The 144,179-nt window shown below is 40.7% G+C and overlaps 2 protein-coding genes and 1 pseudogene across 2 annotated transcripts; 1 reads left to right on the plus strand and 2 right to left on the minus strand.

The window, feature by feature from the left end:
• The first annotated feature begins 14,373 nt into the window (after positions 1 to 14,373).
• RASSF3 (Ras association domain family member 3) lies at positions 14,374 to 83,229 on the plus strand. The gene is made up of 5 exons (XM_069489585.1): positions 14,374 to 14,625; positions 74,902 to 75,009; positions 76,934 to 77,171; positions 78,854 to 78,963; positions 81,834 to 83,229. The coding sequence occupies exons 1-5, from the start codon at positions 14,515 to 14,517 to the stop codon at positions 81,981 to 81,983; spliced, it is 717 nt and encodes a 238-aa protein (XP_069345686.1). The 5' UTR covers positions 14,374 to 14,514; the 3' UTR covers positions 81,984 to 83,229.
• Positions 83,230 to 96,467: 13,238 nt separating this feature from the next.
• Positions 96,468 to 130,348, minus strand: GNS (glucosamine (N-acetyl)-6-sulfatase). Its single transcript, XM_069489861.1, has 14 exons — positions 130,028 to 130,348; positions 125,468 to 125,527; positions 122,624 to 122,830; positions 120,329 to 120,394; positions 119,831 to 119,929; positions 117,986 to 118,153; positions 116,254 to 116,336; positions 115,012 to 115,130; positions 113,282 to 113,385; positions 108,034 to 108,135; positions 104,733 to 104,840; positions 103,628 to 103,738; positions 101,208 to 101,368; positions 96,468 to 98,796 (listed from the first exon to the last, which is right to left on the minus strand). The coding sequence occupies exons 1-14, from the start codon at positions 130,220 to 130,222 to the stop codon at positions 98,718 to 98,720; spliced, it is 1,662 nt and encodes a 553-aa protein (XP_069345962.1). The 5' UTR covers positions 130,223 to 130,348; the 3' UTR covers positions 96,468 to 98,717.
• Positions 130,349 to 131,728: 1,380 nt separating this feature from the next.
• LOC138397809 (small nucleolar RNA U13) lies at positions 131,729 to 131,826 on the minus strand (annotated as a pseudogene).
• Between the last annotated feature and the right edge of the window lie 12,353 nt (positions 131,827 to 144,179).

Below are 144,179 nucleotides of genomic sequence, written 5' to 3' on the forward strand. Positions count from 1 at the left end.
GTCTGTATATGATAGATTAGATGGTAGCCAACTACCAACTATCAACTATGAACTGATTGCCAGGTTGGCTGACAGAAAACCTGAGTTTCATCATCAGTTCAGCTGTGATCATGGACCCATCACTTAACTTCTCCAAGACTCAGTTTCTCATCTGTGAAGTGGCGGTAATTACAGACCCTTTAGATGGAGATAAGATAACTACGTGAGAAAGTGCCTTGAGCATTTAAAAATGCATCGCCCAAGACACATCAAGCTATTATTATTTTACTCCTGTTATTTAATTTCTCCAAGTAGAAATACAGCTATTAACTGAAATACCTCTCAATGACACGGTGAAGCTTCATCTTTAAGATTTTTAAAGAGCTTTGAAGATGAAAGGATGCTAAGAAGTTTCTTCACACGAATTTCTGGTCCCACCTGAATTTGTGTTAAAAGGCATGAGGGGATAGTGATTGGGTTCCAGTGCAGTTACTAAAATGAAAATCTTCTGCTTCTTTTAAAACTTTTTATTATAAAAGTCAACACGAGAAAGAATGAATCCCATACACCCCATTATGCACATTTAACAATTATCAGGATTTTGTCACACTTGTTTTATCCATTCTTTTTTCCTTTCTTTTGTTCAAGCAAATAATGTCATTTCTTGACACATATTTCAATATATATTTTAAAAAATGTGAACAGATAAGAAAACAATGCCACTATTATAATTTACTTACTTTATCCTATAGTATATCTATAATTGTTTCAAAATGACAGTACCAGAATAATACTATGCAGTTTACTTGATGATATTTTATACTTAGAATATATCATATTAAGGGATGTACAGTGAAAATAATCTATTTTCAAGACATTCAGAGCAGTTATTTTCCCTGTATTCCTCTAAGTATTAAGTAGGTTCATTTATTTTAATTTGTTTTTAATTTGTACAAGTTGCTTTTTCCCCTTTTTGATTAAACATAGGTTTTAGTTATATAAACATTCATACAGTTTCAAAGTCAAAACTATAAACCAAGATATGTTCACATAAGTTATGCTTCCATTTTATGTGCCTTTAACTGGTTCCCTCTGTCCCCCTACAAATAACAAATTTTTATTATTCCTTATTTTATCCTTCTGTTGCTTCTTCTTTTTTTTTTTTTTTTTTTTTTTTTTTGAGACAGAGTGTTGCTTTGTTGCCCTGGCTAGAGTGAGTGCTGTGGCGTCAGCCTAGCTCACAGCAACCTCAAACTCCTGGGCTTAAGCGATCCTCCTGTCTCAGCCTCCCGAGTAGCTGGGACTACAGGCATGTGCCACCATGCCCGGCTAATTTTTTTTCTATATATATTTTAGTTGGCCATATAATTTCTTTCTATTTTTAGTAGAGACGGGGTCTCGCTCTTGCTCAGGCTGGTCTCAAACTCCTGACCTCGAGCGATCTACCCACCTTGGCCTCCCAGAGTGCTAGGATTACAGGCGTGAACCACCGCGCCGGCCTCTTCTGTTGCTTCTTTTAAAAAATATTTTCTAGGCTGGGCACAATGGCTCACTCCTGTAATCCCAGCACTTTGGGAGGCTTAGCCGGGAGGATCGCTTGAGCCCAGCAATTAGAGGTTGGAGTGAGCTGTGATCACACTACTGCTATCTAGCCTGGGTGACAGAGTGAGACCTTATCTCAAAAAAAAAAAACAAAAAACCCACAAACACAAAAAATATTTTCTAAGTAGCTAGCGTACTATAAAACACTGATTTGCACTATTCTTTTTAAATAATTTATCCTATAGAGCATTCTGTTCCATATGAATGCATTGAGAGTGTTCTGATTTCTTTTTATGGCAAATTAACCAATTTGCCCAACTGATGGATATTTGGGTTGTTTCTATTTTTTTGTTGTTTTTATTATAAATAATAGTATAGGCATAACGTTGACCATGAGGCATTTTATATTTTTGTCAGTGTATCTTTGAGGTTGTTTCCCACAAGAGGAATGCATATGTCATTTTGCTAGATACTGCTGGGTTATCCTCTCTTGAAATTGTACCATTTTGCATTCCAAACAACCGTATGTGAGAATGCCTGTTTCCCTGCAAGCTCAATAAGAATGTTGTCTAATTTGGGAATTTTTGCCAATTTGACAGGAAAGAAGTGTTATCTCCCAGTGCCTTTTATTGCATTTTTATATGAGTGAGATTGAGGATCTTTTTGTATGTTTAGGAGCTATTTTCATTTATTTTTCCATGAACTATCTCACCTTATCTTTTACCCATTTTTCTATTGGGTTATTTGTCTTCTTGATGTTTGGGAGTGTTATATGAATTGTGAATATTTGCTTTGTAACAAAAGTTGCAAATACCTTTTCTTAGTTTGTCAATTACCATTCCCCCATTTAAAAAATTAAGGTGCATGTCAAAATTTGTTGAACTGTGCTCTAAAAAGGGTGAATTCTATTGTATGTAAACTACACAAGTACCTTAATTTTACATGGTGTAACCTACCATGACCACAATCAAGATTAGAACAGTTCCTGTCATTTGCCTTTTGACTCTCCTCTTGTGTTCTATTTTGCCATGAAGTTGTGGTTTTTTAGCTACTACAGTCATGATTTAATGAAAAGAGGTTCTTTCAACAAATAATCTCATAATTCTCTTCTATGTTTTAAACAAACAGATTTTACAGCCTGAATGTACATTCTACCTGTGGAGGTGAGGACACATTGTTATAAGTATTATAAATGCATGTTTTTCTATTAAAGAAATCTTTAAATTTAAATTTAGAAAATCCTATAGCAAAGCTGAATAAGAACGTTCTTTTTTACTTAATGGGTCATGGGTTAAGCAGTAGGTTAAGGAAGCAAAAGGGAATGTGGCAACCTCTAAAAAAGACTTTTGGTGGTTTTGCTATTTCCAACATGCTACTGTATGGAATCAAATTATACCACCTAGGTCTAAGGATGATTTTGAGCCAAAAGTAATTGAGGAACAGCAGACTCAGGAAAAGCTCTAAAAACAGAGCATAAATTTCCCAGTTGCAAAGAAAATTTACATTTATAAGGAAATTTCCATTTGTAAAGATGTCCTCTCTGGTACTAGAAAGAAGAGAATGACTCCACACACACACACACACACACACACACACACAAAACTCTTATCATCTGAGATGACTTGAATCATCATAACAAATCTTACCAAACAATCCTTATATACCATAAATTTCCTAGTCACTGTCCCACAACCTACTTTCCTTCTACCCCTAAAAGTCCAAAACAGCCTTCTCCATAATTTGTTAAAATGGTAATATGATCCCTGGGGAATGTTTGTCTCTTTATGCTTTTGTTCTTTTTCTGTGAAGCTCCTATATGCATATGCATATAGCCCTTCTTCTTCTGTTACCATGTCTTTTGTCAGTTTAATTTGTAGGCCCCCACACACAGAACCTAAGAGGGTAGAGGGAAAGGTTTCTTCCTCCTCTACGCTATGCACCTCACACGGACCTTGTGAGTTTAGTGGGAGATTGAATTTGGTTTGGTTGTTTTTGAACGATTAGCAAAGTTCAAGGATTTGGAGTTACATTTCCCAATGCCCAGCAATCACTCGTCCTCTGCACTGCGTGAGTCCCTCGCTAAACCACAAGGAGTTTCACAACGGTCAGAGCTTGTTTGTCTGCTCCTTTTGAGCTGGTGTTACGACACACCCTCCTCTCCCCAACACTCTTCATGTCATGCCCTGTCTCTGGTAGTTCCCAAATTCCTTGCTGTGAAAGTCTTAACTCCTCTGTTTATCTTTTAAGAACCTGGCCTTCACCTATCTGGTCAACTTTTCTCAATTTGAAGTGTTTGATTCCGCCTGCAAATAGAGTGTGCTTGAGTTTTTGCTAGTGACCTTCTTCTCCCTGAACTTTCTAATTCTCTTCCTCTCACCTTTCCCCTTCAAGACTCAAAACTAAATTCCACTTCCTTTGAAGGCTTCCCTGACCAAATCTTACCACATTCTTCTGACCTTTATCTTATATTTTAACATGTTCTTCATAGATTTATTGATTGGCTAACCTGCGTCTGTCATTATTATGTAATTGTTCCATGGGGTATATTTTTCTCATCAACTGATTATAAACATGGGGTATGTTTTTCTCATCAGCTAAATTATAAACTTGCAGAGGGCAGAAACCTATCTAACTCTTCTTTTATGTCTTACCCAGTTTCCATGGTGCTGTGCACATAGTAAGGTCTCAGTACTTAATGTAGTGAAAGAAAAGGATATTAACATAGCATTGACACAGCACAGCCGGGAACAAGGGATAACAATTGCTGAACTATGTCCATTAGCAATTCTCCTCTTCTTTGATATGGACAATTTATGCTGTCCAGTTTAAGCTGCCCCTAAGGCCTCCATAGAAATTATAAAGCCATCTTTAGGTTTCTATTTGTATTAAGTAAGAAGGATCAATATCTCCCTAGAATGCTTTTCTTGAACAAAAAAGCATTTCTATTTGCCTAAAGCTGTTGTCATAAGACACAGATTTCAAAGTCAGATATGGTCATCAGATCTCTGCCTTGTGTTTGTGATAAACAGCCTACATCAGCCGCACTATTTCTTTCCTTCCTCTATTTCCCAACTCCGCAAAGATTAGTTAAATCTCAAGCAAAAATTTCAGAAAACATCCTTTTATTCTTCCTAGGTTACAAAATGAATATGTCTGCAGAGGGGACACCACTGTTTTGAGGATAGTACTCAAAACAAGGGGTTGAGATCTAAAAGCTCTTAGCAAAAAGCCCAGGCTTGGGGTGGGGGCTTAAATTAGTTGGAAGAATTGATCAAAATAAATGTTGGAGAGTTCAATGTCCCGGTCAATTGAATAAAAATAATTTTTTCTCTCACTTAAAAACCTCCAGTAGCAAATATCTGTCACATAAATACACTCTCCTATAACACATCAGATCAATTCACTGCAAGTCATTTGCGGCTGACAAAGCTTTCTGGTTGTTCTCTGAGGTAGTCTGACTCTAGTCTCCTAGGTCGGCTGGGCCCCGAAGGCAGTGTAGAGCAGTGGGCAGCACAGTGATGAGGAAGGGGGGCTTGGGAGCTGAGACTTTTTTGCTACTTGAAGCTGTTAACTCCTACTCCACGCTTCCCTTGCCTCAGGGGAAGTGAGGGTGTTAGGAGGATTCAGAATGTTGGGGCTCAGAAAGCAATACCCCAAAATGAAGGCCTCAGAAGCAAAAGTTTTTCTCTGACCTTCTGCTCGTCTGTCTCTCAGTTCCATTGTCCACCGAGGCTAGCCGTAGAAACTAGAATCCTTCTATCCTAAGGCAGGTCATAGAAACCAGAACTCCTTTTCCCCAAAGCCAGCCATAAAATCTAAAAATATTACTCTAACTTCCCCTCTGCCTTTCTGTGTAAAAACGGCCATAAATTATCCGACCTACTTTGTTGGACTGTAGGTAACAAGACCCCCATTCCAGGAATGGTCCTGCCCCATACCGGAAGGAAGGAATGCAGGCTCAGGAGAGGCCAAGAAGAATCTAGAGAGACAGGCCTTGCTGGGTTTCCCCACTCAGTCTATTAACATTAGATCATACCCATTTTATCCAATCATTTTTCTACATGGCTATCCATACTTTGTTCAACCTAAGCATAAAAATGGGCAATTTCCCCTGTATCTTGGGGTCTTCATTCTGAAGGATTGTGTTTATACATGTTAAATAAATTTGTATGCCTTTTCTCCAATTAGTCTGCCTTTTTCAAGTTGATTTTTCAGCAAACCTTCAGAGAGCCAAGGGGAACTCTCCCCTTGCCCTCTACAAGACCAGCACTCAGAATAGTGCCCGGTATATAGTAAGAGCACAATAAATGTTCAATGAGTTAATTTTTTCCTTATCTGAGGGGTCTTCTTTAAAAATAATATCCCAGAAATTAAAAAAACACAGCAACTGTTTCAGTTTTTTTTTTCCTCCTATGGGATTTCTTTCATTGGACATGAATAAACTAGTACTTTAATGAGGGCAAACAAAGTGTGTTTACTCAATAAAATTCCCAACTATTTGAGGAACAACCCACCTAATTAAGTTTTAGTTTCAAATGCCCTTTGGGAGTCCTGTATTTCTGCCAAAAAGATCAAAATGTTAATTTTGTTGTTGTTTTTGTATGTCCTCATTTGAGGGAAGCTAGAATTCTCCACGGCTTTCATTCAGCCTATAGCATCCATCTTTTTAGCATGCCTTAAATCATAAGAATAAAAGTTTAACTGTAACCTACGTGTAGATAATAGTAAGTGAAAATTACCAATGAACACCTTAGGCTCTAGTGGTTTTGTGTGGTATTGGATTTTTTTTAAACTACAAAGTTTTAAACTATTGTTACTATCTTTAGTTTCTCAATCTTAAACTGATTTTTGCTCTGAAATATTTCTGCTCTTTTTCTGTTTAGATTTCTAGGGGAAAATAAATTTTTAGATATAGAAGTGCTGTATTTTTTCTCCTTTCTTCATAATCTTTTCTTAATACCACTGTAACCCCTAAAATGCCCAAATTAAGACCATATTAGACTTGTATTCATCTAGGCCTTATTGAAACTATTCTAATAGTTATTTCCATTTTATTTATTTATTTTTCTTTCTTTCTTTTTTTTTTTTTTTTTTGAGACAGAGTCTCACTCTGTTGCCCAGGCTAGAGTGCCGTGGCATCAGCCTATCTCACAGCAACCTCAAACTCCTGGGCTCAAGCGATTCTTCTGCCTCAGCCTCCCGAGTAGCTGGGACTACAGGCACGCGCCACCATGTCCAGCTACTTTTTTCTATATATTTTTAGTTGTCTAGATAATTTCTTTCTATTTTTTTGGTAGAGACGGGGGTCTCGCTCTTGCTCAAGCTGGTCTCGAACTCCTGACCTGGAGCTATCTGCCCGCCTCTGGCTCCCAGAGTGCTAGAATTACAGGCATGAGCCACCAAGCCTGGCCAGTTATTTCCATTTTAAAATAAAATATTTTTCACAAAATTGTTAGTAAGAGTATGCTTTACTACCATGACTTAAGTTTTCATAAATTTTAGGTCTGAGGCCTCCTACTCTTATTCCATAATCTACGCATCAATGAAGTTCCTTGTAGTATTAAAATGTAATTGTTTAAAAAACAGCAATTATCATCTGCCCTTCAGTTTCTGTTTACTATAAAATTAATAAATATTCCACACATACAAAAATACAGATAAAACTATAAAAAATCTGTATTTTCAATACTCAGATAAAATATGCATTAAAATTTTGTCATATTTGCTTTAGCCTTTTTCTTTTCTTTTCTTTTTTCCCCTTAAAAGCTAGTCAAGTGAAGCAGTGGTCGTGGAGAAGGAATCTTTTTCTTTTTAAAGAAGTAAAATGTCAGCTGGGCACGGTGGCACACACCTGCTACTCGGGGAAGCTGATCCTAGCTAGGAGTTCAAGGCCAGCCTGGGCAACACAGGGAGATCCAGTCTCTAAAAAAAGAAAAGAAAGAAAGAAAGCCTCATAACAAAATAAAGACTGCTCCTTATTTTCTTCTTCTCTTCATTCTCCCAAATTTGGGGTGTAGCTCTCCCTTCTGTTTTGTTTCTTTATCTTTTAAAGGAGATAAAGTAATTATCACTTGATGAGAGTGAATATTAACGTCAAGGGCTCTGAGGGTCTCAGAAGGTAATATGATTAAGTATTATAATGATCAAGGACTTTTTCATCAGATATGTGATTTCCCTTGGCCAGTTCTTATCATGGTAATGAGGTAATGCGGAAGCCTATGATGAAATCTCCTTGGACACAGACATCTAACTATGGGATTCATTTTGGAGTACTCACCAGCTAGTGTCCCTTGCACAAAATAGTTCAGCTCATTCCAGTAGGTCCTCGATATGTTGGATTGGAAAATCTAGTGACAGGAAAAACCATTTGTTTTTCTCCTCCACCTTGTCCTATAAACCTGGGTAATCTCCAGGTTCGCAGGTAGCATATAATTTCCTTGGTTACTGAGGATGTGCCCAAGCATGGAAATACTATCCTTATATGTAATCATATTAATATTAGCTAATATTAATGACCTTTTATGTGCCAGGCATAGTGTTTTACATGCCTTATTTTATTTAATCCCTGTAAAAATCCTACAAGGTAAGAACATACTATTATCCCCCATTTTCCAGACATGGAATTGAGGTTTAACTAGATTAGATAATTTGCTGTAGATCATACCATCTTAGCCCACATTTGAACATGGTCTGATTTCCCTTTTTTAGTCAATTTTTTTATTGAGCTATATGTACACATACAATCTATCATCTTTGCCATTTTTAAATGTACAGCTCGGTGGTAATAAATACAGTCATATTCTTTTTTATCCCCTTCATTGCCCCCTTCCCTTTCCCCTTTCTGGCCTCTGGTAATCACTGATCTACTCTCTGTCTTCATGAGATCCGCATTTTTAGCTCCCACAAGAACATCTGATATGTGTGTGTATACACACAAACACCCCCACACCCACACACTTAGGTTGATTCCATAGTTTGGGTATTGTGACTAGTTCTGCAATAAACATGGGGGTGCAGATGTCTCTTTGATAAATATGTTGGTTTCCTTTCTTTTGGATATTATACCCAGTAGTGGAATTGCTGGATCATATGGCAGTTGTAATTTTAGTTTTTTGAGGAATCTCCATACTGTTCTCCGTAGTGGCTCTGCTAATTTGCATTCACACCAACAGTGTAGGAGGGCTCCCATTTCTCCACATCCTCACCTGCTTGCTGTTGGCAATCTCAGATCACTGCAGCCTCAAACTCCTTGGCTCAAGAGATCCTGCCCCTCAGCCTCCTGAGTAGCTGGGACTACAGGTCCTCACTGGCTCTAGAAGTTTTGAGAGAAATTTTAGCCTATCATTTTTTTTTCTTTTTGCTCACAGTTTATTCAGCATCAGAATCATTTTTTCTTTTTTAAAGCTAACTTAAAAACCAGCCCTTTGTGATAGGCTCTTTTTTTTTTAATGTGACCGAATGACCTTTCTGAATTATTTTCAGAACAATTTCGTTATCATTTTGAAAATCTTCTTATTTTATTTGTGTCTCTACTGATTCTACCAATGTTGATGAAGAAGAACAGAACATGGCAGAAACATGAAAGAAATATGACTCTTCAAGTAGGAAAACAAGATGATGGAAATATAGCAGTTAGGATGATAGGGCTGACTGAACTGGCTTAAACAATAAAGAAAATACATTATCTCACATAACAAGGAATCCTAATTAGGGCAGCTTTGAAGCTGGTTAATTCAAAGACCTATGAAGTCTCCTTTTATCATTCTGCTTTGCCACATCTGCATGGCATAGCAATCCTTGGCAAGGGGCATGAGACCACCACAGCTGACTCTGAATATCAGGCCTTACCCCCGAGCTGAGATTGGACCTCTTTCCCTCAGGGGGGTATTCTTGAACTAAAGTCCTTGTTTAATTAACAAGGAAGAAGTATGTAAAGGATGTTAAGTATGCAACAAAGTCTAATATTTAGGGCAAGAAAGACTAATATTTACTTGGTCCTATTATATGTCAAGGACTTTATATGGATTCTCTCAATCCCTACAGTAAGCCAAAGAATAAAATGAAGACATTGTTATTCTCATTTTAATGATGATGAACTGGAGGCCCAGAGAAGCTAAGCAAATTGCTAAAGGTAACTTAAAAGTCAGTGACAGTGTTATCATACAAATTCAGGTCTACCTGACCTCCAAAGACATGCTTTTTCTATCTCACACAGGTATCAAGGTAATAGTCTGTCAATGTGACCTTTTTATAAATGCCTCTGATAAAGTATCTTAGTTCCTGGCACATCTTAAGAATATTACCTATCATTATAATTACACAAATGTAATCCTATTATGCATGCTGTTTCATGATCTGCTTTAAGAAATATTTGCCAATCTCATGAGTGAAAAATGGGCCTCATTGTTTTCATTCACTTGTGTTTTCATAAGCCTTAACAATCTATTCTCCACCCAGCAACCAAAGAGATCCTTTAAAAAGGTAAATCAAATATTGTCATTCTTTTGCTCAAAATTTCCTGTGCTTTCTCATCTCAGAGTAAAAACCAAAGCTAAAGTCCATACAATTGCTTTCAAGGCACTACAGGAACAGTAACCTCTCTGTCCCTGTTACTTTTCTGATGGAAATTCCTACTACTCTCCCTTTCACTTGCCCACTTTAGAAACACTGGCTTCTTTGGTTTTATTTGAACATACTAAGCATACTCCTGCCTCAGGGCCTTTGCACTTGCTGTTCTCTCTGTCTGAAATGCTTTCCCCACAGATATCTGCATGGCCAGCTCCCTCATCTCCTACACATCTTTGCTCAAATGTGACCTTCTCAGAGGCACTTTCAATAACCAGTCTATGTAAAACATTCTTTATCTTTCTTCTGATTTATATGAGAGTACTTATTACCTTCTAACATACTATATAATTCCCTTATTCATTTTGCCTGTCTCCCTCCAACACCTAAGAAACTATAAGTAAGCTCCGTTAGAACAAGAGGTTTTGTCTGTTTTGTCCAGTGAGGTATCTTTGTGCTGAGATCAGTATCTGTCAGATAGTTTGTGTTCAATAAATATTTGTTTACTGAGTGAATGTTTTAATATATGCATGACTGATAAGTTATTTATAGTTCTCCTTTTATGAACTGCTTGTCATGTCCTTTGCTTATTTTTCTATTAGGTTCAACATTCTTATTGATTTGTATGAACTCCTTATATTTTACATATATCAGCCCTGTCATTTATATTTCAAACATTTCCCCCAGTTTTTTCCTTGTCTTTTAACATTGTATATATGTGTGTGTGGTCAAAATATTTAAATTTTTACATAGTCAAATCTAGAAATCTCTTCCTTTGTGATGTGTGTTATCTTTATTAAGACAAGTTGACAAAAGATAAATTTTACTTCTAAATGTATTTAGTCATAGGGTAAGCAGTGTCTAAAATTTTCTCTACATTTATTATTATTATATTTGTGTTTCTACTATTTGTGGATTTTTGGATATGTAGTATTAATACTTAAAGAATATGATTTAAATTTTTTGATTGACAATCACATGTATATAATCATTTTTGTCATGATCATTTATCTGGTGAGCGAGAAGAATTAAAATACTATTAAAGCCTTCATTTTATGTTAATTTAAGGGAAATAATTTGATTTGATAACATGATAATTAAAATTATAAAACATTTTTGTACATGTTTATAATATTTGCATATATTTCTTAAGTTTTAGCTGGGTGTGGTGGTTTATATCTGTAATCCCAGCACTTTGGGGGGCCAAGGCAGGAGGATCACTTGAGGCCAGAAATTGAAGACCAGCCTGGGCAACATAGCAAGACCCTGTCTCTACAAAAAATTAAAAAATGGCCGGGCATGCTGGTGCGTGCCTGTAGTCCTAGCTCCTTGGGAAGCTGAGGCAGGAGGATCACTTCCCTTGAGCCCAGGAGCTGGAGGCGGCAGTGAGCTATGATCATGCTATTGCACTTCAGCTTGGGTGACAAAGCGAGACCCTGTCTCTTAAAAAACAAGTTTTAAATATATTCCCCATTTGATATAGAAGTAAAAGGTTACTAGGCTATAAATCTAAATCACTGGGATTCTTGTATTATGGGACTATTTATGGTGATAGAGCCCATTTATAAATTCAATTGTGTGTTTGACAATAAGTCCTTTCAAAATTGAGCTTGGTTGAATATATTTTATTTTATTTATTCCACCCCCTTCCCTGAATTTTAAATGTTAAAAATGCCTAGTTGCTTATGACATTTTGAGTTTTTACAAAAATACTATTTTCATCAGCCAAGTTTTGAAATCACAATATATTTTTACAAAATGCTATCAGAGACTGGGCATAGTGGTACCTGTAATCCCAGCTATTTTGGATGCTGGGTTTGGAGTACTGCTTCAGTCCAGGAGTTCTAGACAAGCCTGGGCAACATAGGGAAACCTCCTGTCTCCAAAAACAAAAACGAAAACAAAAAATACTATCAGGAAAAAATAGAAATATGATTATTATGCTGCTTTTAGGAAACAAAATGCCAATTTTTCCTTCCTTTACTTACATTTTTTGCTTTTCGTTGCTTAAAAGCAACATTGTTACTCATTATTTAATCATGCCTTTTTATTATGACTGATTCTGATGGTGCTGACAGATATAAAAATTAATTCGGTCCTTTGGAGCTTAAAAATACTACTATGAAAAAATTGTCTTTATGGTGTAGTCACTGCAGGGTGGGGACTTGGGGCCACATGTGGCCTTCTGGATTCTTGAGTTTGGCCTTTTGACTGAATCTAAATTTTATAGAAAAATCCTTTTAATAAAAGGATTTGTTCTGTGAAGTTTGTAATCCATCAAGGGGCCACACTTGGGGATCCGGAGGGTCACATGTAGCCTTGAGGCCACAGGTTCCCCACCCCTGCATGGATCATAAAGCATTTTAATGTATTTTTCCTTTTAATGTTTTTCCTCAAAATATTCAGAAACTTTAAAATAATTTGTTCTGGGTGAGATTATTTCCCACTTTCCACAATTAAACAAGTTATTTTAATTCTTTGACCTATACATCACTCTTAAATTGAAGTGTTTAATAAGGACTGTGTTAATGAAATATGATAATATTTAAATAATGAACACTAAATAAGAAAAATCTTTCATAAAGTAAGCAACTTATCCCACTCCCTTACGTTAGGTCATGGGCATGGCACACAAGAGGGATCAGCTTAAACTGGGCAAAACAATATGGAGTTAGAATTCCTGGCTTCCTATTATTCAGCAGCTGTGTGGCTGGAAAGAGGCCCTTAACGTAGGATCTTTAACATGAGCTGTAACTCTAAGGCTTGCCTTCTGGAGTTGTGACTCACTTGGAGTAATATATTATTTTGCAAGCTGGATGTGTAAGCCTGAAGGAAGGTGGAGCAGGTTTACAAACCTTCTTTCCGTCAGAGGATAGAAGGGGGACTCACTCACAAGCCAATTCTTCTTTTTCCCCCCGGTCATCTCTGGTCCACTTCTCCCTCCCACTAGTCCACAAATGGGCATGGCTGACCAGGACCAAGCACAGAATCCAGAAGGGTATCTGACAACATTCATGTCGGCAGAACACAGAGCAGAGTGGTCCCAGCCACTTCACCTACAGCTCGCTACCTTCCTCCCTCTAAGCCTCGGCGGCTGCTCTAGTGTGAAGCCGGCATAAAATAGCAGGACGCCTTAGAGTTGCTCTGAGGATTGAGGGAGATCACGTAAGAAAGTTTAGCTATAATGGGTGAAATTTTTCTCTTTTCTAACTTTCCCCTTCCTCTCCTAATGAAACCTCTGCTGAAGCCTGCTTACCATAGCGGTGCTGAAGCTTCAAAACAACTTTTCAGTCAAGATCTATGCAAGCAAATTAGTATAATTTAAATCATTCCAATAACACCCAGGTGTAAAGACTGGTACTCACAGATGGCTTTTAAAAGAGGATTAGCTGACTGGAAGGATTTATGGAAATTTTGGTACGTGGGTGAACAGAATTCCCTGATCCCCTTACCTCCACCATTTAAGCTATTCCTTGTGAGTGACCGTACAAAGCTGATTGTGGAAGGGGACATTAATAAAGCACATTTAATTAATAAGTACTGTATTAACAAGACTGTTCTGTAACTATAGAATCAGTTCAGCTCCCCCCCCCTTTTGCACTAAGTGGCGTTTAAAATCATAACGACATTCGCCGTCCTTATTTGGGAATGAGCCCTTACTAGGGAGAAGGGGGAAAGGGTAAGACCGAAGCTCAAATGAATGACCAGAAAGGATGTTTTCATTCGAATAAACTTAACCCAGTTGCTACCTCCCCACCCATCTCTGCTAACTTTTAACTCTCCAGGAGGGGCGGGCTGCGGGGGTTCAGGATGGGGCGTTACCTCTACAGGACGCCCGCGGGTCTGGGGGCCTCTCGGCCGGGCAACCTCCACCGCCCCCAGAAGGGGCCCGGGAGGGGGCGAGCAGGGCGGGGACCGAGGAGAAAGCTCCCAGCTCTGCCCCCGCCCTCTCCAAAACTCGAGCTAGCGGAGCAGGGGGAGGGCGGACGGATCGCAGAGGGATTTGCAGTTTCCGGGAGGTTGGGGAAGCGACCCCGAACACGGCCCCACCAGGACCCAGCCCTCAAACCCGGCTTTCCGGGTTCCGCAACACCACGAGGAAAGAGCCGCGCGCCTGCAAGGGGGTGGCTGCGCCTCCCCCACCTGCGGCCCCGCGGGGAGGGGCTCTGCCGGGGCCGGCGGGCCGGGGCGGGGCAGCGGGAGGCGGGGTCGCCGGCGCACCCGGGCCGGGCAGCGCCTGGAGCCGAGCCGGGAGGCGGCGGGAGGGGCCCGGACGGCCGGGTTGAGCGGCGGCCGCAGCTGCAGCAGGACGGCCCGCCGGCGGCTCAGAGCCGCACGCCGGGAACCTCGCGGGGCGGGCGGGCGCGGCACCCCCTGCCTGGCCGCCTGCGCCCCGGGAGGCCGCCCGCGCGCGACGGGGCCAGCAGCATGAGCAGCGGCTACAGCAGCCTGGAGGAGGACGCCGAGGACTTCTTCTTTACCGCCAGGACCTCCTTCTTCAGGAGAGCGCCCCAGGGCAAACCCCGCTCTGGCCAGCAAGTGAGTAGCGCGCGGCGGGCGCTGCAGCCTGCGCCCTGGAACTCCAGGGGTCCCACCGCCCCGGGCCCCGACTCTGCGTGTCTCCGCGGGGCGCTTTGGGGATGCTTGTCCGGAAGGAGGAGGGCCGAGATGTGGCTTCTGCTGTTTGGGGTCTCCGGAACGTGCCTGGAGCTAGTGCATGTGGGCGTGGGGCTTTCTGAGCGAGGGAAGGAGGAGGAAGGGCGCGGGGGCTGAGGGCCGGCTCCTGCCTTCCGCGCCAGATGGCCTCTGCTGCTCCGCCTCGGGCCGCCGGCTGCGGGGAGCAGTTCTGAGAGCCAGGAGGCGTCCCCGGGCCACTCCCGGCGTTTCCCCTTTCGCGCGCCCCGCTGGGTCAACGGTCGGGTCCTTGCGCCTGGCCTCCCTGTTAGTCCGCTCAGTGGCCCCCTGAATGGTTCGGGGCGCCATAGGATGCCAGGGTGGCAGCGATGACCTGGCCTCCCCGCTTCCCGGCCCGGGCGCTCTGGAGAGGAAAGGGCGCCGAGGGCCACGGGCCTGACCATAGTAGGCGCTCACTAAAATCGAGTGGTTGCGGGACTCACGGTTGTGCCTTTGCTGTAAAGTCAGTGTTGTCGGTGCCCAGATGTTTTGCAAACAAGCTCCGGTGCTAGGTAAATACTAGCCGGGGAGGACTAACCTTTAGTCGGTTTCTTCCTTTTTTGGAGGTAGCACGCCTTGGGAAGCACGACTTGAGAAAAGCTGGGAAGGGAACTTGTGCCAGTTTCGCCGACCCGGGCAGAGTTTTTTTTTAGGGAGGCCTTCCCGAAGCGGGGCGCGTCGGCTGGGCGAAGTCTGGCCTCCTGGCCCTGGGAACCTCACCAGGGAGCCGGGCCAACCGGGCCACGCTCACATCAGATTACACAGGGCTGTAATGGAACAAGTTTGTTGCTCTTAAAAAACAACAGGCGCGCACCAAACATTTCTTATCAGACTTTATCCTGGAGACCAGAAGCAAGAAAAATCGTTCAGGGGACGAATGATGAGATTTTGCGTGCGTGCGTGTGTGTGTGTGTGTGTGTGTGAGATCTGTCAGGGTGTCCTTGCCAGACCTTTTAAGTTTAACCATTTTCTGAGCTAAAATTTCTAAGATTCTGGAGTTCTAGTCTTTTCATCCTCTTAAGTCCCAAACCAGAAGGGGGGGAGGGGACGGTGAAAGGTAAACTGCAGTCAAATGCCATTATTCACTAGCCACAGTGAATTCTGAGTGACGTCCTGGTGCAGTAGCTGTCCAGTCTGTATTGTGTCTAAGGCTTAAAGCTGCACTATTTACTAGTCACTTGGGGTGATCTCTTATTTTCAGTAGAGCGTGCTCTTACGGCTTGAGATCTGTGTGAAGTTTGGAAGTCATAAATACCTCTCTACACCCCCCATCAGTTATGGGAAAATTGCATTTCCCTGTGCTTTTTTCACTTTTCTTTTCTTTCTTTCTTGGACTTCCCTCTTTTTTCCTTCTCCACTTTGTATTTTCTCTTTCCATTTATGTTGCTGTTACCATGTGACATGAAACTAGTCTATTCTAGAGGTGTCTACTAATCTACAGAAAACTTGTTTGTTCCTGGATTCTCTAGGTGTAAGATGCTCCTTCACAAGAGCCAAAGTATCCAGGTTGGAATTGTATGAGAATCCTTTAGTGCTTTAAAAAGTAAAGACATTATTTGTTTTTCAGGTTTATTTACATATAGTGTCTGTATGTCATGTGCATTAATTTATGTAGTATTCATCTAGAATGTACATATTATACTAATGTAATATTGCTTATTTAGCATTAGAACTAATCTAACATTAATGTGTATTTTGCAGTGTTGTGTTACAAATCAGGACAGTAAGACGTAGTTCCTTGCTTGAAGAGTTGTATTTTGAAGCTTTATTGCTTATATGTTTCCCCTTCTGTTATAACACATGTAAGGTACTGAGTTATGAGAGTTATTTGCCAGGTGGAGAAAGCATTCTAAATTCTGAATTTTAGCGGGCATTTTCATTTATTTAAAGAAGTGATGTTGAGTGTTTACAATTCTTGATAATATTTGTGAACTAAGAAAAGAAAACTTATAAATGTAAAGCAAAGCACTCTTAATGTAGGACATTATTTTAACCCAAGGTAAGCCTTTTTTTATTAATTTCATTATGCTGATTGTAAGAATAGGGTAAGCACTTCTGACATATAGTGTAGTAGTAGTGAAATTTATCTTTTCTCTAGAGAGGTGGAAATAGAGGTGTTGCCATAAGGATAATAGTAATTTTTGATGTTGTTCCACCCAATAGAAAAGCTAGGAAAATGAGATTTCTAGGACTCTTGAAAATATCCAGAGAAAGCACGGTGTTTGTGGTAAATGCAGGATGGGGAAAAAGGGGTTGGTGGAGGACAAGATACTTCTTTCTTCTCTTGCCAGACAAGGGAACATAGCCCAACTTCTTTTCGTCCTCCACAATAACAAAAACCTTATAGATATAAAGGTTTATTTTGTACCCTGTTCTCTTTCTGGGGAAAAAAAAGGAGGAAAAGGGTTAAAAACCTGCCTAAGGGATATAAAGGGAATGGCCATATGGCCTTTTTGTGGCAGTTTGAATGTCATATGTATTGCTGTATCCCCAGTGCCTGGACCAGTACCTGACACACAGTAATTACCCAACGAATACTAGTGGAATGAATGAATGCTTTCTTGGTTTGATAATAATTGGACTTTTTTTCTATTTTTCTTTTTTTTTTTTTTTTTAAAAAATAAAGAGATGGATCTCCCTCTGTCTCCCAGGCTGAATGGAGTGCAGTGGTGCCATTGTAGCTCATTGCAGCCTGGAACTCCTGGGCTTAAGCAATCCTCCCTCCTGAGCCTCTGGAGTAGCTGGGATTATAGGCTTGTGCCATCATGCCTGGCTCTCTCTTTTTTTTTTTTTAAGAGATGGGGTCTTACTGTGTTGCCCAGGCTGGTCTCAAACTCCTGGCCTCAAGTGATCCTCCTGCCTCAGCCTCCCAAGGTGCTGGGATTAGAGGCACGAACCACCATACTCGGCCAATAATTGAATCTTTACAATTTTCAAATATATCCTATCTTACAATTCTCCTAAGAACCCTCTAAAGCAGTAACCTAATGAAAGTGAGTTTTTGTTTAGTGATTGTCTAAGGCCCACACTTAGCAGGAAGGCTGGAACTCAGGTTTTCTGACTCAGATTCCATGCTCCTTTTTGTTACTTCTCAACTATAAAAATAATTTTAAAATTCCATTTTCCCTTTGCAAATATGCACATCTATAATTTAGGAGTTTCTTAAAATTTCAACTCCCTGACATGCATATATTGTCATTACAGCGTCCATAATTCATATTTGTGGATTTACTGGGTTTCAAAGGATCCACCTAATTGTTCTGCCAGAAATGTAGACAGTTCTGTAATTCATAATTTGCCTTTTCTGATTTCCTAACAAAATCAAATTACCTATAAATACAGGATACATTCAGATTGCCAAAGAGTAGAAATGGCCTAAAATTATAGAGCATGTCTTCTTACTTCTTAGCTAAGGTGATTACTTTTCTTCCCGAGCCTTTGGTAGTTAATAGGAATAAGGGTATGAGAAACTATTTTTGCTTTAGAGTTAGAATAGACAAGAAGTCTTAAAAAACTTGAAATTATCTTCTGAACCACCCACACTTTTTAAAATCTTATGGTGAAGAATTGTTTGATAACATAAGCCTGCGTGATTCCATACAACAGGCTTCAAATTCTCCCTTTGGGTTTTCTCCTGATTGTTCAGATATTTTTGTGGCCCTTTATTTGGTTGTATCTTACTGCTAGAATCAACAGTAATGAGTTGCACTCTTTTATTTGCATTTCCAGTAGGAGTTTTGAAGGCAGATCACTGGGGTAAAAGAATAATAGCGGTTTATAACATCAAAGGTATTTTGGTTATATTAACTTTTTATACTAACTTTTAATCCCTATAATATTGGATATAAACATTCCCATCAGCCATTTTGAATAGTGCAAGGTGATTTGCACGTCTCGTCTGCATGTCTGATATAGTCTCTCGTGACACGGTATTAATCCATTGGAATTTTGTGTTTGTGTGAGCAAAACTCACAAAGGCATATTCCTTTAACTGAATTTCAGAAGAAAATTATTCTCCAGTCTTCTGTAATCTCATATATGAGCAATACACTGTTTATCCCATTTCTTCTTCTGGCTAACTTGCAAGATTTGGGATTATTTGGATAGCAGTGACACAAAACATTTTTGAAAAGAAAGGCTAAAAATATCCAATAATGTGGTTATTCTTTTTAGACTTCCTTTGGAAGTCAGTGCATGTCATACTGTTAACATTCCTTTTCTGGGAGAAAAAAACTCAAGCTGACCAAATGCTTTCTAGTTTGGCCTGATCACCAGCTCTTAGCCCTGGGCACAGCCCGTGCTTCCCCTACCTCCTTGGCATAAATAGCTGTCTTTCCATTAAGGCCTCAGTTTGAGACTTGCTTTTCACTCCTAATTTGGCCCAAGGCCATTAGCTAGCAGTCCCTCTTCTGAAGGGATGATGAAAAGACAAAGTAGGATATGTGATAGATGCAGGCAAAAGAGCTTCTCTTATGTGACATGTCTTGGAAACCTTTGCCTGTTTGCATCCTCATCTCATTGAAGAGCTTCATTGCTTAGTAGGGCATTTTTATTCTCATGGCAAGCAAGCATTACTGATATTACAAGGCCCAGTTTGTTGTTTACTCTCTGATATAATAGCCTTTATTTATTTATTTTTGTAATAGCCTTTAGATAATAACATATAACTGGGACTCTAGTCATATTAGTCTTCTTTTAATTCCTTTCAGGATGCAAGTTTTTCCCCATCTCAGAACCATGACCTGGAGTTACTTCCCTCCATTCTCCTTCACATGTCAACGTAAATGTCATCTTCTCAAGAACCACCAATCTGAAATAGGCACCCCTCCCCTTTTAAAGCCTTCAGTTCCTTCCCTTTATAGCAAACATTATGATTTGTTATATGAGGACAGACATTATCCTGTTAACCTAGCACATAAAATAAATGCCTAGCACTTAATAGATGCTTGAATGAATGAAAACCTCATTCATTTTGGATGGATGTCTCAGTATTTGGTACTTTTAGGTTTTTTTTTTAATATACAAGTACACACAATTTCTCCCTCCTTCCTTCCTTCCTTCCTTTCTTTCTCTTTCCTTTCTTTCTTTTCTTTTTCTTTCTTTTTTTTAAGAGACAAGGTCTCACTCTGTCACCAGGCTGGAATGCAGTGGCATGATCATAGATCACTGAAGCCTCCAACTCCTGCAATCAAGTAATCCTCCACCCTCAACCTCCTGAGTAGCTAGGACTGCAGGTTTGCACCACCATGCCCAGCTAATTTAAAAAATTTTTTTGTAGAGACAGGGTCTATGTTGCTCAGGCTGGTCTCGAACTCCTGGACAATCCTCCTGCCTTGGTCTCCCAGAGTGCTGGGATTACAGGTGTGAGCCACTGCACCAATTCTCACTTTCTAAACTAGACCGTAAGCCTTCACAACATCTCACAGGTAGTAGTCATTTAAAATTGGATCATATTGGTAATATCTGTTGTTTGTTGTGAGTTAGGGATGACTCACTTTATGTATTTTCCCCTTGCTTTAAGAAAGCTCATCATTTATTCATTTATCCATTTTGTTGAGTGCCTATTATCTGCCAGACACTGTTGTAGGCTCTGGGGATAGGGCAGTGAACAAAACAAAATCCCTAGCCTGATTCAGTAATATTTTTAAAAAGCTTACCCAATAGACAAAATATCTCTAATTTTCCTTTAAATGGTTTGTTTCTTTAGTGTATTTAAGGAAACTTTGAACTGTTGATGGTTTTTTAGGAACACATCTATTGTGTAAAGTGTGGTAAAGCCATACATCTATTTAGATGGAAATGTTGACATGGAAGTGTATCCCTGTAAAACAATTGTAATTTCCTTATTGACGTCTGTGCTAAAATGTAGCCCATTTAGTCATTTGGTAGATGACTGCTTCCCAACAGAAACATAGCCATCTTCAAGGATAGAAAATGCATTAACCCAAGTTAATAACTCTCAGGAGAGTTAACCAGAAAATTTCCAAATCTGGTTTATTTTCTGGATTTTTCTCCACCCCCCCCCTTTTTTTTCAGATATGGAGGGGGTCTCAGGGTCTCACTATATTGCCTAGGCTGGAGTACAGTGGGTATTCATAGGCACGCTCATAGCATACTACAGCCTTGAGCTCCTGGGCTCAGGTGATCATCTTGCCTCAGCCTCCTGAGTATTCCAGATTTTTCTTGATAAACAGTTCTGTTGTGGCTAGCAGTAGCTAGTCAAATGGCTTTTATTTGCTTGTTATTTATTTATTTTTGAGACAGAGTCTCACTCTGTTGGCTGGGCTAGAGTGAGTGCCGTGGCGTCAGCCTAGCTCACAGCAACCTCAAACTCCTGGACTTAAGCGATCCTCCTGCCTCAGCCTCCCGAGTAGCTGGGACTGCAGGCATATGTCACCATGCCCAGCTAATTTTTTCTATATATATTTTTAGTTGGCCAGATAGTTTCTTTCTATTTTTAGTAGAGATGAGGTCTCGCTCTTGCTCAGGCTGGTCTCGAACTCCTGACCTCGAGTGATCCACCCGCCTTGACCTCCCAGAGTGCTAGGATTACAGGCGTGAGCCACCGCGCCTGGCCGTTTGTTAATTTTTTTTAATGGCGAGGGCCAGATAATGCTCTAGGAAGGATGTCAGAGCCCATAAAAATGATTAAATTTTGAAGTATATGTAAAAATATTACATATTCAGAACTCAGTTGGTTCTGAGATAGAAGTGACCATCCTAAAGATGTTCTGTTTAATACAGTTGTCACCGGCCACATGTAGTTATTGAATACTCAAAATGTGGCTAGTCTGAATTCAGACGTGCTGTAAGTGTAAAATACATGCTGGATTTTTAAGACCTAACTACAAAAGAAAGAAAGAATATAAAATATATCAGTAATTTTAAAATACCAATTATGTGTTGAAATAACATTTTAGAGATACTGAGTTAAATAAAATTAATTTTACCTATTTGTTTTTTAACATAGCTACTGGAAAACTTAAAATTATACACATGGCTTGCATTATATTTCTGTTGAACAAGGCTGCTTGCTAAAACAGAGCTGGTAGTCCTTGCCAAGGATTTGAATCTCCATCAACTTGGTGGCTGCAGATGGATGGATTCAGGGGGTGGTGCCAGGCAGGCAGGCTAGAAAGATTTTTTTTTTTTTTTTTTGTGAAGAGGAACTTGCCCTTTACTGTTGGGAATAATTTCTTCTCAGCCTATCTTGGGTCACACATACCAGCACTTAAGGGTTGTGAAACTTGTGTGGGGAACTTCCCTCTTTTTTTCACACACGAGCCAATAGGATAAAACTGACCTAATGGCATTCTCAGTGCAATTCTGACTTCGGTTTACGGAGAGAATCGGGCTCATAATTCATGGATTATTAAAACAGCCATCTTAATATGCACTTTATGGACTGTAATTGCTAACTGCTGCTACATGATCCAGTCAGCTAAGAATAATTTACTAATTATATATTGCAGCACTCAGTTCTCTCTCCAGATGCTAAACAAAGTGAGATAATTAGAGGAGGAAAAGGATAAATTTGGGAATTGGAGACCAGAAGAATAGATTTAGAAGATCTTGGATTTAATAGATTTAGAAGATAATCAGCAAAGTGTTCACTTGAAATTAGTGCAGGTTGAGTGTGTGTGTGTGTGTGTGTGTGTGTGTGTATGTGTGTGTGTTAAGACTGATGAGGGTAGTTTTCTTCATTTCTCAAGTATTTATTGAATATTAGCAATGTGCTAGGCTAGGTGCTAGGGATTCGGTGTTGGACAAAACAGATTGAAATCTGCCCTCATGGAATTTGGTAGTCTGTATAGGTTCATCTGAGTTTGACTACTCTAGATATCTTTTTTTTTTTTGAGACAGAGTCTCACTCTGTTGCCCGGGCTAGAGTACTGTGGTGTCAGCCTAGCTCACAGCAACCTCAAACTCCTGGGCTCAAGTGATCCTTCTGTATCAGCCTCCCGAGTAGCTGGGACTACAGGTATGCGTCACCATGCCTGGCTAATTTTTCTATATATTTTAGTTGTCCAGATAATTTCTTTCTATTTTTAGTAGAGACAGGGTCTCGTTCTTGCTCAGGCTGGTCTCAAACTCCTGAGCTCAAAGGATCCACCTGCCTTGGCCTCCCAGAGTGCTAGGATTACAGGCGTGAGCCACCACGCCCAGCCTCTAGATATCTTATATAAGTGAAATCATACAGTATTTGTCTTTCTGTGACTGGCTTAGTTTACTTAGCATAATGTACTCAAGATTTATCCATTTTGTGGCATGTGTCAAACTTTCCTTCCTTTTTAAGGCTGAATATGTGTGTACATGTGTGTGTGTGTGTGTGTGTGTGTGTGTATCACTTTTTGTTTATTTATCCTTCCATGGACACTTGGGTTGCTTCCACCTTTCGGTTATTGTGAATAATGCTGCTATGAACATGAGTGTACAAATATCTTTTAGAGACCTTTCTTAGATTATTTGGGATATATAAGCAGAAGTGGTATTGCTGGATCCCATGGTAATTCTATTTTTGATTTTTTAAGGAATACTGTACTGACAAATTCGAATCTCCCATTTAAACCTAGAATTATGGGATATTGTTGCATGATTGCAGCTATTATTCTGATGTCTACATTGTATTTTATTGAATAGGCATTATTCCCCAAATATGGGAAAATTTGGATGTTTCTAATTTCTGCTACTATAACTAACTCTAGTAAACAGCTTTTTTTTTTTTTTGAGACAGAGTCTCATTCTGTTGCCCGGGCTAGAGTGCCGTGGTGTCAGCCTAGCTCACAGCAACCTCAAACTCCTGGGCTCAAACAGTCCTACTGCCTCAGCCTCCCGGGTAGCTGGGACTACAGGCATGCGCCACCATGCCTGGCTAACCTTTTCTGTATATTTTTAGTTGTCCAGATAATTTCTTTCTATTTTTTTTAGTAGAGACTGGGTCTAGCTCTTGCTCAGGCTGGTCTCGAACTCTTGAGCTCAAACGATCCTCTCGCCTGTGGCTCCCAGAGTACTAGGATTACAGGCATGAGCCACCGCTCCCGGCCTTCTAGTGAACATCTTGAGCATAAAACCTTTTCAATTATGGATTAATTTTTTAGGGTACATATACAAAAATGGAATTTTACTGATTATGAGGGTGTGACCATTTTTGTGGCTCTAGTTATATATTGCCAATTTATGTCTATAGTTTTAATCCGTTTCATGGTACCTCCATTGGATATAGTCATTAAAGAAGAAAACTTCAATGAGTAAAGTCACCTCATTGTTATTTAATTTGCATTCTTTTCTTTTAATTAACCGTGAATTTAATATTTTTCTACACTTCTAAGTAGATTTTCATCTGTGTGAGAATTGTTCATGCATGGCCTTTGACCATTTGTCTGTCAGGTAGGCAGAAGTCTTGAGACAGCACTACTCTCGAGGCCTGTGCATATTTAGCTGGGTAGATGGTTCTCCTTTTTTGTGGTCAGCTGAACTTCATGTTATTTTTTGACTTGCACTGTTTGTACCAAAGGGACATTACATACTCTGGCATTTTGAAACACTTCAGAATATGTTTCAGGCTGACATCACTGAAACTCAGCAAAATGCTTTACTTGTTAGTCCTGTAGTTACAGCATAGGAAAGGCATTCCTAATACAGCGTCACCGTGAATAAAGTGTGGAATACAGAGGGTGGGGAATTGGATGGTGTGTCTTTTACTAATCATGTAAAATAAAAAAGGGTGACTGGAAGTTCCTGTTTATCTTTGAATTTCAGTAAATTTAGAGCCAGTTTTCTAACCACTCTGGTAGAGTTCAGAGGAACCTAACTTTTATCTCATAAATACACTAGGTATTGAAAAAAAGGACAGTAGGATAAACTGCTAGAAACCCCACCCACCAAAGAGAATTTATGCTGTTTACTTATAGGCTTATTGTCTTTCGTTGAAAAATTACAGTTAGAAAGGAAGCTGGCATTGCCATCTACTTTAAGCCTTGTTGGTGCCTTTGTAGAAATTGTTGCTTAATATTATTCTTATACTCTGATTAACTTGTAGTTTGCCTGATTTAATTTTTTTCTTCTTTCAGAATATTTTTGTCAAGTGGATCTTTTAAAAAGATGTGAAGAGTTATTTCTGATTTTATGATAGATTATGAACCCTCCTTAATACTCATACTCTTTGTTTTTTTTTTGTTTTTTTTTTTTAAATAGAATCTTTCTCTGTTGCCCAGGCTAGAGACGGTGGTGGGATTCATAGCTCACTGCAGCCTTGAACTCCTGGGCTCAAGCAGTCCTCCCTTGGCCTCCTGAGTGGCATCCACCACACCTGGCTAATTTTTCTTATATCTTGTAGAGATGGGGGGTCTCGCTGTGTTGCCGAGGCTGGTCTTAAACTCCTGGCCTCCCAAAGTGCTGGGATTGCAGACCTAACCCACTGTGCCCAGCCATTTCCCATATTCTTAACTCAAACAAGCTCACTCTGAAGATTTCCCACAAATGCTTGTTTTGGGTAATCTTTTTTAATATTTTGCCAGCAGTATCATAGAAATTTATGTGTACGTGATACTGTTCTCAAACAGCAAGACAGAAACAAAAAATTTTATGAAATTAGAAAACAACATAGATAAATGTATTACATAGGAGGAAAAGTACCAATGCTAAAATGAAGTTTATCATTCCTTAGTGTTTTATAGTTAATGGAGCATTCCAAGGGAATTAAAATTCAGTTGATTTATTGGACTTTAAATTCAGTGGAACTTTGAGATGAGAAATCAACAAGTTTCGTCTACTTAGTCCATAAGCAGATGCAGGTTTCACGGCATGTGAGAGGTAAATTCAGGGGTACTTGACTGTAGTGAGTAATTTCCTAGCTACGGGAAAATGTAAATATTATGTAGATGGTTTAAAGAAACAATAATATTTTATCCATTTAAGGTCTGTTTCTGTTTGTTTAAACAGGCTTGCGGATTGCTTTTTTCTTGCCAGTGTTCCTTTGGTGGGAAGGTACTGCCCTTTCGGATCTTTGTGAAGCTGAAAATTGCTTTCTGACTTTTCCTGTGACCAGCTTTCTTACTTTCATGTGGCACAGTTGGTTAGCGCGAGTGAGGTGCTACTGCCTGGCTGAGGTTAGATCCTTGGCTGTCCTGTTGGTCTCTGCTAGAAATTTGTTCTATGAACTGTACCCTGATAAGTATTCCTGACATTCGAGTGCGAGGATTTGGACTAGTCATATAGGGGAATGAGTACCTTTCAAAAAGGCAAACCTAGCACCAATATCAGCAAGTTAACTTAAAATTCATTCCTAATAGATGTAGCTCTGTTACATTTTTAAAAAATTGACACTACCTCTGATCTTCTTCGTTTGAGGTGAGGGCTTACAACTTAATTAATATTGAAAAAGGAGGGGAATTAGGTTTTGTTAGGGGCTTAATGGGTGTGTGTATTCTTAATTTATTAATTGATTAATTGTAAGCAGCTATGTAGGGCAGCCTTAGTTTGAATCAGTGCTAGGTATGTTATCTTGGGCAAGTCATTGTACCTCTTTAAGCCTAGTTTCCTCTTCTATAAACTAGCAGCATGCCTGGGAGGTAATAAGCATTAATAAATGTTAACAATGGTTATTTTTAAAAGATCCTACTATCTATGACCATATACTTCTTTTCATGTGAGGGTGGTAAGCAGTCTGGAGAACTGACTGTGGTTGAGAGATTTGCAGTATACTAATGCATAGACCAGCTAAAGAAAGATGGCAGGAAATTAGGTGTCTGTTTGGCTTTATTAACCAAAATGAATTGGGAGTCTCAGTGTAATTGATCAGGAAGGAGCTTCAGTCATTCCTGGAGGCTTAATTTTTTTTTTAACTGCTTGCCACATCACTGTGGAGCCTTTGTTTTCGGGTAAAGGAACTGACGAAGCCTGAGGCCACCTAATCGCAAATCTTTACCAACTTCTTTTTCCTTTAAAGCAAGCTGCCCCAGTTGAAAAAGAATGGTCAGGCAAATGAAAGTGTGGTTCTTTTGCCCAAGAGTTTATGTGTAAGTTAACACACTGTACAATGGGGTATTTTTTTTTTTTTTTAATTTTTTAACTTCCTCTTTTCTTCGTCTCTTATCTGCCCCTGACCACAGGATCCTGGTTGTTGAGTTCTGCTCACTGCTCACTTGACCCAGTGACAAATTCTGCTTCTTCCTGGGGGCTTTCCTTTTTCCTCCAGATGGTCTTGTGCTCATTGTTTAGGGACTTAGTCACTGTCTTCTTCCTAGTTTTCTTGAGATCAAATCAAATAAGGTGATATATGCAAACTTTATAACGTGCTGCTGCTGTCCTTAGAGTCCGGTTCCACATGCTGGGGCTGGGCTCCCAGCCCCTCTTGTCTCCCACCCACAGAGTGTCTATCTCAGCTCTGAGGGATTCCAGGGTTGCTAGATGCTTCCACAGTTGTGAAACAAGCTTGCTTATGCTTGAATGCAGGCATTAAAAAAAGCTCAGTGAGTCATGTGATCTGTTTGGCCAACTCTTCAGAGTTCATTTATACTCTGTAAAACTGGTATGAGGTTTGGAATCTGGTGGGAAACCTCTTCCTATGGGCCAGATAAGCCTTCTGGATTTTGATAGTCCCTTCCCACCTCCAACTTCCCCTTTGTGTGTTTCTCACAACACATTGGTTATTGGAAATTGGCTTTATATTAATTCCTAGTGCTATTGTGAGTATTTTTAATAGCCTTTAAAATTTTTAATGTGAGTTGTATTGTTATTTATATATTCTTATGTAGATAATATTATCATTAGTTAATTCATATAAAAGTGTTGGAACAGTACCTGGCATATAAGTATGTGTTCAATAATGATGAACTTATTTCTAATGATATTAAAATTATTAATTAAAACAATTTGGTAGGAATTTTTACTAAGGAAATGTGGTTCAGTAGAAAGGTCTGGGGATCTAGAATTGGGAGACTCTTAGTTCTGGATCTGTCATTTACCAGCTGTGGGAGTTTGAGCAGATTCCTTAATTAACTTCCTTGAATATCAGCTTCTTATACTTTAAAAAACAGATATTGTAGAGAGGTTAAATGAAAAATGAGTGTGGAAAGTATTCCTAGGTTATAAATTGTTACATATGGACAGGCGAGGTAGCTCATACCTGTAATCCCAGCACTTTGGGGGGCCAAGGCGGGAGGATCATTTGAGGCCAAAAGTTCAAGACCAGCTTGGGCAACATAGTGAGACCCTGTTACTAAAAAAATAAAAATAAAAACCAAATTAAAAAATTGTTATATAATTATAAGCGTGACAGCATCACAGGTATGTTTAGAGACTAATGTAAAATTGTTTTCTACTTTTAATCTTGTCTCATTTAAATTGATTATAAATTCTCAGCCTATTGTGGTGTGGAAGGTGATACTTGATAAATAGTTGTTGAAAATGAATTTATTCCCCCGTCTCTTCTTTGCCTGTTTTTATCTGCGAAGTGGTGATCTGTGTTTGGAGATTTGAACCATTGATACCTAAGCATCAAGTTTAAATTACTTTATGAATTGATTGTTGTGTTGACAAAGCACTCTGATGCTTTGGAGAAAGATGACATTCCAGCTCATTGTTGGATGCATCAGGGAACTTGAGTAAATTTTGTTTTAAGCATTCTAGATTATCCTACCTGTGAGTTTCACAAGGGCAGACCACATCTCTAGTTCACCATGGTATTTTCAGCGCTAGGTTGGTACCTGGCACAGGTGACAGAGGGGGCCATGTTTGATATTTGTTAATTGACCACACCTGGTTTTCATTTGATCAGACTTGTGTCAGAATTATAATCAAGAAAAAGGAAGTTGGGTGAAGGCAGTGAAACAGGTTTCTTTTGGTTTCTGGGGGAGTAATAATGAAACAATGGTAATAGCTTCTGTATTCATGTGGCAGTAAGACATTTAGGTGAAATAGCAGGTATATTGGGCTAGGGTTATGGAGACCTGGGACCTAGGCCTAGTCCTTTATTAACTAGCAGAAGTAACTTTGGGAGAGACACTTAGCCATACTGGGCTTCAGTTTCTTCCTTAAAGGCCCTGTCCAGTTCTGTGACAAATGATTAATTTATTCTGGAGCTGAGTTACTGATTGGAGGGAAAGTAACAGTGGTAAGACTTGACAGGGATTCAGGAATGTATTGAGATGCCAAATGAATTAGTTTAGAAACAGCTGTATTATTGAGTCGCATCTGCTTGGATGGGGAGAACCCAAGTGAATTGATTGGTGTTTGAGAAATAAGTAGAATATGTAGAATTCTTTCTTTTCCAAAAGAGAGGGCCATGGGTGGTACATTTAATTCATCCATACGTAGTGCCAGCAAGAATGGGTTTCATGCAAGCCGAAGGGAACACTTAATTGTTCTGAACTTTGCATATTGCAGGGGTTATAAATACTGCATCAAGAACTATTTAAGAAAGAGTCACCCAGCAGTGTCATATTCATGAAAGCCTGGGCAGGATGTATGTATGAGAATCATCTACTTACTGAGAATACTAGGACAGTAGGGGTGGTTTAGACACTGTGCTTCCTGGAAGGATCAGTACTTGTGGATTGATGCAGCATTTGGGAGTAAGGAAGTATGTCCATTTCCATCTTCCTTTGGAAGATTTAGTTTTTTCATTTGCTTCTAATGTCTCCTTTATTCCAGCTGGTCTGCACATATTCTCGTTAAGTAAATGTTCCTAGAAAACTTCCTTTAGCAAGTTAAATTCTATTATAAAATGCCAGAGTCTGTTGTCTAATACGACATATCCAAACATGAGACTTCCGTTACCCCGCGCACACACTGTCTAGAGTTGCCTTACCCAGCATCTCCATTCACTGGTTCGAGAATACTCTGTTCAAGGCTCATTTCTTATAATGTTTTGTCCTCTGAATGCTACAGTTTTTTTTTTTTTTTTTGAGACAGAGTCTCATTGTGTTGCCTGGGCTAGAGTGAGTGCCGTGGCGTCAGTCTAGCTCACAGCAACCTCCAACTCCTGGACTTAAGCGATCCTACTGCCTCAGCCTCCCGAGTGGCTGGGACTACAGGCATGCGCCACCATGCCCGGCTAATTTTTTGTATATATATATATTTTAGTTGTCCATATAATTTCTTTCTATTTTTAGTAGAGACGGGGTCTCACTCTTGCTCAGGCTAGTCTCGAACTCCTGACCTCGAGCGATCCACCCGCCTCGGCCTCCCAGAGTGCTAGGATTACAGGCGTGAGCCACCTCGCCCGGCCTGAATGCTATAGTTTTAAGTATTGCCTTCCTGAAGAATGAAAACTCTTGAAGACTAGAGACTTCTGCCTTTATGGACATGTCAAATGATTCATGAGTATGATGATTAACTTGATTCATTCTTGAGATAGCATCTTTCCAGAGGAGAATTATATTTCATTTGGGCACTTTATTGACAGCATTTCCTCTTATGTTTCTAACTTCATATTTACATCAGGGGGTATTTCAACAAGGCCCTACAGAGAAAGAAAGGTGGTTCTTTAAAATTGGACTTTTAACATTTAAGGGATTATTGATATTTAAAATGATGTAACTCCAAAAGAATGGTCTAGATAGAATAGTTCCTTTTAACCTGAAGAGTCTGACATTCCCTGCTGTTCTTCTAGCTAGGAGCATGCTTAAATGCATAATTATATAGGTTTTTTTTTTTTTTTTCCTTTTAAGAGACAGGGTCTTGCTCTGTCACCCAGGCTGCTGTGCAGTGGCATGATCTTAGCCTACTGTAATCTTGAACTCTTTGGCTCAAGTGATCCTCCTGCCTTGGCCTCCCAAATTTTTATTTTTAGCCATGAAAATCATAAAAAATTATTTTTCTAGCAACTCCTGCTCTTTTCATTAAACACATCCTAGTATTCCTGGAATTTTGTGGTACATTTTGGATGTGTGATGTGGTAATATGAAGAGATGGATGACGTAGGTAGCTGCTTATATTTTGTATTTGTTTTAATTTGAAAAGTTGGTCTTTGAAAATGAATATTATATAAAAATGGTTTATATGAACTAAAAGATTGTTAGGATTTTGTGGCAAGTAAAAGCACCAAATTTCCAGATCCTAAATGTTACAGTTATGAAACATTTGAAGTATCTGTGAATTTACATATAGGCATATGTACTTGTTGATTTTTAACAATTTTCATGATCAAAGGGAAAATGTGGGCTGAACTACAGAAGTAATAGATTCCATCACATGTGTAATTTATGTCACCAAAAAAGGATAGAAATACAAAGTTAAAAAGCTGCTTAGAAATAGTGGACTGTTCTTTCCACTCTCAGGACATGTGATATCCAATCATGTGTCCATCTCAGGAGTAAGTTCTAGCCAGTCCTCAGTTGTCAGTTAGTTGTTAAGTTGGAATGAAGGCTGTGAGAATGGAGATAAAGTGGAGGAGGGGCTGGGTTGGAGACACTGGTGAATTGGGAGGATTTAGTAACACTGAATGTGGGCATAGGGGTGGTGAGAGAGAGGAGAGAGAGAGGCTGGTCAGTGGGTGAGCTATGAGTTTCTGATTTGAGTGCCTTAGAAGATGATGCTAGCAGTCATTCACCAAGAAGGGAAATAAGAAGAAAGATCAGATTTAGGAGGAAGGGGACATTCAGGCTATGAATGTGTGGCAGACACCAGGCAGTCACTAAACTTTGAATGAATAAATCTGGGTTTGTTTCTTGTCAAGAAGGTAGACCTGATCTGAAGAGAGAGCTTTGGGATTTGTTGAAGCCATGGGCTTCAAGAACAAGGGCTTTGTCATGGGACAAGTGCTGGAGAAAAGTTAAGGACTGGCATTCAGCCATTGGCAGGTCTCTGGAGACCTTGAGGAGAGTCTTTCAGTGAGCTGGAGGTGGAGTGGAGGAACGAATGAATAGTGCAGAGGAAATGAGGAAACTGAGTGTAGGCTGCTCTTTCGTGAGGCTTGGCTGGCAAGGAAGGGACAGTGTAATAAAAGGAGGAGGCCATAGATGAAGGGAGGTGGTAGGATTGTTGTCATCATTTTTGTTTATTTTTAGTTGAAAGCCACTTGAGTGGAAAGAAAGGCTGAGTGTCAGGAGACTGAGGATGCAGGTAAATGGAGGGAATTGTTGAAAGAAATGTCTGCCTTCGCACTGGAAAGGGTGGCATTTGGACTCCAGCTGGAAGAGGACTGCTTAGAAAGAAGATAGCTCCTTTGTGGTTGGGCAGAGGAGGAGTTCAGTCTGAAAATGTGTATATATGATACAAGACGGGAATGATAGGAGTTTGAGTTGGTGGCAGATGGGTATTGGTGGAGGAGGTGGGCATGCCCGTGGTGGGGGGTACATGGAGAGAAACCCACAAAGGCACTAGGCAGAAGGTGAAGTGCTGGGGTATCTGGTGAACCAGCTGGTGCTGTGGCTGCAGCAGAGGGTGACACCCCTTGGGTGTGATGGGAAACTAGGCTGGAAAGGGAGGGTTGGCAGACTCCAAAGGTCCTTGCTTGCCAGCCTGAGGACTTTGGATTTTATTTTCTGAGTAAGGAGGAGCCATTTAGGGAGAAGTAAACTGGTCAGACCTATGATTTTGAAACCAACAGCAGTTTATGGCAGAGTTGGGAGAGGGAGAGGGAGAGGAGGAGAGAGAGGGAGGGAGAGAGAAGCAGGGATATTGTTTGGGAGACTATTGCAGTAACCTGGGTAAAGGTAATTAGGGCTAGAAATAGGGTAGTTGCAACGGGAGAGATGAGGTAAGGATTGCAGAAGCTGAGTTGGCATGTTGGCACCTGATTGACCAGGTTGGGGCTAGGGAAGGAAGGAGAGAAGGGGAAGGAAGAAGGAAAAAGGCAGCTGAGAGGATGGCCATGCCACTGTGGAAATAGGGAGCACAGGAGGAAGAGAAGCAGGTTTAGTGAGATGGTGGAACAGGTTGGTTTTAGGCCATACACTGAACATTTGTGTAGCTTCCAGCTGGCAACCAGAATTAGGATCTGAAGCTCAGGACAGACCTCAGATCTCATGGAAGCATGAGATCATCATCCATGAACTGGAAGTAGTTAAGATTTATTTGAAGGAACAAGGGAAAAGTAAATCTTGATGTGGATATGGACTGGAAGAATAAACTTTGCAGACCATTTTGAGTATATTTTTAACTTTCTTAGAGAAAGCTGTTGTTGATCAGAATGTAGTCATATCCCCAAAATAGCTAAAAATTAACATGATAAAAATAAATCAGAAAATAAATTTAAGAAGTTTCAATAAAAATGCTGTTATCTTGATCAGGCTCTGAGCTTTTTCTTATCAGGTTAAAATCTGTTTCATCGGCAGGACGAGGTGGCTCACGCCTGTAATCCTAGCACTCTGGGAGGCCCAGGTGGGAGGATCATTTGAGCTCAGGAGTTCAAGACCAGCCTGAGCAAGAGCAAGACCCCCGTCTCTACTAAAAATAGAAAGAAATTAGCTGGACAATTAAAAATATGTAGGAAAAAAAATTAGCCGGGCATGGTGGCGGATGCCTGTAGTCCCAGCTACTTGGGAGGCTGAGGCAGAGGGATTGCTTGACCCCAGTAGTTTGAGGTTGCTGTGAGCTAGGCTGACACCATGGCACTCCAGCCTGGGCAACAGAGTGAGACTCTGGCTCAAAAAAAAAAAAAAAAAAATCTGTTTCTTCAATCCTTTTATTTTTTTTTTATTTTCGTAAGAGACTACAGAAGACTGATAGGGAGTAGTAGCTGGTGGTATTTTTCAAAAGTCTTTGAAGATGAAACATTCTGAGTGTGGTGACATTGCATTTTATTCCCTGGTTTTGACACCAATGGATGGATACCTAATAATTAGATACTCTAATGCAGTGTCTAGGGGATGGATTAAAAATCTATCTCTTTTGGAGGAAATAGGCTGATTATAATATATCTTAGCTAAATAATGATTTGTAGGGCCTTGCTTTGGATTGGCCATAAAATCTACATTTTTCTACTTTCATTCCCAAAATGTATCAGAAAATAATACTGCTATTCTGTGGAAATGTTTATTAAACAGGTTAAATTCTTTAAATCCTCTGGAGTTTCCAGCAATGTGGTAGATGTTCTAGAATTTGTGTAGTAATGTGTAATTTGGTTTGTTCTCCCCAGCCCATGCTACTTTCTGTTGAACTATGAAGGAACTTCAAAAAGTTCATGGAAAAATGGAATTAAAAAATAAAAATAAAAAATGTGAACTTTATTTCTTAACATAAGCTCCATCAAGTTCAAGACACTCTTGTAAGCAATGATATCAGCCATTTCGTCTATCCTTAAAGAGCTGAGGGGCCTGGGAGTTTAACTGCATCAATGTAGTCTTTTTACATTGTTAACTGAAGAAAAATGGGTGCTCTTTACAGACTTTTTAAGATTAGGAAGCAAAAAGAAGTCAAAAGGAACCAAATCAGGACTGTAAGGAGGATGCCTAATGATTTCCCATCAAAACTCTTACAAAGTTTCCCTTGTTTGATGAGAGGAATGAGCAGGAGTATTGTGGTGGAGGACTCTCTGGTGAGGCTTTCCTGGGCATTTTTCTGCTAAAGCTTTGGCTAACTTTCTCAAAACACTCTCATAATAAGCAGATGTTATTGTTCTTTGGCTCTGCAGAAAATGAACAAGCACAATGCCTTGAGCATCCCCCAAAAAACATTTGCTCTTGACCAGTCAGCTTTTGCTTTGACAGGACCACTTCCACCTCTTGGTAGCCATTATTTTGATTGTGCTTTGCCTTCAGGATTGTCCTGGTAAAGCCGTGTTTCATCTCCTGTTAAAATTCTTCAAAGAAGTGCTTTAGGATCGTGATCCCACTTGTTTAAAATTTTCATTGAAAGCTCTGTTCCTGTCCACAGCTAATATGGGCGCAATGGTTTTGACAACCATTGTGTGGAAAGTTGGCTCAACTTTAATTTTTCAGACAGAATTGTGTAAGCTGAACCAATTGAGATGTCTGTGGTGTTGACTGATGTTTCTGCTGTTAATCAAAGGTCCTTTTAAGTTAGGGCAAGAACAAGATGAATTTTTTTCCTCAGTAATTGACGTGGATGGTCTGCTGCTGCAGGCTTTGTCTTCAACATCTTCTTGTTCTTTCTTAAAAGGAGTTATCCATTTGTAAATTGCTGATTTCTTTGGGGCATTGTCCCCATAAACTTTTCATAAAGCATCAGTGATGTCCCCATTTTTCCACCCAAGCTTCGCCATAAATTTGATGTTTGTTCTTGCTTCAATTTTAGCAGAATTCATGTTGCTGTGATAGGGGCTCTTTCCAAATTGATGTCTTACCCTTCTTGGTGCCTCAAACTAGATCCTATTCTGCCATGTTGTAACAATTTAGTATGAGTTTATTTTGGTGCCCAAAAGTTTTGAAATCCATGCATAGTTTTTCAGAATATGCATTTTCCATGAAGTTTTTAAAGACCCCTCATATCTGTTTCCCTGCTTTTATGATATCAACAAACTTTTATGTGCCTGCTTTGTAACTACTGCTGTGCTTGGCTCTGGGAATTCAAAGGGGAATAAGCCAGTATCTTTGCCTTCAAGAGCATGTGGCCCCGTGGAAAGTCATAAAGAGCCATTTTGTAACCATTGTCGGAGCCTGTGGAAGAGCAGTGAAGAGCACACTGTTGATAACAGTGTGGCTCGCATCTACGGCACACTTACAATGTCTTTTACCTATACCCATTCGTTTCTTTCTCACACCAACCCAGTGGAGGGGGACAGTTGTTCTCTTTGTACAGGAGAGGCAGAGAGAGCTTAAATAGTAGCTGGTAATAAGAAGAACCAGGAGTAGAAACTGGGCAGTCTGGTGTAAGAACTCACAGTTTTTAAAAGTGGTGAACAGTTAGGGAAGCCCCGTCTAGTTAGGGTGACTGTCACATTAGCAAAGATCAGGGGATGAGGACTCAGTTTGGGTTGTGGGGGTTGAGGGAATAATGGGAGGGGAATTCACAGGGTTATGGTTAAATTAAGCCTGGATGGGTTAGTCTGAAGTCGAGTAGTAGAAGGTAAGATGGAGAGAGGGGCATGGGGACCAGATTATGAAAATAGACAGTGTCTCCTTTTATGTCAAGGGTTACCATGAAATTTCTAAAACTATATTTATAGTTTTACATATATTAACATTTACTGTGGACATTCAAAGAAGCCTAGGACTTTTTCCATTTCCAGAATTCTTATTTCCATACTGATTACATTCATTGTTATCCAGAAAATATCCATGTATATGACATGGGTGGAAATTGTAATAATTATAATGAGAGTTGCTCACAACTGCAAAGAAGTTGGGGATTTCTGCATGGTTTATTATAATTCACAGAGCAGTCTGTAGTTAGTAGGCTTTGGAAATTTGTTCAAGGAATGGTAAGTGAAGGCATTACGGAGGCTGGTTGTACAAACTGTTGTGTGTTTGTTTTCCTCTCAGATCAGAAAGAAAATTTAAAGGACCTGGGTGAGTTCCAAAAATTAAAGTAAGTCTTACCCACCCTTATTGGCACACTGGGATTGCTCAGATGTTTGAAGTGAGTATTATCAAGCACAGACAACGCACAGAGCTTTGTACTAGATACAGTTGGGTTATAAGAGAGTCCTGCTTCCTGCCTATAAGGAATGCTCCAGGTTTATATGGGGAGACCAATATAATATGATGCAACTTGTGAGCAGTAACAGCTGTGTAAATGAGCATAGGGCAACCCAGAAGAAGTTAAAATAAATACATTTAAAGAGACCCAGTAATACCTGGTTGATTTTGTTGTTGAGCAGTGAGCACCTTGGGGGCTGAGTAGAAAAGGGCAGACCTAATTAGAAATACCTCCTGAAGGTGGGAGAAACTTGGATTTGGGTTTTGGAAGGATAGAAGCTCAAATAGTGACCGAGTGGGTGTCTTTTATTTTTCTGTAGAAAAATTTTGAAAAGGGTAGGATTGCCTCAAAAGCAAAGGCCATGTGTTTCTAATAGGGATTATCTCCAGGGATATAGGTGGGTAGTATGAGTAGTTACTTTCTGGAAATACTGCCAAGTGTATGTATGAGTAGGATAGTTCTAAAATTAGGATGTTCCTTTCTGTTCTTTTCTGTAGTTATCAAATCAGATATTTCTACGAGAGAATCCAAGATTGTAATGGAAAGAAAATTATTTTTGAACTATTACATTGTTAAGGTTTCTTGAAGTAGGTCAAAATGTTAGGAAAGAGGATTTTCTTTTTTTGCTATTATAAAGTAATTCAGGCATACATTAATTATATAAAAGTAGTATGAATACCTTTTAGCTACTCTCTAGCTTAAAAGATAAAACATTGCACACATAGTTGAAGCCCATAGATGTCTCACTTTCTGGCCCCATTTTCTCTTTCCGTCTCTTTCCCCCAGTTCATTTTTATCATTGCCATTCATGTACTTTTTACTTTTACTGCAGGTGTCTATATACGTATTCACCATTAATAGTGTTATATTATGTGCTTTTAAAACTTGTAGAAGTTGTGTTATATTGCGTGTTTTCTTTTTGTAGGTTGCTTCTATTGTTCAACCTTGTTTGTGAGATTGTTCTTTGTTATTCAAGTTTATTCTTTTGAACTGCTTAACATGCCATAGTGTATCCATTTTCCTGTTGATGGACATTTAATTATTATTTCCTCTCATTTTTCTCTATTACAAATGATATTGCAATAAACATCTTTATGTGAGTGGAGTGGAATTGCTTAGTCATAGGGAAAGGAATGTGTGTTCATGTTCATAGGCTACAGCCTTAGGTATGTTCTTCAGTTCCATCTTTGAAATGGGAAGCTTTGAGAATAATTTAAAAGAAATTATCTTTTAAACTTGGATCCTGATATTTGCTTGAAGTTATAATGGAACTATGAATAGAGTACAGAATAGGTAATATTTATTGTGTGTTAATAGTGTATAACTTAGGCCGGGTGCGGTGGCTCACGCCTGTAATCCTAGCACTCTGGGAGGCCGAGGCGGGTGGATCGCTCAAGGTCAGGAGTTCGAGACCAGCCTGAGCAAGAGCGAGACCCCGTCTCTACTAAAAATAGAAAGAAATTATATGGACAACTAAAAATATATATATAGAAAAATTAGCCGGGCATAGTGGCGCATGCCTGTAGTCCCAGCTACTCGGGAGGCTGAGGCAGTAGGATCGCTTGAGTCCAGGAGTTTGAGGTTGCTGTGAGCTAGGCTGACGCCACGGCACTCACTCTAGCCTGGGCAACAAAGTGAGACTCTGTCTCAAAAAAAAAAAAAAAAAAAAAATAGTGTATAACTTGTGACTTATGTTAAGTTCCATTTAATTTAAATAATACCCAGTGCATATCTTCTCCAAGGACCACAATGAGAGACTGTAAAAAAGAAACCCCCAAATTGTGTTTCTTTGGTTTATCAGTGCCCACTTGAAATTTGTCTTACGGTGAACATGGCTTAGTGGGGCAGGGGAGACTTTTGAACAGATAATAACATTTTTTGTGGCCTTTAAAATTTCCATAATTTAATAGTGGTGACATGTTCCTGTAGTGTCAGCTCCTTGGGAGGCTGAGGCAGGAGGATTGTTTGAGCCCAGGAATTCAAGACCAATGTGGGCAACATAGTGAGACCTTGTCTCATTAAAAAAATTATGTTATTTATTTGAAACTCTCTTTTTAAACTCTCATGTCTCAAAGTGATCAAGTAGAAGGGAACAGGTGCCTAAATTATAAAGAATGGCATAAATCATGACAGGGTCTTTTTGAAATCACCTGGAATGCTCCCCTTGGGTGAAAGAAAGTTCTGTTTTCTTATCGTGTCCTTCTGCTCAGGTTGCCCAGGTGAAGTTTGTGGTTTCCAAGATACCTGTTGGACTGGCTTTAGGCTGATAATATCAGTTCCTTCATATTTCCCCACATCATTTTTAGAACTTTTATATAACTGTGCTCTTTAATAAGGTCCTAAAACAATTTTGCTGTTATGGTGTAGTTGCTTCTCCAAGTATTTGTTAGTTACTGGAAGGAATCAATAAGAGAGCTACTTTTCTTGGCTCTTGGCCACAGGTTGTGTTGGCAGAGATCTTTTGAGGGAACGTAACATGAAAGATCTCCTAGCCATTCTGTGATAAAGAAATGAGAGGTAAACTGAATTTATGCAGATTTAATGTAGGTGACTGATTTGATTCATCTGAGGCTTCTGAGGGTCCTTCTAGCTAGTTTGACTTAGAACCTTTTAAAAAAAATGGACCACATTACTTTTACCTTAATTTATTAATTTTTTACAAGTTTGTTAGAGTATAACTGATATACAAAAAGCCTGAACACATTTAACGTATACAGTTTGATGAATTTGGACGTATGTTCACACCTGTGATACCATCACCACAATCAAGGTAGTAAACATATCCATCGCCTCCAGAAGTTTCTTTGTGTCACTTTTTTGGGGGGTAAGAGCACTTAACATGAAATGAAGCCTCTTAACAAATTTTTAGCATACAATGCCATATTGTTAACTATAGGCACTATGCTGTATAGCATACTGTAGGGCTTATTCATCCTGTGTAACTGTAACTTCATACCCATTGAACAATAACTCCCCATCTCCCCCTCCACCCATCCCTGCCAACCACCTTGTGATCTTCTGCTTCTCTAACTTTGACTATTTTAGATACCTCATGTAAGTGGAATTTTGCATTTGTCCTTCTGTGACAGACTTATTTCACTTATACTAATGTCCTTAAGGCTTATCTAAGTTGTTGCAAATGGTAGAGTTTCCTTTTTTAAGGCCAAATAATATTCTACTGTATATATACAATACACACACACACATTTTCTGTATCATTCTTATGTAGTGTCTTTGAGTAAAACCTTCTTCCTGTCAGTGATCATTTGAGTTGTTTCCATGTGGTTTAGAGCTTTAAAGCAGGTGATGTTAAAGTGGCAAGTAAATGGGAAACCCTGTGGATGTGGGGTCTAGTGGATCTGTACAGTTGTCAAGATTGGATTTGAGAAGTAACTGACTTCAAGGGACATTTAAGCAGTTAATGTGTTCTTGAATACCAGCATTTCTTCAGTTGTCTGTAGCCTCCCTTATGATTCTTTAAAGTATCGAGTTATCCTTATCCCTATACTTGGAGCCATCTATAATAATTATAATTATTTGTTACAAATTATCTTTTCTGCTGTATTAGGGTTCCTTATAAGCAAATGCTCTAGTTCACAGATCACCTCGTTTTTTAAATTTTTTGCTTTATCTCTAACCTAGGAATTCTACTTCTAAAAATTTATCCTAAGGAAAAGAGTCAAGGACATATATAAATATTAAATATCTCTTACAAGAAAGTTTATCAAAGCATCATTTTTAATAGTGGGAAATCTAGAAATAATTTAAAGGCCCAGCCTCAAATATGAACCTGTCAGATATGCAGGCATTCAACTATTTAAGATTATTTGTAGAGTACAGTGGTTTCTGGATCTGGACTATGTGAATTCTTTTTTTTTTTTTTTGCTTTGTTTTTAGAGACAGGGTCCTGCTCTGTGGCCTAGGCTGGAGTGCAGTGGCATCATCATAGCTCACTGCAACCTCAAACTCCTGGGCTCAAGCGATCCTCCTGCCTCAGCCTCCTGAGTAGCTAGGACTACAGGTGCACACCACCACACCTGGCTAATTTTATATTTTGTAGAGATGGGGTCTCACCTCTGTTGCCCAGGCTAGTGTCGAACTCCTGGCTTCAAGCGATCTCCTTCCTTGGCCTCCCAAAGTGCTGAGAATAACAGGCATGAGCCACTGTGCACGATCTTAGACTATGTGAATTCTAATACATATTCTCACATCCATAGGGTTTCCCATTTGTTTTCAACTTTGACATCACCTGCTTTAAAGCTCTGAGTCACATGGAAACAACCCAAATGATCATTGACATTAAGTAAGAATATTTTATTTAACATTAAATAAGAATGATAAAATGTGGCACATATATATAAAAAATATGGCACGTGTGTGTGTGTGTGTGTGTGTGTGTGCGCATGTGTATTTGTGTATATACATATACAGTAGAATATTGTTCAGCCTTAAAAAAGGAAACCCTACAGCCACTTAGAGCTTTGTGACCTTGGGTAAGTTTCTTAATGCAATTGATAATTATAATTGTTTTCTCTCTTGGGTTATTTTATATATCAAAGAAGTTATTAATACATGTGAAATGCTAAGAACATGTCTGGTTTATAGTCAGTGCTCCGTAAGCATTAGCTGCTGTTATTATTAAAGTATTCTATGTGCAGATAGTCACAAAATTTTTTAAATGGAAAAGATTTTTAAAACAGTTGTACAGACCGGGCGCGGTGGCTCACGCCTGTAATCCTAGCACTCTGGGAGGCCGAGGTGGGCGGATAGTTTGAGCTCAGGAGTTCGAGACCAGCCTGAGCAAGAGCGAGACCCCATCTCTACTAAAAATAGAAAGAAATTATCTGGCCAACTAAAATTTATATAGAAAAAGTAGCCGGGCATGGTGGCACATGCCTGTAGTCCCAGCTATTCGGGAGGCTGAGGCAGTAGGATTGCTTAAGCCCAGGAGTTTGAGGTTGCTGTGAGCTAGGCTGACGCCACGGCACTCACTCTAGCCCGGGCAACAAAGCAAGACTCTGTCTCAAAAAAAAAAAAACAAAAGCAAAAAAAAAAACAGTTGTACAGTGTGTCATTAAATATAAGAATAAAAAAAGTGGAAGGATCTGCCTCTTGGGTGAGAGGATAGTCTCTTTTTGATTCTGTGTTTTTTCTTTCCCACAACGGTCCTATTTTGTTTTCGTAACAGAAAATAATTTGTGTATGAGTTTTATTCTGGAGTCTTTGGGCAAAAACACCCAGAAGTTTCTGGCAGGTTAATCCTAAAAAGGACAATTTGATTTTTCACTTTATCTCAGAGTTTAATTTGTTCCTCAATGGTTGACTAATCATTTAAATAAAGATTCATTGTGGTGGGCATACAGTTGTGTCAAAAATACATTTTCACACAAAGTCAGCTTCCTACGGTAACCTTAAAATTGTATATAGTTTGTAAATCTTATTGTGGTATATTGTTTTTCTTAAATACAGTTTCCTGTTCTTTTGCTTTTGCATGTCAGCATTGCTGAAAATAAATATTTTGTTCTGCAGGGCTAGTAAGCCAAATGAGGTGGTATTTATAATTTGAGGAAATAGCCTAAACTATCATCAGTTAAAATTGCATTAAAAGTCTGGACCAGCACTTTGATTAGAGTTTTATAAGGCAGGGAACCAGGAATATTCTAAATAGTCTGTGCCTATGCTGTTAACATTGTTCCTGAAGGTGAAGGTGGAGAGAGGGAAAGAGTTCCAGGGGGGCTGGGGGAAGCCGAAAGTGAACAGCCGCTGAAAGCTCAAAATTTCTCTGGAGCATCCTGTGCTATCTTAGCACAGTTTGTAGTCTTCTTAATATCTGTTTACATAGAAATATGTTTTCCTCTAAATTTTAATAAGATGACCTCGGGTACATATGCCGTATTTATCCTGTGACTTCTGGTATCCCTGGGAACGCCTAGAGGTCTGTGATATGCTAATGTGAGGCCTGGACCATGTAAAAATTTTTATAGGGATTAAGATGGGAATTTTGGTGGGAAGGTGGGAAGCATGGTTTGCGTGCTATGAGAGAGCTTCTCTGAATTTTTTCAATAAATATTGAATAAATTCACAACCTTGCCAGCAAATTCTCTGCTGGGTTGAAAATTTTTGTGGGGTAGACTGGAAGGGAGTGACGGAAATGAACAAATAATTATGGCAAACCATTATGGAGTGACAAGTATGTGCCAGGTTCTGTATTAAGTGCTTAATTATGTCATCTCTGTTAATTATCATCATAGTAACTCTACGAGATAGCTTCTGTTATCACCTTCATTTATAATAGGAGGTACATGACAGATGAATTTTTCCTTTCTTTAAAAATATTTTCATTCTGGAAAGGTTGTATGCTTTAGGCATATATTCTGTTTCATTAAGCCAAGCCTATTAGCTTTCTATCCTGCCTTCCCATCTCTTACAAAAAACAAGATAGGAAAAGGTTTTACTCCTGAGGTTAAGAATGGGATATGTTGTGTCTTCACAGAATCTTCATCTTTATTTGTGTAAATATTTGAATTTTTTTAAATTGAGGTGTAACTTATATACAATAAAACACAGAAATCTTAATTGTACAACTTAGTGAGCCTCTCTGTATGTATAACTACCACCCAGATGAAAATACTGTACTTTTTTTTTTTTTTGTGAGCCAGAGTCTCACTCTGTTGCCCGGGCTGGAGTGCCGTGGTGTCAGCCTAGCTCACAGCAACCTCAAACTCCTGGGCTCAAGCAATCCTACTGCCTCAGCCTCCCGGGTAGCTGGGACTACAGGCATGCGCCACCATGCCCAGCTAATTTTTTCTATATATTTTTAGTTGTCCAGATAATTTCTTTCTATTTTTTTTAGTAGAGACGGAGTCTAGCTCTTGCTCAGGCTGGTCTCAAACTCCTGAGCTCAAACAATCCACTCGCCTCAGCCTCCCAGAGTGCTAGGATTACAGGCGTGAGCCACCGCGCCCAGCCTTCCATGTGTTTGTTCCCAATCAGTCATCTTCCTAATGGTTAGAACCGCTGTTCTGACTTTTATCGCTATAAATTAATGTTGCCTTATCTTGACTTTCATATAAATGAGGTCACACAGTATGTGCTCTTTTAGAGCTGACATCTTTCGCTCAGTGCAGTGTCATGTGGTTCATCCATGTTGTTGCATGTATCAGTTATTCTTTATTGCTATGTGGTATTCTATTGTATGAATATACCATAATTTATCCATTCCCTTGATGGACATTTGTATTATTTTCAGTTGCTCTGAACATTCTTGTAGTTCATGTCTTTCGGTGGACATAGGTCCTCATTTCTCTTGCATATATACCTAAGAATGGAATTGCTGCATTGTCGAATAGGTGTATGTTTGGCTTTAGTAGATATTACCAGTTTTCCAACCCAGCTAGACTGATGTACATGCCCACCAGCAGTGTGTGAGAGTCCCATTTGCTCCACATGCTTGCCAGCAGTCTTTTTAGATGTTCGTTTTAATTGTGCCTTCAAGTGGGGAGTGTGAGAAATTGCTGCTTAGTGCAGCTTAGATGGGATGAAGATAAATTACCAATATACAGTATAAAGCTTTGGTCAGCTACTTATTCAGACAGCATTGTTTCAATGACAACCCCCCCCCCCAAAAAAAACAAACAAAAAAAACACCTGGTTGGACCCTACCCATCTACTTTTCTTTAAGCCAACCTTGTCAAAATTCTAGTCTAATTATGCTTATGTTCTTCTTCTGATATAAGTGGTATAAGAGACTTATCATTTTCCCCCCTTACATTCATGCTGAAATTAAAAAATCACTGTACTTCTATAGGAAACCTAATATTCAAATGGGGTGAGTGTTTGGTTTCTCCCCTCTCCATTTCTTCTTTGAAAATGGAGTGAAAGACCCAGGAAAAATATGCCTGTGTGTACATTTTGAATATCCAGTAACAATAACAACAATTAGGTTTACTGAGGGCCTCGTCTGGTTTGGGCTCTGTGCTAAGTGATAGGTATTCCTTAGCTCATTTACTTTCCATCACACCCCAGTGAGGTATTAGGTACTGTTACTATTCCCATTTTACAGATGAGGAAGCTAAAGCTTTGAGAGGGTAAATAATTTGCCCAAGTTTATCTAGCTAGTAAGTGCAGAAGCTGGAACTTTAACCTAGGTCTGGTCTAACTACAAAGGATGAAATTAGGCTCCCTCATGATTATTAGTTTCTCAACATAATTTTAATTTACCAACCCAATTTCTTATCTTTTTAACTGAACTCCTCATCCCCCCCAATTCTGGCAAAAGATAAATGAAACTCATATTTGTTTTTTCCCAAGGCAATTTTTTGTCCCTCAGAGGAGTATAAAACAGAACAGATGAGAAATAGGCCCAATCTTCAGTAGTGCTGTATGTAGCACCTATGGCCAGCCGTGATATAGAACATGCAGAGAAAAGGTCCTGAGGAAGTGCTGGGGCTGCTGGTGGTACCAGGCTTTGTGTAGGATATATTCGAGCTGTGCTTTGCTGGATCTCAGACAAGTGGGCACCAGAGGTTGGACCAGGGAAAGGAGGTGAAATCTGTGCATCAAACTGCAGATACTTGTGTTTGATGGGTGCATATGTGGTGGGCATAAACTTGGTGAGTAGGTGGCCCCCGATCCGGACCAGGTCAAGGAGACTGTTGAATGTCTGACCATGCGGCTTTTGAGGCATTTCCCACTTTGGGAAGATTAGTTGGGCAGTGGGGTGGCAGCACGTGGAGGTGGAGAGATGGGTGGAGAGTTTGCAGTAGAATATCGGTCATGTGGGACTGAAGGCCAGGAGGTGGATCTGGGCTGGAGAAAATAGATGTGGGAATGACAAAACTGGTTGTAGGAGCCATGGGAGTGGACAGAGACTCCCAGCTAGAGTGAGCTCTGTGGTAGTGGATTAGCCAAGGGTAGGTGTCAGAGTCACTCATAAAGCTCTGGAAAATACTCTGGCCTGGTCTGACCTTGGAGTTTCTGATTGGTGGTTCTGGGGACAAAGGAGCCATCTGGATTTTACAAGCACCTTGCCTTCTTCTAATGCACTTCTCTGCCCACCCTGCAGGTCAGTAGCAGTCAGGAAAATGGGTCTAGGATACCCCTTTAGGACACACTCATATCTCAGGGTGAGGACTCAGAAGAAATTCTGCCATCTTGTTAGCCAAGGTAGCAGTGTTAAGTGTCTCGAAAAGGGTTTGTTTCCAAAGTTGTCATGCCATCCTTACTTAAACACTTCCAGAAAAAAAGAGCTTGTCAGCTTCCAGGGCAGCCATTTTTGGGCAATGTTGGAGATCGGAAAAGCTGTTTGGTGAAATAAGCCAAACTGTCTCCCAGTATAGCTTTCACAGAGTGGGCCTTGCAGGGAGCACAGGCCAGTCCACCCTACACATTGTTTGTCTTTCTTTGTTTCTTTTCTTTCTTTATTTTTTCACAGGGTCTTTCTCTTTTGCCCAGGCTAGAGTGCAGTGGCATCATCATAGCTCACTGTAACCTCAAACTCCTGGGCTCAAGGGATCCTCCTGCCTCAGCCTCCCAAGTAGCTAGGACTATGGGTGTGTCATCATGCCCAGCTAATTTTTTAAAAAAATGTTTTGTAGAGGTGAGGTCTCACTATGTTGCCCAGGCTGGTCTTCAACTCCTGGCCTCAGCAATCCTCCACCTCAGCCTCCCAGCGTTGGGATTATAGGAGTGAGCCACCATTCCTGGCAATAGTCTTTATGGTTATAAAGACAGTTATTGCTGTTTCTTCCCAGTTTTCCCTTTTCCCCACACTGAACATCCCCATTGTACTCTTGTGTACTTTTCAGAGCCTTCATTATGGTTCCCTCTAAACTTCCTCTTTGCTAGTATTGCTTTACAAATAAGGCACCCTCAAATTTAGGTGTTTTGACCAGCACTAAGTTGAATAGGACCATTCATTCCTCTCCTGGTTATGCAGATCATACACGTCTGAATTGTAGACCTTAAATGTACCTTTAATTTCATCTTGGGTTCACCCTTATTTGAGCCTGTGTCATCTGGCTCACTCTCTTAGGTGTCATTTGCCAATTTGATAAGCAAATTTGATCATCTCCGTGCAGAAGAGAAAGCAGTGCCTCAAAGCAAGACTGAGGCTGCTCTCCATGTCTCCATCAGATGACTCTTGTACTGTACTCAGTGATGAGCTTACTGATAGGGCCAGAGTCACATATTTTTTTTTTTTTTTTTTTTTTTTTTTTTTTGTTGTTGAGACAGAGTCTCACTTTGTTGCCCAGGCTAGAGTGAGTGCCGTGGCGTCAGCTTAGCTCACAGCAACCTCAAACTCCTGGGCTTAAGCGATCCTACTGCCTCAGCCTCCCGAGTAGCTGGGACTACAGGCATGCGCCACTATGCCCGGCTAATTTTTTCTATATAGATTTTTAGGTGTCCATATAATGTCTTTCTATTTTTAGTAGAGACGGGGTCTCGCTCAGGCTGGTCTCGAACTCCTGACCTTGAGCAATCCACCCGCCTCGGCCTCCCAGAGTGCTAGGATTACAGGCGTGAGCCACCGCGCCCGGCCCAGAGTCACATATTTTGTCAAAATCTCACTAATGAGTTGTCCTCAGCATGCTAAAATAAAAATTGCTTTTTTTTTTTTTTTTTACTTCGGGAAATGTTTATTTGTAAAGGAGTTTTAGGAGTCTTGCAAAAAGCCTTTTCCTGTACCTTAAAGAATAGTTTTGATAAACTCATTTGCTGTTTTAGATGTTTTGTGTTATTCTTAACACATTTTTGCTTAAAACATATCACACTCGTTGGAAAATCCTTGCACTGAGTATTTACTTTTAGTCACACTTTGCTGTGAACTTTATGACTTGTGCATGTGAGATTGTTTGTGCGGCTGGCTCTTTGCCTTTTGCCTGTTCCACCACCACCAACACTGATTCCTTACGTGCTTATGAAGTGGTTTCCAAGAGGTGTTTGCTATGTGTGCTCTGCTGCATTTGATAAAAATAGTTTTGATGTTGGTGTTTGAAAATGCCATATAACCATATACAGAGCTAACTTACTAAGGATATACGAGTGCATTTCAGACACTTAAATCTAATAATAGAAAATCAGGGTCTTAATAAGCTGTACCTGTTTCTCATGTTCCCCTACCCCTTTTTAACTTTTATCTTTAAATTAATTATTTATGTTTTAGAGACAGTGTCAGTCTCTGTCACCCAGACTGGAGTGCAGTGGTACAATCATAGTTCACTGCAGCCTTGAACTCCTGGGCTCGAGTGATCCTCCTGCCTCAGCCTCCCAAGTAGCTGGGACAAGGGCGTGTGCCACCAGGCCCAGCACAAGGACTGTGATTTTATAGACATTATATCCATCTTGTAGAGGAAACAGATGGGTTAATTTACTTGCTCAGCTCATACTTGAGAAGACTCTGGGAATGTCCAATGCAGAGATTGATGAGGACTTCTTGCTCTTCATTCAGTGTTGTTTTTTGCTTTACATTACTTCTAGGAGAGTTCCTTGAATGTACGATGGAATTATGTTGTGGTTACCACAGTAATCACACTCTTAATATTTTCTAATTGTGTGAAACTTAGATAACTTTGATTCTGTTTCAGTGTGTAATGCACAGTATAATTTTATTTATAAAGTCTTGGGAGCTCTATTGACTTGCAGGGGCTTCCCTAATAAAGTACCACAAGCTAGGTGGCTTAAAACAACAGAAATTTATTGTATCATAGCTCTGAAGGCTAAAAGTCCTAGATTGAGGTGTTGGCAGCATCGCTTCCTTCTGAGGGTGTGAGGGAAGGATCTGTTCCATGCCTTTCTCACTGGTTTATGTATAGTATAGATGGGTGTCTTCTACCAGTGTCTTCCCATCATCTTCCCTCTGTGCATGTCTGTGTTCAAATTTCCCCTTATTTTTTTTAATTTTTTTTACTTTTTTAGAGACACAGTCTCACTCTGCTGCTCAGGCTGGTGTGCAGTGGCACAATGATCATAGCTCACTGTAACCTCAAACTCCTGAGCTCAAGTGATCCTCTTGCCTCAGCCTCCCAAGTAGCTGGGACTACAGGTGTGCACCACCGTGCCTGGCTCATTTAAAAAATTTTTTGTATAAATAGGGTCTTGCTGTGTTGCCCAGCTGGTCTTGAACTCCTGGCTCAAATAATCCTCCTACCATGACCTTCCAGAGTGCTGGGATTACAGGCTTGAGCCACCATGCCTGGCCAAATTTCCCCTTCTTGTAAGCACACCAGTCATATTGGATTAGGGACCATCCTCATGGCCTCATTTTAACTTGATAACCTCTGTAAAGACCTTATCTCTAAATAAGATCACATTCTGAATCACTGGGGATTAGGACTTCAACATGTGAATTTGGGGGGCGGGTACTAATCAGTTCTTAATAATCTTTAACAACCCACCAGTAGCATATCCACAGAGCACTGTATGTAGGGTGAAGGCCATGGATCCCAGCTCAGAGGTTGGCCCTCAAGGATCACCAGGTTGGCGGAGGGTAGATGTTAGTGGGTCCCCTTCTCCATGGGTCACAAGCAAGTCCATTTTAGAAAGGATAATGTCGCTCCAGTGTCAGCTTGCCAGTCTCTCTCTGTTCTCCCTACTCTCATTCTGACTAAGATCAGTTTGGTAGCACTGGGAAGAGTCATTTCTACTGGCACAATAATCTTGCCAGTTGTCTTAATTCACTGATGAGGCTGACTTCTCTCATCTCCAAGCAAATGATTTCAGTCATTTTTTCCTTTGTTCTTTGCGTTAACTTTTGAGAATACTATCTAAAAAATGGCTCATATGCTATGATTTACTGGCTTTCAAGAACTAATTACACCAATACCTATCCCAAGGGAAATCAGCTCCAAAGGGAAGTGAGAGCAAGGGAATTTAATTCAAAACTGGTTTATGGATGAAGTACAGGCTTTCCTCTAAGTTGCACTGGTATAGATCTGTAGGGGTTTTCAAATCTATGTAATGCTCATAAGTTTTTTATTTAGTATTTAGCTCTCTGTGATGATAAGTAAATAATTTACTTTTTTTTTTTTTTTAAAGCTTGTGATGTCTCATTTCTTCATTGCTTACAGCATCACAGTTTTTTGTTTTTTGGTTTTTTTTGAGACAGAGTCTCACTCTGTTGCCCAGGCTAGAGTGCCGTGGCGTCAGCCTAGCTCACAGCAACCTCAAACTCCTGGGATTAAGCGATCTTACTGCCTCAGCCTCCCAAGTAGCTGGGACTACAGGCATGCACCACCATGCCTGGCTAATTTGTTCTATATATATTTTTTAGTTGTTTGGCTAATTTCTTTCTATTTTTAGTAGAGATGGAGTCTCACTCTTGCTCAGGCTGGTCTCGAACTTCTGAGCTCAAACGATCCACCCGCCTCGGCCTCCCAGAGTGCCAGGATTGCAGGAGTGAGCCACCGTGCCCGGTCCAGCATCACAGTTTTTAACAACACATATTACTAAGTGAAGTGTTGTTTAGTAGCCTGTACATACTGTCTTTGAGGGAAAGAGGCAGGAATCTGCATAGAACAGGTGCACAGATCTACTCTGCCCCATGGGACAGCAAAGAGAGCCTTGATGCCCTGAAGAGGAGCCCTCTCCTGAAATGCATACCTTAGCCACTGTTATTTATTTTAAATTTTTTAATTGTATAAAACAAAGCCCACAAAACAAAAATGTCACTGTTTTCGGAACATACATCTATTTTTTGAAAAAATCATAAATTCATTTTTTTCCTACCAGGATCTCAGTTTAACTGGGATATGCCTGGTAACAAAATTTCTGAACACAACATTTACTGGAAAGATTGTTTTTGAGGTTTTTGTGATAATATGTATATATGCATTTAATGGTAGTGGACAGGTGTTCGTTGTACTCTGAAGTACTTGCTAGATACTGTGGGAGTTGCAGAAGGAGTATAAGAGTACCTATGAACTAGATTATAAAATTTAAGATTGTATGAATGGTACGGAGTATGCTGTGACTGTTTGGGGCTTGGGGTTTATTTTGGATTGATGAAGATGTAAACTGAGATTGTGGTGATGGTTGTACAACTTTGTGAATATACTAAGACCGTTGGATTGTACACTTATGGTCAAATTTTATGGTATGTGAGTTAAATCTCAATAATGATGTTTTTTAAAAAAGATCTTAATGAATTTGCAGTGCTGAAAATATTTCAGAGTTGTTTGTGATTCCCAGCTTTCCTTTTTCCAGTCTTCCAGCTCTCCCAAAGCAGTTACAGTGAAAGACACAGAATAGCAAACATTCCTATCTTCTGGTGGTGGGGAAATGCTGAGTAGCCCCGAATTTGTGCAGTGAAAGTTGTTTACACAGCCTGAGTCTGTAAGCTCAGAGATAAGAAATCACACCAGGCTGAAGGCCCACTCAGGGAAAATCCTACCAGAGAAATGGCCCTGCCTACTTGATGGAAAATGAAGGATTTCCTGATTTTGGTCCCTTAATTTGTGGACCATTCTAGGCCATCATCAAAGTAGTAGTCTAAAGTAAGAGTAAAATTCTGACACACACGACAATGTCGATGATCCCTGAGGACATCATGCTATGTGAAATGAGCCAGTCACAGGACAAGTACTGTATGATTCCAGTTACACGAGGCATCGAGAGTCGGCAAATTCATAGAGAGAAAGCAGAACGGTGGTTAAGGGGAAGGGGAGTTAGTGTTTCATGGGTACAGAGTTTCAGGTTGGGAAGATGAAAACGTTCTGGAGATGGACGGTCATGATGGTTGCACAACATTGTGGCACTTAATGCCTCAGAGCTATATACTTAAAAATGATTAAAATGTAAATTTTATGTTGTGTATATTTAACCACAATAAAATAAAATTTTAAAAAGTAAGAGTAGGGCCGGGCGCGGTGGCTCACGCCTGTAATCCTAGCACTCTGGGAGGCCGAGGCGGGTGGATCGCTCAAGGTCAGGAGTCTGAGACCAGCCTGAGCAAGAGCGAGACCTCCTCTCTTAAAAAAAAAAAAAAGTAAGAGTAAAATCACTTAGAGGAAAAGAGAGGGTGGGGCCGGGGTACTTGGATTCCCACCAGACGGGGCCCCCTTCTGGTGGCATTGCCTCTGTTGCTGCCCTCTGGGTGTCACAGGGAGGATGAGGAGGCTAGTCCTCAACCGCACCACCTCCTCGCTAGTCCTTCCACCAGTCACTCTCGGGGCATCTCCTGTGTTCCAGATACCCCAGTGCCTTGGCCCTGGGGCAGGATGAAAGTGTTCCCCCGAGGCTCTTGTAGTCCAGAGGGAGTTTGGGAAAAATGAATTTGCTTAAAAAGTACAGTCAGGTTGCATTGTGCTCCTCTGTCGTTAGAAGTACGGGTGGTGTTATTTGGGTAGTACTTGGGGAGTGACCGTCAGATGTCTGGAAACCGAATGTAAAGTGGTAAAATCAACACCTGGTTGAGACTTGATACCTGCAGACACACTCTTTTAAAAGAGCGTCTCTAGAAGAACGAGACTTGTCTGTAGTAAACATTCTTCATGGGATGAAGATCCTCCTGGTGTCAGAGGAACTGTGCAGTTTTGGTGAGGAGCCACCAGCCTGAGGTTCTCTGCTGGCTATGGTTTCCTGTGGCAGTGTGTAAAGACACAGCCAGTTCCTTAAGGAATTGATGGACACATCATGAAAGAGATTAAAATACAAATGTGAAACAAAACATGCATACAGAGCGTTCTGTAAATACATGCAAGTGAATTTACTAAGAACAAATTATAGAAAAGAATCATGAGAGTCTGGTGGGCCAGGGACCGAGAGCCCAGAGACCTTAGTTTCAAACACATTCCTTGGCCCCATCAGTGTTGTTAGAGAGGGATCATTCTCAGAGGCAGCCTTCATCTGTTAAATAAGTTCTTTACTGGGGGCTTGGGAGGCAGTGAGAGAGAGGTGGAGTCAGAGGTGAAATGGGGTAAGGATGTAATATTTTTAGAACAGTTTGAGATACAAAGTAATTTCCTGAAAAGATTAGTTTCTTCCTAAATGAAACCTGAACTGTCTGTGGTTCTCTAGTAATGAAAAAGTCAGAGCAAACCAGACAAGTCTGGAAGAGCTGTGTCCTGAGCACATTGGAAAAGGTTGGCTGTAGGATGAGGAGGTATCCATTTTTGTGGACGACCTTGTTTTGTTTCATTTTGTTTTTAGAGACGCGGGTGGGGGTGTGGGGTGGGGTCTTGCTCTGTCACCCAGGCTGGCGTGCAGCGGTGCGATCACAGCTCACTGTAGCTTCAGACTCCTAGGCTCAAGTGACCCTCAGCCTCCTGAGTAGCTGGAACTACAGGTGCACCATCACACTTGGCTAATTTTTCTTTCTTTCTTTCTTTTTTTTTTTTTTTTAGGGATGGGGTCTCACTGTGTTGCCCAGGCTGGTCTCAAACTCCTGGCTTCCAGTGATCTTCCCACCTTGGCCTCCCCACAGTGCTGGGATTACAGGTGTGAGCAACAATCCAGAATATAGCAAATTTTGAAAGGAAATTTAGAAAAATCAAGTGCTAACAATTATTAACCTAATGTTGCTGGAAACTAATCCCTTGTTTTTTCGAGAAGAGAAAAACTAGACAGTAGTGACACTGAAAATGATACTTGTTTCTTTTCACTTGCTCACAATTCCAGTATCATTAACTAATTCAGGAGCCATTGTAAGAGGCACCTTAAAGCAAACTATTAAAGACTGACCTCATGGTGTCTAAGGGTGTGTATGCTCATGAGTTTATATTGGCTAGTATTGTGAGAAAACTGCCGCTTGAACCTGGCTTGGTGCTATTAGGGACAAATACAACGTTATATTTCATAAGGAACGTTAATACTTTGTCATGCTTCTGATTTCTTGGCCTTTAAGGAGAAGGTCACAAATTTTTTTAAAAAAGTAGTAACTGTCATTTGCCTTTTCCCTATAAAAGCAGGGAAATTTCTTTTTAACATGTATTTTCCCCTAAATGACTAAAATAATATGTACTCAATGCAGAAGACTTGGAAATTAGAGAAAATGGAGAAGTTTCTGAAAAAAGTATCTCTCTTTCAGGATGACTGTAGGTTTTGCTTTGAGGTGAGCAGTCCCTGCTGACTTATCTCATCCTTAGCAGACCTTCCCCTGCCTCCTCTCTGATCTCTTGAATTTGGAGGATTTGAGAGACAGCCACCTGGCCAGCTCTCCCCATCAACTTCCGGTCTTTTCCATAGGAGCATCTGGAGCTTTCCTTTGATTCATTGTTAGACACTGACTTCAGTGGTTCTGGTTAATAGAATGCCTTCCTGCAGCCCCTTACTTGTGAACGTGTGCTCCCAGGGTTTGTTTCCAAGTCTGAGGCTTGACGGTTAGAACACATTTATGGAGGGAAAGAACCTTTGTTCTGGAGGCATTGGGTTCAGATCCTGGCCTCAGTTGAGTGGTAGCTGTGAACAAGTTAAATTCAGTTTGCATATATGTATAATAAGTGATAATAATTCTTAGATAAAATTATTCTGATTTACCTGGTGCATAGCAGGCTCTCAGAAAGAATTTTCTTAATGGATGCGATACCCACAAAAACCTGTTTGTCCCTTTCATTCACAAATGTGTATTGGAGGCTGAGGTGGGAGGATCACTTAAGCCTGGGAGCTCACATGTTCAGCGTGGGCAACATAGTGAGACCTGGCTCTTAAAACAAATTATATTGAGCACCAACTGTTTGCCAGGCCTTGCTCTAAATGCTGGAGACCAAAATAGAAGGGGAAAAAAATCCCTGCCTTTGCGGAGTTCAGATTCTTACAGGGAAGTAAGTGTTACACAAGATAAATGTCTAAATATATGATATGTTAGATTAGTGGTAAGTGCCAAGAAGAAAGTAAAGCTTTGTGGGGAGGGAATGTGGGAAGTGTGTGTGGTCTTTGGATATACATAAAGAGTGCTTAGAATAGTGTCAAGCATTCAATAAATTTTAGCTATAATATGTGTTAACACTGTATTATATCTTTTGTTATAAAACTCAGAGCTTTAAATAGAAACTGGAGGGACCACCTTCTTGGAAAAAGTGTCAGTGCTAGAAGCAGTAATTATAAAAGTGCCGTATTCGGAGTGTGCAGGTAATGTTGACCCCCCCCCCCCCCAGTCCTTCCCACACTGCGCTTCTCCTTTCCTCCTCACCCTGTTGTTCCCTGGGGCCATTTTGGGGGACTAGGTTTTAAGGCAGGAACCACAGATTTGTATGTAACAAAGGCTTTCTTGTGTAATTATCTAGTAAATCAGTAGGCAAAAGGAAGAAGACACATTTTCAAAGCATGGTCAGGTTTCTAACAATGCACTTGGATGGACGGAAGAGGATAAGAAATCTAGTAAAGGTGCGGTGCTGTGCTGATTGATGGAGAAAAAAAAAGGGTGTAGTGCTTTCCGGAACTCTAGCCTCATCTTGTTTAGTGACTAAATGTGCGTTTTGGAAAATACAGAAATCGGTTCAGGGATGAGGGCTTACTCTACGTGGTTTATACCTGCAATTTCTTATTACTTCTTAGTGGTGCATTTTAGCTTAAGGATTACAGATTCTATTATCAGTATTAAAATTTATATTAATACTTCTAAAACGCTACTGAAGGCTACTGCTAATTATCTCAGTTCACCGTACAGCATTTGTACCTTGGTTTAACAGTGGTTACTATTAATAAGTCATTTTAATAGATCTCTATTGAAAATATTAGAATTGTCCTTCCTCCCACCTCTAAAAAATCGGAGGTCTAGAATTAAAAGGTACGACGTTCTCTGTTGGTTTTAGTATTTGGGGGCTAAATCATCTTCTAAAATCAGAAAAGCAATGTTCTAGGAGTTGGGTGGATCTGGGGCAGATCAGTCTCTCCATCTCAGTTTTCTCATGTGAGAAGCAATTATTATTTCACAGGGTTCTTGTGATGATTGAAATGAATTAGTATATGTGTATCTAGCACAAGGTCGATGCTGAAATTAAATCTGATTGATTTGGTGTCTGTCAGAAACAGTTTGTTCAATTTTAGTATTGATCTTGAGAGCCTCCAGTCAGATGGCTCAATTGATGCACATTAGTTTTTACTGTTAGATTTTTAACTTAACATTATTATTAAACACCAAGTTTAGTAATAGTAATAGTAGTAGTAATAATAGTGCTGATGATGGTAGCCAGCCAGCCTTTGTAAAGTGTTATATGTGTAGAATCTCAGTTACTCTGAACAAGGGCCCTAAGAGAGCAGGAATTTTTATGTTCGTTTTTACTGACAAGAAACAGGTTTAATGAGATTTGGGGTTTAGAAAATAATGAAAGAAAAAAGTTATGTTAAAAGTTACTTTTTCTTGGTCAAGATAACATGAGTTGGAAAGGCATGGGAAGTTGTTCATAAAAAGCTGCAGTCAGAGCTTTCTTTTTTAAAAGATTCACATTTTTTGAGCCAGAAGCCAAGTTTCTCATCCTCTTGTCACTACAACACCTGAGGGCTCCCTGAATGCTGATGGAATGGAATCCTACAGGTCTGATGTATTTGCTTAGTCTTCCTGAAAATTCCTGGGGAGTTCCTCACTACCTTCTTCAAGCTGTTTACGTGGGAAATAACTGGTTTACTGCTGGTTATTCTTAGTTCCCACAGGAATGAGAGTCCAGCCTGTAAACCGTGTTTTGCAGGGAAGGAAATAGGCTGGCAAACCACAAGAGACAGTTGGGTCAGCACACACCCAGGATAGGCCTGCACGATTTGTGTCACAGGCCTCTTTCTCTGGGATCCCTGATGTTGGGACGCTCTCCAGGCCGCTGGTAACTTGGAGCGAGTCACTTAGCAATTTAGACCTTTTGACACACCCAATACTCCAGTTATCTGGAGGTAAACCATTTAAGTTGTAGAATGCAACATTACTTTTTCTGGTTATGATAAGGAAAACCCCCATCTATTACTTAGCACAGCAGCCACCTGAGACCCCCACCCCTCACGGAAGACCCGCATCAGCATAATACTAACCTAACACCTGGCCCATCAACTAATCTATTACCTGGCACATCAGCATAACAGTAAACCTATTACCTGGCACCGCAACATAATACTAACCCATTACCTGACACATCAACTAACCTATTACCTGGCGGGCATTAGTCACCTGAGACCCCACCCCTTGGATCACCCCAACTTAATAAAAGTGGGAAAAATTGGGTATTTGGGGCTCAGAATTTGGTGGCGAGACCCCTCTGAGCCCGCCAGCCAATAAACCTTGATTCTCCTCTCTGTGTGCTGCTCGGTTTGTCCTTGGGACCACTCGCTGTAACACTTGCCGTAACAGTCACATTTGTGCTTATTTCTCTCTTTGAATGTTGGCTTGTTTGCGAATATGGAAAAAAGATTATTGATTTCGCAGTGCTTTAAAATAAGACCAAAGCAGCCGGGCGCGGTGGCTCACGCCTGTAATCCTAGCACTCTGGGAGGCCCAGGCGAGTGGATCATTTGAGCTCAGGAGTTCGGGACCAGCCTGAGCAAGAGTGAGACCCCCATCTCTACTAAAAATAGAAATAAATTATATGGACATCTAAAAATAAAGAAAGAAAAAATTAGCCGGGCACGGTAGCGCATGCCTGTAGTCCCAGCTACTCGGGAGGCTGAGGCAGGAGGATTGTTTCAGCCCAGGAGTTTGAGGTTGCTGTGAGCTAGGCTGATGCCACAGCACTCACTCTAGCCTGGGCAACAGAGCGAGACTGTCTCAAAAAAAAAAAAAAAAAAAAAATAAGACCAAAGAGACATAACAAACTAATATGAGAACCTTGATTGGATCAAAAACAACTATCAAAGATATTTTGGGGATAGCTGGGAACTCTGAATATGTGATGGATATTGGATGATATTGAGGAATTATATTTGATTTTCTTAGGTATGATAAGGGTGTTTTGATTGTATAGGAGAATGGCATTATTCTTAAGAAATTCATGCTTTAAGTAGGCAGGGGTAGAGTGCCATCATGTCTGCAATTTAAAATATGGCTCTGCAAAAATGAGGCTGACTCCCTACGCAGTGGGGATTAAACCTAGTAAGGGACCACACTTGGCCCAGTGCCTAGCATGTAACATAGTAGTGCACACAAGTGAGCATTTGCTGAGAGGCAGGGGGAGTCACTCTAAAGAAACCACCAGCGCTGTCCCCCTGTCCTTCCTCTACGCTGAGCTCCTCAAGGGTAGAGTCTATCTTTGACTTTTCCAAAGCACCTTGTACAGTGCTGGACACTCATTAATCGCTGTGGAATGAACAACAACAAAAAAATGTGAATAGCACAGGTAGTATAATAGCAGTGACTATTTGAAAGGGGCTGTGTTGTTTTCTTTGCAGAATTACCAACTGGCAGGAATCCAAGGATGAGGGGCAATCTGTCAGGTGGGCATTTTCAGGAAAATGAGGCTGAGTTAGTAACATATCTGAAACAGGCATAGCAGGGCACTGGGAGATCCAGCCTAAATCTCCAAGGCCATTGTATTTTTTGCAGGAAATAAGCAGGTGCCATTGTGCGTAGTGAAAGCTGAGCTTTATGGAAGGTCCTATCCCAAACCTTGGAATTTGGTTTGGTCTCAGGCTAGGACAATAAGAGAAATTTTAAGAGGTAGACTTGGGATTGCTTGTTGTTTAAGCCCATTTTTAGGTGGTATTGTGAAGGAAAATAAAACTTTTGTGCTTAATTTATTGCCTGTTGCTCATATGTATTTTATATTGTTCAATGTTTTCTCAAGATAATACATCCAGAAATAATAGTTGTAGCCAACTTTCTTCCCCTAGTACTAAGCAAATACTATGGTGTTTAGGCGTAGAACGGAATGATTTACGGAATGCTGATTGCTTATTTTCTATTTTAGAATGAAAGAAATGGGGCACAAAGAAGGAAAATAATTTTTTACTTGATTTGAGATAGTTTTCTTTTTTTTTTGCTTGTTCACTTTTTTTGAATTACTGAGTTCAGAGTGGTTAACTGAAACAGACTCTAAAAATACGCGTTAGCAGCATGCTAAAGAATTTTCTCTATGTCTAAAATTAGCCAGTTTGAGCTGTGTACTCTAGTTTTCCAAAGCTTTTCATTCGGTGCCCTAGCTGCTTCTTGCTATGGTGTTGTGCGCTCTGGATAACAGTTTGATGGGGAAGCCAGCTAGGAGTGACTTTATCTTTTACAGAAGAATTTACAAAGCTGTTTCCAGCTTAGACACCACCTCCTCCAGGGAGCCTTCTAAAGGTGTTTCCTTCCTTTGCTCCCTTCTCTGTCACCTGTCACTTTGTCCTCTTAGTGCCACTTTTCATGTCCCAGCCTGGCCCTGAAGGGCAGAACCTGTTCTCTGTTCACTGTTGTATCTCAGTGCCTCACACAACTATTTACTAAATATTTAGGTGCTTAACAAATATTTGTCGAATGCCAAAATTAGTCCATTTACTAAGTAGAAGGAGAGGAAAATCTTATTTGTTGGTGGTATCTGCACAGAGATTTGTCTTTTCACATGAGAATTATGGAAGTGGGGACAGAAAAGGCAAGAAAGTTGGGAGCAAAGTAGTGGAGAGCATAGAGGCCCAGAAGTGATGACAGGGCCGGTTGTGCTAGAAGCCCCTTGCTGGGTAGGAGAGCCAGATAAGGAGGCTGCCCTGGGCTGGAGGTGGGTCTGGAGGAAATGAGGGGTGGAGTGAAGAAAGTAACCAGCTGCTACTTGCGGTTTCCTCTGCACAGGGCGTTTCTAAGGTGTGTTTTTGTTTTTAAAACGATATCTGTGCTTTCGAAAATGTGGTTTATCTGCTGCATTTGGGGAACAGATTTATTTTATGAAAGTAGGTGTACTCAGTTAACAGTTTTATTTATTAATTTCTGAAATAGTTTTTCAGTTATTTGGTATGTGTGTTTTCTATTACAAGTTCTTTGAGAGAAGGGGCGGTCATAGCTTTATATTTTAGACTAATAGAATTTCTCTTAGAAATGTTCCCATTTTATAGGCATTGGAGTATTCAAGGAAAGCCAAATTTCATCCTACTTCCCTGCCTGTGTCCCGAATCATTTGAGAAGGAAGATGGGAGTAAGGCAGATGGAGACCAGAATTTTCCTTTGGCACCGATAACAGATAGAGCTGATGTTGGGGAATGTGGCTTATCCCTGTGGGCAAGTGGCCCTCCCAAGGCTCATCTCCTCCTGGGGTGGGTGGGGGCGAGGTTTGGCCATCCATGCAAGCTCGCTTTCTCCTTCCAGACTCACTGTTCCTGTTAGTTCTCCTTCCCTATCGAAAAGTAAGAAAGTGACACCTGTATTGTACACTTTTCTGAGGTCACACAGCTAGCTGGCAACTGATTTTTCTCCTGTGCTCTAAAGGCTATGTGGTATGAGTAGAAAGGACATGGTTTTGGAGTTGGCCATGCCTTGAGTTCACATTCTACCTCTGTGACCTTAGCCTTGGTTTATGCATTTATACAATGGGGTTAAAATTTCTTCCCCAAGGGTTCCTAGGAGGGTTACATAAGATATAAAATGTGTTGAATAATCTGAACCAGTGCTTGGCACTCCATTTCCTCAGAATCAGCAGTGCAGATACCACCCAGGCCAGTGTGGGGCATGTTCCTCTATACCAAACCATTACCAATCCTTTTGTTCTTTCTTTTAATCACCCTTGTTTGGCACCTCAGAAAAGTTGGTGATTGCGGGTTGGTTCTCAGCAGAGTGGGACTTGGATGTTGACTGTTTTAATTTTGATCTTTTGGGAGGGGAAAAGAAGTTCCTAAGGAAGTAAAGTCATAAATTGAAAGAATTTTATATATTACACACACCCTAGAAAAACGTGGGTTATACCTGGAACTGATTTTGCAGTCAGGCCTTGAACTATGTGGCCTGTTTAACCTTGAGGAACAAATGCCTTTCAATTCTAAATTGTCAGGCATGTGAGAGGACTCATTCTGAACAAGCCCCTAGGGGAGGAAATTGGGACTTAGATGAAAGGGTGAAAAAAGTGAAGCCTTCACATTTTTTTGTAAGGGATTGGCCCAGAACGTGTAAAACACAATGCAGGCCTTCTTGCCTTCGTGTTTCCTTAGATGTCCTGAATGAAACAGTTCCCGTGTCCTCAGGGACACTCACTCAGGCCATGCCACATGTGGGGATGAGGATGTGGCTCTAAGCAGCGCACATCCTGTGTTTAAGGCTGTGTGTGTTGACCCTCCTTTTTCAGCGTCTGCTACTTGCTTCCTGTCCAGATCTTTAGCTTAGACTGTATATGACTGTGAAGCCCTGTCCACACCACTGTGACCCCACACCACTGTGACCCCACACCACTGTGACCGCATGGTTGTTTCAGACTCCTACTGCTAACACATTCATTAAATTGAATTCAGTTTCTCTTTTTTTCCTCCGCTTCCACTCAGCCTTTTGCTGTTAGCAGGTTCCCAGTCCAGCCTTGGTAGCTTGGCCGCAGTTCTCCTTCCCTCTTCCCTTGGCTGCTGCAGGCTGACCTCACCCCCGGTGGGGGCGTGGGGGACTGGCTGGGCCGCTGGCCCCCAGCGCAGAGGAAAGGTGGAGCAGGAGGGCGCTTCCTCCTGGCCTTGGACTTCCTGTGCACACCACTGGGGAGGAAAAGGAGCTGGAGGGCGTGTGAACCCTCAGGTTACACAAGCAACACTCTGCACAACAAAGAAAACGTAAATTGCTGTAGATTACCCTCCCTGACCCCCCAAAAAAAGAATGCTGGAAGTTCAGTTCCAGGGCAGCTGGAGGGTAGCTTTTATTTATAAATTGGTCAACTGATTGATGTTTAAAAACCTACCTTTCCTTTTCGCACCATTGGCAGCAGCAGCAGTATATGTTTTCTTAATGGCTAGAGAAGCCATTTTTATTTCACAGATTACAATAGTTTATCTCTACCTAAGGGAGCTCTGGTTTGCTGTCTCTAACAACTTTCATAGGTCGGTTTCTGTAAGTGCAGCTGGTGTCAGTGTTAAGGAAAACAGACGGCCGTGCAGCGTTGGTGCCTCTGTTCTCAGTAGCTGCTTGTTTGTGGGTGGTGCTCACCCCGCAAGCCCCAGTCGGCACTTCAAAGTGGCGTTCAGTTATGCTGGCAAAGTACTGAACTGCATGTGTTTATTTTTGTTTCCAAGGCTGTTTTGTTTTTAATACATGAAAGCCTTTTTCCCTCCTCTAGATTTCACTTTTTTTCTGATTAACGAAGTTGTACAGACTCTGGAAAAGATTTTGAAAATTCTGTAAAAATTCTGAAATTTTTTTATAGAAAGAGAAAAGGGGGGGGGGCCCATTCCAAATCTCACCAATGAGGCACTAAACACTGTTAACATTTTGGCATATTTTCTTCCAGTCTTTAGGCATTCCTTTTTCTTTACATTATTTGTCATACTGGATATAGTTTCTCCTTTTTTTTTTTATTTCCTTTTCATTAAAAAGTTTTTTGTAGGCTTCATGTTAACAGCCCTTGTATGGTCCTTAGGATATGAAGATATTTAGCCATTTCCTCAATGCTGCACATATAGTTTTCTAATTTTTTTTTTTTTTTTTTTTTTTTTTGTTGAGACAGAGTGTCGCTTTGTTGCCCAGGCTAGAGTGAGTGCCGTGGCGTCAGCTTAGCTCACAGCAACCTCAAACTCCTGGGCTTAAGCGATCCTACTGCCTCAGCCTCCCGAGTAGCTGGGACTACAGGCATGCGCCACTATGCCCGGCTAATTTTTTCTATATAGATTTTTAGGTGTCCATATAATGTCTTTCTATTTTTAGTAGAGACGGGGTCTCGCTCAGGCTGGTCTCGAACTCCTGACCTTGAGCAATCCACCCGCCTCGGCCTCCCAGAGTGCTAGGATTACAGGCGTGAGCCACCGCGCCCGGCCAGTTTTCTAATTTTTAAATTAATTCCTTGTGGTCCCGGCCAGATTACTAATTCCCTAGTAAACTGCCAATTATGTTAGTACCCCACCCTTCAAAATTCAGATTGAATATACTGTATCCATACTATATCAAAATGTCTAAGCCTCCAGAAGCCAGCAGTGGGCAACGTGAGGGTTTTTCAGCGTGCGTTCAGTGTCCTTGTCCATGGTTCTTTCCTTTTATTTTACTTGCTTGGCTTTATTGGCTTTGAATCAGACAGACCTGGGTAGGAACCTCACTTAGCCCCTCCACTAACCCCATGTCCTCAGGCAAATTAATCCTTCTAAACCTCCATTTTCCTATTTGCAAAATAGGGACGCTAGTAGTACCTAATTCCTGGGTTATTGCAAGAATCCAGAGGCAGGTTGCAAAGGGCGTGGTGTGATGTGGTGTCCGGAATTCAGGGTTGAGAAGATTCCCCAAGGGGAGCTACTGCTACCTTCTTCCCTCCTCTGCCTCCTCTCAGGAATTTGGGTTGGCTAATCCTGCCCTGTCTGGTTTTGGACAGGGACCAGGGAAGAAAGGGAAACAGAATAGGACAGGTGTAGTTGACAAGACCCTTTTTTTCCCTTCCAGGTATAGAAAGTTTAAGTGTTTCAGGCAGTACCTAGACCCTCAAAGACAAGTGTGGGTTGGTACTGGGCCATTTGGCTGGGCTTGGTGAGGTGGGAAAGGGGCAACTGGCCCTCGGCATTCTTCCTGCCAGGGATCTGTCCCCACTGGTCCCTCTTCTGGTCTTGCTGTGAATGTGCCTGACTCACCCCAGGCCTTCTGACTCACCCTGTGTTCCTGACCTTCTCCTGATGACTTACATGTTTCTCACCTGATCTACAACTGAGTGGGAGGAATGGAGAGGATTTCTGTAGAAAAGTGTATCTTAAGAAATTGCTTTTGTGAGAGTCTTCCAGGCACTAATTCACCTGATTTTTTTTTTTTTTGTTGTTGAGACAAGAGTCTCGCTCTGTCACCCCAGCTAGAGTGCCATGGCTCCAGCCTAGCTCACAGCAACCTCAGACTCCTGGGCTCAAGCGATCCTCCTGCCTCAGCTCCCAAGTAGCTGGGGTTATAGGCATGTGCCACCACACCTGGCTAATTTTTCTATATTTTTACTTGTCCAGCTAATTTCTTTCTATTTTTAGTAGAGACTGGGTCCTGGTCTTGCTGAGGCTGGTCTCAAACTCCTGACCTCAAGTGATCCTCCAGCCTTGGCCTCCCAAAATCCACCTGATTTGTATTTGAATTGCTCTGACTTATCTTTTAATTACTCCAGAGTACTTTTACCTCCTTGATAGGAAGGAGGAAGGTGATTCTGTTATCAAATTTGACACTTGTCCCCAAGACTGCATCAGAAGAATGAGGACAAGTAGCTTGAGGAGAAGGAAAGGGAAGTTTATAATTTGCTGGCAAATGAGGAGGATGGCAGATTGTAGTCTTAAAGTACTATCATCTCATCTATAAGCGGAAATACAGAGCTTCTAACAGGAGTTTTCAGCTTAGGGTTATTGCTGTTTAACTATGCTGTTAGAGCCGGTTCCCCTCGGCCCCAGGAACAGAGAGGCAGAGTCACCGAGGCTGCAAAAGGCAAAGGAGTTTATTGGCTAGCCCGAGCTAGGATCCAAGTCCCAGAGCGCCAACGCAGTGGCCTCTCCACGAACCAAGACCCCGCCCTGAAGTAAAGTTTAAGCTTTTATACTTTTCTGTATGCTAGTTTTCACACTACACGTTAGTCTGCACACGACACACTAGTCTGCACACGACATACTAGTCTGCACTCCATCCCCCTTTAGTTTATTTGTTCTTTTTTTAGAAGTGGCTGATCACGTTGGCTCCTGATTGGTTGACTCTAAGCTTCGGGCTTTTCGCGCCATTGTAGTTAACGTCATCCAGGGGAAGAGGAGGTTCTCCGACGGGGGAGGGGAGCTGTTGTTGCATACCTTCTAGTTTTTGGTTACAAGCGATACTGGGAACACACGCCCTGCACAAGCCGTTCATGCGCTGATCATGTCTTGCTCTTCTTATCTACTTAGTTGGTTGGAGGGCCCCTGGACTCTCCAGCCCTTTATCAGGAAGTAACTTGCGGTTACCTCCCCGGGGCCTTGTTTTCCTTAACTTTAGTGAAGCCTGCCATGGCTCCACTTACGCTAAGCACCAAGCCAGCAAGCCATATATACAGAAGCAGAACTAGGCTGTTAGCTTCTCACATCCAGGAAGCCTAGCCTATCAAGGAGTTACCTTTGCTCTTATCCCTGTTTTTCATTCTGATTAACTATATTTATCAAACAACTAAAAGCAAGCATAGTCACAGAAGCGAATAGCATCAGTTAGAATCAAAGAGAGCACACGTTTTCCTACTATCAATTCCTGTTCTTCAATACGTTAATATCTGATGGTCCAGATCTCCTGCAAAGACAAATCTGGGTTGATACCTAATGGTCCAGATCTCCTGCAAAGACAAATCTGGCGACCTCTACCGTTTTCTGTGGTACAAAGAAACAAAGAACACTCCCCTTCCCTTCTGATTACTGGCCTCTGGGCAGGGATGCAGGTTTTAATTCCCAAAAAGAATCGAGGGGGTTTTAAAGACACAGCTTGTAAGGCATCTTACCCCTTTTCAGGCCATTCCCTTTGTTACAATTCCTCAGCTACAACCAACACCTGGATTTGCACTTCTGAAAGAAAGGGCTGCTGAGGTAGAGCTGGATATGCACATGTTCTCCATCGACCTGTTCTGTACTTGTGTCAGTGTCTTCCTGAGAATGGAGGGCAGCACAGGAGTACCTTTCTTCGTTCTTCATCACGGATTGCCCCAGGCAAAGGAATGAGTCCTTGTACACTTGGTACTTCAGCCAGGCCTCTTAAGGGCTATGAACAGACTTATCAAAAGAGCCATCTTGAGTGGACTGTAGGGCAGAGGGGAGGAGAATTCAGGACTAGAGAAGGATGGATTGAGTTAATGGGATCTAGAGTGATCTTGCCACTTTAACCCCTTGTAGCCCTCTTCAGACCTGCAAATTTGTCTGTTTTTTAAAAAAACAGTCATGGTCTGAATATCTGGCTTGGAAGGACTATTGATTCTCTCCCCTACTCCGTGATGCTGACTGTACCTCAGATGGTATGAAAGGGAGCTATATAAATGTATTTGGACTGGTGTATTAAGGAGGCTGCAGTGAGTAAGAATTGAAGATTTACAAATCCAGGCCTTAAAAGAGTTAAATGTGATCCTCTCCCTGGACACTGTCATCACATTCAAGTTGTCGTTTACATTGCAACTCTGAACCTTGTTTCCTGAAAACAGAGTCTAAGTTGGTTTTAAATCTCCTTTTATTATGTAGTGGCAAATTAGACCCCTATTATAATTGGCAAGGAAGAAGACACCAAACATGTTTCAGATAAGCTTGTGTCAGATTTTTCCTGGAGTGCTGGTCTACAGAAATTTCGAATTTTCAGGAGTCTCTGTTCTCTCTTCAGGTTGGGTTTCAGCTGGCAAAGTGGCCACTCCCTTTGTTTGCAGGCGTCTGCCCTTGATTTTCAGATTGCTGCTGTGGGTGGAGCTGGAGCGACCTGGAGCCTGCTGGGTTTCCCAGATGGGCTCCACCTGCCTGCTTGGTTGCCGCAGCATTCCTTCACGCTTCCTGTCTGGCTTTCCTCCAAATGAGCCTGTTCATTTCCTTTCTCCGGAACCTCCCCTGTGACCAAGGTTCAAAGGTTCCATAAAAGATATAGCAGTCTCGAGACCTGACCTCCTCCTAACTTTGACCTTAGTAAAAAACCTCTAGTTTTTTAAACCTGGGCTAATGTGAATTAGTGAACTGCAGCTCCGGAGCCATAGTTGTAATTGCTGTTAGCAGAAGGAAATCTATGGCTGCTGGATGACCCTTAGGGCCTTGAACAGTGAGATGTTTTAATCGAGAATCTGGGATGCGCATTGTGTCACCACTCCACATTGTCTTGTCAGTCTCACTTCCCTCCTGGCTTCAGTGTTCTCTTATATTAACTTTTTCAGTTAATTTTCCTAATATCTGGTGGACTGACTTTGTAGGTACTTGATCCAAGGTAGTGTTGTAGATGGTATGGAATATTAGGAAACTTACTGTTAAAAGGGACCATCGTCCAATATCCTCTTAATTATCAGGGAAACTGAGTCCTTGAGGACTCACCTTCCTTTGAAAAACCTAGGGACCCACTGGTTTCACTGCAACAGAGACAAAAGACACCTCGGAGGACGGTGTGGCACAAGTGCCGACCCACATGTGACCACATTCCTTTCCTAATGGTCAAAGCTGATTAGCTGGATTTGGATGTGCCAAGCTCTGAGGCCTCTGATCATCTTTCCTTTCTTACCTAGCTCACCTAGAATTTGAAGAAAGTTAAACCAGTTGTGAAATGTATCACCTTTCAGAAATGAATAGCATCTTAATTGACTCCCTTTGAAAACATGTCAAACTGGGATTTCCAAGTCTGAGTGTAATCTGGTATGCCTGGAGGTTGGGACCTCAGGCCGGGGCGCTCTGGGAGACTGGTCTACCTCCAAGTTTGTTTTCTGGCTCCAAACAAATGAGTGGCTGTTTGACTATTGGCACACTACCCGGTTTTAAAAGTACAACCATATAGGGTATGGCGGACTGGTAACTAGGGGGTTTAAAAAGTGAGGTCATGGAAGGCCCAGATGAAACTCTTTTAATATGTGTCACAAGTGCAATTAATCTTATTAACATGCTGGGCCAGTGCCTGCTTCGCTGCCCCGGGTGTGCGAGAGTGTTTAAGGGGCATGCTTTGAAGGACTCTTGTTCTTTGATGATGCACATGGATAACAGAAGCATATAAAACTTTGTGCCTGATATTATAAAGGCCTTTTGTGTGCCTCTGTAGATCCATTCAGTTTGGAGAGGCGAGCAAAAAACTTCATGCAGATTGATAAGATGTACAAAAGAGGATGAATTGCGATTGCACTCTTGAAGCAGTGGGCTCTGTGGCCAGATTGGAATCAGTTGGATAGGAACAGAGCCCTCCTCTGTGCCCAGCACTGAGCTAGCTCCAGCACAGTATTCTAGTTGGGAAGCAGGAGCACACAGGAAACAGCAAACCTTAGAAGGTACCTTGCTGCTAAATCTGAATCATTCGGGTAGCATGGGGGTTCCGAGGGTTGTTGTGGTTAGGATGGCTTCCTGGGTGGGGTGGGTACCGAATCCGAAGGATCACAGGGTGGGGAATACATTTGGTGCTCTAAGTCGGGGAGGGTTAAGCTTCCACGGACTAGTAGGGCGGTACAGTGATGGTAGGTTAAGTTGGGAAGAGTTTACCAGCAGTGGATGGTACACTTTGGTTTGCTGTGCGTTTTCTTGCTGTCTTGTTTTTCTTTCTTACAAGTGTATTTAAGAGAAGGCTAGCACAGTACTCCATCCTTATAAGGTTGCTGCCTAGTTGTATTTTTGTAGTCCATTTTTTAGAAGTCATCTAAAATACTCACCTAGACTCCCCTCTACTGTTCTTTTTGTTGTTGTTTAACAAGTAACCTTGGGGACAAAGGTTAGTTAAAATTGTCACATTCCATAGATCGTTTTGGGGTGCTCTTAATCCTCTAATGAATACAGAATCTGCCACTTAAGTGAATAACAGAAAAAAAATGATCTGGTCCTTTGTAATGTCATTTGCTCATAAATAATGAATGTCATGCTCATAACATTAAAAGTCTGTTTTCTTAACATTCTTCACTGGTTTCTTACCTGTAGGATTTTGCAGAGCCTTTAGTATTCTAAAGAACACTGGGAATCTCTAAAGGGGGTGAGGCAGGAGGAGGAACAGAAGCACCCTTTCTGTCCCGAGAACATCTCGGAGGATTGGTGTTCCAGGGAGCACACTGGGAAACGTGGCTCCCTGCGGTTTTGCAGTGCTACAGGCATTGCTCTTGTTTATTCCAGTTGCCCAATGTTTTTCCACTTTTCTACCCTGAGAAAATAGTGATGCATCTGTTGCTACAGGAGGATTGTGATGGGGGTTACATCCCTCTCAAATCTTTTCTTTGCTATTGGAAGCATGATCAGGGTGATCATATACATACATGATCGAATGTATGGCTGCATTCGAAGAGTTGGCTGCCTACAAGCTGAATTTGGGCAAGATGAGTTCCTGAGTCCTCACATAAATGGACATAAAGCGCTCCAGCTCTGTATCTTGCCATTTAAAAAAAATCCTCCCATCTGGCAGGGAAAAAAATCCCAGCCCCAGAGCAGCCAGAATGAATCGGTATGCCAGGGCCATACACCAAGATAAGCATTGAGTCTGTAGATGTGGTACCCTGGTGGATTATCAACGCTGGTGCCACCAGAACACTGCAGCAAGCAGCACACTGTACTTTTAAGGTCAAGAACAGCAGCGCCGAGCACCCCAGAAACAACTGTTGTGATTCTTTCATTCAAGAGTAGAATTGTGTTTGCTCTAGAACAGTTGTCTTTCTACTTGTTAACATTCTGTTCTACACTGTTTTCTTGTGGGTTTTTTTCCTTCCTTGTTCTTTATTTCCACCCGTGTCCATTATAGTCTAGATTTTTGCTGACCAATACAGTAATTAGATGCAGTTGAAAATTCATTTCATCATTTCAAATGTTCAGAAGCCACATGTGGCTTGTGGCAGCTCTGATGGACAGCACAGATACAGGACATTTCCATCATTGCAGAAAATACTGTCGGATAGTGTGTGTGTGTGTGTGGGTGTGGGTGTGTGTGTGTGTGTGTGTGTGTATATATATCTCTCTCTCCAATAATGCTGATCATATCCAACAATGCTAATCATAATTTGAGAACACTTTCTGGGCTCCTGCAGCACCTCTGCCTACTTCAATGTATTAGAGGTTGCTGTACTGAAAATGAGGACCATTGGACAGACATCGAATGTAAATGTAAAACTCTCCTGTGGCCCTTCTCATGCATATTCATTAGGGTTGAGCAAGACATGCTCCCCACCTAGAAGATCCTCTAAAGCAGTGGTCCCCAACATTTTTGGCACCAGGGACCAGTTTCATGGAAGACAATTTTTCCACGGACTGGGGGGCTTGGGGGATGGGGGAGGGATGGCGAGCTTTGGAGAGCGGCTCTAGATATACATGAAGCTTCGTTCACCTCCTGCTGTGCGATCTGGTTCCCAACAGGCCACTGACGGGAGGGGGGTGGTGGTGGTTGGGGACCACAGCTCTAAACGCTTTGCAGATTTAGCTCTGTGTGACAACCCTTTCTGTATTTATCACAGAATCTCCATTTTGCACACCTAAAAGACATCTCAGAACAGTTTTTTCCTCCTGTTAAGCATAGTTTAAAATCTAGTTCAGGAGCATCTGACTTGACGTGTTCAAAATTTCTTTTGAGATTTTCTTCTGAAGCCCCCAAACTGCTTGCTCTCTAGCTCCTGGAAATCACTTGTTTACTTAATAATACCATGCTTCAGTGCAAGCCTGCTTTGGTTTATAGGTCCCTCCCTAATTGTGCTGGAATAATCTCACCCAGAGAATGTCTTTCTCTCTTGGTGAGGCCCACAGTAATTTATTTTGATGTCCTTATTGGAACTCGGCCTGGAAGGAAGACTCCTAAAGGAGTCAGTACTTAGACTTGATTCAGCATGAGCCAGCCCCGACTTCCATTTTCAGTAGGGACTCACTGCTCCAAGAAATGTGCTGCTTTAGGTGAGAAGGGTGCTTGACATTTTATCTAGTACACAACTACAAGGCTGGAACTTGTTCTGTTTGTATTGCACTGGGTACCCCAGTCAGTTGGAACATTAGTAGGTGATTGCCTGTTTCCAAAACTGGAGATGAGATGAAAAGTAGGAATTCGTGATGCTGGAATCTAGTCTCACTTGGAGAAAGCACCGGCTGGCCTGGTAAATTTACCCTTCCTCACTGATACAGGTGGACCCCAGACCTGGCCAGGTGTTGGAGCAGCTCCACGTGAGAGCTGTGGGACCGCTCAGTGGAGGGGTGATGGCACCATTTACTGAGTGTCTGTCGTGCCCTGGGATCAGGCACTATTCTTGTATTGTCCCTCCACAACATCAGAGAATCTGTGGTGTTTGCTTTTTGGAGGTAGGAGAGGTCAATAGCTTTATTTCTTAAAAGATGTCTGTGATGAAAGAAAAAGAAAAAGAAAACAACAAAAATCATCAAACCCACAAGGAGGTGGGGTGGGGCTGGGGGAGTAAGGCAAACTGTACTAGGCTGTCAGCCAAGAAAAGGTGGAAAAGCAGAAGCCACAACCATCTCTCTGCCAGTTTTAAGTGCCTGGCACTGAGCCTGGCCCCAGTGGGCACTCAGTACATAGTTGTTGAATAATGGCAGGTATTACATCTTCATAATAGTTGCATTAAATAGATATTGTTTTGCACATTTTACAGAGATAAAAATACTGAGGCTCAGAGTGATTAAGTAACTTGCCTTTGGTCACACAGCTGGAATGTGGCAGAGCTGTGATTTTAGACTTAAGTGTGTCTAAATAGTCCATGTGCCTCACTAGGCTATTTTTAAAATAGAGGGAGTGGTAGGAACATACTAGTATTTATCTTATTCTCTTTTGAACGGTCATTCTCAACTGCTCTATATTTGGTTTTTTTTTTATGGTTATGTTCATATTTTTAATTTTGATATAATTTCAGAGTGACAGAAAAGTTCAGAGTATGAACAGTTCTGAGACCCTTTACCTAGATTTGTAGGGGTGTATTCTTGGAAAGTGTGACTTGTGAGCCTGTGGGATCAGGCCACACTCCTTTAGCACAGTCTGGGCCACTCGGCACGAGGACTCCTGAGTATCTGTGAGGTCGGGTGTGTCCCTTGTGAGAAAGTTCACTGGTGAAAAAACAGTGATGTGACCCACCCAGGAACCGAAGCTGGCCCAAGAGCTCGCTGGTTGGAAATACGACCGAGTCGTCTAGGATTTATAATTTTGCGTGGAAGAACTCTCCCTCTGAGAAACTACTGGAGGGTTTGGGGAATATAAAACAAAATTGACTTATAAAAAGATGACTTTTAACTTACCAAACAGATACTCAGGCGTGGCATCATACCTGCACTGGCTGCCAAGAACAATAACCAGGGCGTTATTCACAGACGGCTGCACCCAATGCCATTTCCTCTCCTCCCATCGCAGCGAAAGGCTAATGTTTACTATTCCACACCTGCCACACCAGTTTTTAAAAGCGCTTCCTTCTTGCTTTCACCTTTTTACCTGTTGCAGCTACTTCGCCCCTCCTAGGTTTCATGTTCTTCTCTCCCTTCCCCCTGCTAATTCCCAGAGGCTGTGGTTCTTAATTAATATTCAGGGTATTTGGAGGAAAGAGGCGAATTCTTACGATGAGGGTCTCTTTTAAAGGAGTAAACAATTTGAAAGTTTTCAGAGTTGGGGGTCTTTCTCTGCTCCAGGGCTTTGTGGCCTCTCCCCTGCTGCCAGACTCAGAGAAACAGTGCTCAGTTACCATTTTGGAAACGTTTTGTTCTTTGAGACGCTCCTCACTCCACCTGTGTAGGCCGGCAGCACCGTGCGGGTGGGGTGGTGTCTGCCTTGCCGGGCTGATTTCCCCGCACTCAGGTAAGTGCCTGGCACACAGCAGCTCAGCGAGGAATGGTCAGGCCTTGGCACGTGACTGCTACATTAGTTGACTTAAAAAGTACAGCTTCACAGCCCTTTAGGTAGGTTTTAGCTGCTTTTCTGGGATTTACTTTCCAGGTGATCTTTTAATAATCAGATGATTAGCCTAGCCTGAAAGGGATTTTGGAGATCCTTGGGTCCAACTCTTTTCTGTTACTACTGTTGCCTTGGTTTTTAATGTCTGAGGAGGAAAAATAATTGCTAATGTAAGAATGTCTCAGTTACCTATGTGAGGATGACGCAGGGAAAATTTCTTTTTCCAGACTGGCTTGGTCTTTTGATTTTCCAAAAATCAAAAGAAAATCAAAAGAGCAAGCCCGTGGCCTGCTGATGTGAAGGGGCCCGAGGATGGGTGTTTCAGCACCAGCAAAACCTACAATTAAGAATTGACCAACTTTACTTAACCTTGTTTTTTGCTCATAATCACTTCATTCTGGGGATTCTCACTTACGGGCTAAGCCCCTAGGATGTATATACGCAATTAGCCATTCCTGTGTTTTTAATGGTGAGGCTTTGTGATCCCTCAGATGGAACCATTTTGCCACCCTTGGTCACGCCAGTGAGAGCAGGATCAGATCTTTGCCATCAGATCTTGCTAGGCCAGGAAGCACCTAGAGGTGATCCGTTCTAGTCCCTTCATTTGGTAGAAAATGAGGGAACGGGCTCAGAAAGGTAGCAAGCCCAGGGCATGGGGTTGGTTGGTGACAGACTCGGGAAGAGCCCAGGTGTAGCTGGCGTGGTGCACTTTCCACAACGCCCCTTTGCCCTGCCAACTTCCCATCCCACATCTGTGAAGTTGTAAGTCCCTTATTGTACAGGTTTTTAATATATGCCTTGAAGAGTCTTTGGACACTTAATCCTTAAAAATGAATGAAGAAACCAAGACTACTTCATTTTCTACTTCAGCTATGAGCAGTTTGCAGTTGTGGATTGGAGAGAGCAGGGCAAGCAGAGAGATGCGATGCGTGTTTAAATTTTCCTAGGAAAATTTAACTGAAGCTTTTGAAAAGTTATTTTAAGGCCGGCGAGGTGGCTCACACCCATAATCCCAGCACTCATTGGGAGGTGGGGGGGGCGGGGGGGGATCACTTGAGCCCAGGAGTTGGAGGCTGCAGTGAACTGTGATTGCACCACTGCTGTCCGGCCTGGACGACAGAACATGATCTTGTCTCTTAAAAAAAAAAAGAAAAGAAAAGAAAATAGAACAGTTATTTTAATCCACAGCTTTTCCCCCCTAACCAGTAACACCAAAAATAAGATTGCTCTGGGGTTTTACGTTGGCAAATAGAATGCTCCCAAGAGACTTTGAGGACCCCAAGCTGGGAAACGAACATACTATCTTGAACTGATATTTCTCCAGTCTGACCTAATACGCTGACCCACCAGACTTCGCCAGGACAGTGCTGAAATTGAAAAGTTACTGAGATAATTTATAGTCAGCACACCCCTTTGTAGGGTCTAACGTCAAAGACGTTGAGGCTTGAATGGATCAAGAGGAATTCTATACGCTTCTGTGGTGTTCGTGCAAGTTCTGTCCTAGCCATTCCTGCTGTATGTCTAGCTCGTGGTAATAGGGAAAGTGCCTGCTTGGTGAATATCCAGCTGTGAGGGTGATGTGATGTGTCTGGCTGCGAAAGACATGTTTTCAAAGGCTTTATTTTGGGGGGGATAAATCATCAAGTTTTAATTACTCTTCCTCTCTTTGTCTTGAAGATTTTTAGGACCTTTTGTCTTTTCTGAGTTGCTACTTAGGTTAGAATATGATTATGCAGCCTTTTTTTTTTTTTTTAAGTTTTCAAATGTTTACCCACATCAGAACCTTGGGTTACAAATTCAATGTATTCATTTGTTTTGTTTTTTGTAGAGGTGGGGTCTTGCTGTATTGCCCAGGCTGGTTTTGAACTTCTGGCTTCAAGCAGTTCTCCTGCCTTGGCCTCCCAAAGGGCTTGGCCTGGCCCCAATTCAATTAGTGAAAACAACGTAAAGGACCTGGATTAAAATGAAGCTTGTTCTCTTAACTACTTGGATTGTCCTTGGACAAACCACTTGACTTCGGTAAATGTTGATGTCATCTGTGACTTGGGGATGCTAACTAGCATTAATTAGCTCATTGTTGAGAGGATTAAGTGAGAACTTGAATGAGTACTTAGAGGTCTCAGTGAACTGTGGGTGTTAGTGAGGGTTGGCAGGCTTTGGGATCAGCCTTCAGGTGAGTTCATTTGCTTCCACGGAACAGTTAAGATTCTTTTGGCAGGTTAATTTAGTTCTTAGAGCTTAATCTCATCTGGAACTCGGAGTAATAATGCCTGCTTGGTTAGGTTGTTGGGAGAATTAAATGCTCTACAAGGTAGGTGCTGGGGCAGGGTTACAAAACACTGCAGTGTGGCCTTTTGTGATCCCATGTTAGTTACTGCATAATGTCTTGCACTAGTCCAGCGCTTCAGACAATAAATTATTGGTGAGTTCTTCACAGTGATAAGAGGATTTAAGCAATATTTTCCTGTCCAGGGTGTGGGGAAGCAGAGAGGTGGGGTGAGACCAGAGTGGGTGGGCAGGGCATGTCTGGCTACTTGTATCTTGGCATGGGGATTAGTTGGGAAGATAAATTGCCCTCTGGTAGTTGTGTGTAATATGATAGGTCAGCGATTAGTGCCAGTCAGTAAGCAGTGCCAGTTAATATTTATTAACTACTGTACTTTTTGCTGATAAATACTGTAAAGCTATAAAGACCATACAGTTAATAGAATTTGCTAAAGAGAAAATTTTTGTTTGTCTTTAAATATTGTTTAAAATAGAAATGGCTAATCTAGCAGGTACTCTCAGGGGATATTTTTGCTGAAAGGAAATTTAGCAAAGACCATTTTGCAAAACGGTACTTAATGAAGTATTGCTTCTAGGTGCTGACAAATTAGTTGTATTTGCTATATCCCTAGGAAGACTGTAGTCTGAAAGAATGAGAACCATAAAATAGGTGGATGAGCTGGGAGAGTTTGAAAGTGGGAGAGGGAGAGTTCAAGGTAACGTGCATCTGGCTGTTTTGTATGGAATGTGAAAAGAATCCTGGCTTATCTGCACTTTTTTCTATGATTGCTCATGTGTGGCATGGCTTATTTTTCTTCTAGGATGTGGAGAAAGAGAAGGAAACCCACAATTACCTCAGCAAAGAGGAAATCAAAGAGAAAGTTCATAAATACAATTCAGCAGTCACAGACAAGTTGAAGATGACCTTGGTGAGCACCCATAATACTGTTTAGGTTGACATCTGTCAGAAGACAAATATAAGTTGTTGGTACTATAATCTGTGTATTTTTAAATCTCTGAATAACATTTGTAGACATTTGCAGAAATTCAGTGGTCAGGGTATGCAGGAAAATGGAATATTTCTGCCGCTTTCAAATCAAGTCTGTATTTTGTCTCAAAATCAGTTACTGGGTTAACCTTAAAAAAGTGAAACGCTAGATTTTAAAAGATTTTTTTGACATCCTCCCCAAAGGATTTTTACCATTATTGCCTAACATAAAGATGGTAACTCAGATTCTAACAAAACCTCAGGTAAGTTTTACCTTGTTTAAAATAGATATGGAAGTTGTCAGGGAAAGGACTTTGTGCCCATGGCTTGGAATATGGAGATATATGTGCATATTTCATATATATATATAAACTGTGGCTAAGACTTTACTAGTTGTCCGGGTAAGATGAGGTAGTAGTTAGCATTCAGCTTCCCATGCATTGTTGTCCCACACCGTTGGAGCTCTGTGGGGAGAGGGGTGTGGGAGGAAGACAGGCTTGGCAGAAATGAAACAAGAGCTGACAACAAAGCTGGAGTGTTCATGCTTCTCTAAACTGAACTGACATCTAGGTCTCGCCCACTTGTTTGGTGGCCTTCCTCACAGCACGTGTCATCCTTGGTGCCAGTTTCCAGGGCCCTTGGACCCCTGCTTCTCAGTTTCTTGACTGTGAACTGACGCAGTTTAGTAAAGGACAGGGTCACCCGTTTAAAACAGGCCCTATTGGATTCTGTGACCCTTGGGGAGGAACCCTTGAATATATACCCTTGTGATAAAGGATCCCTTCCCAGTGGGACTGTGCCAAAAGGGGAGAGGGGGGAGATAATCCCAAGATCATTCTCCTTATTCCACCTGTGATATTTCTTTTTCAAACACATTTTTCATCAAAGGAGGACAATTCCACTCCCTATGTTTTTTTTTCTCTTTCCCTATGGAGATTAAAACAGATACACGTTTTCCTATTGTTTCAAAGATAACAATTTTAAGTATTGTACAAAATACTTTGTTATAAGAATGAGCAAGTGAATTAATATTGTAAATTTATCTTGTGGAAAGGAAGAAAAATAATGAACCATAAAGGCGGTTTTTAATGGTCTACTTTAATTGCGGCATTTACATATAAAACATCTGACAATTTGTTTTAATAAAACATTATAATAAATCTTTTCTAAATGTACTGAATGCGAAAAAAAAAAAGGTGAAGACAAGACCATTATTACTATTTTTGGCAACTAAGAAATAGTAGTTCTACCATAAATTAAGTGTTTATAATATCTGTAGTTTACAAAGTAGCTTGAACTTGTTTTCCTCCCATATTATATGATATATATGCTGTTTGAAAACGTTTAAGCAGAAATGGTAATCTGGTACATATTGTAAAGGCCACTAGGAATGAAAATAGCCTGTTTTCTTGCTGTCAACTCATTGTTGACTTAGGTATTTCACAGTCCTAATTGTGACCTTCCTTTTTTGTATATTAGTCATCAGTTGTGGATGTTGTTTCCTTTGAGCATTTAGCCTAGACGTACCCCAAGCTTTAATAAGTTTTGTAGTTTTGTAAGTATCTGCACCACTGGACTGTAACCTCACAAATGGGCCCTGACCTTTGACTTGTAGCTTCAGAGGCGTCTTCAGTTGCCGCATCTGCGGGGCAGACCTTGCCTCTGGAAGCGCTTTTGCAGGGGTGTGTTGACCTCCCTCTGAGGTCATTCCCTCTGGGGCACTTTTTAGCGAGGTTTTGCCACCACAAAACTCTCAGAGAAAAAAACAAGAGAGTGTTTCACTTCCCTGTTTTGTCTTGATACACTCCTTCCCTAAAATGCCTCTGTCCACTTGGCTAAGTGTGTGCTTTTTCTCCCTGCTTCAGAATTCAAATGGGATTTACACTGGCTTCATTAAAGTACAGATGGAACTCTGCAGACCTCCCCAGACTTCTCCGAAGCCTGGAAAACTCGCTCCCAGTAGCAATGGCTGTATGAACACACTTCATATCAGCAGCACAAACACTGTCGGGGAAGTGATCGAGGCCCTGCTCAAAAAGTTTCTCGTGACCGAGAGCCCTGCCAAGTTTGCACTTTATAAGCGTTGTCACAGGGAAGACCAAGGTATGCTGCCGCCACACTCAGAATGAAAATGGGCTCTGCCTCTGCTTATATCTGGTGTCCTCGTTAGCAGGAGGAAGACTGGTGGGTGTATCTGAGTCAATTGTGTCAGAGCGTGGAGTCAGATTCTGGAATCGTGGCATGCACGTAGTGTTTCCTGGCTGTCCCTGTTTCTGGGTTGGACAATTGTGGGTCTGAGGAGCTTAGAGGCATCCACATGTGATGGGCATCTCTGGAGGGTTTTGTGATGGGGGAGCTTTGAGTTTAATGCTCTTCAGGACACACAGAAGAATGCCTCTGTGCTTGAAGTTTTAGTAGCATATTCCACGTTTGATGTGCATCTGCACATGGAGTGGCTTGGTGGACCTGTGCCCTGTCAGACCTTGAGGACAGGGAGGTCCATGTGTGTCACAGCCCATTTCAACTTACTGATGGAAATGGCCCAGCCCTGTGCTCTTCTGTTTCATTGGCTTCTCTCACTCTGGCATTACACTGGGACATTTTGGCCCCCTTGTCCCCCAGGGGCACATAAAATGAGTGAATAACTTTTTGATCTGGGCTCTGTCTGTTGGAACTTCCTACCCACATTCAGGGGATAGAAAGAAAATATTAATTACTGCATGACACTGAATAAGATATTCCAGGTCAGGAAGTTGAACAAATTGATACGAATGGTGGACAACAGTGATTCAGTGATTCACTGTGGGCAATCTGAAAATGATGTGTGTGTGAGAGCAATAAACTGTTTAAGTTTTTTTTAGTTTTTCTAGATAAAGCCTGAAACAGCTATAAAAGAAAATATATTGACTGTGACATGATAATATTGTTCTTCGATTATACAGAATGAAACCCAGCTAGTTGCTGAGTATGCTTACATTTTTTGAACACATACCATGGGGCTAGATCCTGTGGAATACAAAGATGAATAGGCTAGAGTTCCTGTCTTCCAGAGCCCACAGGCTTAGCAGTGTGGGGGAAGTTTATATTTTCAGGGAAATTGGCACCTACAATGCAGTTGCATCTGGGAGTGTCAGAATAACAAGCTCAGGAGGCATTTTTGTCTTGGCAGCTGCTTTGCCTACTCACCTGGAGTTCAGCTGTACAATCTGAAAGTAATAGCATCCCAGTGAAATATTACCCCCATGGCTGGCAGATCTTTCAACACTATAGGCAATGCCAGTACACTGTGTGTTGTGTGTGCCTGTGTGAGTGTGTATAGCATGAGACACATATAGCTGTGCTTGAAGCCACCAGAGCTTGTATTCTGATAGGTTTATTTGTAGTTGCTAATTCTCAATTAATTTGTAGAGAGATTTTCCTTTAGAGCTCTGATTGCATGTTCTTTGGATGGTATGTTTTATTATTTTTAAAGAGGTTGTAGATCCTTTTTTAGGTTTCTTATCTTGCTTTCTAAAAGGTAGAGCAGGCCTAATCATGAGCATATTTTGGGACTAATACCCACTTAAATTTATTCTTAAATGATTTCCTCCTTAATCAAGGCACAGTTCATATTGGTCAGAACAGAAGTAGAGTAGATTTCATTCCCCTGTGGGCTGTTGGTAAGGTGAGGAGGTTGGTGACTTGGAGGCTTGTTACCTTGATCTGGAGGAAGGGATCCTATTTGGGGGGATTGGTCTCAGGAATGACTAAATACTCTGCAACGTGCTGCTTGCTTTCTTACCCAGTCTACGCCTGCAAGCTCTCCGACCGGGAACATCCACTCTACCTGCGTTTGGTAGCAGGGCCCAGAACAGACACGCTGAGTTTTGTTCTTCGTGAACATGAAATTGGAGAGGTAAGTGATTGTTCATTATTGCTTTAAACTCTGTGGAACAGCTGGCCCTGTTTTATTGCTCTCGTGACTTGACCACTGAGACGGGGGGAGGGAGACAGATTTTGAATCAGAAATGAACCCAAAGTTAGCCTACAGTGTAATTCTCTTACAGCATTATGTTGGTCTGTAATTCTCAGAGGTGGGAGAAAATAAAATTTTTTACTTGATCTCCATCCAAAGAGTCATTTTCACTCCTTCCTACCTCCAAATTACTCTGATTCAGCTGAACTTTGAAAGCTGACACTCTCCATATGTTTGCTACTAACAAAAGTCTCCAGGCTAATTCCCTTCTAAAGAGAAATAAAAGGAAATCTGATCTCTTTACGGGGAAAGACATTTAACTTTCTAGAATCTTTTTTCCCCCTTTGTCCAGTCAAATGATTAAGAAATTATGTTTCCATATGCATCATTTGCCATGTTCTCTCCAGGGAGGATTGTATTTAGCCAGTTCAGTAGAAGAAAAAAGCAATTGGGACTGCCCTCTAGATCAAATGTCAACTTCAAAATGACACTTGAGCAAATCTCTAAGGCTCTGTGTCAGTCTTCTGTCTGGAGCAGGAAATGGTATGTAATATCCCTGTAGGACATTTGGTGGTACAGTGAGAATAGGGTTTCTAGGTTAAAAGTTAGGAAGCCAGGACTCTGCCTCTTTCTGTTTGTTAAATTGGAAGCATGACCTTGGGTAAATCTTCTAAGCTTTCAGCCCTCACTATTAAAATCTGTAAAGTGGGACTAAATTTAAAAGGTAGTTTTGAGTCACAATTAGAAATGTATGTGAACATGCTTTGTAAGTAGTACATTTATATATAAACGTTTATTCAGGGAGTTTTAGGAAGACAGTTATCTTAAACATTTTTTGAAGTTTCTTTTGATCTTGGTGTTTTGAAGCTTTTGAAGAAGTTCAGACTCTCATTCTGGGGAGAAAGTTACTGCACATGTCTACTTTGGCTTTGCGTCTCTGCATCTTTCGCTCTGAAAGCTTAAGCCAGACGCATTAGCGTAATCTAGTCAACACTTTATTTTTCTTGTTCTTGGTCTTTTAAGTATTTCAGATAGCTTAGTGCAACTTGAGCTACATTGTCTGGGAAGGAATTAATGTCAAGTTAGTTTTGAAATTTACTTTGCATTATGCTTTAATGTTCTAGACTGCGGTATGGGACCTCTGTATGGTGTTCTTGTTTCTTAGTTATTTAAGGAAGGGAAGAAACTTTCCACAGCTGTTACAGGGTGGGAGAGAGAAGATATTTTATATGATGTCTTTATTTTAGAGACCTCAACATATGTGAAACATAAAATGTTAAATTTAAAAAAAATTAACAGAATATTCTAATGTAGAAAGTTTTGCTCCTTATTCCATGTTCCTCATTTTCTTTAATAACCAGCCTCAAACTCCACTCCAGGAAGTCTTCTTCATTGAGACCACTTAGTGTTTTTGTCATTGTCCTCTGTTCATTGGTAATTAGGTTGTCCCATCAGACAGTGATTCTCAGCCGGGACCCAGGGTCCCCTTTGGGAGAGGAGGATGTTTTTGAAAAAAACCTCCCAGATGATGCCAAATACCCCGCTTGTCGTTCACTGCTTTAATTTTTAAAAAGTTTTTTTTTTTTTTTAAAGCGTATTTTGTGCCAGCTAAGTACCAGGTGCTCTTAGGGAAATGGAACACAGAGCTCCAAGGGTCAGAGACAAACCCCAGAGAGTGAGAAATACAGCAGTTGCAGTGTAGGTTAAGCTGTGGGTGACATGATACTAAGCAAATAATTTTTTTGTTTTTTAATAAGAGACAGAGTCTCACTCTGTTGCCCAGGCTGGAGTGTAGTGGTGTGATCACAGCTCACTGTAACCTTGATCTCCTGGCCTCAAGTGATCCTCCTGCCTCAGCCTCCCACAGCACCTGGCTAATTTATTTTATTTTACTTTTTTAGAGACCAAGGGTCTCGCTATGTCACCCAGGCTGGTCTTGAACTCTTAGCCTCAAGCAGTTCTCCCACCTCGGCCTGGGATTATAAGCATGAGCAACTGCACCCAGCCTGTAATACTTTTAAATCTTGGTTGTCTTCAGGGCTGCCAGTGTTCCATGAGGGCTTCTAAGAGACTAAGTCCTGGGTGGGAAAAGAGGGGGGAAAAGTGGTGGAAGGCTTCTTAGAAAAGGTGGTGGCATTTAAGCTGAGATGTGAAGGATGAGTAGGAGTTCACGGCCAGGCAGAGTGGAGGAAGGGAGAACAGGTACCAGGCCACTTGGGGTAGAGAGCGAGGCTCAGTGTAGGGAAGACGGGGCTGGAGAGGTTAGGATCTTTCATACGTTCCCTGAACAACTAAGGGAAGCCGTTGGATGGTTCTAAGCAGAGCAGAGTCTTGACCAGATTTGCATTTTACACAGGGTATCGTGTTTGGGGAACAGATTGGGGAGTGGAAGAGTGGAATGAGGAAGCCAGGTAGGAGGCTGTCCCAGGGTGCAGGAATAGATGATCGTAGCCAGCCCTAGAGGGCAGTGGAGAGAAAAGCAGGCTGAATGGAGAACTGTTTGGGAGGTGATAAGATTGTGGGAGGTGAGCAAGAAGGCAGTGACAATGAGGGCTCTCAAGCTAAGATGGAAGGAGCGTGGAGTTGTTTCTAATGCCTCTGGGGGTCAAATCAGGTGAAGAATGAAAGTGTCTAATGGACTTCGGGAGAGCCAGCTTGGAGGGTGGAGAAGCGGGTAGAGGGGTGACTGGAGCGTGGGGTGGACCGTGCCTTCTGAGGCCCTGGGCAGCCACACCTGCACGTGCCCGGTCAGCATTCCTAGGTCCTGCCTCTCAGACACCTGGCATTTTTCTGTTGGTGTTCTCTTACAGTGGGAAGCTTTCAGCCTTCCAGAACTACAGAACTTCTTGCGCATCTTGGACAAGGAAGAAGATGAGCAGCTACAGAACCTGAAGAGGCGCTATGCGGCCTACAGACACAAGCTGGAAGAAGCCCTCGGCGAGGTGTGGAAACCTGATTAAAGGCAGGGCTCTCCGCCAGCGAGGCGCGGTGCAGGACCCGTGTACAAACAGAAGCAAGTGCCTCACCTCTCCCAGGGCTGCGTTCTTGCCCTGAGATGCTAGGGTCTTGCCCTTTGATCTCTAGATGTAGTTCTCCAAACCTGGTCACGCAGCATCCTGCACCTTAAGCATCCCACGTAAGGGAGTCTGCAAGCTTGTTCTGTTACAGCACCGCAGTGTTACCTCTCGGCAAGCTGTGAACCTGTAGTCTCTTCAGGAGCATTCTAGAGTGCTTGGAAGCATGAACTCGGGGGTTTTTTTTTTTTTTTTTTTTTGTCCTTAATTTTCTTTTGGTTATTTTAATTATGTGATGATGATGTTAAGCTTAAGGTTGTGCAAATGATTTTTTAAAAGCTTAACTAGGAATCTCTCTGAATACTTGTCCTATTTTGAAACTACCTGTCTGTTTTGGTTTTTTTAAATGTCAGAGGAATCTATCCATGTGAATTGAAAGGCACAGGAATCTAGGAACTCTAAAGAAATTTGTGAAGGATGTTGTAGCATTTTGACAAAGAAAGTACAAGCAAGTTTGGAAGAAGGCATGTGTCGTGGTGGAGCGCTCAGGGCTGGGGAAGGTGGCTTGGCTAATAAGCTGAGGGTAGAGGAGAAAGGGGTAGTTGCTTAAAGATGAATTAAAAGCATTCAGTGTTGAGATGTTAGACCCATTTTAGGATTGCTTGATTTCCTGGTAAAATGTGGGAACAGAGCCAAAGAGGCAGGAGCTGAACCAAAAAGAGGGACCCATGAACTCTGCAGTTGACCAGAGAATCAAGCAGGTGGATCTTCAGAATCTAGGTGCAGGTGGGCCTCGCGCTGCTCGATCTGCCCCGATTCTGCCCTCTTGGAGTGGAAGGTTGAATTGGTGTAGCTTCTCTGCATGGGCAGGGTAATGGCCATGTGCTAACTCCTGTCAAGTTACATACAGTATATAGTTTGTCCCCTAAAGGTTGTTTTCAAAGTTGAAAAGCAATTTGGGTAGGAGCAGCTATTTTTCCCTAGATTGTTAGCTAGGAGATTTGTTATCAAGTAAAGGGCTCACAGCAAACTTTTGGACAATCACTCCCTTTCCTTTTATTCCTTTTTCTTTTCCTCGTCTTCCCTTTTTTCTTTCAGTTCCCTTCCTCCTTCCCTCTCTCCTTCCCTCCCTCCTTCCCTCCCTCTCTGCCTCCTTTCTTCCCTCCCTCTCTCTCACTACTTTTCTCTCTCCCTACTTTTCTGTCTCCCTTTCTCTTATCCATTGGAGGCTGCTCTTAACCTAATGTAGAACAAGGATGTTGAATAAAGACCCAAACCTACCAGATCTTCAGTTCCGAGGGTCGGCTTGACTGTGAGTAGGGAGGGGCCCAAGAAAGGGAGGAAAGTCTATACCTGGCTGACCACACAACAGGGGTTCATTATGGAAATATTTTAACAAAAGTACATGTTCCTGCCATCCAAAGAAATGCATGTGCAATAGAAGCCTTCCTTAAAATAGGCTAAATACCCTTGTTTTGTGCAGCCATTTATCTGAGAACAGAGGGAAAGGCGTGCTGTGGTTCCAGAGGAGCCTTACATTCTATTTTTAGTCTAGGTATTTTTTTGTTTATAAATTCCCAAGGAATTGTTAACACTTTGGTGACACCTAATGGATTCTTTTTGAAATTCCAAGGTGCTTCAGTTCTTTGCCTCTTAAGTGAACTGTGCCTTTTATTGCATTTCTGTTCCTCTCTTGGTGGTTCTTCTGACTTTTCAGAGAATACCCATCTTGTTAGAGGCAGATTTAAGTGTCGGTTATGCTGTGCCACACAATTGACTGAGACAATCATATCTTCATAAGCTTTTGAGGAACGTTGGGGGGAAAAAGGTAGAACTAGCTTATAAAATATGTATGGCACATCTTGTTTAATTTTGCATGTGACTTCCTTTTAGTGCATTGATGAGGTTTTAGTGACATTGTTATCCAACACTTTACCTTTATCGTTCAGGGAATGCCTTTGTGATTTTTTATACCGGTTTTACTATTCAGACTATGGCTCGGGTTTGAGTATACTCTTATCAACCACCTGGTCTTTTAATTACTCATTCCAGTAAACTTATATTTTGTGAAGCATTTGTTTCTCAGATTAAGACACTGTTAGAACCTAAAGTAGTAGCTGTTGGGTTTCTGTGAATTTTTTTTTTTTTTTTTTTTACTTGAAGTAGATTGTCTAAAATAGGCATCCTCATCTGTATTTATCCAGAACCTCGCTCACCGGCATGTGCACTACAGGTTGCAATTTGGAAAACTTACTGTATTGAAATTCTGTCAGTTCATGGTTCTTGAAGACTGATATTTTCTAAACACTGGTTACTGCAGTAGCATTTTTAATGTGTAAAAGAAAAAAGGCCACTCAGTCCAAATATTTTTAAAAATCATTGTACAAATCCTTATTAAACTGCCTAAGCTTTGCCGTAATACTGTTTTCTCTTCAGTGTATGTGATGGTACAGGAAAGATGGTAAATGGAGCAGTGGTCTTACAGGGGAGCATTTTAAATTGCAGAAGTAAGGAAGTTATAATATTTATAATTTTGATGAGTTTAAGTTTATTTTTATAGGGAAGATTTTTCTCCCCTGAATTGTTTCTGGAATGACAAAATTATTTCCATTATTAAAAATTAAAGTTGTTAGCTGATGTTTGTGTGTTTTTATTTACAATAATATGCTAAATAAAAAAAAGAAGGTTGGCCAGGCACGGTGGCTCACACTAATAATCCTAGCACTCTAGAAGACCAAGGTAGGAGGATTGCGTGAGCTCAGGAGTTCGAGACCAGCCTAAGCAAGAATGAGACTCCATCTCTACTAAAAACAGAAAAAATTAGCCGGGTGTGGTGGTGCACGCCTGTAGTTCCAGCTACTCGGGAGGCTGAGGCAGGAGGATTGCTTGAGCTCAGGAATTTGAGGTTGCTGTGGGTTAGGTTGACGCCACAGCACTCTAGCCCGGGCAACAGAGCCAGACTCTTGTCTCAAAAAAAAAAAAAAAAAAACACAAAAAAACTCCACAGGTATGGGACGAGCTGCTTTTGCAGATACCCCAGGACACATGCTGGAATGCAACTTTTACTAGGTTTGGGTGGGTCATATTTGTCTTCCCAAATTTATTTTTCCTTTGCTTTATCCTCTGGGGAAAAAATAACCCTAACTGAATGTCTGCTCGTACAGCACATTCCTATTTTACGTGAAACAGTTGCTTTAATTGTGAAATATACATACCTTCAAAAGTATGAGGCCAGGAGTTCAAGACCTGCATGGGCAATATAGCAAGATCCCATCTCTACAAAAGAGAGTAAAAAAATTTAATTGGGCATTCCCAGCTACTCAGGAGGCTGAGGTAGGAAGGTTGCTTGAGCCTGGGAGTTTCAGGCAGCAGTAAGCCATGGTTGTACCACTGCGTTTCAGCCTGGGTAACAGAGTGAGACCCTGTCTCAAAAAACCAAAGAAACCCAAAAGTGTATAAAGCATGTGAACAGATTAAAGAAATATTATAAAGTAGACACCCTGTGGCCACTACCAAAATATAACCTTGTCAATTCTTTAGAAATCTCCTTCTGCCCTCCTTGCCGTGAAGTCTCCTGCCCTTGGAACAGAGGACTCCAACATAAAGTGAGTATTTGTATTTTGGGGTCAACACAGGTGAGTTGGAAAGTGTTTGGGGAACCGCAGTGGCCAGGGGTTTCCATCCTGTGTGCATGCCAGGGCTTTCTGGCGTTTTTGCCTGGGAGTCGTCTTGTGGGGACTTTTTTTTACTATTATACTGCCCCCTGGAGGGGCTGCGGAAATAGCAAGGCTGGCACCGAGTCGTGAGAGAGACTTTCAAAGAGGATAGCTGCTTTATAAGTGAAAATGTGATAGAAAATTATGGTTCTATGTAGTTCTCCTTTTTTGCTGAAATATTTAGAGGAATTTAGTCTGGGAGTTTAGCTTTGGGTACTACTCAAGGTGCAGGGGGAGTGTTTTGGAATTTTTATCTCTTAAAGGGAGTTTGCTTTCCGTCCCTCGACTTCTTTTCAGAATTTGTCATCAGTTGGTAACTGTTACTGAAATAAATACTCACGTGTTGCAAAAATCAGTTCTCAAGAATTGTATACTGTATTTGGGACACTGTCAGATGATCTTAATTAGGTGTTTTATTGAAAGAAGGGGATGAAATCTACATACTGTATTAGCCAGTGCCAGCTAAGTGCTTACCATGTGCCGGGCATTAATTGTAAAAAGCTTAATATGTATTAACTTATGTAAAAAGTCACACTTGCGGTAGGTATTATTCGTATCCCCCTTTTGCGGATAGGAAACACACATTGGGGTTCTGCAGCTTGCCCAGGGCCACTGTGTGAGTGAGCGAGCTGCTCGGTTTCTCCATCTATCTTCTGTACACTCTACCCAGTTTTCCAGTTTAAATGCCTGTTAATTAAAAGATCAAGGCTAGTCCAAAGGCAGTGAATTCTCGATTGTTCAGTCAGGTGCAGATTGAACTCCTTGTTCTACTCTTTCTCCCTTTCTCACTACTGCACTTGACTAGTCTTTAAAAAAAGCAAAAGCCTGTTAGATTGCCTCGAATGGACAGTTCCTCTGAAAGTGGGCCTGTTTTGGTGCAGTTGGGCTTTGTTGATGTCAGGGTGCTTTCTCATCCATTGTTGTTCGTTTATCATTTCATTTAGGTGATTATATGTAGAATGAAACACCAGCCTGTGTTTTCGTTTAGAGATTCTGTTGCATGGGAGAAACTGACAAGACAGGTAACCAAACGCAGTGTTCTCGCTGCCAGACAATTCCCTTGGAACCCCCAGAAGAACAGCTTCAGAAGAAGTCAGAGCTCTGCAGGAGCCAGGAAACATTTAACTACCTCTCAATCAAGAATTGTGCTCTCCAAAGGAACACAAGGAACTAAGTATTCAAAGCCCAAAGTGTACCACTTGTCTGTGTTGAATCACTATTTGCTTAATTAAATGGGCAAGAAAGCAGCTCTGTATGAGGATGGAGGGGGCGGGGCAGAAGGCGGGGGTGGGGGGGGAACAGCAGGGGAAGGGGGCGACTGGCAGGCTTATCTGACCAACTCAGGCCAAATGTATTTATTCCGTCTGCAGCGTTGGGTTTGGGTTTGGGGTTTTATGTTTGTTAGTTTTGGTTTCATTTTGTGGCAGATCTTTCCCTATTAATTCTAGGAGGTGAGAATGGCAGGGTAGAAGACAGACCCTTTGATCTTAAATGGTCATTTCCAGAGTACTGCTGTGATCCTCATGCGTTTGGCTGAGGCTGCACTTGGCGGCAGCTGGACTCCAAAAGCTCCTTTCTTCTTCCTGTTTCTGAGAAATGTGAGCACTGGAACCTTCAAATGTTTACACACAAACAACAAAACATCAGGACTCTTTGTAAACTTCAAAAGAATTGGGATTTGGCTTTGTTTTTGGAGGGAGTTATTTTAACCAGGAGAGTTCATTTTTTCTCTCTTTCTAAACAAGGAGTCCTGGTTATGGTGCACCTTGGTCGTTAAGGTCGTGTGTCTGGTTTGTGTTTGCCTGGCACGTGCACTGCGCTCAGTTGAGCCACTTTTGTGGACGTGTGGGATTCATTAGGCCCCGTGGGGTTCCTTTCTCTGAAGTGGCGTTCTAGAGGGCTCTGCTCAAGGAGGGCTTTCCGTTTACAGGTGCAATAAAATTTGCTTAAATTCTAGGAATTCTGGGCAGCAAGTCTTGCCACACTTAGAATTCTTGCATTATTACTTTTGCAGGCAGGGAGGCAACAGGTTAAATTCAGACATTTTGCTCAGAATTGTGACATCTTCAGGTAGTTTTCAGCATGGCAAACATTTCAAATATTTTTCTTGCATGTGTGATCTCTGCAAGGAAAACACTCAAAGTCAATTAATTTTAGGTAAGATTGAGCATATCATCTAATGCCTTATCAATAAAAGATGCTTGTCTGATAATGTAAGGGCAACCATAGGAATTGAGGAGCTCGGGTTGGGCCTTCAGAAAGGTCCAAGTTCTTTGCTTTTATCTACATAAAATTATTATGGGAGTTTGTGTGTGCTGGGGCAGAGAATGGGCTCCAATGAAGATAACCAGTTAGTGTGTAGGGGTGTGAGTGAGGCCAGGAACAATATTCCTGTTCCCTCTGTCCCTCTGATCCCCTGCCCCCCCAGCTTGTGTTTCTTTCTATGTTACTAGGCAGAGGCACGGTAGGTCTTGTGGAAAGTTATTTATGATGTTGGTGTTTAGGAAAAAGCAGTGTTTAGGATCTGCTGGGAGAGATTTCAAGATAAAATGAGGTTACCACACTATTTCTTCATGAACTGTCTTCAGAAGAGTGGAAGGTGCTGATGCTAAAAAGGCAGATTTTTCTTCCCTCTTACCCCGAGGCTACTGATTCAGAATCTCCGGTAGTGGGCCCTGGGAATCTGCCCTTTCAGTAAGCAGCCCGTAGTGTGTCAAATACTAACTGCACGTCCTAGAGCTCTGCAGAATGTTTCCGAGGCTGAAGGGATACGTCATTGTGCACGGAGTATTCCCTCCTACTCCTCGTTTTTAAATTTTGAATAAATTACTTCCAAATTGAGAGTAATGACTAGCCTGCAAAGAGCATCCTGACCTGCCTCACTTAGCCCTGGAAAGGACAATTCTGTGAACAGTATGGTGACCCTGTTCCCCCGGACATGCCTAATTGGATTTTAGACCTCTCATTGGTCAATTTGACTTTCTCAAAAATTTTTAAATAAATAAACAGGAATTCTAGTCAGTCAGTGAGGGATACGTCTGGACCAGAAGCTGAGCCCACCGTTGGACCTTATATCGGGGCCGAGGCGCCATGCGGCCTCTGGGAGATGGAGAGAGTACATTGAGAACCCACCTGGTGTTTTCCAGCCGTTGGGGGCTTCATGGTAACCCTCTTCCTGTAGTACAGAATTTTCTTTGTTTACATGAGCTCTGTGCTCGTGTGCTTGTTTCTTCTATGGGATCAAGAACTGAAATAGTAGAGGGAAATTTAGAGCACTACATATCTATACTAGAAAAGATTAAAGGTCTCAAATCAGTGACCTCAGCTTCCACCTTAAACTAGGAAAAGAAAAGCAAATTAAACCCAAAGCATGCAGAAGAAAAGAAGCATCATAATAAGGGTGGAAATTAATGAAACTAAAAACAGAAACAAAATCAATGAAACCAAAGTTGATTGTGTGAGAAGATCAACAGAATTAATAAGCCTCTAGCCAGACTGGTCAGGAAAGAAAGAGAAGACACAAATGTACCAGTATCATTAACAAGAGAAATGATGTCACTACAGATTGTACAGACAGACTTGATACGTTCATATGTTAGGTCCTTACACTGAAATAAGTTTCATTAAAAATTACTGTTATTTCCTGCCAAAAAAAAGGTAAGTTCTCATTACACATTTTGCCTAGCTTCTGAAAAGCTTGCCAGATGACAAGTGCTGCCGCCGCCGCCAACTTCTTTGTTCCCTCAAGAATTTGCCGAGTTTACAGGTGTCTGCAGTATGTAACTTTAACACAAGTGATCAACAATACTCTAACTTGACATTTAAGCATCCTTTCGCATTATTGGAAACACAGTAGGGTCTACATGTGGCCTCCTCCCTTCCTTCCTCCCATGCTTGCCTCCTTCCGTTTTGGAACTCATTGCAATCATATTTAAGGAATGAATGTATCTTGTTTAATGTTCTTGTATTCTGTGATACCTGTATTCTTACAACTTTTTTTTAAATCTTTCGTTTACATTAGTGTGTTTTGCTCTTTGCATGAAAGTAAACTTGAACATCAAGTCTCTTATTTTCATTCATTCAACAAATATTCACAAACCACCCAAGGATGTTAGGAACTGGGTAGATTATGGTGAGTGAGAACATTATGGACTCAGTTCATGGAAATCAGAGTCCGTGTAGAATGTAAACTAGTCATAGAGATAAAATTCATGCCGGGCACGGTGGCTCACGCCTGTAATCCTAGCACTCTGGGAGGCCGACGCGGGTGGATCACTCAAGGTCAGGAGTTCGAGACCAGCCTGAGCAAGAGCGAGACCCCGTCTCTACTAAAAATAGAAAGAAATTATCTGGACAACTAAAAATATATATAGAAAAAATGAGCCGGGCATGGTGGCACACCTGTAGTCCCAGCTACGTGGGAGGCTGAGGCAGGAGGATTGCTCGAGCCCAGGAATTTGAGGTTGCTGTGAGCTGGGGAGACGCCACGGCACTCTAGCCCGGGCAACAGAGCCAGACTCTGTCTTAAAAATAAATAAATAAATAAAAATTCCAGATTCTGTGGATGTATAATGTAGGAGGCCAGAAAAGGCATCCTTGAGGAAATGATTTAAAGCTGAGAATTTCTTTTTTTTTTTTTTTTTTTTTGAGACAGAGTCTTACTCTGTTGCCCATGCTACAGTGCCGTGGCGTCAGCCTAGCTAATAGCAACCTTAAACTCCTAGGCTCAAGCGATCCTCCTGCCTCAGCCTCCCACGTAGCTGGGACTACAGGCGTGCCACCATGCCCGACTAATGTTTTCTATTTTTAGTTGTCCAGCTAGTTTCTTTCTATTTTTATTAGAGACGGAGTCTCACTCTTGCTGAGGCTGGTCTTGAACTCCTGACCTCAAGTGATCCTGTCGCCTGGGCCTCCCAGGGTGCTAGGATTACAGGCGTGAGTCTCCACACCCAGCCTAAAGCTGAGATCTCAAAGAGAAAGAGTTACCTAGCACAATTCGTAACTTACGTGAATGTTTTCTGCATGATGGGGACTGGTGTCTGAGGGTCTTTCTTTTTGGCAGCTTGTTGTATCAGGGTCACTCTTGCAGTTTTTTCTCTATTATTGTGAGAAAAGAACTTTCAGGCTAAATAATTCTCCCCAGGTTAAGAGTTCATCTTTGGCAAGAGCTGAGTTAAAATTCATGATGGCAATTGCTCTGAATCAAACCTGATTTTTTTTCCCTGTAAAATGGAGAGGGCATCACCTGGTTGCTTACCAGGGCTGTTGTGAGGACCAGACAAGATAGTGAATGTGAAAGTATCTTGTACACAGTAAATCCTGGCATAGTGTACAGTGGTTATTATTTTCTGACTTTTTGTTTCTACAGTGTTGCTATAGCTGCTTTACTACTGGGCCAAGATGCTTACCTATAATGTTGACACTAAAATTTGTCTAGAAGCATCCTAAGTGCCAGTTTCCAAGAGGGTCATTTTTTCAAGCAGAAAAGTATTTTGTTTTTGTTTTTAAAAATTCATGCTTAGGGAAGAAAACGGAGTTAAAAGCAAAACACTGTAGGTTCTAGATTGATCAGTAGGCCAAGAAATCGTTTAGTGCCTTCCCTTGTTGCTCCCCATATATACAGTCATTTCTTCCCTGACATGTTAGAGCCAATATTGCTCAGTACGGCTGGGACTACGGCTGCTCATGGTGTCACATCAACGTAGGGCAGAGAGTGGTGCTGAGTGATCTGGAGCAGAGGGCCGCGTGTAGGTGCAGTCTGGGGGCCTTGACCTTTGTTTCTAGGCAGTGTTTTCATGCAAGTAAATTCTCCCCCTAGATAGGAATCTCCTTGGAGACTGGACCGTATCTTGAGCTCACTTTGCATCCCTCCTAGCTGCAGGGCACAAAATTTGTGGGACTAAACATTTCACAGCCATGTCTGGAAACAGCCACTTGGGCAGCTGTGAGACAGGAAGACGCTCCTCTACAGGCAGGCCCTGAACTTCCTGTCCCCATATGGTCAGTGCTCACCTCTGGCTGAACCCTTAAGGCCTTCCATGGCATTACAGGAAGAAGGAAAGGGGCCAGTATGGTTGTGGGCCAAAGTTTTGTTATCCCCTGCTGTGCAGAGGCCCAGACATGGCACCATGGGCTTCCTTCTCTGTGGGAGCAGCCATGAGAGCGTAGTCTAAGGCAAAACCTGCTCTGGTAGGTGAGTCATTCACTCTTTCCAGACAGCTAGAAAGAATCTAGGTTGTCGTGTAGATCTCAGGCCTGATAAAGTTGCTGCTCACCTAATCTGGGAGATGCCGGGAGACCGGGGGTAGAGGGGGCCGAGGAGGAAAGTACACAAAGCAACCACTCTCTTATGGACATAAGCAGGAACAGAATCAATTTGTGCATCTGAGCTACTTGCTTTCCCAGCATTGGGAGGAGGCATGAAGTAGTGACAACAGGTGGCTGGGAAGCCAAGCCAGACCCCTGGCTACTGCAGCTGCTAATGAGCAGCTCTCCCGAGCCGCTGCTCCCCCCCCTCACCCCCCGCACCAGCTTTTGGGAGTTAGGGAGACCTACTGGACAGAGACGTGGATTTGTGACTGGAGCCTGCCAGCCAAGAGTATGCTAAAATATTTCCCAACATGTGCTGAGGACATTTTAGCAGCCGTTCCAACAAAGAAGCTTCTACTTGGTTTTAGTAACAATAGCTGGAAACCAGTGTTTATTTATATTCTTTGAGTATGTAATTTACATAAGATTATTTCCCCACTTTGGAGACAAGTTGAGCCTCTATCACTGGCGAGCTTTGGCCTGCCCCTGTCGTCTAATTGGATAGGTTTTGGCAAAAGGCTGGCTCAGTTTCTCTTAGTACACCAGCTTTGGTCATTATATTAGTTATATGTTGCTGCATAACAAATTAGCCCCAAATCGGAGGCTTAAAACAACATTAAACAATTGTTAAATCACCTTTTTATATTCTGTGGGTCAGGAGTTTGGGAGCAGCTTAGCGTGATGGTCCTTGCTTGGGGGTCTCTCATGAGGCTGCAGTTAAGGTGCTGGCTAGGGCTGCAGTCATCTGAAGTCTTGACTGGGGCTGGAGGATCTGCTTCTATGGCTCATTCATTCACACGGCTGCAGATTGGGGCCGGTTGTTTTTGGGAGGTTCAGATCCTCCCCGTGTGAACCTTGACCTACGGCTACTTGAGTGTCCTCATGATTTGGTGGCAGGTTTCTCCCAGAGTAATCCGAGAGAGAGCCAGGCAGAAGCAGCCACGTCGCTTACAGCCTAGCCTCTGAAGCCACACTCCATCCCATGTGCTCTGTTTTACTGGCCACTGGGGCCACCCCTGGTGCATTGTGGGAGGAGACTGCACAGGAGCGTCAGGAGCCATTTTGGAGGCAGGCTACCACAGCCATGCTGGAAATAGTTAAATGAGGTGTAGAGAGGAGCCCTCTTTTACTTTTCCACCAGCAACGCTGTAGACCAGGACAAGAAGCCATTTGCATAGTTGTGGTACCTCCCAGTGTTAGTCTGAAACTGTAGTTTCCCTGTAAGTACAGGTATGAGAGACAAGTTCGCTTTTCATGCTACATAATGTCTTGGAGGAACAGAGTAATTCCCTTTCATAACGAAGCTCACTGCCAGGCAGAGTAGACGCGCAGATATATGATGAGGTGGGACAAATCCTTCACAGATGATGGAGACAGCAGAGTTTAATGAGAAGATGTCTTTGAAGCCAGATCTTTGAAATCCTGACTCTCACTAAATAGCTTTGTGAGTTTGGGTAAATTAAGCTGAGGGGGAAAAAAACCTACCCTGTGGAACTGTTTTTGTTGTGAAAAATGATAATTACAAGCATACTTTATATCTATCCTTTGATGATCTGTCATCATCTAGAGCTGCAGGTTGAGGACATGTATATGGATCTCAGGTCACCAGCAATAGGTGGTAAAGAAATCTTTCTCTCAAAGACTAAAATTTAGAACTGTCATCTACTCTACAGTACCCTAGGAGCTAACTCCCATGTCCCACACATAAATCTTGTCTTACATCATGATTCCTAGGCCATCAGTAGAGGGGTCAACACAATGCTTTCAGCTTGTGTCCTTTGGGTTCTCTGGTTGTTGGCTCTTACCTCAATAGACTTCAAGGTATACATATGACCAGCCCTTTAAATCCACTGGTGATAGTGAAAGAAGACAAAACAAGGACTAATTCTGTAGGGAATTTGGTTCTAGGGTGGGTTACAGTCTCAGTGGGAATAGGTGGGGTAAGTTTTAAAAAATAGATCTAGTAGTCTAATACTTACCCTCACTTTGTGAGTCTATGCAAATGAACATTCTGTTCCTCATTGATGGCTTGACATTGTGATATAACCAAATTTCCTATTTTTGTGGTAGCAATTTGGTGACTTTATGGGTGCCCTGTACCATCTTTTTTCTATTTGGTCAGTGATCACAGAGGCTTTACTCTATTTTCCTCCTTTCTCCAGAATTTAGACAAAGGTCAGACTAGGTAGCTCTGGAAAGTAAGTCTGACCTGGATGTTTAACCTTATGTTATCTTTTCCTTTTTTTTTTTTTTTTTGGAGACAGAGTTTTGCTCTTTTGCCCTGGCTAGAATGCCCTGGCGTCAGCCTAGCTCACAGCAACCTCAAACTCCTGGGTTTAAGCAATCCTTCTGCCTCAGCCTGCCGAGTCGCTGGGACTACAGGCATGTGCCACCATGCCTGGCTAATTTTTTCTATATATTTTTAGTTGTCCAGATAATTTCCATTTTTTAGTAGAGACAGGATCTCGCTCTTGCTGAGGCTGGTCTTGAACTCCTGACCTCGAGCGATCCTCCTGCCTTGGCCTCCCAGAGTGCTAGGATTATAGGTGTGAGCCACCGCGCCCGACCTGTTATCTTTTCCTTTTCCAGCGCTTTAAGGTCTTGGTGTCTTCTGTCTTGAAACCTAAAAAGGCCAGCACCCATTTTTCTTACCCCCCAGTTTCTTGGCCTTAGATCCCACATAGAAAAAAAATCTCAAGCAGTTAGGTCTACAACTGCTACTCTTGGCCTGATCTAGTGTCCTAGCCTTTGTGGAGGGAGGACAAACATGCAGCTAGGTGATCCCTGCTATTAAACAGCTGACAGTCTTGGGAGAGGCAATCCACTATTGGCCCAAGCATCCCAGCACATTCTTGCTGGGTAAGCCAAGAATGCAAGGCCCTGACTGCTTTTTATGCAGACCATCCCTTAGAGATGTGTTTGTAGGAACAAAGAGCAGGCTTACTTAGTGCTTGCTATAAAACAGCAGGTTCCCCAAGCTCAGTGTTCCTTTCCTGTAACAAAACCCCCATCCATCTGGGCCTTTTGCATCACACCTGTAGGACTTGGGAGCAAGGGTGAACTGTCAGGCTCATGCTGCTTGCTGTGCTATAACAGAGTCCTTTGTCTTTAACCCAGATGTCTCACCTTCTGCCAGCATCCATGAAACAGGCTTACTAGCTTGCAAGGTTACAATCAAATCCTAGACCCTTACAAATGACCCTGAGATTGTATCACATTATATCATACCCGAATTATCTGTTCTTCTGATAGTAATCTGGCAATTGTATGGGTGTCTTCTAACATCTTGATTTCTACATGATCTTCATAATTGCTAAGGTATGAGGCAGACTACAAGGTCTGGAGTTGGCAATTATGGCCTACTTGTTTTACAAAAAGTTTTTTTTAAACATAGCCACACATATATTCATTTATGTACTATCTATGGCGACTTTTGTGCTATAACAGGAAAGGTAAGCAAGCAGTTGTGATAACCTAAAGTATTAGTTATCTATCCCTTTAAGAAGTTTGTTGGCCCCGTAAGAAGTCACTCCTTTTCTAGGGAATGGGTCTCATGTCTGGCTATCAAGACAAAGCACCACTGAAGGTGAGCTTAGTCTATCCGTGTGGATACCAGCCCAGATAAGCTTTCTTTCCCCCAAAACTGTAATGAATACAGATTTATTGGGAAGGATTTTCCACATGGTACTTCATTCAGGGATTATCAACCAGTAGGGACCATGTACATAAGAGCCATCTAGGTAGAGACTCAACAGAATCTGACAAAGAAACAGCCCATTTCCAGTATTAGGTGAGTGATCAAAACATTAAACTGCACCAGGAGAAAAAAACATCTTGTCAGAATTACTACTTGTGAACTAAAACAAAGGACACATTCTCACTAGAACAGAAATAAATTTTAATTCATTGAAAAGTGCAGCAGTGAACAGGGTCCTTTTGAAGGGCACTTTCTAAGTCAAATGACTGAGATGACAGAGAGCAAGGGCAGAATAACTTCTAGGAACAGATGAAGCAAACAGGAATTTACAAAATTCAGTAGGAACTATGTGTTGGTAAAACTAAAGAACCCAAATATACCCATCTAATTCCACTGGTGGGCCAGCTGAAATACCCTTTGCTTTCTCTTAAATAAGGATCCTGGGACAACTTAATCTTCTTTTATTAAAAAAGCACTAATCCTTAGTTTAGACACTAAAGTAAATTTAAGAACATTTCTTATAGAGTAAGGTATAACTTCCATGGCTATCATTACTATTTTGTATAAGAACCCTGGTGTCGTCAATTAACGTGTGTTTGCAACAGCACCATTTGTCAAATTCAAAGATGCTCAAAAGGTGTTCCCGACCTTGTAATTGTATGTGAGAGAGCTTCTGTAGTAGGAAATCTTCTAAGGCAAAAGTCTCTGTTTACTCCTAAGGCCTCTGCTCATTCCTAACGTTTATATGGTTCTCTGCTCTGAAGGGCACCGACGGACATGGAACTGACCTTCTTAAATGGGGAAATAATCAAAATCCAAATGAGTACAACTAAAAGAACAAGGCAAGCCTCTTGCAGTGGGTCCCTTAGACATAAACATTCTGAAAACATCAGTGCATTTTGTAGTCCGTTAGGCCATAAATTGAGGTCTCTTTATGAAAGTTTTTACCACAGATCCAGAGTGAAGCCAGTTTAAGAGAAAAAGTAAAATTAGAGGCCATTCAGAGGTTAGGTAGGAAATGCACTCAAAACAGAAGAGGTACAAGGAGGTCCTCACCGCACCTCGCCACCCGAACACACCAGCTGAACTGAATGTGAGAGCAGTGTGGCGCAGATGCGGTCGGCCGCTGACTCGCGTCACTTTCATCACTTCACCTGCTTTCGGGAACCAGCATCATAAAACCGAGCAATATGACATCACAGTCCAGGACCTGGTAAGAGTTGGTTTCTTTTTATTTGGGAATAACTATGGTCAGCTCTCATTAACGTGGAAGTTGATTACTAATGTTAAGACTCAAGGTGGAGAAGAAAGCTGATGCCCATATTCAACAATGTAGTTTGCTTTTAGTTACAAAATTTTGAGAGTTTCTCTAAAACGTTCACAGCAGAGGTGTTGATTTCACTTGCCTATTTCACTTCAAGATACCACCACAGTTGCTGGGGTCACGTGAGGTAAAGGAATAACCCCAATGGCTATCAACCCACATGGCTCTCTGGGATTCTGACAGAAAAGCTACTCATGGCCATGCCTTACAAAGTGTTTAAAGCTGGACAGAAGGCCTTAAATAAAGCTAAAATCACTTTGTGCCTGAGTTGAACAAGTTATAAACTACAGCTCTTCCTCCTTTCCTGCTGTCTCACCACCAATTAGCTTTCTTGTGAAGAAAACATTAGAAATGGAATTGGTTTTCGAGACAAAAAACATAAAAATGTAGATGTTCTAAATGGTGAGGAAACCTAAAAAGATTTGATTTTGACAGGGGAGTACTGAATGGGGCCCTAGTTAAACAAGACTCCAAAACCTCAGGAAGAACCGAACTGAAAGGGGAAGGAGGTGGCGGGAAGGAGAAGGAGATAAAGTAGCTGATAACTTTGCATCAACTACAAGAAATCTTTACACCTTAAAACAAGTAAACAGAATGACAGCAAAATGCAGAGAGAGTCAAAATGATTTCACGCGTGGAACTGAAACTCAGGCTCCCTGCTGGACAGGCACGAACTTCATGAATCCCAGGGACAGGCCTTCAACCTGTCAGCCCAAGAGCCCTACCTACAGAAGGCCCTCAGAAAACACAACCTTCACCAACCCGACCCTTGCCAGTTCTTCCCTGCTGATCTTCCTAAACCTCTTTGTCTTTCAGATCTCAGAGGGCAAAGTCTCAAGAGCCATTTCCTCAATTTCCTAGTGTTAACTGGCACTCCATGTGGTCATGGAGAGCAGATGGCTGTCACCTTCAAGAGCTGGCTGGAGTTAGTCTTACCACAGCTTATCGCTCTATGTCAGTGCAGCACCAGCCTAGGATTCCAAACAAATGAACAGCTTGGTTGACAGGTTCTAAATTTGCAACCTTACCATGGTGTGATGGATATTATAAATAAGGTATCTCTACTCATTTAAAAACAAGGGTACCTGTTCTTACTCAGAGGATTTAGCTCAGATGGTTATTCAAGCCATGTGATGTTAGTATTTCTGACAGTGAAGTGCTCAATCCGAAATGCTATGCAAGTATTTCTGATAGTGAAGTGCTCAATCTGAAATGCTATGTAGGTCCTTTGATTTTAGGTCAAGCTATACACCAAAAGGTTGTGTGTTTTGTGTTGTTGCTTTTTGTTTTGCCCTAAAGTATTGACATTTATCTGAATGGATTTACAAATTCAGACTCTGACCACGTGGGCAATAATCAAGAACTATGGCCCCAGGACAGAAAGGATATAGTGAGAACAAAAGACCTTGAGGAAGAGACCAGGGATAGCCACTCCTGACACGTGGGCAGAGTTCACAGTTTAACACATTGCACAAGGGTCAGCTGATTGGGTTGTTTTTTCGAACACAACTTAAAACAAAGCCAGTCCAGAAACTCTTCCAGGCGTGGTCCTGAAGACTAGCTACAGACCTACTACAATCACTTCATCAGAAAGAGACGTGCAGGGATCCAACTGTAGAGGCCGGGCACGGTCGCTACAGAAGATGTTTTGAAAACCTTCGAGTCCTGACACTGCCATGATTGCTGAACATGAGACGAGGGTCAAACCTGTATCTGGGGAGGAAAAAAAAAAGAACGTCATATTAACTCTCGCTAGCTGCATTCAGAATATTATTCAGTGGAAATGACGGCAGGAAGGATGTAAAAGGAACAATTAAATCACCAGAAGGGAATCTAGTGAGAAAGTCTACAGTACAAAACATGAGTACTTAACAGTTAAGAACATTTCCATCACAAGTTAGCAAGCACAAAATCACGTAGTGTTAAGTTGATAGGAGACACACGGTAGGTGTCAGGTTAATCTTGAAAGGCATCAGACAGTGGCAAGATTTAAGTTGGTTTTTGAGGGGATGGAGGTGATCGACTGTGGCACTATTGCAAGGCTTGCGTTCAAGCCACCCTTATTTTACTTAGTAACGGCCGCAAAGCGCAGGAGTAGTGATGTGGCAATTTGGATACGCCAAAGAAAAGCTGTAAAGTGCTTAAGTAAAAAAGTGAAAGTTCTCAATAAGGAAAGAAAAAAAATCATAGCTGAGGTTGCTAAGATCTGTGGTAAGAATGAATATTCTATCTGTGAAATTGTGAAGAAGCAAAAAGAAATTCATGCTAGTTTTGCTGTCACATCTCAAACTGCAAAAGTTATGGCCACAGTGTGTGAAAAGTGCTTAGTTAAGATGGAAAAGGCATTAAATTTGGGGGAAGACATGAGCAGAAACATGTTCCTATCGATGCCAATCAGGTTCGGTACTATCTGTGGGGTTTCAGGCATTCACTGAGGATCCTGAAATGTACCCCCTGAGGATAAGGAGCTACTACTGAATTTTAGAGCAGTGGTTGGCGGACTTTTTTAGTAAAGGGCCAGATAGTAAATATTTTAGGGTTTGTGGGCCATGCAGTCTCTGTCTCAACCATTCACCTTAGTTGCTGAAGCGCAAAAGCAGCCAAAGACAATACGTAAATGAATGTGTGCGGCTGTGTTCCAACAGGTGGTAGCTGGATTGGGCCTGCAGGATCTAGTCTGCTGACCCCATTTTGAAGGATTCCATAGGCCCAAAGGAAAGTATACTCAGGGCTAAGGAATTTAAAACAGAAAATCAGGTAGAGTTTAAATAGCTCAAGCTAACATCAGCAAAGCCAGCATCTAGAACCTTAGTTATAAGCTCCTAGAACATGGGCAATTTAGTTAAAAAAACAAAAGTTGTTTTGGAAATAGGAGACCATGATATATAAGTTCCTCATAGGGGGACCTTTGGGCAAATCACAACTCCATACTCAATTTCCTCATTTGAAATTTACCTGTTTGGGCTCTAAGAGCTGTAGGGAAATTTTATGATTGAGTCCTTCTAACAGAGCCAAACGTTCAGAAGAAACAAGGGGCTGCATCTGCCTCGCACTGGCCAACTGGCTGCCGGCATGGCAGGTCCATGTTCTAGCAGTGGAGTGGCCAGGGACTCTTTGGCCACACATCACAACCCAAGAGGTCCAAGTCCCTTGCCCCTCCAGTTAAGATTAGGTAAGTGTTGGCTTTTAATTCCTAGAGTCAGTCAGAGAGTATATGGTTAAAAGATACCAACTGCTATAGACACCCAATTTAATTTGATTTGAAAGAACACTCTAGGTACAGGAAAGTACAAAATCAGCACCTGTCAACTGGAAGTCTTGTGCTTTTATTTTAGAAACTGAACTTCCTATTTCTAGTAACTGGCACCAAGCTAGGATCTATTTCACTAATAACTTGGAGGGAAGACCAAAGCTGGGTGGTCAAAATGCTTGACCATTCTTATTGTACTAATGGGATTATCCAAACAAACAAAAAAAAAAGTTAATTAGTTTAAGTGATATAAAATAATGATAAATATTGTCTTTTTATATTGTTATCTAGTTTGAGTTTACTGGTATCCACGTCTCTTTGGCTTTATATAGACTATTAAAAAGAAAACATTACATTTCTTTAATAAATAGTCTATAATCTAGTTTCTCTACTCGTTCACATAAATTTGTCTCTAATTTGGACTGAAGATAAAATTTAACATGAAGATGGCTAAATAATTAAGTTATAACTTTCTATCAACGTAGGACATCATTCTTCCCTCTCTCCTACATCAGAAATAATCCTTTCCCGGTGAAAGTTTGATTTTTAACTTCAAGTCTTCAAGCGAAAAATAAATGCCATGCTCCCTGCCAGAGGCGTCCCTGCCAGAGGCGGCTCAAATGCATGGTGTCCTGATACCCAGGCTACTGCTGAGAAGTGGCTGTTTAAGAGGTACAGAGTGGGAGGAACAAATCTGACTTAGCAGGTGATAAACATCTTTTATACCTCCATACACTGCAGTGGGCTTATATTTTTCAACAACTGAGTTGACACCTTCTGTTTTCATTGTGTCTGTTTAATATATTAAATTTACTGGCAAACATTTAAGTTTCTGTGATTGGAGTTTCTAAGAAATGAAATGAAGGAAACTTACCCGGGGTCAAAAACCCCTGGCGTGCGACAGGTTGGCCCAGAACAGGATTGTAACATCATTAACCGATAGTTCATCTTTCCCAAAAGCTCTGGGTCTATACTTTTAGCAATGTTAGTGATTTGGTCTGGGTCTGCAGTCAGATTGTAGACTTCTACAAACACCTAGAGAAAGTGAAGGGATGGAGGAAAGAAAAGAACAAGGGTTATATTTGAAGAAATATTCCTAATGTGAATTATTTCTAAATGGGAAGGGAGCAGGTAGATAAAAAACCAAGGTCCCAGGGGCTTTCAGCCTAGTCTCAAGATCCTCAAAGAGACCAACTGTACGTTTGAGACAATGGAACATCTGTTCTGGGGGTTCAATTGCTTGGGTCTGTAGCCACATGCTGGAAAGGGACCTCCTGCATGCCCTGTGCCTTCAGGCAGAGTCGGAAGGGGGATGGGGAGGAAGCTTTTTACCTTCTGTAATTAGAGCAGAGAACAGAAGGCAGGATCTTCAAATGGTAAGGTCTCCAAATTAAGACTTAGTGATAAAGTTACTGAAGTGAGAGTTAATTAACGTTAGAAGGCTTATTTTTGCCTTAGAATTGTGAGATTTAAATGAGAATGGATATGAAAGTATTCTAACCTGTATTATACAAATGCTAAGTTTTCCTATTTTAAAAAGTGGTTTTAGATACTGATAAACATTATGGGGGAGGGGAAATAGGAATTGAGTTTGAGGGAGGCTCCCTTGCTTATTGTCCAAAGTGCTTATGAGCTGCAAATGGAATGGTGAGGGACTCAATTTCTGAGGGACACAGAAGAGCATCTGCTCCATATGGTCCGATGAGGGTTGCCAGATGGGGCAGGTGAGCACATGCTGAAAAACAGTAACCACAAGGGACTGGAGTCCGTGGGACCCCTCGGATAATACACGCTGATTATGTGTTGGCCAAAACCCACCTCCTTCCAAGGATGGAGTCCTGGACCTTTGACCCCACTCTAATCTGTTTGAGCAGCACTGGATTATGCTGTGGTGGGAACAGGAGTTTCTGAATAAGTCAGTTGCTGGTAAGCTTTCCAGGAAATGCTCCAATTCATTTCACCTCCAGAGAAGTTGAGGTGCTTCATTTTTATCCCAAACTACCAGGGAAGCTAACAGACCAGGCATTTATCATTCTGAAAATGTGAACTGTGCATTTAAAGTATGTGTTTGGGTTGGGCGCAGTGGCTCATGCCTGTAATCCCAGCACTTTGGGAGGCCGAGCTAGAAGGATCACCTGAGCCCAGGATTTGAGACCAGCCTGAATAACGTAGCGAGACTCCGTCTCTACAAAAAATACAAAACTTAGCCAAGTGTGGTGGTGCATGCCTGTAGTCCCAGCTACTTGGGAGGCTGAGGCAGAAATATCATGTGAGCCCAGGAGTTTGAGGCTTCAGTGAGTTATGATGACGACACCGTACACTAACCCAGGCAACAGAGTGAGACCCTGTTTCAAAAAAAAAAAAAAAAAAAGTATGTTTGGGGTGTGGTGGCTCAAGCCTGTAATCCCAGCACTTTGGGAGGCCAAGGTAGAAGGATCGCTTGAGGCCAGGAGTTCAAGACCAGCCTGGGCAACATAGCGAGACCCCTGTTTGTAATTAAAAAAATAAGAAAAATTAGCCAGGCATGGTGGCACATGCCTGTAGTCCTAGCTACTCAGGAGGCTGAGGCAGAAGAATCACTTTGCTTGAGTGATTCAAGCAGGAGTAGGGATGCAGTGAGCTATGATCACATCACTGCACTCCAGTCTGTGCAACACAGCAAGACTGTCTCAAAAAAGAACGAAAAAGGGCCGGGCACAGTGGCTCACGCCTGTAATCCTAGCACTCTGGGAGGCCGAGGTGGGTGGATCGTTTGAGCTCAGGAGTTCGAGACCAGCCTGAGCAAGAGCGAGACCCCATCTCTACTAAAAAAAAATAGAAAGAAATTATATGGACAGCTAAAAAAATATATATATATAGAAAAAATTAGCCAGGCATGGTGGTGCATGCCTGTAGTCCCAGCTACTCGGGAGGCTGAGACAGGAGGATTGGTTGAGCCTAGGAGTTTGAGGTTGCTGTGAGCTAGGCTGACGCCATGGCACTCACTCTAGCCTGGGCAACAGAGTGAGACTCTGTCTCAAAAAAAAAAAAAAAAAAAAAAGAACGAAAAAGAAAGTGTGTGTCTGCGTGGTGGTAGAAATGGAGAAAACCTCATTCAGAAAAATCACAGAGAAGCGAGACATGCATGGCCTTATGATTGTTTTCTTAACTGAAGGAAACCTAAGTTGAAGTACAGAATAGAAACACACATCTCCCTTAGGAGATGCTCCTTGGATTGCTCTTATGCCACCAAGTCCAACCAACAAAGCAAGGCAACAAAGGGGCCGGGGAGGTCCAGGCAGAAGCCCCTCTTACCTCCTGGTCATCAAACTCACAATACTGTAAATTCCACGACGCCGAAATCGTCCTCACACAAGCATAGGTGTTGTTATAAGCATCTTCACATACACAGTCTGGGAAACATTGCTGTAGGATATTTAAAAAGTTAAATGAAGATAGTTTTTCCATAGTAACAAATATCTAGTTGCCTGAAAGGGCAATCAATTTGGCTCATGCCAGGCATACAATTTAATAGAAATTAAAAAACCTTCCACAGAGAAGCCAGTAAATCAAAATAGATGTTGAGGCTTTGTTCCTTACTGATGGCTAACTTGATTAAGGTATATGGCTTGTTCCATGTGTAGATTGCGGCCATCCTTGTCTGCTAATCTCCTGCCAAGAATTATTGTAATGACCACTGGTAAAACGTATCGCTTGGCAAGAAGAAGAAATCAATACTCAAATGAGTCATTTCTAAGGACCATTAAGAACTGTCACTGTAAAAGGTCGGAGAAAGGGCTAAAATTAGCTTTCTGGGATCACTTGCAGGTAAATTATTTATGGGTGTTCTTACTACCAGAGCTGACCTAACTTTAACTTATTTCTTCGAGTCTTCCCTAGGATCTGTTATGCTACTTTTGGCTGGTTCTTTACTATATCATAACACTTTGGTGTTAGGCTTCCATTTGGAGTTGACTCTCCCATTTCTCACTCTCCAAAGTGAGGCCAGTGTGGCTGTTACCACCCTTGTGGCCTGCCTGGCTGCCACTAATGTGAGGCACTCAAGATGGCAGAGTTACAGGTCGGAACCCCATCTACTGGATGCCCTGGTAATATCCCTGATGAAAAAAATGGGAGGGGTGGGAAAACGGGGAAAGAGAATTGATAAGGTAAGAATATGGACAGATACATGTACTTGTTACATAAATTGGAATAATTCAAAGTACACATTCTGATGATAGGTCAGCAGCATCATTTGCAGGATTACTGGATTTACCTTTGTCCATCTACTAACCTCCCACAGTAAAGTGACAAATGAGTAGGACTCAAATCAAGGGTTTCGATACTTGACACATCTAAACCAGCACCTGGCTGCGCCGTCAGTGAGAAAGCTGTCTAAGCCAATTCGAGCTATACTCACAGATACTCCAGGACTCAGGGAAGGACACGTTGGGTCGGTGACGTTACGGCCTTCTCCTTGATATTCCACCAGGACATCTGATCGCCAGGTCAGGTTACTGGCACCTTTCTAGAAAGAAGAGCATGGGTGGTTTCTGTGAGGCATATAGACTGTGATAAAGATCACAAAGTTATTTACTCTACTGCTAACGAGGACTTGAAGGTTAGGACTAACTGCACAATTCACTCAGTAACTAAAGGGAATGACTAAAATGGGTGCATGTAAAAGATACTGACTATCATGTTTGGTATTTAGAGAGTCTTTACAAGTGATGGTCAAATGCATTCCCCAGGCTGTTTCTGTGAAGCAGGTCAGGAATGGAAACTGACAAAGTAGCTAAGCCATGATCAAAGTCACAATGCAAGTTACTGAAACTCCCGATTAGAATGAATAATACTGTTTCTATGTCCTACGTAAGAATTGTCCGAAGCCTATATTGAGGAACTTATAACCTAGCACACACAAGGACAAGAAAGAAACAAATATTAAACAGGGCTGGTGTGCTAAGGATTATAACAGGTTCAAACACCTTGATGGTCAGAATGAAGGTACAATACAGGCATTAACTCATTTACTCTTCACTGCACATCAGTGGTGTGGAAGGAAAGCAACAGCCACATTTGAAATGGGAAAGCTTAAGACAGGCACACGAATGGTGAGAGGAGGAAGGATCTAGGAGAAAGAGCAAGTTTGGGATCAAAAGGACATGGGGCCAGGTGTGGTGGCTCACCACATGGAAGCTGGAGCCAGGGGGAAGCTTATCTGTCAGACTGGAGTGAATTTCAAACCCCCCCACCTGAGTGTCACAATGTCCAGAGGAGAAAAGAGTATCCGGGAGTCTAGATCAATGGTTCCTGAGCTTTGCTGCGTATTAAAATCACCAGGGGAATTTGAAATATCACAAGGGCCAGGTTCTACTTCTTGCCAATTAAAGCAGACTCTCTGGGGGTGGGACCCAGGCATTAGTATTTTAGTCTCCCAAGTGATTTAACGTGTGACCAAGTTTGAGCTCGCGGTCTGGAGGGGTCATTAAACTTTTTCTATAAAAGGCCAGAGAGTAAACACTAAGGCTCTGTGGCTATACAGTCTCTCTCACACCTACTCAGCTCTGTTGCTGTTGCAGGAAAGCAGCCATCTGTAACACGTAAGTGGGTGAGTATGCTGTGCTCTGATACGACTTTATTTACCAAAACGGGGTGGGCTGGATTTGGCCCACAGGTTGTAGTTTGCCAACTGCTGGTCCAGCAGAACTTTCTGTCTAAAGTGTTCTCTATCTGCACTGTTCCATGTGATGGCTACTGAGCTGGCCATATGGGTGGCTAGTACAAATGAGGAACTGAATTTCCTTTTACTTTCATTAATTTAAATATCCACACATGGCTATTTAACTGCTCTAATACATTAATATTTCATTGGAATAACCTCCAAAAACCAAACATGAACAAGGAAAAGAGCTAAGTCTTAAGTGGTACTTCCAGAACTGTGTAGAAAAATTATACAAAGCATAATGAGTGAATCAAGTTTTTTTCTAATTAGAAATAAATTTAACAAGGCACATAATGTAAAACTTGTACGAAGAAAATTAAAAGATGTAAATTTTCCTCAACCAATCTATAGATTAAATGCAGTTCCAACCAAAAGCCAACATTTTTTAGCTAATCTGAAAACCGGATTCCAAAGTTTATATGGGAGAGAGTAGCTAGGATTCCCATAAAAACAATAAGGAGAGAGGTGTGCCCATACAGATAAAGATTTAATTATACAGCTTTATAAGGCAAAATGGTACTGGTATAGGGATAGACAGAACCATAGAAAAGTCAACTGAGTATCTAGAGAGGAAAACAATGAAACTGAATCCCTGACTCATACTATGCAAGAAAGTCAATTTTAGATACATTAAGGACTTGAATGTAAGAGGCAAAACTATAAAACAAGTTACATGTATTTTCTTGTATGAATCACATACTACCTAATAATAAATTACGACAGACAAATCATTAAGGGTCACCTATAATTTTATGACCCAGAGACAGTCACCATGAATGGCTAAAACACTTTAGTATTGATCCTTCCAAACTTCTCTATGCTTAGACATATTCACATACATTCTTTTTTTTTTTTTTTGTTGAGACAGAGTCTCACTTTGTTGCCCAGGCTAGAGTGAGTGCCGTGGCGTCAGCTTAGCTCACAACAACCTCAGACTCCTCGGCTTAAGCGATCCTACTGCCTCAGCCTCCCGAGTAGCTGGGACTACAGGCATGCGCCACTATGCCCGGCTAATTTTTTCTATATAGATTTTTAGTTGTCCATATAATGTCTTTCTATTTTTTTTAGTAGAGACGGGGTCTCGCTCAGGCTGGTCTCGAACTCCTGACCTTGAGCAATCCACCCGCCTCGGCCTCCCAGAGTGCTAGGATTACAGGCGTGAGCCACCGCGCCCGGCCCACATACATTCTTAATGGGGAAGAGATGCTGTTGTGAAATGTCCCTTTCTCCCTCTGCTGTGTTGGTAGGCATCTTCCCAAGTCACTGCACACAGATCTATATCACCTACTATTGGTTTAATACTCTGCTGTTTAATTGTGCCACAATTTAATCGATTCTCTACGGGATATTTAGGTTTTCATTTTTCCTCTACTAATACATGTACATTTTCAGATGAACCTGCTAGATGCGTGTACTCTGAAGTGATATGTCTTGTTAAACTGGCCTCCTGATTACACTTCTACAAAAAGTATATGGGTAATTTCCAATTTCTCAGACTTTTGCAGATTCTAGGAATCATCTTTTAAATCTTTGCCAGTTCACAGATGATAAAAGCCTCCTTCAGTTAAGTTACTTCTTTGATTAGCACTGAAGTAATCTTTTTGCATTTACTTTGGCCATTTTTAATTCTTCTGTGAGTTGATTAGTTAGTTTTTTTTTGCCCATTTTTCTACTGGGATCAATCTTTGCTAAGAACTCATATTAGGACTAATTTCCCTTTTTCACACATGTTGCAAATGTTTTCCCAATTTGTCACCTGTTTTTACTTATGAGGGGTGTTGGGGGGTGTGGAGAAAGGAGAGGAAAGAGAACTAAATTTCATATGTGGTCCAATCTTTTTTAGAAAATTCCTTCCCGCCACAAGTTCAGAGAAAAATTCTATTCTCTGCCCCAAATTTTAAAATAGTATTATTTAAGATTTAAATTTTTAAGTCTCTACATAACCTGGAATTTATTTCAGTCTTGGCTCAGGCCTGATTGAGGGCTTTATACTCACCAAAATAGGCAATAAGGACATTCCATCCATCTGTGTCTTATTCAGGCTGTAGCCAGCGATGTCCAAAATAGTAGGACCCAAGTCAATGTTGGCAACGAGCAACTACGAAAATGAGGAAAAAACAATCTAGAACACACTGGTTTCATTTTCCCTTTCTATTTCTACTAAGTTCTCTTCCCCACCCCACCTATGAGACAAACAGCTCTTAGTATTACCCTTTGTTCAGCCCATACTTACTTTGGTCTTACTGATTCATACATTCAAACGTAACTATAATAACTTAAAAAAATAAAGGTGTATAAGGCTTGTAATACAGCTTCCTGGGGAGTTATATATTTATTCTACCCATACTATTATTGGTCACACCATTTTTAAAAACCTCCTTTTGGATGGTTTTGAGTTTGTAATTAATCATCAGAATATTGGCCTAATTATTTTATGGAATGTGTCTTCTAACTTGATTATTCAGACAAGTTCACTAATTTTGACTTCAAATGTACTCCTGACATTTTTGAAAGTCTCAAAGATTGAATGTTTCCCACCAATGAAGATTATTAGCCATTTTTATAGTTTCTCAAAGTGACAACACTGGTTAAAAAAAAAAGGTTTGCAATAGGCTGTGAAGGCTGCAGAAAACTTATTCAAACAATGTATCAATAAAGTTTCCTTAGGCTGGGTGCAGTGGTTCACGCCTGTAATCCTAGCCCCCTGGGAGGTGGAGGCAGGAGGATCACATGAGGCCAGAAGTTCGAGACCAGCCTGAGCAAGAGCGAGACCCCGTCTCTACCAAAAAATAGAAAGAAATTAACCAGACAACTAAAAATATATAGAAAAAATTAGCCGGGCATGGTGGTGCATGCCTGTAGTCCCAGCTCCTTGGGAGGCTGAGGCAGTAGGATTGCTTGAGCTCAAGAGTTTGAGGTTACTGTGAGCGAGGCTGACACCACGGCACTCTAACCCGGGCAACAGAGTAAGACTCTGTCTCAAAAAAAAAAAAAAAAAAAAAATTTCTAAAAATTAAAGACACTGTCCTGCACTTATACCTTGACTTATTTCCTTGGTTTATTAGACCATTTTCCTTCTGAATGCAATGCCTCTACAGGACCTAAATCAGCATAGTCCAATAGAAATACAAAGGGGGCCACATATGTAACTTAAAATTGCCTAATAACCACATTAAAGTAAAAAGAAACAGGTGAGAATCATTGTATATATTTAATCCAATATGTAAACATATCTGAATAATACTTCAGCATGTAATATTTCAACAGTAAACAATATAAAAAATGAATGACATTTTACTTTTTTTTGAACCATGTCTTTGGAATCTGGTATTTTATAATTATTACAGACCTTAGTTTGGAACATCCACATTTCAAGTGCTCAGCAGCCACAAGTGGCTGGTGGCTGTGGCAGTGGATAGTGCAGGCCTAAACAGAACCTAAGCACAGGCCTAGAAGTCACCTGGTCACAGGCTAGAAAAGCCTTAGAGTTATAAAAACAATTCATCAGGGAAACAAAGGGGAAGTGAGGAAAAACTGGGAGCAAAGTTTACTGAACAGCTACTCTGTGCCAGGTATTTAATGTTACTTTCACTTACTCCTCACCACAATACTAGGATGCAGTATTTCCCCCATTTTATAGTCTTCAAAATTGTTGGGAAAACTTAGATCATCTTAGGAAAGGCCTAACAGGGATATTTAAAAAAAAAAAAAAAAAAAGAGAGAGAGAGACATATATCAACTAACTCTGATATTTTTAATTTAAAAATAAAACCAAAAGTACAGATATGAAAGACAAGAAAACAACTTCAGAGCATTGGGCATCAGGGACCAGGTTTCCTGACCAGCATAGCTCTTAGAGGGCAGAGTGATATATATCCTGGCTCTGAATCAATTAGCTTTAACTCTGCAGCTGTCAGAAATTACCATTCGGTGGCGACAATGCAGGGTTAAGGCAAGCCATATGTTACTGAGGAAAAAACAAACCACAAAAACTGTGTCTCCAGGGATTATGCAAGACCCACTGTTACAGATAGCTTTCCTAGTTCCAAGTCCCCCAGGCAAACTGAGCAGCTTGGAATACAGTCAGTCATCAAGGGTGAGTGTGAAAATGGAAGAGATCATGGCAGAAAAGGAGAGAAAAACGGAGACACGATCTCCAGAATTAGATCAAGACAAGGCATCTACAGACTCTGAAGGGTGACTAACAGATCTTCATTGATGTCCCCAGCATGAATTAATTGAAGCCAATTCCACACGTACCATTAACATGTCCAAGGCAATTTTATAAGAACAATGGGGCTGGGCATGGTGGCATGCAACTATAGTCCCAGCAACTTGGGAGGCACAAGTGGGAGGATTGCTTGAGCCCAGGGCAACATAATGAGATCCTGTCTCAAAAGAAAAAAAAAAAAAAAAAAGAAAAGAAAAGAAAAAAAAAATATATGGGGAAACACTACAATAATAAAATTCACAGAGATATAAAATGGTGACTGCCATCTCACTAAAAATCGCCTCAAGCCATGAGCTGTACACTGGGAAGCTCTAATGGCATTTTGCTCTATGGAGAGAAAGGTCTGTAAGTTCCAGTATAACTCAAGAGTCACTAAGATTTGCCACAAGTACTATAAACACCCATCACCCCAGGACTCTTTCTTCCCGGATATCTATAATTATCACATCTTCCCTAAAAAAGATGGATAAATTCTATCCTCTTCTAGAGTTTTATTTGACTATGAAGCAGAGAGTCTCAAAATAAGTATACTATATCAGGAGATGGGAGACTTTTAGTGGATACCGAATATAAATGAAGAATTAAAGAGAGAATTATACCTACACCTCTGGTTTTTACACAACCAAGAATTAGAATGGATTCTACGGACCCATCACTGTAATAAATTCTGGAAACATTCAAGTTTTAGGATATTGCTTTTACTACTAAGCATAAACTTAAAAATTCATTTATGGATTAGAATAGAAAAAGCTTTGAGAAAACCAAAAGTAAGTTATTTCATAAATCATACTCTCTCTTCCTTCTCGATGACTTTAATGGAAGAAACTAAAAAATAAAAAAAATAAATAAATCATACTCTCTCCGTTTGAAATTGCTCTTAGGATTTAAGTATGTAAATATTCTGATCAAATAAAAACCCTGGGGCATGAAATCAAGGCATAGCATGCATCGAACCTGCTTGTTTTTAGCTCTAGAAGAATGAAAGTGCTACATAATTACTGAAAAGAACAAGGTGGCAACGGGCTCTCAGAAGAACATATCAGGTTTCCAAACAGACACTCAAGTCCTGATGTTAAAGAATTCACGTAGGCTACTAAAGAAAAGGCTCTAAACATACCAGAAAGCACCCCAAATCCATTTAGCAAAAAAGCGCTGCAATTGCATGAGAAAGCAGAGAACCCCCCAAATCTGGGGCTGCTTCAGCTGGATTTGTCTCTCAGCCCCAACAGCCTCCTACTTTCACGAGCAGGAAAAAGAGGCATATTTTGTCGAAAGCCAACAGGCAACGTTCCTGACTCCCAGTTCACTTCTATTGCTCCTGGACCATGAGGTGTCATTCTAGTTTTCCTACTGGCCTTTTCCTTACTAGAACCCATTTTGCAGAACTTCTACCACCAAATCGAAAACTGGATTAATTTCTAGCCAGAGGAGGAAACATCGACTGTCAATCTTTGGCATCCACACATGCGACCTGCCTCTGCTCTCCCAGACAGCCGACACACAGCTAAGTCCACCAGTCAGTCAAACGTGCGCTGCTCTGGCTGTCAGGCTGTTGACAGCTCAGCTCATTATGCCCTACTCACCACCCCGTGCCACTCACACAGCACGCCTGGCACTGAGACAACTGCGCTGCCAACACGTGATCAATCACCCACTGTCTCTGACGTTCTTGTGCTAGAGGAAAGCTGGGGCACTTCATACTTCTCAAACTACATCTGCCAGCACAGCAGTATTAAAAACCATGGATTTTGAAAAGAGACACAATTAGTTTTCAGTCCTTATTCTGCCACATACTGTGTGACCTTGGCAAAATCCATTCAACCGACATGGATGCCCCCCAGGGTATGTTAGGGGCCAGGTATCTCAGCTTAGATAGTTCCTTTTTTCTAGGACATCCTAGAGTAGAAAAGATACAACTGGACAGGGTGTGGTGAGTGTGAGGTCAGCTGGGAACATTTATAGGAGGGGCATCTACCCCAGGTGGGTGCAGAAGTCCAAAGTGACTTCTCAGAGGGGAAACCTCTCTTTTCAATTTGAGCTTAAATTATGTATTTGCTCATTTTCTTTGGTCTCACAGAGCTGGGAGTGAAATTGTGATATCTGGAAGGAGAGAAGACACAATTGGCAGTGCCTATTAATTCATATCTCCTGAGTGTTAGAAGACAGTGTTTTTGGATCAAGGTGCCCATGATCTCTAGGAACAAAGTGCCTCATTGCTAGGTCCTGAGTTGGAAAAAGACATCAAAACCAAACGGAAACAATAACAGAAGAATGTAGTATATTATGACAGTTCTAGGAGGAGAACCAGGAAACTAAGAAAGCATTAGTAAGAGAGAATCCTGCACAGAGAGAGGCTAAATCAGAGGACATGTTTTCGATAGCCCTGCCCTTAAAGTGAGGTCAGACCAGCAGCTGACCATCACTGGGAAGCTGGTCAGAAATGGAGGATCAGAATCTGCATTTTAACAAGATCCCTAGGGGACCCACCAACACAGCAAAGCCTGAGGAGCTCCGCTCTACAGGACAGTGGGTCCCAAACCAGGCAGCCTCTCAGGATCACCTGTAAACTTCAAGAAAGAAAAAGGGCAAATGCTGGGTCCCTGTTCCAGACAAAGTGAGTCAATCGGAATCTTTCCGGATGCTGCTCAAGCACATACCATTTTTCTTCTTCACAATTTCAGAGGGCGATTTTGATGAGCAATCTCTGTTGGGTCACTGCTCCAGGACAAAGTAAAATCTAGTCTTGAAAGACAAAGAAAAGCTATGCATGGTGATGTGACATGTATGTACGGGCCGGGGTGGGGAATAAAGTTAATGGGGTGGTAGGGAGTGAAAAAGGAAAAAAAAGGAATCACTGTTTCTAAGGCTCATAAACACACTGAAAAGATCATACACTGATCAGCCTTCATCCTCACGGGAAGAGAAACTTAACCAGTCTCCTCCCAGGAGGAATAGCCTTATTTTCTCAGGCAAGTGCCCACCTGTACACAGCACCAGCTTGTCAGGCACCTACCTTGCTTGTCTGATTTGGTTTAATCCCAGGCCCTCGAACCAACAGTGGAACTTTGATATCAAACTCATATAGCTGTCGCTTGTCTATTGGCAAAGAAAACTGTCCTGGAAACAAAACACAGACAGTAAAGATGGAGCCAAGAATTGGTCATATTCATTTCATTCATTTTAACAACAGCAAAAACTCAAACAACTTTGTTCTACTATTTCTGGTGTTTTAACAGAAAGCTTAAGTTTGCCTGGGTCTCTTATTATTACAAGGTAGGAAAACCAATGAGATCATCTCTAAATAAATGAATGGAGGGACTCTCTGGTCTATGATAGGACAAACTGAGCAAAAATGATGACTGGAAAGTACCAACACATACGTACATATAGATTTATGCACGATACTCAATCTGATCACAACTGAATGAGCTTACTCCAAAAACTGCCAAATAAAGGAACAAAAACATTTATCCTGCCTCTCCTGAATGAACTGCATTTTAAGATAATCGAATAATTGATGAGGGGAAATTCTTCTCTGAGGAATTCCAGCTAATAGACACAAAAGGACGGACAGGATTATGAAGTCAACATTTTGCAATTTCTAAGGGAATAATGGATTTAAGCAACAATCATCAATGGGATGACAGAAAGGCTCATAGGAAAGGCGTAGGCTGAAACCATCTCAGCCATCAATCAACACTAGCATCCTAAAAGTCACCATGGGCCTCATGACACGACGCAATAGGAAGCACACAGCAGCAGCACTGAGGAAGCATTCTTGCCTGAAAATGCAAATTTCTATCAAGTCCCTAATCTAACTACCAATCTATAGGAAATGAGAAATGAACAAGTTAAGGCAGCACAGGACAGCAATTAGCCAAATTCAGAATGAGACCTTCTAAAGGACAGAAGACTCACTTTTCCCAGTGAATCAGTGGCAGATGATAGACCTAAGAGACATAAAAACTAAAGGTAGTATGTGTACTTTATCTGGATCTTGATACATTATAAGCAAGTCAGATGCACAATCAGGGGCTGATGTATGAAATTACATGTCTGGGAGTTGCTTCAAAACTTTCTAGCAAAAAAGGAAAAACACAGGGAGGGTAGGACAAATTCAAAAGACTGGCCACGTGCTGCTGAAAAATCTAAGCTGGAAAATGGGGGTTATTTTACTAGCCTCTAATTTGAGTGTTTAAAAACATATACAGCAATACATTAAATGCCTGATCAATATGCTCCTATACAAGCAAGCCTCAGGTTAATTCCATTCAAAAGGAAATTTATAGATAGAGAAAGAAGAAAGCATTTGTTAAACTACAGAAGGTCCAAGTAGAAAGGAAGAAAGTCAAGGACATGTAGCTATCTCATATTGCAGCTTTGAAAAAACACCCCCAAAAGTAATTCTGCAATTTAGCAAGAGTTTTTCCTCCAAGGCAATCTTCTCTTGGTCTTGCTGTCTAGAATGTCTTCCATGAAGTTGCCTCCAACCCATCAAGTTCCTGCTCCGCTCCAGTTCTTAGCACACCACGTAATTTAGCACATGAAACAGCAAATAATGAAACCTGGTTTCTCCCTGTGGGACGGATGTGGCTCTCTAACCAGAGGGTGCTGAGGGCAAGACTCTCCCTCTGGCATGTCCACGGCTGTAAAGGACTAGAACTCCCTGCCAGGGCTACTGATTGGGTGAAAGAGCAAAGACATGCTCTCAAAGGCCATAGGAGTACTAACCCTGCCTCTTACCTGTGTGATAGCCATTGTCTGAGGTATAAAAGATGTAAGTGTTGCTGAGCTCCCCAGTGAACTCCAATCTCTTGATCAGTTTCTCCACAAGGTCATCAACTGAGAGTAGAGTTTGCCACCTGGATGTGAACAGAGGGTGGAAACGGGACTTCAGGGGCAATGGCTGAGGTATTGCTATCTCACCAAAAAGGCAAAAACAAAGATCCTCTATTCCCCCAAAACTCAAAATCAATTTCCCCCAAAACTCAAATCCTAAATCTGTTGCCCAGACCCCCAAGAGAAAAAACACATCAGAAAATTCCAGAGGGTAATTAATTCATTCCAAAGTTAACTGTTTCCAAAGAAATAAACTAGGCTTTTTATAACCAGTTACCTTTATTTTTCACTGCCACTGGCAATCAGAGTAGAGGCGATCAGAAGAGAAAGTTGTCAATTCAGTACAGAATACTACAGATCAATTCAGATAGGCCTGTGCTACAAAGAGTTTAATAGTCTAAATGAGGGGTTGGCAAACTATAACCCATGGGCCAAAGCTTGCCTGCTGTCTGTTTTTATAAAGTTTTATTGGAATACGGCCACACTCATTCACTTACATATTGTCTAGGGTTCCTTTTGTGCCACAACGGCAGAGTTGAGTAGTTGTGACAAAGAATATATGGCCTGCAAGCCTACAGTGTTTATTATTTGGCCTTTAAAGGAAAAGTTTACTGATCCCTGGTCTAAACTACACACTTCCTACAAGAAAGTAATGGATTTTTAAAAATTTACTTAAAAGAGTTCTTGAAAATTCTAAACAGCAAAGGCAAATATTTTGCTCTAGTCTAAGCCTTTGGGTATTTTGTCAAATATTTGGGCTTATCTTTTACCAAGTGACCTTTTCTTTAAACACAGGAAAAAAAAATTTCTACCAAATGGTTCAAGTCTGGAAAACTTTTTTTTTTTTTTTAATCAGAATATTATAGGGGTACAAACACTTTGGTCACATAAATTGCCTTTGCACCACCTGAATCAAAGCTACAAGTGTGCCCATTGCAATACTCTTTAACAAGTCTTAAAAATAGATGGTTTAGTTAGTCCTGCCACCTTATACACCTGAGTGTAAAAGAATCCCTGCTTCTGTTTTTGTTTCAAAGATAACAACGTGGTGCAGCACCCCCCGACCCCCCCCCCCCCGCCCGTGCATGAGCTGACTTGGAGGGTCCTCAAAACCACTCAGATTGAGAAAACAGCAGCAGTTCTTACCTTTTCCTAAATGCATTATCTAAAAACTGTATTGAAGAATTAGTCATTGGAGTCTTGGCTTGCCTAATTAACCAGTGCTTGTTCTAAAATTTAGAAGAAAAAAAATATTAACACCAAGTAACCACAGTCCAATAAACTACTGGATTACTAGAGTAGAAAATAAATAGGATCATTTCATTCACACTTTAGCAAAAAGGAACTAACTGGAACGTATTTAAGCAATATCAGATCTTTTCTCCCTTCCTCTGCATTCCTAAAAAAGAAACTTCTGCAGATTAGCTCTATCATTCATTCTTCAGCTTCCCACCACCTTCCAAACCACAAAAAGCCTTGACTCCTTTGTCAGCAGCATTAAAGGATTTTAGAGGATGTCACTGGGAAACTACTGGCTAAAATGAGATTTAATTTACAACTTTGATCTTATGCTACAAATAGATAATATAAATATTAACTTTATCTTCTAAGTTTTGTCTAGTAAGTCATCATTCCATCACCCTCTATTTTCCTCCCCAAGATATTTATCAACTTAGATCCTTGGGAAAAATCCCATCACAGCAATTTCCTAAAACTTCAAGTCCAAATCTAGAGGGTACTTCCATTTAAATAAAAAAGTCATAATTTTAAAAAACAAAAACATTCCCATACACCATTCATTCTCTCCTCTCTATTTATAAAACCCTAAGCCACCATCTTCCAAACGAGGCTTCTCAAAGTGCTCTTTAGTAGATAAGTTTGAGAAATGCTATGATGGCATATCTTCCTGCTGGAAATTCACATCAGACCATGAATAACCGAAAGTTCTGTAGCAGAGTGACTTATTTAACCCAAAGTTTCCAGACTTAACTTGATCATCGGAATGACTGTTACAAACTTCTTTTGGAGTACAGCTTGAGAATAGCCCTCTAATTTAAAACCCAGTTCACTCAGCTTGAAAATCATATTTAACAAGCACATACCTACAATGTGCCAGGGAGTATGCTAAATGTTCCTATGCACTTGTCATACAGTAGTCGAATGAGGGATCAGAATTTCCCACTTTAGAGGGAAAAAATGAAATTAAACATCTTATTCATTTTCAGGTCACTGAGCTAGAAAGTATTAGCGCTGAGTCTGACTTTAATACTCATTCTTTCTACAACCTTAACAAGCAATTACAATTTTGGGGTAACAGGTTTGAGGCAGTGGAAGCCTTTTGCCTTTGAACCAGGACTGCCTATACTCTGTGCCAAAGGAAATATAAGTAACTGGCATATGAGGCAAATACTTAGGTTATTATGGCTTTTAATTATGTCCCTCGTTCTGGTTCACTTTTCCATTCAACTTCTCTTCCCAACCACACTGCACAGGGCCACCCCCTGCTGCCCATGCCTTGGGCCAGTGAGGGCCATCTAGAAGCTGCTGCAGGCCAGCTCAGTCCCCAGGGATGTGTCTCAGCCTCTGCCAGGAGGGAGGAGGGCCAACACAGAGGTTATGAGGACAGCCTGAGTAATACTCTGGGAAAGATGGCATTTCTTCACCATTCCCTGTGGACTCTCCAGCTGCTTACTGGATGTATAACCTTACCTGTACTTGAGAAGCAAAAGTTTATACTGTCTGTTGTAGTAGGGACAGGTGTAATTACCTTCAAAAGATCGTGAAGAAAAACCCACTACAAAGCTCAAAGGCTTCCTGACAACTATATTGCAGTTAATTACATTGTGTATGGTTGAATTCAAGGATTAGGGGACACTACCGTTCCATGGATGTTGAAGTTCTTGTTTCTTGGCGCAAAGACGTTCTGGAAAGTCTTCTGGTACTGAGGCGCGGCTGTCCAGGGCGAATGAGGCGCTGGAGTGGCGATCATCATGAAGAAGGGCTCAGAGTTGGACTTGTAGTCCAGGAAGTCCAAGGAGACATTAGCCTGACACATACAAAGATTTGTCATCTCCTACCCTACCCAATAGTTGAGTGCTTAATAGATGAATGTCCTCTGGTGAGCAGAGAGTACAGGGTCACATCAGCTTTTAATCTTAGCACGTGATCTTATGTCACAGTCATTTGCAGGCACATTGTTGAAACATATATATTTGGTTTTTAGGTAATACTCAAAATAAAAAATTGAAAAGTATACCATCATAAGAGAGCAACTGATGATTTTACATGATCTAGAAATTATGTCTCCCTCAAGGAAAGCAATAGTAATTTGGCCATTTTAGTATCAATTTCCACTAACGGAGCTTAGAGTATATACACTTGATGACCTCAAGAATATAAATAGAAAGTCAACCTAATTCCAAAAAGCGGGCAAGGTGGATTAAGTTACCTTACCCTTATGAAAATATATAGAAAGTAGATGTCATATATTATTGCAGCTGAAGTAGCTAAGCTAAATGAATGTTACATACAAATACATCCCACTAGGGCTTTCATTTTTTATATGGACTTAACATTTTTCATTTGCTTATCAGAAGATACTTCTTTATTTTATTTTTAAGAGTACCGTGGTACTATCATAGCTCACTGTAACCTTGAACTCCTGGCCTCAAGCAATTCTCCTGCCTTGGCCTCCCAAAGTGCTGGGATTAACAGGCGTGAGCCACCGCACCCTGCCTAGGATATAATTCATGAAAATAAAAGCACCCTACATAATGCTGTTTTTCATTGTTCTAGTTATTTATGTCTTCATTTATTCCCAACACTAACTCAAAACATACTGACTGTATCTATTTCCTATCACTCTCCCTCCTACTTAACTTTATTCCAGTCTCATCAGCTTCTTTGTGGTTTCTCAAATATTCGAGCCACGCTCTTGCCTCAGAGTCCTCACACTTACTGTTCCCTCTGCCTGTGGCAATCTTTCCCCTGATCTGTGTAGCTCATTCTCACCTCCTTCAGGTTTCCCTTAAATGTTACCCACATAACCCCATACCCTGCCTTATTCTCTGATGACCATCTAATGAGGCAACAAATGAATGCGTGTATCTATACATATGTGACATACATAAAATCTGCCACTAGGAAATTACCTTCCACAGAATCAGGGACTTTGCTTCATTTACTGCTAAACACCTGCTCTACAAGGTGCTGAACTATTTGGTGAATGAATGCTCTGTGGAAGGTTACCACTGGAAATGTCTCAGGACAGGAAAGTCAGTAACAATTCACCTGCTTTCAATAATTTTTATATACAAATACATAATGCCCAAAGAACTCCAATATCTCTATCCCTCCATCCTCATGATGGAGCCTGTGAAGCTGCCATCTTGTAGCTTATGAGTAAAACTGGGGTTAAAATAGGAACTCCTACCAAGTAAAACCTCTACAAAGTAATCTCTACCATTATAGAGATTAATCTTCAGAAAAGGGATTTGCTGCTGGAATTTTATGAAAATTAGATCTGAGCCTGGCTGATACACAAAGAAAAATACCCTCAGGAGTTTTTAATCAGCTGGAAATACTCTATGGCAGTTAGACCAAGTTATTGTGCATTTCCATTATCCAACACAAACAAGTAAGACTACAGGTTTTCTAGGCAGAGAGTTCAATCACACGTGAGCCAAACCTGCAAGGACAGAGTTACAGAGCTTCAGCAACTCACCAAAACATCTGTCAAGTAGTCCACACTGTAATTTTCACCATGCCTACGTGCCTTCCCATTGATAGATAGGGTATAATTATAGTATTTAGAATTCTTTTCCTATTAAAAAGAGGAAAGTAAAATTTGTTAGGTCAGTACACAAAATTATAGCCTGAATTCATGCTGTGCTAAAATATACTCTGTTTAAACAGTGGTAAGACATAAAAATATTGAATTGGATTTTTTGACTAGGGTTTTATTAAAGACTGTTTCAATAATATGTTCTAGTTTGAAAAACTGGATCAGTTTGAAAAACTACATTGCTTAACCTTGTGCAATGCAGGAAAAACATCCCAGAAAGGAGTGACTCACAAATCAACAGACTTTCTTTTAAGGAGATAAAATTGCTAGTTGTAAAATAAAACAGTTATGTCAATGTCAGAACTACATCAGAGAGTAAACATATTTTGCATCTTGTAGGTCTGTGTGTAATTGTCACTCACTTCAATAATCACTTACCAAAGCATACCAATAACTCCAGCCCAGAGGAACATGTTCTAGTCCACCGGCACCTGGGGCTCCATACTGGGGGGGGAAAAAAAAAAAAAGACAAGTAGGACATTAGAAGTCCCTTGAAATGACCGGAACCGAAAGAAATAGGAAACTTTTGGAATCTTTTTAGACCAGGTCCTGAAACATGGTAGCTGTTCGATTTTCCCAAATAAACTAATCAAAAAGTAAACTCTATAATCCTAGGAACTTCTAAAAAGCAGGAGTTGGCAAACTAAAGCCACTGAGCTGAATCTGGCCTGACAACTGTTTTGTATGACCAGCAAGGTAAGAATTTTTTTTAACCATTGAAATATATAAAAACCACCCAAAAGGTGACTATTTTGTGAAATGTGACAATTAGATAAAATTTAAATTTTGGTAATTATATAGAAACTTTTATTGGAACACAGCCACGCTCATTCATTTATGTAGTCTGTGACTGCTTTCATGCTACAGTGGCAGAGTGAAACAGTCAAAACGGAGACACACGGCCTGCAAAGCCTAAAATGTGGCCTAGCCCACATAGCCCATTCATGGGGTGAGTGCTGAGCTACTGATGGCACAGGCTGAATAGTCTAACTGACCTTGTGACTAGTAATAGCCAAAATATTCAGACTATGAGCTATCACCCTATTACAGGCTGAGTATCCCAAACCCGAAAACTTGAAATATTTTGAGTGCTGACGTGCCACTCAAAGGAAGTGTTCATGGGAGCATTTTGTATTTTCAAATGTGGAATGCCCAACTAGTAAGTATAATGCAATTATTCTAAAATCCATAAAAATCTGTAATCTCAAACACTTCTGTTCCCAACCATTTTGGATGAGGGATACTCAATCTGTATCAGTTGTCCTGCTGATGAAATCTACTTCTGGAGCTCAATTTCTCTGATGAAATGAATAAGTAAAGAGACCACAGGATGATCCCACTTTATCCTGACAAGGTTAATGACAGCCCATTTAAAGTCCAGTTTAATCCCTGAAAACTAAATCTTTGAATAGTCTCTCCTAATTTTATACATACATTAGATGACCTCCAGTATACAAAGTAGTATATGTTCTCTTTATGACCCATAGCCCCATCCCAATAACCTAATATCCTTACTTCCTATTCCTCATGATTCTTTTCAAACTGACTCATCTTCCTTCAAACCCACAAGGTTGCAAGTTCCCCTAATTACTGGGAGGAGGGAGAAATTAACAGAAAATTCAGATCAGATATTAAGATTTATAAGCAACTACAAATAAAGTATATAAGAAAATGTACATCTTCTCTTTGTCTCATATCCCCAGTTTTACTATAAGATCTAACCCCAAACGCTCCCAAACACACTACTTCCTTGAAGCCTGGACTTTGAAGTATCCCTCCATCCAGCCCTACAACGCCTCTTGACCATATGCTTTAATGACCTGAGTGCCCCAGGTTCTGGATGCTTTCCTTTTATCACTACTCTCTCTACAGTGTGTTCTTACTTTTCAGGTTAGAAAAATGAGATAAGCACTAAGTTGTTATAATTCAGAAAAGCATCTAAGAAATCTGAAGAATGATTCTAAGAGGAAAAAATTCTTCACTTTGATCCCGATAAAGGGGAAATGGAAACAAAGATGACATGACAGCCACATGACAAGCAGAATTCCTCAGGGAAGAAGATGCACCAGATAGCAGCAGTCTCAGGATAATTTTATTTTTTTATTTTTTTTATTTTTGAGACAGAGTCTTGTTCTGTTGCCCTGGCTAGAGTGCGGGGGCATCAGCCTAGCTCACAGCAACCTCAAACTCCTAGGCTTAAGCGATCCTTCTGTCTCAGCCTCACGAGTAGCTGGGACTATAGGCATGCGCCACCATGCCTGGCTAATTTTTTTCAATATTTATATTTTTAGCTGTCCAAATCATTTCTTTCTATTTGTAGTAGAGACGGGGTCTCGCTCTTGCTCAGGCTGGCCACGAACTCCTGACCTCGAGCGATCCACCCGCCTCGGCCTCCCAGAGTGCTAGGATTACAGGTGTGAGCCACCGCGCCTGGCCTAGGATAATTTTTAAATAAATACTCCTGGGACTGTTGAAAGGAACACTAACTTCAGTACTCAAATCATGTGAACATGTTTATGTAAGTTAGTTCCTGTTTAATGGGCAGATTTGGAAGAAACAACATATACCAAAAACCTGTAACATGAATTGATACTAATGAAAAAATTAACATGACTTATATTAATTCACATTTAAAAAGCTATTATAAAAAAAGGAATAGACCATTCAACATACCTCATTTAAATATTTCCCTGCAAAAAAGGTTTGATAACCACACATTGATCTGAGAATTGCTGGGAAAGTATTTGGTTCTTGGATCTTCTGCCAAGACTTGCTACTGCAGTTTCCCTCTAAAGTGTTGTTGACAACGTGATGATTATGTGGGTACTTCCCTGTCAGGATACTGGCTCTGCTGGGGCAGCAAAGAGCACTTGGCACATACTACAAAGGGAAGAGAACAAAAAAGACAAAGTTACACAAGAAAGATGGAGTTTTCATCATTTCTAAAGAGAATAAAGAAAGCTGCTCAATATGCTAACTTCAAATTTTTAGTTTCTCAAGGAATATAGCTTTTCTTTATACATGACATACTTCAGAGCTGATCTAAGTCACAGAGTAGAGACGTGAAAGCATATAAAACAAACCAAGAGCACAGACTTATTTTTCAGTTGGTTTCTTTCTGCAGGATAACGTACGTAACAGTAACTCTAATTTCATCTAGTCTCATGCCAAAGAAATAATATTTCACGTGCAAAGAGCACAACGTTGGTCTTAACAAAAAATAAAGAATACTACTTGAATCTAGTGTAACTGAGAAGCGGAGATTCATGCTGAGGCTGATCTGTAGCTTTATGCATTTCCTGTATCACTTTATACACCGGACACAGACTTTTTTCTCTACTCTAATTACATTTCCATCAGCTACCGTCATCAACAGATTTTCCCCATTTAACCAAATAATATTTGTATACATCTCCAAGCCACTTCACAGAAAGGAAATACTAGTTCATACTCATGCCAGCATGACAGCCATTCAAGCATACACTCATGCCAAAATGAGGTGTTATCCCTTTTAAATGCTTAGCATTTTTTTGGCCTTTCAAATTAGATTTGGCATTTTTAAATACTGCTGAGGATGAACGTTCTCTACATGGGTACTGACCAATTGTGTTTATGCGAATGGTCTGTTCATGTGCTTTGCCCATCTTTTCCCCCTGGGCTGTTGTTGGCCTCTTGTTACGTAAGATTTGAGTTAAGGAAGGACTCGGTCATGTTACAAATATACTTCCCATTTTTACTTTTGTCTCTTAATTTTATTAGATATTTGACTTCTGCAATTTTTACATTGGCAGCTCTTAAATTCTTTCCTCTTTTTCTTTTCTGATCAATTTTACGGACAGCACCACACTGGTTACTGTACCTTCATGTTACATTTTAGTATCTCTGGTAGGACAATTTCTTCCTTTAAAAAAATTACCTTGATTGTTCTTATTTATCATTCCAGGTAACTTTTGGAATCACTTAAATGGAGTCTAAAAATGTCCTGTTAGGATTCCAATTAGAGTAAACATTTTATGTGTCTTCCCACAGAAAATGACGTGCATATCTACATATCAAGTACTTTTATCACTCACAGAGTTTTAATTTACATAGGATTTAATCATTTCTGGCCACCACTAGTTATTCCTAGAGAGTTTATATTTTGCTGCTATTATGAATGGGATCTTTTCTCCACCGTCCACCTTTTATTTCTCTAACTGGCTATATGGAAGAAAGTTATTAATTCTTTTCATCTCTACCTTACTGAATTCTATTAATTTAAAAAGTTTTTCAACAAGTCTATATTTCCTGGATAAAAAATCCAAACTAGCAGAAATAACTTTTATTTTTCCAATAAACTTACCTCTTATTTCCATAAGAATTATGGCAGTGACTAAATAGTCCATAACATTAAATGAGATATCAGGCCCTTATTCCATCCCTAACAACAATGCCTTAAGTATAAGGTGTGCTATTTGTTTGAAATATTCATAATAGGATGTATTCTTCTAACAGTTTAATAAATTATCAGGAAAAGATGCTAAAATTTCAGAGGACTTTCAAGTATCTATTAGGATGTACATATTTCATTTTCCTTCTTTCAACTACTGATATGTTGGTAGACAATATAATAACCAACAACACATAGTACTTACTGTAAGTCAGGCACTGATATAAGCACTTTACACATATCAAAACATTTAACCTCAGGACAACCAGGAGGTAGATTTTAGCACCCTCATTTCCAAGTGGGGAAAACAAGGGTCAGAGAGGTTAAGCAACTTGCCCAAGGTCCCACTGCTAGAAAGCAGCAGAGAGAGTATCTCTCAAGCACGACACTATGCTACTGTTCAGTGGATCTCCTGATAATAAGCCACTCTCCATTCCTAGACTACCACTTACTTGGTTACGTGCATGGTTCTTGAATGTGAATTAATATTTTATTTTGGACCTTCACATCTACATTTTTAAATATTCATGTTATATATATATTTTGGTGCTACTTGTCAGGTTTGGTTATCAGGGTTAATTAGGCTTTTACCACAGAATAGTTTACATAGCATAAATGCTATTTGATTTTGTTTTTTTTTTTTTTTTTTTTTTTAAAAGAGACCGGGTCCTTTTAAAAGGACTGTTGTCCATGCTGGACATGAACTCCTGGGCTCAAATGATCTTCTCACCTCTGCTTCCCAGGTAGTTGGGACTATAGGCACATGCCACTGAGCTCAGCTAAATGTGACATGATTCTTATAATCCATTTTCAAATCTCAAAACAGAGAGGTTTTAAATAAAATTCTCTAGTTCTGAGTTGTAGAACAGACTGGTTTAGAAAATACCTGCACTAATCTTCTATTGATAAGTAATATTTCAATTAAAAGAGTTTGCATCACATTAAATAAAGTCCTTCCTTCAGATCAGGCACTTAACTAGGAAATGAAAAACCACACAGATTATACCAGAGTCCCCAGAATATAAGTTTCTTCTTAGAATGTAAACACAGTTAAAGTCTAACAAAATTAAATTAGCCTCAAAACTTACAGCGCTGGAGAAAGTCATCCCCATATCTCCAATGAGAGCCTTGGTTTTCTTTAGTGGTGTCTGTAAAAGTAAGTAATTATCTGTTAAATACCTGATAAATTAAAACACATAGACCAGGATTCATGTTTTGTCACATCTTACTCAATGTTTTGTTCCCAAATGGTCAGCTCTACCTGACACTAAGCAACAGCCAAGAGAGTCCTGTGTGTTTCTGGAGAGGAACCAAACAGGTTTGGTTATAGTCACCTGCATCCTGTGCAAAAGTGCAGGGGGTCATAACGCTCACAGGAAGGGAAAGTTCACAGCTGATGGCATAATTCCAGCAATGCTGACTTCAATGTAATGAAATTTTGGTGCCCTTTTGTTTATCACCAACACCCTTACAAGGTAGACAGGGTGGACCTATCTATCTCTATTCATTCTTATTTAAAAGCAGGATGTGGAAAATGATGTGAAAGGAGCCTTTCTCCCCTTAAAACAGAAATAAGACAACACTTAAGATTCTTATTTAAAAGCAGGATGTGGAAAATGATGTGAAAGGAGCCTTTCTCCCCTTAAAACAGAAATAAGACAACACTTAAGATTCTGAAAGCCAGACAAGGCCTCAAGGCTCAGAGACTGACTCAAACCTCACACTCAGTGGTGGAGCCCAGACATATACTTGTCCACTACCAGCTTGCTGCCCTCTGCACTAGACCAACCACCACCTCAGGAGAAGGCCTTGAACCAGGTGGCAAGCAGGAAAGAACCCTGTCAAGTAAAAGGCTAGTCAGAAATTACTTTGTTTATATCCTTATTTTTCATCTTTTGTTCAAAATCTAGGATCCTGATAAGTACAGAGGACAATTAATTTCACCCCAGAGAATAAAAGTATGAAGTCTTTAAATATAAATAAACAGAACACTAGTAATCTTTATTCAGATTCCAGACAGCAAAAAGCACCACTGAAGAGGCCCATTTTAGTTGTAATATCAGTCAATTCATGATGATTCTGAAATACTTTTGAATTCTAAGACCATACTGAATGCAGTTTTAAGTATGTTTTGTTGTGTAATAATTCCTTAAAGATGGATAATCCAAATATATAACTAGGTTAACAAGAGCCTCATTTTTGATAACGTATAAATTACTTTCCCTCACTGTTTTATATTGGTAGTAGAAAACCTAAGGAACCCATAAGCTCAAAAGGATGAGAATTCTAACTTATTCAAGAAGAGCTTTGCTAATTTCATGAGTAGATCCGTAAGAGGCTTCCAGGAGACACTAGAGATGTAGAAGGTCTTTGCCAACTTTCAGAAGCAATGTCACCAGCCATGCTATCCTTAAAACATCACTGAGTGCTATCTTCGGAAAAGAACACTGGGCTGAATGAAACAATGGTTAGACAAAGAACCTGAGTTACCATGAGCAGTGGTCCCCAACTTCGACACCAGGGACCTGTTTTGTGGAAGACAGTTTTTCCACGGATTGGAGGGGGTGGGATTTAGATTTTAGTCTAAGTCAAAAAGAAGTTTACATTAACAACCATAATCTTTACACTGCTAATAGTAGTACAAATGATAACCACAATCTGTGTTTAATCAAACAAGTCCGAACAAGAACCACACAGCACTGAAAATGTATGTGTATGTGTGTCCACGCTAATGTGAATATAAAACGGATCCTTAAGATCTAAGCAAAGATGGTGGCTCGTCAGGGTAAGGCCATACAACAGTCTTTAAGAAGCATAGGGGCAAATGTGTTATCTTGCTCATCCCAAGCAAAATCCTTTCTATTAAAACCCTAAGGAGTCATTTACTTTCCCAGTCCCATATATAATTGCTCTGAAATAGTTTTGACAATTCTGATAATTCTATGCCTTACTTTTAACAATGGAAATCATTTTGCTTTAAGCAAAGCAATGACATGATGTATTTATTCTTCTCTTATATTTCATCATGGCTTCTCTCACTTCCTTGAGGTTTTGACCATATGTCACTTTTTCCCAGAGTAAATGATTTTAAAAAGAGCAACCCATGCTTTAGTGAAGAACAGTGTAAATGATGTTGAAATAAAATCAAGAAATAGATAAGAACAGTTCCCTGGGGGCAAAAAGTAAAAACAGATGATATCTAGAACAAATACAGTGAAATGTTAAAGATGATATTACTACATAAAAGAATATTTCAAAGAAGGCTAAAAATTCCACATTAAACCAATATCCTAAGTACTATCTATAAGCCTTTGAGCTGAATTGTCTCAGGGAATTAATTGGAGGGTTGATCACTGTTTTCCAACTATGGCAGCAATTTGTAATCTTTTGGGGATCAGAGAACCCCTCCTCTGCAAAAACTTTTACATAGTTTTACATGTAAATTAAGGAGTTCCATTATCCCACTGGCATCCCCAAATGTCACCTGAAGAATTTCTGATCTGTGTTTAAATGACAATGCCAGTATAAGCATGTCGAATGACATCTGATAAATCTGTATTATCACAGTATTCTAGAATAGGAGAAAAAGCATGATGCTCTGGGATCACAGCACACCCAAACTTTGCCCCTTATTAGCTATATGAACCTTGGCCAAGTTACTTAACCACTTCCAAGTATTAGTTTCCTTTTCTTTAGGATATTATCTACAGCAGAGGGCTTTGCTACTGGTTTAAAGAAGTAAGTAGGATTAACATACTAAGGGGGAGAGACCTCAAATATACAGAGACTACAGCTGGGGTCTATAAGAATTGAAGAAACTGAATTCTGAATACCTTATATTTAAGTAATTAATTTTCTTGTCAACAGAGATAAGAAAGCTTGACCTTTTCATTAAATACTTTAATCACTGATAGAGATGGCTTGCTTTTTCTGGACAAAACACTCTTCAAGGACACAATTTTTTTTTTTTAAAGGAGTTTTGTGAGCAGCAGAATAAGCACAGAAGTTGTAATGGTGGTAAAAACCAAAGTAAAACCTAGGAAGGAAATTAAACCAAGAGTCTATGATGTCAACATGGCTGGGTAGAAACTAAAAGGCCATGAGGCATATATGACACAAAGAAGTGTGGAGTCAAAATGAAAGTATCTTATTTTCACGCTCTTGAGCACAACGAGAGTAAGATATTTTACTTTACAACCCAGAAATATACATATGGATATGGTTACCTTTACCATGTCTGTCTCTCTCTCACACACATTTTACATACTATGTATGTAAAAATTTTTGCAGAGAGGGAATCCTCTGACCCCAAAAAGATTACAAATTGCTGCCATAGTTGCAAAACAGTTGATCAACCCTCCAATTCCCTGAGACTAATTCAGGACAAAGGATTACAGATAGCCATTTAGGATTTTGGTTTAATGTGGAATTTTTCAGCCTTCTTTGAAATAGTCTTTTATGTAGCAACATCACCTTTAACATTTCACTGTGTTTGTTCCAGCTATCATCTGTTTTTACTTTTTTCCCCAGGGAACTGTTCTTACCTATTTCTTGATTTTACTTAAACATTATGGTGTGATGGATACACTTTTCTTCACTAAAGCACGGGCTACAAAACATTCCAAGCAAAAACGTTGGTAGCTTACTAACTAAACTGATTTCACAACTCACTCATGGGTTGGGACCAGCAGTTTGAAGGACACTGAACTAAGGAGTTACCACACAGGAAAAATTAGGAACCTCTTGTCTGGAGTGTTTCATAGTCTCAGCAATTCAGCTGAAAGCAAAAAGAGAACTGAAAGGAAGAAAGCAATAAAGACTTTGTTTTTGAAAAGATGAGAAGAATGCTGGATCCTGGATCAGGGGGCTAGTCAGGGTTTTGTCTTGACTCTGCCTCAACTACTTCTGTGTCTTGTTTGGGCAAGCTGCTTTCTGGGCCTCCGTGAGGAAGGGGTCGAAGGGATGTTTCCAAAGGTCATAAATTCCAGAATTCTACAATACAAGAGCAAAATAAATTCTGGTAAGGAATGGAGTCTCATCACAACAACCCATTAGACATAAAATGAACCGCTGACAGTATCTAATGCAACAGCCAGGCGTTCAATTAGATTGATTGAATTTCTTGAGCCTTGTGAAGCAAAACACACACTCAACAGTTCAACAGCCTGCATACCAGATTAGCTCATTTCAGCACTTATTTTCTAGATATCAGGCACAGATATTGTACAGAGGCACAAATGCAGAGGGGCCTAGGTCCCTCATAAAGGGGGCTGGACTTGTCCACTGATCCTCTAATCCAAAAGAAAATCAATCAGGGCTCGCTAGCTCTTAGCCAGCACCTGCTCCTCATTGGTTCAACCCATCCTCCAATGGCCTCCACATGTTTCTCTTGAGATGTGAACGCGAACTCCGCAGCAGTAGGGTCCAGACTAGCAGCTCCGTGTGGTGCGTGCATGCGTATCAATTCAGAGGAGGAAGCAGTCCTGCAGCCCCTTACACCTGAGTAACCGGCCACATGGGGCAAAACCAAACCTACCTGGGGTCAAGGCAGCCAATTCGGGGAGTAGGGGTGGGGACGGAAAAAGAGAGCAAGAAACGGGGGAGTCAGAAGGAGAGGTGGAGGGGCGGGGCAGAAATAGAGGAGTTACCATGCCGCCGAGCACTTCGTCCTGGTCGTCGGTGAGGAGCAGCACCACATTGGGCCTCCGAGAGGCCGCCGCCACCCGGGAGACCCCCAGGCAGCCGCTCAGTAGCAGCAGCAGCAGCAGCACTGGGCTGCAGAAGGGCAGGTGGCGGGGCCTGCCCCGCCGGGGCCCACCTGGGGCCAGAGGCAGGAGCCGCATGGCGGACAGGGCTCCGGGGGGACCCGGGGCGGGGTGGAGGGACGCGCAGGTAGCCGGTGGGCGAAAGGCCGACAAGCCACAGGAAAAGGCTTTGCGGTGAAGGCCGGGGGCTAGGGTCAGGCGTTTTCTCCCCAGGCGCGATCACGTGAGCCGGGGACAGGGGGTGGAGCGCGCGGCGTGGTCACGTGACGGGAGGCGTGGGCGGGGCCATGGGCGCAGCCGCGAGCGAAACGCCGGGCACTTGCCAAAAAGGGTCGAAGGATTCCGAGGACCTGGCGCAGGCCTGGGGTGCATTCTGGTAGGACCTGTTTCTGAGCGCTTGGTGGAGCGATTAAAATGGGGGGAAGAGAAGATGAAAAGCAGGAGGCAGTCACCAAATACCATCCGATTAAGAGGAAGAGAGAGAAAGAATGTTCCTACCAGATGTTAAGAGCAGCTGATGGGTAAAGTTTTTTTTCTAGCATATTTAACCCCTGAATCAACGAGTACTTATTCAGGGCTCTTATGTTTATACAAAATGAAGGGAAACCAGAGTGTCAGGGCACTTATGTTTATTCGTTTTTAGTTTCTCTACAACTTGTGAGGTGTGAGGTAGGTCTTAACATTCTCATGTAGCCCAGCTGTTAAATTGAAGTTGGATTCAAGTCAGCTCTGCTTAACTCCAAAGCCTGATGATGTTCTGCTTTCCTCAGCTGACATCGTGGTTTCAAACAAACAATTTAAGGATATCCTGACAGCTTTATCCTAATATTCCTTGATGACTTTTTTCTTCTTTTTTTCTTTTTTTTGAGACAAGAGTCTTGCTGTGTTGCCCCGGCTAGAGTGCAGTGGAGTCATCATAGCTCACACTGCAACCTCAAACTCTTGGGCCTCCTGTCTCGGCCTCCCCAGTAGCTGTAAATAGAGGTGCGCGCCACCACGCCTGGCTAATTTTTTTCTATTTTTTTAGTAGAAACGGGTCTCACTCTTGCTCAGGCTGTTCTTCAACTCCTGAGCTCAAGCAATTCTCCCGCATAGGCCTCCCAGAGTGCTAGGTGTACAGGCATGAGCCACCGCCCTCCACCTTCTTTGGTGACTTTTTAAAAAGCTCTCTGGGAAGATGTTGGAGGATGTGCACATTGAACAAAAACCTTGAAACATGGTCATCCAACCACATTATTAAGTAATCTTTAGGGGAAAAAATTCCATGAAATTAGGAGTTCCAAATATTTCTGTGGTCACTCTGAAACAACTGTACCGTACTCCCATGCTGAAGTCTACAAAAACAGAAATATCCCAAGCAAGGTAAACTGTCTAGTCATATCCCCAACTCGGTACAACAGACTGTACCTCCTTGCTGGTAACAGTATTTTGCCTAATCTGGACTGTATGCCAAGAAAAATCTTTTAAAACTTGTGAAAGCACTATAAGGTAAAAATAATTGTGGAAATACTTTTGAAACCTCGTGTGCACTATAGGACTTATGCAAAAGGAGGTAACGCCTTTATTTTATTACATTTTTTTCCACATCAGATGGCTCATGTGCTGAGTAACAAGATTTCAGGGAGGTACATCTCACATTAGCATGAAAACCCAATTATCACGCTTATGAACCATGAAAGAATCTTACTACATTTTTTTTAAAAAGTAAGTATACAGAAGGCAAAATTATCTTTATTTTTTTATTTTTATTTTTTGGAGACAGAGTCTCACTCTTTTGCCCTGGCTAGAGTGCCGTGGCGTCAGCCTAGCTCATAGCAACCTCAAACTCCTGGGCTTAAGCAATCCTGCCTCAGCCTCCCGAGTCGCTGGGACTACAGGCATGCGCCACCATGCCCTGCTAATTTATTCTATATATATTTTTAGTTGTCCAGAGTTCTGCAAGAAAGAATTATGCGGAGAATATGGTCAGAGCAGTTCCCAGACAGCCAAGATACTGGGTTATAGCCTTTGGCTCATTTTTTGAGCTAGTGAAATAACTAAACCTGTGCATTCAGGTTTCAAGACTTCCAGGAAGACTTCCTTGCACACACACACAAAAATAACCTGTTCCATCTGCAGTGATGCCCCAAATTGTAAAATTGTGTCTTCTTGTTGTTCAAGGCTAGATTATAAACTATGTGAGGTCATAGATTGTGTAATTAGGTGCTGTCTTTGTTCCAGATGCTATGCTAGTGCTGAGGAGGGACACTGTCCCTCTTTCATGGAATTTACAGTCTAATAGGAGAGAGATGGACAATCTAATAGTGACAGAAGTATATGATTATGAATAGACATGCTATGAAGGAAAAGTAAAGGGTGCAGTGAACATTTAAGGGGGTGAAGGATTGACCTAGTCTAAGGGTCCTTGAGGAAATGACCTTTCAGCAAAATCTGAAGTTTGATTAGGAGGTAATTTGTTTTGTTTTGTTTTGTTTTTTTGAGACAGAGTCTCACTTTGTTGCCCGGGCTAGAGTGCCATGGGGTCAGCCTAGCTCACAGCAACCTCAAACTCCTGGGCTTAAGCAATCCTCCTGCCTCAGCCTCCCAAGTAGCTGAGACTACAGACATGCACCACCATGCCCAGCTAATTGTTTCTATATATATTTTCAGATATCCATATAATTTCTTTCTATTTTTAGTAGAGACAGGGTCTTGCTGTTGCTCAGGCTGGTCTCGAACTTCTGAGCTCAAAGGATCCACCTGCCTCGGCCTCCCAGAATGCTAGGATTACAGGTGTGAGCCACTGCGCCCAGCCAGGAGATAATTTGTTAATGGAGTAGTGAGATGGTGGAATGTCTCCTAGGCACAGAGTATAGCATATGCAAAGGTCCTAAGGTGGTACATTCAAAGAACTAAAAGAAGCCAGTGAACTGTGAAGGTGAAAAATAACTTTAAGAACTCTAAAATATATTTTTGACAACTCAGAAGAGAAACCCAAACACAAACAAAATGTAAAAACTTTAAATAGTAAAACTCAAAACATTTTGACTGTGGTTTAGAAAGATATTTGCAACATTTCAATAAAACAAGTGACAAATTACAGACTCCCGATGTGAATGTAAATAGCAGACACTTTCTTTTGTCATCTTTATTTTATTAAAGCACTGAGATAAAAAATTAATGGAAAATGAAACCAAAGTGATAGAGATGAGTGAGAAAATCAAGAATTATCCTGACATTTGGAAGTGAATGGTAACAAAAAAATTTCCAATCATAACAAAACAATAATTTACTAACAGGAAGAGAACAATCATTTCACAATATATACATATGTCAAAACATCATGTTGTCCACCTTATGTGTTGCAAGGCTTGAATACCTTTGTAATGGACACATCATTTCATTATATTTTGATTCTTCAAATAAAAAAGTCCAAGTTGTCATATATATTTAAATACTCCATACAGTAGTTGAACCTGAAAGTAAAACACACTATTGCAAAACATCAAAGTAGTTAACCACTTCAGGTACTTTAAGGGAAGCCTTTTCTCTAACAAAATTAAGGAAATGAGTTGTGTATGGCTCATATTGTGCAAAGTTATTTGTAAAGAGCATGCAGCCCTTTGTCCCAATCATCATAATAGTTGTGATCACATATGACTGATTGTAAATATTGTCCAACCACAGGTTAAGATAGCACCAATCTTGTTACTTTGTTGAATAAGTCTCAGATGTTTTCAGTTGGCTAAAAAAGGTAAAAATTGCAAAGAAAGTTTTCTGCTAGAAAAGAAGTACACAGTAATTACCAATTGATCGGTGTTTGTCACATCCAGAATAGGATATATATTATTTGGTGTTTCATTATGTATTTGACTTACCACTTTTTTGTATGTATTTTCTCATTATTTCAATTAATTTTTCAGAAATTATTTTAGTAAAATAAGTCATTTTTTCATATTGACATTTTTTTCCTAAGAGCTTAAGCAAAAATGAATGAAATTCAGCTATTAGTTGAAAAATTCTTATGAAATTTTCATTGTAGGAACAATATTATTTTTCATCATGTCCTCTGAAGTATAAATCTCTTCTACTTAAACATTTAATAACCTCAAAACTTTCACCCTGGCAATGATGGGATAACAGTGCCAGACTAACCCACCTGCTAAAACCAACTAGAAAACAGGCCAAAATATGTTTTTACATGAGGAAGAAAAGTCAGTGAAGGACTGTGATCCATGTGTGAGGGGAAACAAACAATTGCCCTTGTTTTTTGTCTAGAGGTACATTCTGAACCAGAGAGCAGGAAAGAGAATCCCATGCATAACACAGTTGTCTGGTGGACAACTTTGAAGGGAGAGAGATCAAGGTTGAGGGAGGTTAAAGCAGCTGGAAGTTTCAGGGAAGAGTTCCAAAGAGGAGCATGCTATGTAGACTAAAAAAACAGAAACAAAAACAAACAGTCTACATTCATGTCTCTTTGAAACTTTGCTGAACACTGAGATGTGCATTCATAGGGTGAAACACTCTAAGGCAATGCAAAGAATGACCAAAGTGATGTAAAATAAATGATTCTCAGAGGGGTTGGTGATGTTTGAGATCCAACCAGCCAGAGGGGAAAGGCCTCCTTGATCATCAGGGGCATTCAATAAAGAACCTGGAAAGTAGTGGGGCTACCATAGCAAAGTTTAAGTACAACCCTCAAAAAGATCAAGCTGATCTGCAAGTAACTTGCCTTCCAGAACAAGGCCCAAGACTACAAAATTCAGATAATCAACATTATGAAATTCACAATGTCCTACACCCAATAAAAAAATTACCATGGGCTCCCAAACAGGAAAATCTGGCCCTTAACCAGTAGAAGACTTTGTCAAGAGAAACAGATAATAAACACAGAGATGAAGAAGTTAACCGATTAGGTTGTTAAAACACCTATTATAACTATGTTCAGGTATTTAAAGGAAAACATGAGCCTCATGAGAGATTTGGAAGCTGTATATTTTTTAAAATCTATAAGTAAATAACACTATCTGAAAAATGCACTGCATGGATTAATAGAAGATTAAACAATATGGGGGGAGGGAAGACACAGCAATAGAAAATATCCAAAATAAAGCAAAGAGAGAAAAAAGATGAAAATAAAAGTAGAGCCTCTGTGAAACAAAATCATGTAGTCTGTCACTCACATAATTGGAGTTCCAGAAGGAAGAAAATAATTTTTCAAAGGAATAATAGTTGAAAATGTCTGAATTTGGAGAAAACTCTGATCTCAGATCCAAGAAACTCAATGAGCCCCATATAAAATATTATACTGAGAAACATCACAATCAAAATTCTGGAAACTAGTCATAAAGAAAAGTCTTGAAAGCAGTCAGAAGAAAGGGAAATCATATTAACATACAAAGGTCCAAAGGTAAGAATGACTGTAGACATCTCACAGAAACTGCACAAACTAGAAAACAGTGGAATGACATCTTAAAAGTGTTGAAAGAAAATAAAAACCCATCAACCTAGAATTCTGTACCCATCAAAACTAAATTTCAAAAATTCAGGCAAAATAATGATGTTTTAACACAAAAAGTGGTGGGAGAATTCATTGCCAGTAAAACTGAACTACAAAATATGTTAAAGCAGGGATCCCCAACCTATGGTGAGTTGTATAATTTTTTTCATTATATATTACAATGTAGTAACAATAGAAATAAAGTACCTAATAAATGTAATGTACTTGAATCATCCTGAAACCACCTCTACCCCCACACCCCTGTCCCTGGAAAAATTGTTTTTCATGAAAACGGTCCCTGGTGCCAAAAAGACTGGGGACTGCTGTGTTTAAGGACATTTGCAAGGGGAAGGAAAATAATTCCAGATGGAAACTCAGATCTACACACAGGGAGCATGAATCATGGTAAATATGTGGATAAATTAAAGGACTTTTTCCTCATTTAAAAAAATGTCAAAGATAGCAACTGACTTAAAGCAAAAGTAATAACATATTTACAAGAGAAATAAAATGGATAACAACAATAGCACAAAGGATGAAAAGGGAGGCTAAAAATATCCTGTTATAAGATTCTCACGTTATATATGATCTGATACAATATACATTTCAGGTAAACTGTGATAAGTTAAAGATGAATATTGTAAACACTAGACAAATCAATAAAAATGATATAGCTAATAAACTATTAATGGAAATAAAATGGAATACTAAAAAATATTCTATTAATTCAAAAGAAGGAAAAGAAGAAAAAAGAAACAAAATATAGAAGGCAAAAATAAAAGACAGAAAGATGATAGACTTAAACCATATCAATTACATTAAATATAAATGTTCTAAACATGCCCAATTAATAGGCAGCACTTGTCAGGCCAGATGAAAAAAAAGCAAAAACCAACTATATACTGTTTAAAGTAACTGTCTTTAAATATAAAGACACAGGTAGGTTAAAAGAGAAAGGATAGAAAATATATATACTGTGAAAACACTAATCAAAATAAAACTGTAGTACTATGTTAGCATAAGAGAAAGTAAACTTCAGAACAAAGAATATTACCAAAGAGGGTAGTTTCATAATAATAAAGGGGTAATTTATCAAGAAGACATAACAATTCTAAACATGTATGCATGATACTGCTTCAAAATATGGTACATGAATCAAAAACTGGTGAAAGTCTGCATTTGAACTATGTGAATTAATGACTCATTCGAAACAAGTAAAAACTTAAAAGCTGACAAAACTGAAAGGATATTTAGATTTATACAACTGATGACAGAAAAAGTAGACAAATAATTTGTAAAGATATGGAAGATGTGAACAACACTCTTACCCAACTTGACCTAATTGACATTTATAGAACACTCAATGCAACAAGAGCAGAATACACATTCTTTTCAACTTCCCAGCTGGGCCATAAAGAAAATTTTAATAAATTTAGAAGGATTTAAATCATACAGCGTATGTTCGATGATCACAAAGAATTAAATTAGAATCAATAACAGAAAGACATTTAAATAATGCCCAAATATTTGGAAATTGAACAACACAAATAATCTATAGGTCACAGGAAAAGACACAAGGGAATTTAGAAAATATTTTGAACTGAATGAAAATGGAAAATACAGTATTTCAAAATTTGTGACATGCAGCCAAAGGAGTACTTAGAAGAAAATTTATGGTTTTAAAATTTATAGTAGAAAAGAAGAAAAAAAGAAATCAAAAACTTAAGCTTCCATCTTCAGAATCTAGTAAAAGAAGAGCAAATAAAAAAACAAATTTAAAAGAAGGAAGAAAATAATGAAGATAAGAACAGAAAATAATGAAATTGAAAACAGAAACAATAGCTATAAAGCAATGAAAACAAATCCTGGTTCTTGGAGATTAATAAAATTGACAAATTTCTATCAAGACTCATCAAAGAGATAAAATGAGGAAATACAACATACCAATATCAGGAATGAAAGACTGAAGATCAACTACAGATTCAGACATTAAATGAATAATAAGTAAACATGCACAAATTTATGTGAATAAAATTTTTAACTTAGGTGAAACAGGCAAATTTCTCCAAAGTCATAAATTACCAAGACTGTTTCAAGAAAAAAGTAGAAATCTGAATAGTCCTCTATCTACTATAGAAATTGAATTAGTAACTTAAAATGTTTCCACAAAGAAGACTCTAGGCTCAGATGGCATCACTTGTGAATTCTGTCAAACATAAAGAAATAATGTAAATCCTATGCAAGTTCTTTCAGAAAGGAGAGGAGGAGGGAATGCTTCTCAAGCCATTTTATGAGGCCAACATTATCCTACTACCCAGAACAACCAAAGACATTATCAGAAAACAAAACTAGAGAACTATTATGAACATGGATGCAAAAATACGTTAAAAGTTTTTAGCAAATCAAATTCAGCTATATATAAAAAGGATAATATCTCATAAACAAGTTGGTCTTACTCCAGGAATGCAAAGTTGATTTAAAATTCAAGAATCAATCAAAGTAATTTACTCTGTAGAATAAAGGAGAAAAATCATATGATAATCACAATATATACAGTAGAAGAAATTGACAAAATTCAACATCCTTTCAGGGTAAAAAATATTAATAAATGTGGAATAGAATGAAGCTTCCTTAATCCAATAAAAGCATTTTATGAAAAACTTACCTCTAATATACTAAATGGTGAAAGCCTGAATATCGTCTGTCTAGGCCAGTAACAAGTATGTTTGCCCTCAACACTTCCATACAACATTATACTGTAGGTTCTATCTAGTTCAACAAGAAGAAAAAAGAAATAAATGTTCAGAGTTCCACAAATACACACATTATGGTAAAAAATGCTAAAAGGCAAAGTAAAGGAGAAAATTTTGCAACAAGAGAAATATGACTCATGACTTATAAGGAAACTCTAAGAAAATTAACAGATTACTTCTCATTAGAAATAATGGAGGCCAGAAGGCAGTGGAATAACATATTCAAAGTTCTCAAAAAAACTGTCAACGAATCCCTTATGAAATAAAAATATCTTTTAGGCCGGGTGTGGTGGCTCACGCCTGTAATCCTAGCACTCTGGGAGGCCGAGGCGGGTGGATCACTCGAGGTCAGGAGTTCAAGACCAGCCTGAGAAAGAGCGAGACCCCGTCTCTACTAAAAATAGAAAGACATTCTATGGACAACTAAAAATCTATATAGAAAAAATTAGCCGGGCATAGTGGCGCATGCCTGTAGTCCCAGCTACTCAGGAGGCTGAGACAGAAGGATTTCTTGAGCCCAGGAGTCTGAGGTTGCTGTGAGCTGGGCTGACGCCATGGCACTCTACCGCAGGCCACAGAGTGAGACTCTGTCTCAAAAAAAAAAAAAAAAGCCAAAAAATATCTTTTAAAAATGAAAAGGAACTAAAAACATTCTTTGATAAGCAGGAACAGAAATAATTTGTTGCTAGAAGAGTTGCCTTACAAGAAATCCTAAAGAGAGTTCTTTAGGCTGAAAGTAAGTGAAAGAAAACAAAGAGCACTGGTAAAGATAATTATGTAATTATAAAAGAAACAAAGAGCACTGCTAAAGATAATTATGTAATTATAAAAGACAGTATAAATGCATATATTTTACTTCTTTTTAAAATTGATTTTAAAAACAATTTTATAAAACAATATGTATATACTATATTGTTGGTCCTCCAATATATAGAAATATAGTATGTTTGCCAATAACAGCACAAAGGAGGTGGATGAAATCAAAGCTGCACTGGGCTTAGAAAATGACTGCAGATAGTAACTTAAAAGCACAGGAACGAGAGAATCAGAAATGATAAATAGGGAGATTAATATGACAAAAGCTGTAAATACATATTCTCTTTTCTTCTCTTAGCTTCTTTAAAATACACAAAATTGGCCGGGCGCGGTGGCTCACGCCTGTAATCCTAGCACTCTGGGAGGCCGAGGTGGGCGGATCGTTTGAGCTCAGGAGTTCGAGACCAGCCTGAGCAAGAGCGAGACCCCATCTCTACTAAAAATAGAAAGAAATTATATGGACAGCTAAAAATATATATAGAAAAAATTAGCCGGGCATGGTGGTGCATGCCTGTAGTCCCAGCTACTCGGGAGGCTGAGACAGGAGGATCGCTTGAGCTCAGGAGTTTGAGGTTGCTGTGAGCTAGGCTGATGCCACGGCACTCACTCTAGCCTGGGCAACAGAGTGAGACTCTGTCTCAAAAAAAAAAAATAAATAAATAAAAAATAAAAATAAAAATAAAATACACAAAATTATGTAAAGTAATGATTATAACAGTGTACTGTAACATTAATAGATATGTATAACACAAAAAAGGAGAAAGGGAATAGAAGTATATAAGAGTGATGTTTCTATATCTTATTGAAATAAAGTTAGTATGAATCTGAAGCTGTTTCTGATAAGTTAAGATGGACATAGTAAGACCTAGAGCAGGTTCTAAGGAAATATCTCAAAACTATAGTGAAAAAATTAAATTAAAATGCTACATTAGAAAATATTTACTTAATGCAAAATAAAGCAATAAAGGAGTAACAAAGGACCAAAAAAGACATGAGCCATATAGAAAAAAAAGTAAAATGGCAAATATAAATCCAACTATATGAATAATTATTAAATGTAAATGGATTAAACAATTCAGTCAAAAGGCAGAGATTGTAAGACTGGATAAAAAACTAGATTTAACTATATGCTGTCTATAGGAGACACACTGTACATTCAAAGCTACAATAGATTCAAAGTACAAGGATGGAAAAAGATGTATCATGAAACAGCAACCAAAAGAAAGGTGAAGTGGCTATACTAATATCAGGCAAAATAGACTTTAAAAAAAAATGTTTGCTTCTAAGGGCAGGAATGTTTGCGTATTTTGTTCATTGATATATGCTCACTACCTCGAATAGTCCCTGGCACATTGTAAGTGCTCAATAAATATTTGTTGAATTAATTAATTGAATGAATAAAATGAAAACTAGAGAAAAGACCAACCAATTACCTACTTTCCAAAGAAAAATGAGTTTCATTAAATAAAAGCCTTGAAGTGGTGTTAGCAACAAGGAGCCCCTTTTACCGCCCTCCACTATTGTCACGAGATGACTGGAAGACCCCAGGCAAGTTCCTGGAGCTCTGGAGCCAATATTGGATTGAAGAGACAACTGTGGGTCTAACAGAACATGACTGTCAAACTGATCATGATTAAGGATAACAACTAAAATGAAATTTGCTAATATTAATTATGGTGCTTACAATCAATATTTTAATTTGGAACTTTAGTTTTTATATTTAAATAATTATAGTAATAATTTTTTACAAGATACAAGTGGGATACAAGGTCCAATACTGCATTATAATTATAAGCTAAGAAGCATCTCTCTCTGAGCATTTATAAAAATGCAACTTATGTAAATCTAGTGTACAATCTACAGGCTGTGACCATTTAAATTATTTCTAAATCTGTAATAAGGTCTTGCCAATAACCTTCTGACACCCTTCATTTAAAACTACCTTAACAGGACTTTCAACATTTCTGATAAGTTGATAATTTTTTCAGCATGTGCAGATACCTAAATACTGAATTGCTGTGATGAAAGCTATGATTATTCTTGAAATACATGATTTCTAATACCTAGCAGTTAACTTTTCACTCTAATCTTTCAGGGATTACTCATTCCCACAGTCACAAGAGAAAAGGTCATTGCTGGGTTTCAGTTCGTCCTCATGGGAATTCAGTTTTGCTCTTTAATTTTGCTTTTACAATTTATGTATATGCTTGGAATACAATACAAGCTGCATTTTCCATCTAATAACTATACATGAAGAAGATTCTTACATTTTTCAACCCCAAAAGTTGGGATAAGAGGTAAAAATAGGATTTAAGTATTTTTAAAAGCCATCAATCCTTAAATATACCTTAGGAAATGCCTATTAATACATAGTAGACGATCAATAAATAAGAGCTATTCATGTGGAATGGTATTCAAGCTATAAAATTTGATGCCTGAAGGAACTTTGGATATCTAGTTTACTACTTAATAATTATAATGTTGAATTTCAAAGTGACAGAATATAACCTTTCCTTTGCAATAATAGGAAGAAAGGTTGTGATGGCTCAACATGTATCAGCAGAAATTAAACGTCTTGTCTCATTTGTATTAAAGTGACTTTTTTTTTGTGAGACAGGGTCTCCGTCTGTTGCCCAGGCTAGAGTACAAGGGCATCATCATTCCTTATTGCAACCTCAAACTCCTGGGCTCAAGTGATCCTCCTACCTCAGCCTCAGCCTCCCAAGTAGCTGGGACTACAGGTACATGCCACCACACCCAATTAATTTTTCTATTTTTTTTGTGGAGATGACGTCTCAGCTTGGGCTGGTCTCAAGCTCCCGGGCTCCAGTGATCCTCCTAGCCTTGGCCTCCCAAAGTGCTGGGATTACAGGTATGAGCCACCATGCTCAACTTAAAGTGACATTTTTTAAGAGGAAATGATGTGTCTATCATTGCCATCACTTGAGTGCTGATATGCAGATATCTGGAGGAAGATCATTCCAACAAGTACAATGACCTTAAGCCTTGTTAGTTTTTAGTTTGCCAGTTTCCTCTCTTCAGGTGATTTGGTAATGATGGGGAATGGGAAATAATTTTGAATTTCTTATTATTTTAGAAATGTTGAATATCAATAAACTCTTATTTTCTTGGCCTTTTTATTCATCCCCTTCAGCTCACTGTGAGTTTCTTTATAGTTCCTGATACAGATACTCCAAATGAGAATAGCACTGAAGGCCAGTAGGTATCACATCTTTTCTTAGTGGGTGGAGATAGAAAGGGCTAAGAAGTCAAGTAAGAGATCTAATTTCAGTATTTGCACCTATGAAAGTCCTGCTTGTGAAACCGCCCTTACAAATTCATAAAAAGGGGTGCAAGGCAAGAACTATGGTAAGGGCCTAGCTAAAAATAATGATAATAATTAACCACTGTCCCCCTGTTTGCTTCTCTATGATTGCCACTCTGGAGCTACATAGCTGGTGGTCATGGAGATGGTTAGCTTTCTCCGTAGATATAACATCACCTTTTGAAAAGGTGGCATAGTTTCTGATATATCTTCCAGGTCCCCAATTCTAGTGGAATGGCTGACCCACCCAGACCAGTGGCCCATACCGAGGAACTGACTCAACTGGTCTTGTGATCCCCACCCCACGAACCTGGTCAGCAAAGAAGACAATTTCTACAACCCTATGGTTCCACCCTGAACCTAGCCATTTAGCAGATTCAATTGCCTATGCCAAACCGTTTTTAAAAACCCTATTTCTCTAATTATCCGGGAGGCGGATTTGAGAAATTTCTCCAGTCTCCCCACTTAGTGCTATGCAGAATAAACTCTCTCTCTCTCTCTCTTTCTCTGCCATAAACTGCTGTCTCAGCATATTGGCTTCCTCTCTTGGGCAGTGGGCAATTGAACCTGGTTGGGCGGCAACAGTTGCAAAGTTTAGTATATGAAGCAAGGCTCTCGGGACTCATTCAATGCCAGGGGCAATAGGGAAAAAGACCTCAAAAACCAAAACAGCAATATAATAAATAATTCTACTTCCATTTCATGCACTTTAACATTAAACAGGTATATTATACAACCATTAAGTAATATTTCCAGTATAATTTAAAATTCTGGATACCTAAGGAAAAAGAAAGCTTTTGCTTTCGTTATATTAGTTACAATTTCAAAAAGGGTCCTTTTAATTGTGGTGCTGGTGTCAAGGGACACCAGGTTTCTACCTGTAGGGTCCGGCTCTATTATGAAAATGCCTTGAAAAATAAAAAGTGTGCTAAACAAACATAAGGCACTACTATTGTTCACCAGGTGCATTGTTTCTCCTTTCAGAAGTACAGTTAAGGATTTAATAGCGTTAGATTAATATGTATTCATCAGTAATGAAAGTCAGACACTTTTTTAAACTTTAGGAAAAGTTCAGTTTATTCTCTGCAAATGGACAAGTTATTTAATCTCTCTGTGCCTCAGTTCCCACATCTGAAAAGTGAGGATAAAAATATTAATAGTACTTACCTGCTTTATTAGGGTCAAACTGAGAATTAAATGGTATAATTCATGTAAATCACTAAGAACAGTGCCTAACATACAAAAAGCACTAAAAAATGTTGACATTATTATTCACCTCACAAAAATATCCACAGTGGAAGGACGTCTCAGAGTTCTTACTGAGGTCTAGTGTAAATAATGTAAAGATACATTTCGCATGGTCTCTTGTAAACTTTTGCTTTAACCATCAAAACCACCTCCATCAATTTATTAGTTTGGTCATCTTATGAATACTTCATTAAACCCCCATTCTGTGTTACGTCTTGTGCCATGGAATTAGTTGATCTTAAACCAGTACTTTGTTTTTCACTGGAGAAAAAAAGTTCACAGCGTTATTAAATCCAGGTACTTGCCAGGTGTTCAGAGTTTTAGAAAGGTTATTGTCAGAAACTAAAACTAAGAATGCCTTTTAAAGGCGCTCAGATGGGGAGGAAAGGTGAGAAGGGCTGGGTACTGTGCCCC

Source organism: Eulemur rufifrons, chromosome 16, assembly GCF_041146395.1.
Source record: "Eulemur rufifrons isolate Redbay chromosome 16, OSU_ERuf_1, whole genome shotgun sequence".
In the NCBI taxonomy this organism is placed as follows: domain Eukaryota; kingdom Metazoa; phylum Chordata; class Mammalia; order Primates; family Lemuridae; genus Eulemur; species Eulemur rufifrons.

What these genes read in the sequence shown, in the direction of transcription:
- RASSF3 (XM_069489585.1), top strand. Translation starts at nt 14,515, where the DNA reads ATGAGCAGCGGCTACAGCAGCCTGGAGGAGGACGCCGAGGACTTCTTC. An exon ending in AACCCCGCTCTGGCCAGCAA is followed by an intron (nt 14,626 to 74,901) that starts GTGAGTAGCGCG and finishes TTTTTCTTCTAG; the next exon opens with GATGTGGAGAAAGAGAAGGA. An exon ending in TTGTCACAGGGAAGACCAAG is followed by an intron (nt 77,172 to 78,853) that starts GTATGCTGCCGC and finishes TTTCTTACCCAG; the next exon opens with TCTACGCCTGCAAGCTCTCC.
- GNS (XM_069489861.1), bottom strand. Translation starts at nt 130,222, where the DNA reads ATGCGGCTCCTGCCTCTGGCCCCAGGTGGGCCCCGGCGGGGCAGGCCC. An exon ending in ACTTCAACATCCATGGAACG is followed by an intron (nt 116,337 to 117,985) that starts GTAGTGTCCCCT and finishes TCTAAATTTTAG; the next exon opens with AACAAGCACTGGTTAATTAG. An exon ending in GATAATGCATTTAGGAAAAG is followed by an intron (nt 115,131 to 116,253) that starts GTAAGAACTGCT and finishes GTTCACATCCAG; the next exon opens with GTGGCAAACTCTACTCTCAG.